This window comes from Microtus oregoni, unplaced genomic scaffold, assembly GCF_018167655.1.
Source record: "Microtus oregoni isolate MIOR12 unplaced genomic scaffold, Mior012 000040F_ref0000088, whole genome shotgun sequence".
Taxonomy (NCBI): Eukaryota; Metazoa; Chordata; class Mammalia; order Rodentia; family Cricetidae; genus Microtus; species Microtus oregoni.
The window spans coordinates 99805-216227 of record NW_024543207.1 but is presented as its reverse complement, the minus strand read 5'-3'; the positions used below and the strand labels follow the sequence as shown (position 1 = coordinate 216227).

Below are 116423 nucleotides of genomic sequence, written 5' to 3'. Positions count from 1 at the left end.
CTGCCACGTCCCTGGAGGGCTCCTGCCCTCGGAACTGTATTTCAATTCGCCATTTATTTTTTTAACTTTTAAAATCAGTGGTAGAGGCCAGGAAAACTCGGAAGCTGTTTGTAAACAATGCAAATTTAAACAGTCGAAATTGTAAAAAAGGAAAAAAAGTTGAAGGTATGCAGAGCGGCGAAGTGGCTGGAAGGTCACGCAGAGCTGAGCGGGAAGGAGCCCCGTCCTTCCGCAGACACTGGTGGCGGCGTCTCCGGGGCCGTGGGCGCCTCCTTTCCCTGCAGCGGGACGGTAAACGTGTCCCCTAAGAAGCAGCTCCAAGCGTCCTCGGAATTTCAGTGCCACCCGATACAGAGTCCAGAGGGAGCGCGGATCTCAGGGCTCAGCACCGGGAGCTGCGAGCCCAGGCCCTGCAAAGGGGCTCCGCGCACCCCCGCGCCGCTCGCGCCCCTCCCCCGTCCGCGCCTCCCCTTTAAGCGCAGGGGCGCGGGCGGATTTGTGTCGGCGGAGCCGCGGCCGGGGGTGGGGGCGGGGCTGTGCGCGCCGAGCGGGCCTCCTCCGCCGCCCTCCTCCGCCCTCCGCAGCGCCTCGCGGCCCCGGGAGCGCGCGCCGGGGGCGGGCCGTGGGCGGGCCGGGAGGCCGGCGGGGCAGGGGCGGGGAGGCCGGCGGGCGGGCGGCGGCGCTCGGGTCCGCCTCCGACTGCGGCGCGGCGGGGCGATGTGAGTGCCATGGCGAGGAGTCTCTGCGCGGGGACCTGGCTGAGGAAACCCCATTACCTCCAGGTAGGCTGGCCGCGGCCCCGCCACGCGCCCTCCTCGGTCCCGCTTCGCCCCGTGTCCCGATCCTCACCCCCGCCTTCCTCGGGCGCCGCCCCTGCTCTGCGCCCCTCCGAGTCCCGGCTCGGGTCCCTCTGCGTGCTCCACCTTTGCTCGTGGGGCGGCCCCCCAGCCCTGCCATCCCCGACTCCGTGTCTCGAGTAGCAAAATGTGGTGTGTCATTCCTCCATATTTCAGAGAATCGTGCGTAACCAGTCGTTATGCCAGTGGGTCCCCGAGTCCCCGGCAGCGGCTGCGCCTCGGTGCAGAGCTCCTGGGATTGCTCTTCCCACCCCAACGCTGGTTTAAATGGGAGGGAGGGAGGGATCGGCAAGCCGGATCGAGGCGGTGGGTATTCGCGTTGGTAAACGGAAAGGGGATCGTGACTGCCATGCGGCTCTCCAGTCAGCTCCCCGGCCGTGCGAGCGCCGTTTTCAGTCACGTCGTGTGTGCTGTTGGCGTGTTAATTTTTCATGATTTTTTTCTGTTCCGCTGCCCGCCGTCTTTAGAACCCTACTGCTGCCTTCGTGCTCTGTTTGGTCACCAGGGGGACCTAGTAGACGTCGTGAGTAGTTGATCTCAAAATCCATCACTCCGATGGAAAAACAGCTACAAATCAATGCCTCCCACATTGTCAGCAGTGTTAGGTATTTCTGCAGGACGCTGCTTGCAGTAAGAGGCCTGAAGGTGTGGGAAAGGTATTTTGGGTCAGCTGGTGGTGCGTCTTTCAAGTATGGAAAAAAAAAAGAGTTGAGAAGGAACCATCGCAGTCCAAGTAGATCTTACGTTTTTATTTGACGTAAGTCATTACTCTGAAATGAGTGACGTGCTGCAGATTGAAAAGACGATTTGACAGTTTACGGCATTAAGGACATAAGACCGAATGTTCTATTTGCAGCAGCACCGCCGGAAGTAGTTGTGCACTGAGCACCCGTATTAGAACCCAGTTTAGAATTCCACCCTTGCCAGGTGACCATTTATTGTTAAACTGTTTTGGCATATTTAAAATCTTTTATCTTAAACTAAGTAGCTTTCAACTGGGCGGTGCTGATGCATGCCTTTAATCCCAGCACTTAGAGAGGCAGAGGCAAGTGGAATTCGAGGCCATCCTGGTCTACAGAGCAAGTTCCAGGACAGCCAGGGCTACACAGAGAAACCCTGTCTCCAAAAACAAAAACAAAACAAAAAACAAAAAAGCAAAAACAAAACAAACAGAAAAACCACCTAGCTTTCTATTATTAGGTTTTTGGGGTTTGCTAGAGTTTTAGACTTTGTTTTTACTCTGAATGCTTTCCACAGATGTGAACACAAACACTCCTTGACACCGTAACATGCGGATTTTCTGATTTGGTTGAGGCTCAGAGGCACCTAGGTCCAATTCTCAGCGCCACACATTCACACACACACACCATACACACCAACCATACACCACACACCCCCACACCCACACACTCACACACACACACACACCACACACACACCACACACACACACACACTCACACACACCACACACACACCACACACACACACCACACACACCACACACACCACACACACACACACCACACACACACACCACACACACACACACCACCCATACACCACACACACACACTCACACACACACACACCACACACACACCACACACACACCACACACACACACACACACCACACACACACACCACACACACACACCACACACACACACACCACCCATACACCACACACACACACACCACACACACACACACCACCCATACACCACACACACACACCACACACACACACACACACCACCCATACACCACACACACACACCACACACACACACCACACACACACACACACACCACCCATACACCACACACACACACACACACACCACACACACACCACCCATACACCACACACACACCACACACACCACACACACACCACCCATACACCACACACACACACTCACACACACACACACCACACACACACCACCCATACACCACACACACCACACACACACACACCACACACACACACTCACACACACACCACACACACACCACACACACCACACACACACCACACACATACACCATACACACCACCCATACACCACACACACCACACACACACACACACTCACACACACACCACACACACACCACACACACACCACACACACCACACATACACACCACACACACACACTCACACACCACACACACACCACACACACCACACACACACACCACACACACCACACACACACACTCACACACACTCACACACCACACACACACCACACACACACACACACACACACACCACACACACACACACCACCCATACACCACACACACACACCACACACACACACACACACCACCCATACACCACACACACACACCACACACACACACCACACACACACACACACACCACACACACCACACACACACACACCACACACACACACACATACACACACACAAGTTTTAAAAATAGTTATGCCTTCCATTAATGAAAGAGTTTCTAGCATCGTTGTCAGTTATCAAATTAGGGTAAGCTCGTGAGCGGGCCTTAAATACCAGCACTTGGGAGGCAGATCTCTGAGTTCTAGGCCAGCCTGGTCTACATAGCAAGTTCTAGGCTAGCCAATGAGAGAGAAAGAGAGACCTTGTCTCAAAAAAAATTAAGTTAAACTCAAGATTTCTTTTTAAAGACAAATTCTCATGTAGCTGAGATTGACTTAGAACTTGGCAGGTAGCCAAGGTTGACCTTGAATGTCTGATCCTCCTGCTCCATTACACTTTGTGTGACTACAAGAATGTAGCAGTCTGGGGGAGAAGGGTGGGAGGAGGGGGAGGGAAATGGGAGGCTGGGAGGAGGTGGAAACTTGTTTTTTGTTTATGTTTTTTTTCTTCTTTTCTTAATAAAAAAATTATTAAAAAAAAAAAAAAAAAGAATGTAGCAGTCATAACCTGAGGGACCACCTTCCTGGCTTTTTGTTTTGTTTTCCCAGAGGGTTTCTCTGTGTGTCTCTGGCTGTCTTGGAACTCGCTCTGTAGACCAGGCTGGCCTCAAACTCCTATCTGCTTGCCTCTGCCTCCCCAGACTGGAGGCTTGCTGTGTGCTCCACTGCCTGGCCACCTCCTTGTGTTTTTGATACAGTCTCTCTGGTAGAACTCTCCAAATAGGCTAGGCTGGCTGACTGGCTGGTCAGTGAGCCTAGGGATCCTCCTGTCTCCATCTAACCAGCCCTGGGATTACAAGGGTGCAGGTGCTGGGGACCAAGTTCAGTTCCTCATGTTTGAGCAGCAAGGCCTTTACAGTCAGAGGTAGCTCCATAACCTCAGTTTCTTCTCTTTTTCCTCTACTTCTTCTAAATCTCACATTATCCCTAGCAGTGTATAACTGGATTTGATTTGTCACGGAGAGGGTTTATTGTGCACTCTCTTTTGTCTGTTTGGTTTTTGAGACAGGGTTTCTCTGTAACAGCCCTGCCTGTCCTGGAACTTGCTTCGTAGACAGCACTGGCCTCTGACTCACAGAGAGCCGCCTGCCTCTGCCTCCCAAGTGCTGGGATTAAAGACATGTGCCACCACACCCGGCTAGCAATTTTTCTTTAAAATTCATTTTTCACAATATATTTTGGTCATGTTTTTCCCCTTCCCCAATTCCTCCCAGATCCTCCCCATCTCTCTATCAACCCAACTTTATGTTCTTTCTCTTTCAAAAAAAAAAATCCTCGATGCACGTGCAAACCGGCCAGCATTATGGCGGCCACCCATCTCCTCGGGGCTTCCCAGATGTGGGCCGGCTGTCGGCTCCGGGCTCTCCCGGTCCCCGGAGGACCTGGAACGCTCTCCGTCCGGGACTACGCCAAGAAGCCAGTCATGAAGGGCAGCAAAGGTGCCAAGGGCAGCGTGGCCACTGAGGCCCTGAAGGACCCTGAGGTGTGCACAGACCCCGCCCTGCTGACCACACACGCCATGGGGGTGAACATCTACAAGGAAGGCCAGGACGTGGCCCTGAAGCCAGACTCCGAGTACCCCGAGTGGCTCTTCCAGATGAACTTGGGTCCCCCCAAAAAGCTGGAGGAGCTGGAACCTGAGTCCCGTGAGTACTGGCGACTGCTGCGTAAACAGAACATCTGGCGTCACAACCGGCTAAGCAAGAACAAGAAGCTGTAGCTTGAGGATGGAGCATCTCACAGGAAGCTGCCCGGCCCAGGCCAGCGAGAGGGCTCAGCGGGGAGCAGTGCTCACTGCCCCACGTGAAGACCCGAGTTCAATCCCCAGAACTCACATGGTGGAAGGGACAGAACTGATTCCTGCAAATTCTCCCACCTCTGCTTGTGCGCTTGGCAGCGCAGGCCAAATGCACACAGACAGACAGACAGACACACAAACACACACACACACCAATAAACAGGTATGGAAACAAAAAAAAAAATCCTCAAAACAAAAAACTATTAAGACAAAAATGACAAAACAAAGCAAAATGAAGACGTTTATTTTCATTTATATGTATAAATGTCTTGCCGGCAGTGTGTGTGCCTGGTGCCTGTGGAGGATCAAGGAGGCGTCATAGCCACTGGAACTGGAGTTATGGGGAGTTGTGAGCCAATATGAGGGTTCTGGGAACTAATCCTGGGTCCTTTGTGCAAGAGCAGCAAGTGATTTTACCTGCTGAGCCACGTCTCCAGCCCTTTCCCCATAATTTAGGAGGGGAAACTTAATCATTTGACTTATCAAAGAGCTTCACGCACAGAATTTCCATTAGCCCTGATGTCACTGTGGTAGTTGTGGCCTCCTCTGGAAAATTCATCATCTTGAGCTAGTTAAAAACAAAACAGTAGTTAAATTTCCTACCTTCCCCCCAAAGCTTAGTATTTTGCAATTAATGTTATAGTTTCTGCAGAGGTTACACTGTAACAGGAGTCTGACTACCAGCTAGGGTGTTCATCTTCTCTGATACAGCCAAGAGATTCCACTGCATCCAAAGAAAAGAACTTTGGTGTTGTAATCATGTAGTGAGATGCTGTTTAGCAGTAAAGACTGGAATAGATTAATGTTTGCTTAGGGTTGGGTGAAAATAAAGACTGACTACTAATGGGTAGGCTTTTAAAAAAAATAAATAAATTCTGTAGTATGTGAATTTAAAGGAGTAAATTCTGTAGTATGCGAATGATAGTTCAGCAAAACAGAAAAGAAGGATGAGAGGAAGTGGAAAGGAAAGCTATCCACTGAGTTAGTCCTGCGGACACTGGCCTCATGTCTCCCCCCTTGTCACATTGTTCACCAGTGCCAGACTTTGGGTGCCCGCAGTAGTTGCTTCCAAGGCAGCAGTGCAAGGGCGCCGTACAGCCTCTGTGTGTAAGTTAGCCGACAGTCGTGTACCTGAGCACAAGCTTTCCAACGTCAAGGCATCATTCTCAGAGTGAGCTAATGTGTGACATCTTCTGCCACTGTTTTGATGGGAAATTACCCTGGAAATAACACTTTCTGTGTGTGCCAAGTGTTGTAGCATACTGAAGAGTTAGACTCTTGACTCTTGGCGCAGAAACTTGCTCTGTCAACCGGCTTAAATAAACCACTCTGAGTTGGTATTTCTCTCTCATTTACTGTTATAGCACGCACATCTCAGGACCGGCTGGCTGTGGTAACTCTTCATTGCACCTGCGAGTGTTTCTAGCAGTGTGGGTTTTACAAATTGGTATCTATTTTTGTTTGGGGTTTACTCCAATGGAGTAAACCTGTAATTTTTTGGCTTTGGGGTAAGGACGATAGCACAACAACACTATAATTTGTTGGCTTTAGTTTGGAATACCTGTTTTTTCTGTCCTTAAGTTCTGGAAGAGTGAAAGTTAAGATAGTTTGGGACTGCTGGTTGGATTAAAGATGGTGGCTCACATCTTTAATCCCAGCCCTCGCAAGGCAGAGGCAGGCCTGGTCTACAGAGTGAGTTCCACGACAGCCAGGGCTACACAGTGAAACCCTGTCTTGAAACACCTCCCCCCCCGAAAAAAAGGCAGTTTGACGTAATTTAATATGCTTAGGTTATACCCATTCTCCACCCCAGTCATTCTGCTCATATTATGGAACATGGAAAAAAATGTGCAATTTTAATGAAATTTGAAGTCTAAGACTTCTTTTGAAGATTTTCAAGAGCTTTAGGTAGAAGTTTTAAATTTTGGGGGCTGGAAAGATGGCTCAGTGGTTAAGAGCATTGTCTGCTCTTCCAAAGGTTCTGAGTTCAATTCCCAGCAACCACATGGTGGCTCACAACCATCTGTAAAGAGGTCTGGCGCCCTCTTCTGGCCTTCAGGCATACAGACAGAATATTATATGCATAATAAATAAATAAATAAATAAATAAATATTTTTTTAAAAAAAGAAGTTTTAAATTTTGTGACATTGTCTCCAAAATGACTGCCCTGGTGCTTTTAGTATGTCTTCAGTCAGGGCTGTCGTGAACTAATGGACAAACATTTTTTGTTTTGCTGACTCTTGGAGAGAGTCTCCTGGAACTCCCTATATGCACCAGGGTGGCCTTGAACTTGTGGCAGTCCTCCTGGTGCTGGGATTATAGGTACACACCAACACGGCAGACAATGGCCTGCTCTAATTGGTACTTACTCAACAGTTCTTTTGTTGTTTGTTTTTGTTTGAGACAGAATTGTGTGTTGCCTGTCCTTGGTCTTCTTCCCTTACTTCCCAAGCGTTGGTATTATAAGCATGTCATCTATCATCTAAACTTTCTGATACCTGGACATTCGACTTATACTAGCACTGTTTTTCAAATGGTTTGTTTCTTTGTGTCTTAATATGGGTATTTTGGAGGATTTAGTTCAGGGAGAGTTGCTGACATATCAGTGGTAGCTGTAACAGTATTCACAAATGCTAGAGCAAGAGTAATATGGTCTCCAGAAACTTCTGACTCAAAGGGCACTTAGAGTAGGTAGCTCTGTATTCCCAAAAGTTGGTAGAAGGAGAAGCCGGTGCACTGACCTTTGCCTGAAATTAAATCTCTAGAACTATTATTAGCTCCAAAGTTGCGTGTGCACAGAGACCATCCATGACCAGTAATGCTTTAAATTCAAGTGTGTGCCTGCAGCTCCAGGATTTCGGAGGCTGAGGAAGAAGATTGATAGTTGTAATATATCCTGGGCTGCCTCGTGAAACACTGTCTCAAAAAATATCAAAATGAAACCAAAACCAAATTTAAGTATGGGGTGGCATGTAGTCATTTGATATTACAATGCTTCTTGAGAACCTTGAAGAAATGATAAATTTTCTAGCAGATCCCATCCTTACCAACTTAAAAGCTACTTTATTTTTATGTGTACTGGTGTTTTTTTTGTTTGTTTTTGGTTTGTTTTTTTTTTGTTTGTTTTTCGAGACAGGGTTTCTCTGTGGTTTTGGAGCCTGTCCTGGAACTAGCTCTTGTAGACCAGGCTGGTCTCGAACTCACAGAGATCCGCCTGCCTCTGCCTCCCGAGTGCTGGGATTAAAGGCGTGCGCCACCACCGCCCGGCCAACCTAAATATTTTTAAATGTACTCTTTGTGCCTTGGGTGTGTCAGATCTCAACTTTCTCATCTTGCGAAGTTGAACTGCTCCCCATTTCCTTCTAGCTCCGTACCCCACCCTCGTCCTTGGTAACCACATCCTTTTTTCTGTTTCTATTAGTTTGACGCTCTTAAATACCTCGTGTAAATAGAACCCTGCAGTATTTTTCCACCCGTTATCTCCCCTCCTTTTCTCTCTTGTTTCTCTCTTCCATCTCTTTCCTTGCCTCTGTCTCTCCTCTTTTCCTCCCCATCTGTCCATTGCTCCCTCTCTCTCCCATCTTCCCCTCAAGTCTCACTGTAACACCCAGACTTGTCTCAAGGTCTTTGTCCTTCTACCTCCTGACTATTAATGATAATAATTATTCTTAATTTTAAGTTATATTTTTTAGAGTTTCATACATGTGTGCGACGAAATATGGTCACATCTGCCTCCTACCCCCATTTCCTCCTCCAGCTCTTCTTGTATTTTCCCCAACGTGGTCCCGGCCCAACTTTTTCATTTTTTATGACCCAATAAATTCAGTTGCTGTTGCCCATATGTACATGGGGTGGGGGGCCTTCCACTGAAGCCTGGCAACCTCCCAGTGCCCAATTCCTCAGAATAGAATGAGTAGCTCCTCAGTAAGAGTTGGGACCTGTAGATGTGTACCCTGTCTGTGATGGGAATGCAATTGGCTTGCTCTTGTTCAGGGCTTGCACGGGGAACTGCAGCTGTCTGAGCTCATGCATGCCGTGGCCTTGTCGTGTCCAGAGTCTGCGTTCCAAACGCTCCTCCCATCCTCCAGATCTTACTTCCTTTCACCCCTTCTTCTGCATGTTCCCCGAACCTTTCTGGCAATAGGGTTGATATAGATGTCCCAGTTAGGACCGAGCAGCTCAGTCTCTTATCCACAGCACTTGGATCAGTTACACATCTCTTCTTTGTCTGCTCTCTACTGCAAAAAGCAGCTTCTCTGACCATGGCTGAGAGCAGCCCAGGTCTGTTGGCACGAGAAACTGGGAAAAATGGGATGATTGTAGAAGATGTGTGTATGTGTGTGTGTGTGTGTGTGTGTGTTTGTATGTGTGTATATGTGGTACTCGTGCTTGAACCCAGGACTTTACACATGGTGTGAAAATTCTACTAGTAATAACTGCAGCCCCAGCCGGGTGTGGTGGAGCACATCTTTATCCCAGCCCTCAGATGGCAGAGGAGGGGAACCTATTAGTAATAACTGCAGCCCCAGCCGGGTGTGGTGGAGCACATCTTTATCCTAGCCCTCAGATGGCAGAGAAGGGGACCTCTGAGTTTGAAGGCAGTCTGGTCTACAGAGTAAGTTCCAGAACAGCCAAGACTACACAGAGAAACCGTGTCTCAATAAACAAAACAAACAAAATAAAATAACATAGGCCCCTACTTTAATGCCTTTCTATATAGTTAAAATTAATATTTTAGTTAGCACATAGAATAAAAGGTTTCACTGTGACATTTTAATCTTACTTATGTGCAATTGTACTTTGTTTATATCCTTGCCTCCACCACCCTTTTTTGTTTCTTCCCTCTTTCTTTTCCACGAATGTTACTTTTGCTTTTGTGTGTGTGTGTGTGTGTGTTCTGTAATCTGAATATGGAAGACTATACTTTCAGGGATCATTTCTATAGTTTGTAATCTGAATATGGGAAAAAATGTGCACTGCTTGGTCTCTCTTCCACTGTAGTTCCCCCCCCCCTTTCTTCAACCCCTTCCTCCCTCTTAACCATGTTCACAGCCCACATGTGATGAATCTTCATACTATTCTTCATAGTGGCTGTATCTTTTACAGTCCTGCAGCAGTGTGCAAGGGTACCAGCTTTCTCCAACCCCTTCCTCCCTCTTAACCATGTTCACAGCCCACATGTGTACACTGATTTTGTGTACAGCCATAAAGAAGAACGAAGTCAGCCAGGTGTTGTGGCACAGGCCTTTAGTCCCAGCTCTGAGGAGGCAGAGGCAGGAGGATCCGAGGTTAAGGCCAGCCTGACTTTCAGTGTGAGTTCCAGGACATCATGGCCTATACAGAGAATCCTTGTTTCCAAAAACAAATTGAAGAAGAGAAGGAGGAGAAAAAGAAGAAGGAAGAGGAAGAAAGAAAGAAAAAGAAGAACTACCAAGTCATCTTGCTTGCAGGAAAATGGGTGCAAGTGGAGATCATCACGTTCAGTGAACCAAGACAATCTCAAGAAGTCAAATGTTGATTTCTTTCTCTAATTTGTGGTTCCTAGATCTTACATATGCATGTATAGTTTTAAAAAGGGGGAAAGCTATGTTTATTGACCTGGCAATTGCTATGGAAAAAACTTGGGGTATTTATTACAAGAGGAGAAATGCAAATACCGAATTTGGAAACTCTTGTTTTTACAGTAGTAAAGTAGTCAGGGCTTAAGTCTTTTGTATGCATGCAAACTAAATAACACACGAATGCATCGTAGCTTTTTGTCTTCTGCTGGCTGCCTACTACAGTGGCCTATCTGCCTGCTCAGAGCCATCCTCCCTACACTTTGCTTCAGCATCGTCTTCCCCAAGCTGGGCCTGCCTTCTTCATACTCGTTCTTCCATTCTGTGGAGAGCTTGGCCTTTTATTCCTGCCACTTCCTGCCAGACACGTTTGTTCCGGCAGCCTTGAGATACTTGACTTTTCCAAACATACCAGCACGTCACTTGACTCTCATGTCTACTCTATCTTTTCCTCTTTGTTTTAATTTTTTTTTTTTTATTTTGCAGTGCTGTGGTTTGAACCTAAAGCCTGTGCACTGTGCACGCTAGACCAGGGATCTGTCACACTGTCACATAGCACTGCCCAGTTCTGCCAGTTCCTCTTGGTCCTGTAGTGCTCTGCCTCCTGAGCCTTCACACCTGCTTATCTGTTTTATTCTCTTATCTCTTAAGTCTCAATTCAAAGAGGCAGTGACCTTTGAACACCCCCTCTCTAATTCCTTCAGGTGTTAGCTCCTCTCTTGTTGTGCCAGGCTCTAAACAGATGATAGCCAGCCCCTGTGTCTCTCACATACTTAAGCACCATCAGGGATTTCTTGTCTTTTATCAATGTTGTGAGCTCCTTGAGAGCTGACATGTAGGTTTCTGCTCTTTGTCCCTTAGGTCTGACTCAGAGCAGGGGGCCTGGTAAATGTGGAGTACAGTGGATCTGCTTAGACGTTTGATTGGCAAGTGGAACAAGGGTTTTATTTGTTCATTTGCTTGTTTGCGAAAGGGTCTTGTTGTGTGTACACCAGGCTGGCTGGAACTCTCCTGCTTCAGCCTCTTGGTGCTGGGATCACACACACGTATCACTACAGCTGGCTCAAGATACAGAGTTTTATGGAACTGATACATTAATTCCTTATGTCAAAGAATATATATATAAGTAAAAGTGCATGGCTGATCATGTCGTCCAAGCCGTAAGTGCTTCCTTCTGCTTCTGTCTGATCTGATTTACTCCGAAAGCCTTTATCTCTCTTGTCTGGTAACTACACCTCTAACTTCTAACTGTGTCTCTAAAGAATAGTGTATATATCCTAGGAGCTACCTAAAATGATGGGTGTGGTTGCTGGAAGAAATTAATAAAATATATAATAAAGAAAATTTCAAGTATTTTTGTTATGGTAGCTGATTTTCTGTATTATTTTATTAATTTGTGGGGTTTTTCCTTTTTTTAAAAGCTGGATGTAGCCCTAGCTTTGGTAGTCCTAGCATCTTCTATGTATATCATACTGGCCTTTAACTCGCAGACTTCCACCGTATTCATATAAACAATGCTACTGAATTTTAACTTTTTATTATATTTTTATTCATATATACTTGTGTGTATGTATGTGTGTGGCTGCATACATTCCGTAGCTGAGATATGGAAATCAAATTGTTGCAGGGTTTATTTTTCCCCTCTACTATATGAATTCAGAGATTCAAACTTAGGTTATCAGGCATGGTGGCAGGCGCGTTTACCCGTTGAACCATCTCATCAACCAAGAAACTTTTATTAAATTCATTGGGGCACAAAAATAAAGAAACATTAAACATATCTGAAAGGTAGCAGGGGGACTTCAGAAGAAGGGACTTGGAAGGTAACAGTGGGGAAATGATCAAAGTATGCAGATGATCAAAGATACATAATACAAATTATCCTCTGTCTGAAATTGTGAAAAATAATATGGAAAATAAATGGTATTATATTTTTACGGGATGTTACTTTTCCATGAAATAAAACCTCCCTCATAAACCTGAGACCCATAGACTAAAGCTTGAAGTAGTCTCCTAAGGTAATGGACCTTAACGGTCTCATTATTAGGACTTTTTTTCCTTCCTGGAGAACCCCACATGTCTACCACTAAGAAAAAAAATATGGCATTTGCAAATTCCATAGATTTGGTTGCTTTTCAACATTTCTGTTAAAGAATAATGATTCAAAACTAAACACATGTTTTGTTTGAGAGCATCACAGCTCTTCTTCCCTGAGGTTTCTTTTTGCATGATTGCCTGGTTACACTCAGCTGTAGGTACAGACATTTTTTTCCTTTTATCTGCCCCTAACGTCAAGTGAACTGGGCTAGTTGACGAACATCAAACCACTTGAATTATGACAATGACTCTCACCTCCAGAGAGAGTGCATCCAAAGGGAGAACTGGGTTTCGGTTGATATTGTATATATTTTAAAAAGGCAAAGTAAATGGTCCTAGCATACTGCAGTTTATGTCTTGAGACCCAACATAATCAACGTTTGTCCTGGCGTAAGATGAAAGACATGTCCAGTTTTAGCATTCCCTAAAATGTGACTCTATAAATACTACTCAGTGCAGACCTAGTTCGTATGCTGAGATTGTGATTCTTCTCTCTAGGGTTGGGGTGATGACCCTTGGGCTCCCAAGCTTCCAACATTAATAGCAACTGCATGCTCTTCTCTCATCTACCATGAATTCTTCATAACCAGGGCACTGGCTGTACTTGGGCATGGAGTGGGGTTTGGTTTTCGTTCTTTTTAAAATGAACAAAAAACAAGGCATTACTTTGTAGTTCAGGCTGGCCTGGAACTGATGAATATAGCCCAGGCTGGTCTCAGACTGGTGACAGTCCTGCCTCAGCCGCCTGAGTGCTGAGATTAAAGGAGCGCATCACTATATCCGACTTCTTTCCTTAGAAACAAATCCCTTACCTATGCTGCAGGCTGCACTCTGGTTGCTACTCAGCTCTGTCCTCTTTCAGTGAACTCAGTAAGTACAAATTTTTTTCTAGGTGTTTCCTAGTTGCCTTAATTTATCTATCCTCCCTTCCTCCCTCCCTCCCTCTCTCCCTCCCCCTCCTTCCCTCCCTTCCTCCCTCCCTCCTTCCCTCCCTGGCACAATATGCCTTTGTCACGTGTGTGTGCGTGTGCATGCATGCTCAGATGGTCAGGCCTGCGTGGAAAGTGCTTTTATCCCCTGAGCCATCTGCACAGCCAGGCCTTGGACTCCTCAGCCTCCTCTCCTGCTGCCACCTTTGCATGCGCGTGCGTGCGTGCGTGCGTGCGTGTGTGTGTGTATCAGCATGTCCTGGGACTCTAACCAGCTGTGCATGCATGCGGAGAGAGTGCCTAACCAGCTGAGTTGAATTCCCAGGCCTCTCATTGTTTTAATGTATTTCGAGATCATCTGTTCACTTTCCTTATTTTTCTAAATGCTTCTGAAATTCCAAGTATTTAAAAATTGCTTTAAATGGGTTCTTCCAAATTTATTTTTCTTGGTTGGAGTGCTGGGGATTGAACCCAGGGAGTCAGTGCCACTGAGCTACATTCCCAGCCCTGTTTTTTTTTTTTTTTTGTGGATTTTCCTCTTTAGCACCTTGTCTATCCTTGTTCCCGTCCTCCCACCAGCGCTCCTTTGCCCTGCCTCTGCTGAAGACCACAGCTAAGGTTTGCTAGGCAAGTGTTCTACTGAGTATATTCACAGCTTTCATAGGAGTTTTAAAGAATGTTTTACTAAACTATTTTGATGTGTGTTTATTTTCCATGTGTGTTTTCTTGGCTCCGGATTACCTGCTGATCTTCGGTTGTCTCAGAAAGGACTGGGTAACTGGTGTGGTAGAAGTTGTTCTGTTTCTTCACTAGACTCCTGACTTGTGTGGTTGAGTCTCCTCCTGAGCCAGAATGTAGTGGCCGTTGCTTTGCTCTGTGGTCCTGGCCCCTTGTGTCGGAGCACTTTCTTCTGGTTCTCCTGCATCTACATAGAAGCTTTGGCTTTATCAGGTTGCTCTTTCCCTCAGAATTCCAATGTTTCTCTTCTTTCCATTTTGGTTTTTAGAAACAAACTATCACACGGTAGCCCAGAATGGCCTGGTATTTACTATGTAGCCCAGGCTGGTCTCAATCTCTCAGAAAATACTGTCTCTGCTGAGTGCTGGAGCTACAGGCATGTATTACCAGGCCCAGCCAGAAATCTGGTTTTTGTTTTTGTTTTTTGGCTGACCTCTGTTGAGTGGGGGAAGTGATCAGCCTGCCAACAGCAAGGTCCAGGTCCAGCTCCTCAAATGTCCCTGCTGTTATCAGACTCTCTTGCTCACCCTGTCATTGTCCTACTGGTTGGCACAAGCCCAGCACCCTCAGGTGTCCTGAAGGGCCAGGCTGGCTCTCTGGACTCCTTCAGGCTCTCCACATGCAATTTGGCTTCCAGTTCCTGCAGGCTGTCTGATGGATTGTTCTGGGCTAGGGCTCTCTCTACCTTGCTCCTTCATCCATTAGCCGAGTTATGTTTGCCTTTTGAATTCTACCATTTCATTAGATCTTTTATATAAGTGAATGTCCTACTTTCTCTTTAATGTTAGTAGTTTATTGCTTCTTTTGCTTATTTGAATATAGTTTGGCAAGCTGTGTAAATAGCAAACATATATCTTCAGTCTAATGTCTTGATTTAAAAGTCCTGATGTGAATTTTAATCTTCCTGTTCGAATTTTAATTTACTTGCCCTATTTATCCTCATGCCTGCAGTGTGTTTGTTACAGGGTTAGTGAGTTATTTCAATAACATAAGGCAAGAGAATTAGAGTAAATGGCCTTAGATTGCATCAGACTGGAAAGCTTCTGCAGGGCAAAGGAAGCAGTCACTGGGATGAAGTGACAACCTAAAGCACAAAAGAAAATATTGGCAAGTGCACATCTTGAAAGGGATTAGACCCAGAACAGTTAAGGAATTTGGAAAAACTTGATAGCTAGGGGGCTGGGGTGATGGCTCAATGTACTTGTCTGATGGCTGAGTTCAGATCCCCAGCCCCACATTAAAGCTAGGGTGGCAGTGTGCATCTCCAGCCCCTTCCTGCTCGGGGAGGTGGCAGTGGAGGAGACAGCTGGGGGTTCACTGGAAAACAGGTCTAACTGAGACTGTGAGCTTCAGGCTCAGTGAGAGAGGCTGACTCAGAACGGTGGGGATTGATAGGAAGACACAGATGTCACATCAGCCTCTGTTCCAGCTGTGCATCACGAGCGTGCACACACATGTCCTCTCTCCTTCTTCACCCCCTCCTCCTCTCCTTAATATAACTCAATATAACTTAAATAACCCAATAAATCTAAAAGAATATGTGCAGATGTTCCACAGGTGTAGGGAAGATGCTCCGTGTAACTAAATGTGACGGTTAATACTAATGTCAGCTTGGCAGGAGTCTGTAAGGAGTTTTCTAGATGGGTTAATTGAGGTGAGAAAGTTTCTATGTGAGCAACACCATTCCATGCACAGGGCCCTGGACTGGATATAAAACAGAAAGGAGAATGTGAACTTGGCACCAGCATTCCCTTTCTCTGCTTTCTGTTTGTGGACACAATGTGATTAACTCCTTCAGCTTTCTCTGCCATGGTGGACTACCCTCTGACTGAAGGCTAAAATAACCCTCTCCTCAAGTTGGGTATTTGCTGTGGGATAATGCTCCTAGTACACTGTAAAGATTTGTCACTCATATTGGTTTAAAAAAACAACAAATAACAAACAACAACAACAACAGCAACAACAAAACCTGCTGATTGGTCAATAGGCAGGCAGGAAGTATAGGTGGGGCAGCCAGACTAGGAGAATTCTGGGAAAAGGAAAGCCAGATGCAGAGGAAGTAAGATGAGAATGCCCTACTGAGAAAAGGTACCAAGCCCCATGGCTAAACATAGGTAAGAATTATGGGTTAATTTAAATTGTAAGAGCTAATTAGTAATAAGTCTGAGCAATAGTCCAGACAGTTTATAATTAATATAAGGTTCTGTGTGTTTATTTGGGACTGAATGACTGCTGTTCCAGGTGGGACAGAAACTTCCATATACAGGTATTTGATTACAGCAATGAGCAAAGTAACTAATACACTAACCACTAGAGAAACACAAAACAAAACTGTAATGGGGTATGACTTCACTTCAGGATTGGGGAGAGAGCTCAGCAGCAGATTGCTTGCCTCATAAGCATGAGCACCCCCAGGTCTGAGTCCTAGAACCTGTGAACAAAAGTTGGGCATGGTGATGCATATTTGTAATCTCAGTAACTGGGAATCTGGAGATAGGAGGATTCTTAGAGTTTGCAGAGTCCTATTGAGCCATTTTAGCTTAATCTGTGAGTGCTGTGCCCCATTGAGAGACCTACTTTAGAAAACAAGACAGGAAGTTCTGCGGCGCAACACCCAAAGTTGATCTCTGGCTTACACACACGCACGCACATGTGCGAGCACACACACACACACACACACACACGGGTCTTAAAATGAACAGGAATGCTTGTGCCTTATTTTATGGGCTATATACAGCAATACTTCCCACTTTACTCATAATGCCATTTGCCCTTTGGTTCATATTTATGTCCTATAATGGATTTTTATATTAATAGAATGAATTGTTTAAGCATTTCATCAGCTTTTTAAATAGCATTGGATGAAATGGACTCATGAGATAATTTATTCCCCTAGGACAGAGCAGGGCTAAGCAAACCTTCTTAGTCAGCTATAGCAGGGTAATTTGGTGAATTTATAATCCTTAATTATTATCATTTAAGCAGCAGTCTAATTTGCTTTAGTCTGATTCTTAGCTCTCCAGTGGAGCTGCTCCTTCGATGGATATTTTGTTGCTGTTTTGATGAGCCTGGTTTTGCCCTTGTCCTCATCAGAAACATTCATTGTTCAACTTGTATAGATTCCCTGTGCCTGGACTGACACCTGTGCATCCTGACTTGTTTGTTTTAAGAGATAGTCTGTAGCCCAGGCTGCCCTCAAGCTTAAATGTAGCAAAGGATGCCCTTGACTTCCTGATTCTGCTTTTAATCTCCCAGGTGCCAGGATTACTGGGAGTGCTACCACGCCTGGTTAATGTCACTATGCCAGGTGGTTTATATAGAACTAGAGGTCTAACCGTGGCTACCACGCCTGGTTAATGTCACTATGTCAGGTGGTTTATATAGAACTAGAGGTCTAACCGTGGCTACCACGCCTGGTTAATGTCACTATGTCAGGTGGTTTATATAGAACTAGAGGTCTAACCGTGGCTACCACACCTGGTTAATGTCACTATGTCAGGTGGTTTATATAGAACTAGAGGTCTAACCATAGCTACCACGCCTGGTAAATGTCACTATGTCAGGTGGTTTATATAATCTAGAGGTCTAACCATGGCTACCATGCCTGGTTAATGTCACTATGTCAGGTGGTTTATATAGAACTAGAGGTCTAACCATGGCTTCCACACCTGGTTAGTGTCACTATGCCAGGTGGTTTATATAGAACTAGAGGTCTAAACGTGGCCTTCCTGCATGATTTATCACCCTGCTGGTTGATCTGTATTCTCAGCCCTACTCTGACTTTTTCTTATGTTTTAGACGTGGTCTCACTAGAATGGAGAATCTTTGGTATATGTCCAGGGATGATATAGCTGGGTCTTAAGGTAGATGGGTTATCGGTTTTTCTGGGAATCTCCATATTGATTTCCATAGCAGCTGAGAAAGTTTGCACTCCCACCAGCAATGGAGGAGTGTTTCCCTTGCTCCACATCTTCACCAGCATGAGCTGTCACCTGTGTTTTTGATCCATTTTGACAGGCATAAGATAGAATAGAATATTAGAGTTGGCTTGATTTACAATTCCCTGATGACGAAGGATTTGAACATTTTTTTTAAGTGCTTCTTGACTGTTTGGGATTCTTGTCTTAAGAGTTCTCTGTTTAGATCTGTACCACATTTTTAAATTGGATTTTTTGGTTTGTTGATGTCTCGTTTCCTGAGTATATGTGCATATATACATATGTATATATAGTATATTAGCCCTCTCTCTGATAGGGGTTGGTGAAAATCTTTTCCCATTCTATAGGCTGCCATTTTGTCCTGTTGATGGTGTCCTTTGCCTTACAGAATTTTTCAGTTTCACGGAGTCCCATTTATTAATTGTCAATCTGAGTGCCTGTTCTATCAGTGTTCTGTTCAGGAAGCTGTCTGCCATACCATACCATTCAAGGCTGTTCTCCATTTTCTCTTCTATCAGGTTTAGTGTATCTGGTTTTATGTTGAAGTCTTTGATCCACTTGGACTTGAGTTTTGTACAGGGTGATATATATGAATCTCTTTTGTATTCTTTCTATATGCCAACATCCAGTTGGACCAGCACCATTTGTTGAAGATGCCTTCTTTTTTCCATTGTATATTTCTGCCATTTTTGTTAAAAATCAGGTGTCCATAGATATGTAGATTTATGTCTGGGTCTTCAATTTGACTCCACTGGTCAACCTGTCCATTTTTATGCCAATAACATGCTATTTTTATTACTATAGCTCTGTAATACAGCTTGAAATAAGGGATGGTGATACCTCTGGAAGTTCTTTTATTGTACAGGATTGTTTTCCCTATCCTGGGTTTTTCATTTTTCCATATGAAGTTGAGATCATTTTATCGAGATGTGTATAAGAATTGTGTTGGAATTTTGATGGGGATTCGTTGAATCTGTAGATTGCTTTTGGTACGATGGCCTTTTTAAACTATGTTAATTCTACCAATCCGTGAACATGGGAGATCGCTCCATCTTCTGATATCTTCTTCAATTTCTTCAAAGACTTGAAGTTCTTGCCCCTACAGATCTTTTACTTACTTGGTTAGTTAACCCAAAATATTTTATATTACTTATGGCTATTGTGAAGGGTGTTAGTTCTGATTTCTTTTTCAGCCCATTGTCTGTTGACTGAGTTTTCTATTCCACCCAGTCTCTGCAACCATTTAGTCCCAAAGAAATACACAGAGGCCTATATTAATCATTAACTGATTGGCCTAGTAGCTCAGGCTTCTTATTAACTCTTATAACTTATATTAGCCCATAAATCTTGTTAGCCACGTGGGTTGGTACCTTTTTTGGTGAGGCAGTCACATTTTGCTTGCTGTGTGTCTGGCTTCCTCTCTGTCTGGGTGAGGACTGCAGACTGACTCTCTCTTCCCAGAATTCTCCTGTTTTCATTGCCCCACCTGTATTTCCTGCCTGGTCATCTTGCCTATACTTCCTGCATGGCTACTGGCCAATCAGCATTTTATTAAAAATAATACAATTGACAGATACAGACCATTGTCTCACAGCATTTGTTTATAGGTCATTTGTATATAGGAGGGCCACTGATTTTTTTTTTTTTTTTTTTTTTTTTTTTTTTTTTTAGTTAATCTTGTATTGAGCGACTTTGCTGAAGGTGCTTATCAATTGTGGGAGTTCCCTGGTAGAATTTTTGGGGTTGCTTATGTATAGTATCCTATCATATCACTGCAAATAGTGATACTTTTTATATGTGTATGGTTTTTGTTTTTTGAGACAAATTCAAATAAATTTTTTATTTATTTTGTAAACTTCTGTAGCCCTACTACTGAAGAAGTGGCCTTAGAGATCTTAGGTGCACAAGGAGGTTTCCCCTTAAACTTTAGTGTCCTGATAGTGCTGAGCCAGTGATGGGGAAGAGTAGCCCAGGCTAATAATTTATTCTGAATTGCCCATGTCTGTTGACTGACCTGTGTCCAGTTTTTCACGGTTGACAGTTGGGTGAAAGCTCTGGTTAATTTTTAGGTGCTAAGTCCTCATACAACTTTCCCAAAGTAACCTGAATTGATAGCGCTCAAAATTGCCCCTGTGGTGATCCACACCAGAGCTTTACCGTGACCTCACCTGTTCCTCCCTGTCGTTATTGCCTTGAAGCAGGCCCTCTCACTGAACTGGAAGCATGCCAGTTTGGAGAGGCTGGCTTGCCAACTAGCTCTTAGGGTTGCCTGTCTCTTTCTCCATGCCTGGATTTTTATGTGGGTGCCAAGTGTTCAAACTCAGGTCCTCATACTTGTCCACCTAGTCCTTGCCCAGCCCCCACAAATTCTTAATGTAAACAGTTCATCAGTTGTAAACGGAAACTGTACTTTTGTTTCCTGGCCACCCTGACCCAAATTTATTTTCAGATGTGGCCTTGCTGTATAGCATAGGCAGACTTTGAACTCATGGTCCTAATACACAGCCTGTTTGAACACTATTGTGAGCATCAACTGAAATGGTACTTGCTAAGCAAGACTGACAACCTGAGCTCAATCCCTAGGACCATGTAAGGGTGGAGAAGATAACCAACTCCACAGACTTGTCCTCTGACCTTCACACATGTGCTGACACACAATCATCATCGTTACCAGATAAAATAAAACTGTTCTGAGCCGGGCATGGCACTTCACACCTGTAATCCCAGCACTGGAGAAGCTGAAACAGGAGGATTGCCATAGGTTCATGTTTAGCCAAGGCTACATAGCGAATCCCACACTAGCTTTAATGAAATCTTGCCTTTATTAAACTGAAATAAAATCCAAACCAAACCAAATAAAAACCTGCTTGCACAAGGTCCTGCAAAAGTAAAAGTTAAATTGAGTATTAAATAGGAAAGAGTCTGACTCAAGTTTTTGCAATGACTGAGATGAGAAGTGATTTTTTATTTAATACATGAACATCGTGTTTTCTTTTCTTTTTGGTTACGTATGTTTCCCCGTTTGTTGCAAGCTATTGCAAATGGTAGCGCAGTTGTGGTCTGCAGACTTGACTGCGACGTGGTTCAGGTCCAGGTGCCCCCAGGCGTTGTTTTCCAGCGTGGGACCACAGTGCCAGATGCCAGCGAGTCATCTCTTCTTCGTCTTGGTCTTGCCACATGGAACAAGTGTACTGGTGTGTTGGTTGATTTCCATTTTTTTCACCATTTTCCTGAGGGAGGCACCATAGCAGATCTCCTGTTTACCAACCATCCCAACCTTCTTGGCGTTTAGACATGTCACTGGACCTAAGCCCAAATCCATAGAGCTCATGATATATATACATACATACATACACACATATATACACACATATCCATATATACACACTTACATACATACACACATATACATACACACACATATACACACATATCCATATATACACACTTACATACATACACATATATACATACATACACACACACACATATATATATATACACACACATATCCATATATACACACTTACATACATACAGAGAGGGGTTAAACAGTTAATGCATTGACTCTCACCACCTGCACTCAGTTGTGACACCAAGCAGCATTGTGATTTGGGGCAAATGGCCTGTGCTTTCTGGACTTCAGTTGCCTTGTCCGTAACATGCAGGAGCAGGGCAGGGCTGCACCCCCTCTGCAGTAAATAATCCTCATTATTGGTGAGTGTAAGAAGTTAGAGCAAGTCCATCATCAGAAGTCTCTGGGCACCAGACGATGTGCACCTGATATTCTTCATCTTGACACTCAGTAACCACAGACCGGCCGGCCATCAATCTCCATCCACAGAGCGGCCACTGTTGTCCATGTGTAGCGGACTGGAGGAGAGCCAGCTTTTATTTTTGCCAGTAACTCTCTTGGCAAATAGGTTTCCCTAGAGATGACTGTTTAATTTGTGGTGTAGTGCATGGTTTGATGGGGCAAGAGGGATGCAGAATGCACATTTGTTCCATACATCGTGTGTCTCACGATGCTCTGGGGGGAGCTTAGCCACGATGAAATGAAACGAGGGTGAGAAACCTCACAAATCGTGCTGATTCTGGAAATGAGTTTGAACTGTGCATATACAATTATACAAATTTAAAACGTCTGCTATGTGTTTAAGATAAACATCTTGCGGGGTGGTGGTGGTCACACGCCTTTAATTCCAGCACTCGGGAGGCAGATCTCTGTGAGTTCGAGGCCAGCCTGGTCTACAGAGGGAGTTCCAGGACAGGCTTCAAAGCCTTTGGTGCCTGTCCTGGAACTAGCTCTGTAGACCAGGCTGGCCTCGAACTCACAGTGATCCTTCTGCCTTGGCCTCTCGAGTGTTGGGATTAAAGGCGTGTGCCACCACCACCCGGCCACTTTAGACTTTCTTATGTTTAACTATGTTTTGTTTTTTGAGATAGATTTTCAAACTGTAGCTCTAACTGATAGGGAGCATGGATGTAGCTCAGGCTGACTTCAAATTTGGGACAATCCTGCCTTAACCCGAATCTTCCTGTGCTGAGATTACAAATTTAAACTGCCATGTTTAGCTTAACCTTTTATTTTAAAATAATCTCATAACTTTTGTTGTTGTTGTTTCTGTTTTTCAAGATGGGGTTTTGTCTGCATATCCATAGCCGTCCTAGAACTTTCTCTGTAGACCAGGCTGGCCTCAAACACAGAGATTTGCCTGCCTCTGCCTCCCCAAGTGCTAGGATTAAAGGCCCAGTGCTCAGCTAGTCTCATGACTTTTAATTTGTTATTAAAGAACAGTTCTCAGGGGCTGGAGAGATGGCTCATCAGTTCAGAGCATTGCTTACAGAGGACCAGAGTTCATCACCTGCAGTTCTAATTCCAGGGGATCTCACACTATATTCTGGTCCATACAGGACTGCATACATGTGGTGCACAGATAGACACACACATACACATAGATGAAAATGAATCTATAAAACATAAAGTTAAGGGTTGGAGAGATGGTTGAGGACACTGGTGCTCTTCCACAGGACTGGGGTTCCATTCTCAGCACCCATGTGATGGCTCACAACCTCTGTCACTGTAGTTTTAGGGAATCTGATGCCCTCTTTGGCCTCTGTGGGTACCAGGCACACACATGGTACATAGACATACATTTAGGTAAAACACCCATACACATAAAATAAATTAAAAACATATGAAGTTTTAAAAAAAACCTTATGAAAAACTGGTACATCATACTAAACATTTCAGAAATAATCCTGTTTTCTTAAATTTTGGAAATAAGAGAATACATAGACATTTAAACTACTTTGAATTAATTTGTATATTTATAATATCTCAGTTGTTAACATGTACATTTTAATTTGTTTAAAAAACTTTATCTTAGAACCAACTTATGAGTGGATATTAAATGTTTGAATTTCTTTTGCTTATTGCTTTTTGTGGGTAGCGTAGGGTAGGGAGACAGCAGTTCACCTTGTCACTTTGTGTCCCAGGCTGACCTTGGACTCAAAGTAACAGCTGGCTTTCCTTTTGCAGCAATCCTCCTGTCTCAGCCTTCTGAGTGCTGACATTTCAGCCATGAGCCCCCAGGCCTGGCTGACACACCTGAAGTTCTCACCCTGTGGGTGTAGATCCAGCATCAAAGTCAAACTACCAGGATTTACAGATAATGGACAGGAACAGTAGAAGCAAAGGATGCTAGATGTATTTGAAATATTCATCTAAATGAAGATAATGAAGAATAACCAGTGGTCAAATAGAGGACATTCTGATTAGACGCCATCTGGCTTCAAACCCAGAGAGCTGCCTGTCTGCCTCCCTGCTCCTGGAATTAAAGGAGTGTGCCCCTAATATCTCCAAGACTTTTATCATAAAGGGATGTTGAATTTTGTCAAAAGCTTTTTCAGCATCTAATGAAATGATCATATGATTTTTTTTCTTTCAGTTTATTTATATGATGGATTACACTGATAGATTTTTGTATGTTGAACCAGCCCTGCATCTCTGGGATGAAGCCTACTTGATCATAATGGATAATTTTTCTAATGTGTTCTTGGATACGGTTTGCCAGTATTTTGTTGAGTATTTTTGCGTCGATGTTCATGAGTGAGATTGGCCTGTAATTCTCTTTCTTGGTTGAGTCTTTGTGTGGTTTTGGTATCAGAGTGACTGTAGCTTCATAAAAGGAATTTGGCAATGACTCTTCTGTTTCTATATTGTGAAATACATTAAGGAGTATAGGTATAAGCTCTTCTTGGAAGTTCTGGTAGAATTCCGCATTGAAACCATCTGGTCCTGGGCTTTTTTTGGTAGGGAGGTTTTTTTTTTTTTTTGGATTTTTCGAGACAGGGTTTCTCTGTGGTTTTGGAGCCTGTCCTGGAACTAGCTCTTGTAGACCAGGCTGGTCTCGAACTCACAGAGATCCGCCTGCCTCTGCCTCCCGAGTGCTGGGATTAAAGGCGTGCGCCACCACCGCCCGGCTGGTAGGGAGGTTTTTGATGACAGCTTCTAATTCTTCGCGACTAACAGGTCTATTTAGATTGTTCACCTGGTCCTGGTTTAACTTTGGTATATGGTATTTATCTAAAAACGTGTCCATTTCTTTTACATTTTCCAGTTTTGTGGCATACAGGCTTTTGTAGTAAGATCTAATGATTCTTTGAATTTCCTCTGTGTCTGTGGTTATGTCTCCCTTTTCATTTCTGATCTTATTAATTTGCATATTCTCTCTCTGCCGTTTGATTAGTTTGGATAGGGGTTTATCGATTTTGTTGATTTTCTCTAGGAACCAGCTTTTTGTTTCATTGATTCTTTGGATTGTTTTCTGTGTTTCTATTTTGTTGATTTCCGCCCTCAGTTTGATTATTTCCAATCTTCTACTCCTCCTAGGTGAGTCTGCTTCTTTTTTTTCTAGTGAGCTGTCTGACATGGGTGCTGGGAATTGAACTCTGGTCCTCTGGAAGGGCAGAGAAGATTTTTAATACTGGGCCACCTCTCTAGCCCTTACCTCTTTAATAATAAAAAATGAATTTTTGCAGCAGTTTAAGATTTACATCAAAACTGAGTAAACTGCAGAGTTTCTGTTACTCCCTGCTCTCACAGGCAGACTCCTCCTGTCAGCCTGTAGACCATAGAGCACCGTGGATAGAGCTCCCCCTGTCAGCCTGTAGACCATAGAGCACAGTGGATAGAGCCTACCCCTGTCAGCCTGTAGACCATAGAGCACAGTGGATAGATCCTCCACTGTCAGCCTGTAGACCATAGATCACAGTGGATAGAGCCTCCCCCTGTCAGCCTGTAGACCATAGAGAACAGTGGATAGAGCCTCCCCTGTCAGCCTGTAGACCATAGATCACAGTGGATAGAGCCTCCCTCTGTCAACCTGTAGACCATAGAGAACAGTGGATAGAGCCTCCCCCTGTCAGCCTGTAGACCATAGAGCACAGTGGATAGATCCTCCACTGTCAGCCTGTAGACCATAGATCACAGTGGATAGAGCCTCCCCCTGTCAGCCTGTAGACCATAGAGAACAGTGGATAGAACCTTCCCCTATCAGCCTGTAGACCATAGAGAACAGTGGATAGAGCCTCCCCTGTCAGCCTGTAGACCATAGAGGACAGTGGATAGAACCTCCCCCTGTCAACCTGTAGACCATAGAGCACAGTGGATAGAGCCTCCTCCCATCAGCCTGTAGACAATAGAGAACAGTGGATAGAACCTCCCCTGTCAGCCTGTAGACCATAGAGAACAGTGGATAGAACCTCCCCCTGTCAACCTGTAGACCATAGAGCACAGTGGATAGAACCTCCCTCTGTCAACCTGTAGACCATAGAGCACAGTGGATAGAGCCTCCTCCCATCAGCCTGTAGACCATAGAGAACAGTGGATAGAGCCTCCCCCTGTCAACCTGTAGACCATAGAGCACAGCTGATGAACCTGCACCGAGACCATGTCACTGATTCCCCTCCTCTCTTTGGCCCATGTTATCTGATTATCTCTTCACCACCTCCATATTTCTGCTTTCTAGATGCCATATTGTTAGACTAGCACAGTCTGTGACCTGTTCACATTGGCTTTTCACCTAATAATGTGAATTCGCTGGGCGGTGGTGGCGCTCCCCTTTAATCCCAGCACTCAGGAGGCAGAGGCAGGTGAACTCTCTGAGTTCGAGGCCAGCTTGCCATACTAGAGCTAGCTCCAAGACAGGCTCCAAAGTTACAGAGAAATCCTGTCTAGGAAGGAAATGTGCATTAAAGTATTTTTTTCCAGGGCTGAGGATTGACTCCAGGTCCTCGTGAGTGACAGGTGATTCTGCCACTGAGTCACCCTACCCCCAGAGTAACCTCCACTTAAGGTCCTGCACGTCTTTACATTTTAAATGTTTATTTATGTATTCTCTGTGCATGTGTGTACACGAGTGTGCCTCAGCTGCAGTACACATGTGGTGGTCTTTCAGGTGTTCTGTGTTGCGTGAGTCGGTGGAAGAAAACAGGCATATCAAGATGAATTTTTAGGCCTGTGTGGCAGCAGGAAGGTCTAGCCCCTGATGAACTGAACTTCCAACAGCTGTACAAAGGCATATTTATTGATTGTTGCATAAAATTGTTTTTCGGGTAAAGTATTTCCTTGTACCGAGGACCCTAATCTATGTTTCTCTAAAGATAAGCATCACATGCCTTCATGACTTTAGTCCTTATTGTGTATCTTTTGCAATGCAGAATAATCCAAGAGCTTCAAGTGTGCTGGAGACATCTTATGACCAAAGTCATGCAACAGCTGTAATGCCCCTTCAGAAAGATAACGTTACAAATCACGGGAAATAACCATGGTTTTCCACAATGATTCTTCAGGGTCAAAGTACTTCTAGAAAACAGCTATTCACTGTAATGTTTACCCTAGATACAGAAACTGCTAGATTTCTACAGCAGCAGTCAGAGAATGGCTTTTAGGAACCAGTTCAAGTTTTAGGACTTGAACTCAAGTGGTCAAGCTTGGTGACAAGTGCCTTCACCCCCGAGCCTTCTCATAGGCCCCAGGATTCTTAATATCCCTTTGGCTAATGTACCTCCGATTACACTTGTATACGTTCAGGCAAAACACTCACATACATAAAGAATAAAAATAAGTAAATATGTAAAAACAGTTAAAAGAAAACTTGGGTAAGTGGGGGCTATTCTATATAATATGTATTTTGTTAAAAAAAGTTGTAGATTGGTAGGAGAAGTAAGCAAAGACTTGGAGGGATAATTGTTAGGTCAAGGGTATATTTAGAGTACCACAGAACCCCAAGGGGGGCCATTATTAAGATAGGGTCTTGGTTATGTCGCTTAGATTGATCTTGAACTTGTGGTAATCTTCCTGTCTTATGTCACCTGCATTCTGTGATTACAAAGTATGCTGTAAAGAGTGGGTGCAACCAGGGCTTTAGAACCAATGTTTGAGACCTTACGGGAATCAAAAAGGAAAAGAATTGATGGAAGGAAATGGCCAGTGACCAACGCTCAAGCTGGTCACCTCCTGATGTTCTTGCAGCTTGGCTCCAGGATAGTCTTATCTCCTAAAAATGTGTGCAGTTGGTATGAAGCTGGGGGCCATATTGACATATTGAAAATGTGGCTAGTGAAACCCTTTTCTCCTTCTTTGGGTTTGGAGATGGAAGTACTTCACTCTGAAACCTACCAGTCTCATCTTGTGACAAAAATCAGCCCTGGAATTGAAGGTTTACTCTAGGTGGGTGGAGGATCAAACAGAGCAGCCTTGAGGTAACAATGTTGAGATACTGAGTTAAAACACACAGTGCTTTAGCTGCTGGTGAGGGCACGCTAGACTTTACACACTAACCTACCACAATTGAAATGATTCAAATCTGAATTTGAAAAAGTACGTGTGTGAGTGTGTGTGTGTGTGCACGTGTGTGCACTGTATACACCTTTGCAAATGTAGGGTTTTTTTTGTTTTTTTGTTTTGTTTTTTAGTTTTTCGAGACGGTTTCTCTGTGTAACAGCCCTAGCTGTCCTCAAACTCAGAGATCCGCCTGCCTCTGCTTCCCAAGTGCTGAGATTAACAGCGTGCGTCGCCACCACAGCCCAGCTGCCAATGTGTTTTTAAATTTTTCCTTGTATTTATTTATTTGGCGTATGTGTGTGGGTGCGCTGTACCGTGGTCAGGTGTGGAGGTTACAAGTTGCAGGGTTGAAGTTGATTCTCTCCCTCTACCATGTAAGACCTAGGGATCAAACTCTGGTTGCCAGGCTTGGCAGCCAGTGGCTTGGCCTGCTCAGCTGCTTCACCAACCATATCTCTACACGTGCAGGTTTTGAAACAGCTACTTAAAGACTACTTAAAAATAAATGCAAATAAAAAATACAATTATTTAAAAATAAATACAAAAAATACAGGAAAGAGGGCTGGAGAAATGGCCCAGAGGTTAAGAGCACCGGCTGCTCTTCCAGAAGTCCTGAGTTCAATTCCCAGCACCCACATGGTGGCTCACAACCATCTGTAATGAGATATAGCGCCCTCTTCTGGCCTGCAGGCATACATGGAGACAGAACACTGTATGCATAATAAATAAATCTTTAAGAAAATACTGGAAAGATGAAAATATGTTCCACAAAAATTCCTGGCTAGTGGGGCAGTGGTGGTGCACACCTTTAATCACGGCACTCAGCACTTGGGAGGTAGAGGCAGGCGGACCTCTATGAGTTTGAGACCAGCCTGGTCTACAAAGTGAGTTCCAGGACAGCCAGGATGTCTGTCACACAGAGAAACCCTGTCTTCAAAAACCAAAACAAAAAAAGACTTGTCAATAGCAGCTTTTTAGCTCCGTTGTTTAGAAGATCATAGTAAACCACATGTCCATCAACCTTAATTGAATGTGTTAGCAGGTGTTGTCATTTCTTAAAACTGTAGAGCAGGACTGGTAGTAGGCCTTTAATCCTAGTACTTGGGAGGTGGAGCCAGGAGAATCACAGGTTTAAGATCATCCTCACCTACATAATGTGTTGAGAGCCTGGGGAGACCCTGTCCCAAACAAAAACAAAGCAAATTTTAAAAAATACTTTTGTTTTTATTTGATTGACTGGGAATATAGCTAGTGACAGTGTTTCACCTGACGTGGTTGAGGCCCAGGGTTTGATTAAGTGCTTCAAAAAAATTTATAGTTAAGATTTTGATTTTCACTACACATAAGTACAGAATTTTTCTTTTTTTAAAAAAATGACAATCATGGGCTGGAGAGATGGCTCAGCGGTTAAGAGCATTGCCTGCTCTTCCAAAGGTCCTGAGTTCAATTCCCAGCAACCACATGGTGGCTCACAACCATCTGTAATGAGGTCTGGTGCCCTCTTCTGGCCTGCACACAGACAGAATATTGTATGCATAATAAATAAATAAATATTTAAAAAAAAAATGACAATCAAGCCAGCCATAGTGACGCTTGTAGGTGAGTTTCCCATTAGCAACTCTCAGATAAACACACTGAGAGTTATATTAATTATAAATGCTTGGCCAATAGCTCAGGCTTATCATTAACTTGCCCTTACAACTTACACCCATTTCTGTTAATCTATGTATTGCCACATGGCTCATGGTTTTACCTGTCCTCCAGCATGTCTTACTCCCTCTGCATCTTGTGATGACCTCACTGACTCTACCCTTTTCCTCCCAACATTCTTAGTTTGGCTGTTCTGCTTATACTTCCTGCTTGGCTACTGGCCAAAGTTAGTTCTTTATTAACCAATGAGAGTAATATATATTCACAGTATACAGAAGGATTATTCCACAGCATTTCCCCCTTTCTGTCTAATTAAAAAGGAATGTTTAACCATAACATAGTATAACTATGTATAACAAAATAGATATCAAGTAAGAATTATAGTTAAAATATCTAGTCCATTTGAATTTGGCAAAATTATGAAAAATACTCTATTATCTAAGTTATCTTGATGAGCCCAAAATTTTTTTGTTTGTTTTGGTTTTTTTTGAGACAGGGTTTCTCTGTAGTTTTGGGGCCTGTCCTGGAACTAGCTCTTATAGACCAGGATGGCCTTGAACTAACAGAGATCCGCCTGCCTCTGCCTCCTGAGTGCTGGGATTAAAGGTATGTGTCACCACTGCCTGGCTGAGCCCAAAGTTTTATATCTAATTTACCTTTTTATCTTAAGTAAGGAAAACTGTAACTATCTAGTCTTCAACTCTGTCGAAGACTCTAGAAGGATATAATATTACCTGAGTAAACAGGAAGTGCATAGCAAGCCATTTCCAAAAATTTAGAGGAATGACAGAAACAGCTGGCTGTCTGCACAGTCACCCAAGTTTCTTCTGTCACGTTGGGGCATCCATCCCTGACCTACAGGCCCATCCTGCTGGTCCAGTTCAGACATTTACTGTCAGCAGCTGAGTAAAGGGCAGTTTCTGTGCCCATATGGATAGCTTTTACCATAAAGAAAACAAACTCCATACGGAGTGTCTTCAATGTCCATTATCTTCTCTGAAGTATTTGGTGCTGCCCGGAGCAGACATTTCTCACTGTCGCGAAAAGCCTTAGGTTATTAAACATATTAAATGCCATAATTCTGTAGGTCTTTGAAGTGTTTGAAGACCATATCTCTATCTAAATATTTGTTTATGACCATGAAAACATACCTAACATATCTATAAATTTGACTATTATAAATGACTGTTAATCTGTATTTCTTAATTATATATTACATAAGTTGCATAAACATAATACCTAAATGAGAGTAGAAACATACATACAGTAAAACAAAATTAACTTTATATTTGTATCAGGATAATAAAGTCCATACCAATGTAAAAGATTTTGAGATGAATAGTTTTTTTTGGATTAGAGTAGATTTAATAATCTATCTTTTAATCCTATCATTTCTATATCATATACCCCTTTTTTTTCCCTTAGAAAGAGATCTTTGGGGCTGGAGAGATGGCTCAGAGGTTAAGAGCACTGGCTGTTCTTCCAGAGGTCCTGAGTTCAATTCCCAGCAACCACATGGTGGCTGACAACCATCTGTACTGAGATCTGGCGCCCTCCTCTGGCATGTGGGCATACATCGAGGCAGAATGTTGTATACTTAATAAATAAATAAATCTTTTTTTTAAAAAAAAAGAAAGAGATCTTTGGTCCAGGCAGTGGTGGCACATGCCTTTAATCCCAGCACTTGGGAGGCAGAGGCAGGCGGATCTCAGTAAATTCTAGGCCAATCTGACCTAAAAAGCGAGTTCCAGGACAGTAAGGACTGTTACACAGAGAAACCCTTTCTCAGAAAAAAGAAAGAAAGAAAGAAAGAAAGAGGGAGGGCGGGAAGGAGGGACGGAGGAAGAAAGAAAGAAATTAAACTTATAAAACCCTCCTTAAATGATAATAAACATTCATAATTCATTTTTTGAGAATGTGACTCCAGACTATCCTTTGTGGGTGCTGTTATCTTTGAACCTTGAGAAAATTTAGGATATTGGTTAAATCTTGGCTGTAGTATTCTATAAGGCTGGATTACCTAGGCCATCTGTTTTTATTGGCGTCTGGTCCCTGAAAATATAAACTTTTGAAGGTAAATGTATATCTGTATTACATCACCCAAAGATGATTTTTTGTTTTATGTTTGAGCAGGTAAAATATACATGTTTTATAGTTTTTTAAATTTATTTATTTTATGTGCATTGGTGTTTTGCCTTCATGTTTGTGTGAGGGTGTCAGATCTTGGAGTTACAGACTCATGTGTGAGCTGCCATGTGGGTGCTGGGAATTGAACTAAGGTTCTCTGAAAGAGCAGTCAGTGCTCTTAATCACTGAGCCATCTCTCCAGCCCACGTGTTTTGTAGTTTTTTCTAGGTTTATTTCTTTATGTCTGTGGTTAGGATTTCAGGGGGTCTTCCTTTATCAAACCTGATCATCTTTAACCTTGAACAAATCCATAGCCTCTCATTTCCTGTAGAAATAAAAGCATAATCTCTTCCCTAAAGTAAAATATATTTTGACTTCCATTTTTTTTTAATATTTATTTATTTATTTTGTATGCAATATTCTGTCTCTGTGTGTTTGTAGACCAGAAGAGGGCAGCAGAGCAGACCTCATTACAGATGGTTGTGAGCCACCATGTGGTTGCTGGGAATTGAACTCATGACCTTTGGAAGAGCAGGCAATGCTCTTAACCACTGAGCCATCTCTCCAGCCCCCTTGACTTCCATTTTGAAGTCAAGACATTTTAAAAAATATATAGGTTGGATTAATCCAGCAGCATTTATAATCAAATGTCTCTTAGCAGCTGTTGCTCCTTCCTTAGCAGTCAAAAATTTCAAAGACAGTACAATAACATACAGTATCCAGAATCTGTGTATTTACCATCTTTATGTGGCTTTTTTATATTACTTTACTCTCTTTTTAAGGACTTTATTTTATTAATTTAAAACTACATATTTCATTTTTATGACTATTTATCCCTTCTCTCCCAAGCCTATGTATATTTTTAAACACACTGTAACCAGTTTAGGGTTTTTTTTTTCCATCTGAATCTGTCTTTACTGCATATTTGATAACTTTTTTGTCTGCATGAGCAAAATCCTAAACCCACCGTGCAGTGCAGCTTGAGATGCCTGTCTGTACTGTGGCCTTGTGAGACCTGTGGGAACCCACTCTGCAGCTTAGCCCATTGTACCACAGCCATGAGAGACATGGGACTAGGAAGTTGTGTATGGCTCTGTTTTATGTTCAGAACTTTTTAAAAAGCTTTTTCAGGCTTTATGTGGATGTATGTGGCCCTGAATGCTGGGCACCACTTATTGTCGAGAGTTTCTGTCCCACGACCAGTTCTCAGATAACTGATACAAAGACTTAACATTAATTACAAATGCTTGGCTGATAGCTCAGGCTTATTACTAGGTAACTTTCTCCCCCCCCCCCCCTTGGTTTTTCAAGACAGGGTTTCTCTGTAGCTTTGGAGTCTGTCCTGGAACTAGCTCTTATAGACCAGGATGGCCTCGAACTCACAGAGATCTGCCTTCTGAGTGCTGGGATTAAAGGTGTGCACCACCACCGCCCAGCCATGAGCCACCACTGCCCGACCGCTAACTCTTGCATTTAAATTAACCCATATTTCTTATTTATGCTTTGCCATGTTTCTTGCTAACTTTTCTCAGTACAGCATGTCCAGTTTGCTCTACCCCTTCTTTCTCCCAGCCTTCTCAGTTTGGCTGTCCTGCTTGTGCCTCCTGCCTGGCTGCTGGCCAGTCAGCCCTTTATTAACCAACGAGAATGATTATATTCACGGTGTACAGGATTATTCCACAGAGGCACATGCCTGCAATCCCAGCATGGGGAGGCTGAGGCAGGAAGGAGATTGGCACCAGTTTCCAGCCAGTATGGGCTTAGGGTGAGCCCCTGCCTCCAGCAGATAAACACAAGAAAATATCAAGGGGAGGAGGGACAGGGGACAGGAAGGCAAAAATGGTACCAAATGCCTGAATCTTGGTAAGTTTTTAAAGCTGGGCGGTTGGCACACAGGGGCTCATTGTACCACTCTTTGTACTTTATATGGGTTTGAAGCTTTCTGTAATCAAAAGAAGAACAAATAAAGCCTATAGTAGGACGGAATTTGATCCATAAAGTCTCTTTCTGTTGAAGTCAATTAGATACAAGCTTCTCTGTTACTCAGAAACATTTCAGACACCGTACTGCTGCTTACAAGAGGTTTTTTGTTTGTTTTGTTTAGAACAGGTTCTTTTTTTCTTTCTTCTTTTTTTGAGACAGGGTTTCTCCGTGTAGCCCTGGCTGTCCTAGAACTCCTTCTGTAGACCAGGCTGGCCTCTAACTCAGAGATCCACTTGCCTCTGCCTCCCAAATGATGTGATTAAAGGTGTTTGCCACCAATGCCTGCCCTTTTTTTAAAAAAAAAGTTATTTATTTTTATTGTTTATACTTTGGTGTTTTGCCTTCATGTATGTCTGTGTGAGACATATACCTGGAACTAAAGTGATCTGTCATGCGTGTGCTGGAAATTGAACCCAGGTCCTCTGGAAGAGCAGCCAGTGCTCCTGACTGCTGAGCCATTTCACCAACCCCTGGAACGAATTGAAGTTGTGTTGAAGTTGTGCTCATCCACTATCCAGCTGATTAGAGCAGGGTTCCCCTTCACATGAGGTGCAGGTCAGGCCTGCAGTGGTCCAAACGCACCACTGGCAGCTGCTCTGTCCAGATGTTTCCTATCCACAAACGAGAGCTCACATAACAGAGTGGAACCTATAAAACTTACAGAGGGCTATTGAGGTGGCTCAGTGGGTGAGAGCACTGACTGCTCTTCCAGAGGACCCAGGTTCAATTCCCAGCAACCACATGGCAGCTCACAACTGTCTGTGGCTCCAGTTCCAGAGGATCTGACACCCTCATCGAGACACACATGCAGGCAGAACACCAGTGCACATAAAATGCCGGGCAATGGTGGCGCACGCCTTTAATCCCAGCACTCGGGAGGCAGAGGCAAGAGGATCTCTGTGGGTCAAAGCCAGTTTGGTCTACATAACAAGTTTTAGGACAGCCAGAGCTACATAGAGAGACCCAGTTTTAAAAAAAAATTAACTTTCTTGTGTCTTTGAGCTTTTAAGGAGTATAGGTATTAGGTCTTCTTGGAAGTTCTGGTAGAATTCCGCGTTGAAACCATCTGGTCCTGGACTTTTTTTGGTAGGGAGGTTTTTGATAACCTCTTCTAATTCTTCGCGACTAACAGGTCTATTTAGATTGTTCACCTGGTCCTGATTTAACTTTGGTATATGGTATTTATCTAAAAAAGTGTCCATTTCCTTTACATTTTCCAGTTTTGTGGCATATAGGCTTTTGTAGTAAGATCTAATGATTCTCTGAATTTCCTCTGTGTCTGTGGTTATGTCCCCCTTTTCATTTCTGATTTTATTAATTTGCAAATTCTCTCTCTGCCGTTTGATTAGTTTGGATAGGGGTTTGTCAATCTTGTTGATTTTCTTCAGAAACCAGCTTTTTGTTTCATTGATTCTTTGGATTGTTTTCTGTGTTTCTATTTTGTTGATTTCCGCCCTCAGTTTGATTATTTCCAGTCTTCTACTCCTCCTAGGTGAGTCTGCTTCTTTTTTTTCTAGAGCTTTCAGTTGGGCTGTTAAGTCTCTAATGTGAGCTTTCTCTGTTTTCTTTAAGTGGGCACTTAGTGCTATGAACTTTCCTCTTAGGACTGCTTTCATAGTGTCCCATAAGTTTAAGTATGTTGTTTCTTTATTTTCATTGAATTCCAGGAAGACTTTAATTTCTTTCTTAATTTCTTCCTTAATCCAGGTATGGTTCAGTAGTTGACTGTTCAGTTTCCATGAGTTTGTAGGCTTTTTGGGGGTAGCATTGTTGTTGAATTCTAACTTTAATCCATGGTGATCTGATAAGACACAGGTGGTTACTAATATTTTTTTGTAACTGTGGATGTTTGCTTTGTTACCGACTATGTGGTCGATTTTTGAGAAGGTTCCATGAGCTGCAGAGAAGAAGGTATATTCTTTCCTATTTGGGTGGAATGTTCTATAGATGTCTGTTAAGTCCATTTGAAATTACATTAAATTTTTTAATGAAAAATCTATGGATAAAGGAAGATGATGAAAATATCATTACTAAGCAAAAAGAACATATAAAATAGTGGAATATGTGAAAGCCAAAAGTTAAGCTTCTATTAGACAGCTAAACTGAAAATATTTAAAAAGTGATAGCATTAGCTATCAACATAAAAGGGAATATTAAAAACACTACCATATTTTTTTCTTTTGTGACAGGATCTCTTGTAACCCAGGCTGGGCTCTTCCATTTTTTTAAATCTTTATCTTTTTAAATTTAATTTTTAAATTTCATGTGTATGAATGTATATGTGTGCCACATAGCAGAGTGTCCATGGAGGTCAGAAGAAGGTGTTAGATCTTCTGAAACTGGAAGTACAGATGTTGTAAGCCACCGTGTGGTACTGAGAACTAACTAGACCCGAGCCTTTTTCAAGAGCACCAAGTGCTCTGGACTACGGAGGCATCCCTGAGCCTCACCTGTTCCTTTCTCCCTCAAGTGCTGGACTTATAGCTACCGTGCTCAGGCTCTAATGGTAAACGTTAGTCTCTTTAGGTTTGAAATGCTTTTTCTGCTTTATTTTTTTATGGGATGGTGGTGAGGATGATGGAATCAAACTGAGGGCCTTGGGCTTCCTGGGTGTGTGCTGCAGTGTCACACCAGCCCCTGACGTAAGTTGTGTTTCCCAAATAGGCAAGATGAACATGAGAGCTTACCGTTCCTCTGCAGTGACCTGCCAGCTGGCTTGTAATGGAGGCACAGGCTGGTGACCGGCAAGCCTTGTGATGTTCTAATCAATTGTCCTCTGGCAACTCAGAATAGAACTCTGTTCCTTGCCTTGAGCATTTTATAGATCACTTGCTCAGAGTCTTTCTCTGCCTTGTGCTTTTAATAGATGACTTCCTGAAGTCCTCAGTCACTGCCCCACTTGAAGTTGACCTGGTCGCCATACCTACCGCGTTCCCGCTAGCCCATCCAGTACCTTTTCTCTGTAGGTGTCTGGAGACAAAGCAGAAATCTGGAAGTCTTGATGACTCTGGGCAGGTGTGTGGTTCCTGTCAACACTGGGTTACATAAATGTCCACTAAAGTGCCCTCCTGGTGCTGGATGGTTACCCATCAGTTAAGACTAAGTGTGTTCCCAGAACCCATGTTGGGCAGGTTCACAACATTGTCTGCTGCAGGGAATCCAGCACCCTTTTCTGGTCTCCGTGAGTACCCTACACACATGTGCCCGTATCAACATATCTTACATGAATAAAGATACACTTTTTAAAATGTACCTTTATGGGGGAGCCTATGACCTGTGCAGGCTGGGACCTTTAATGGTGCCTTCAATTACAGATGGCACCAGAAGTTTCCTTTATGTACAACTCCTGATCAGGAATCATCTCTTACTTTGTTTTTACTTTCTGCCCAGCCCTGAGGAACTATCCTTTCTAGACTGTTGTCACCCTTGAGACACCATGCTCAAGGGAATACCTCCTCGTGAATCTTTGTTTTCTTAGATGCCACTGTTCTATCTTCAAGGGTGCTTAAAGTATAGCAGCTTGAACTGGGCAGTGGTGGCACACGCCTTTAATCCCAGCACTCAGGAAACAGAGGCAGGAGGATCTCTGTGAGTTCCAGGCCAGCCTGGTCTACAGAGGGCTACACAGAGAAACCCTGTCTCAGAAATAAAAAAAAAAAAAAGCAAAAAACATAGCAGTTTGTCTTTGTATTGCCCCTCCCAAGTGTACACCACCCTCCCTCACCTCACACCACCCTACCTAACTTCAAGGTTTTGGTTTAGCTTTTGCACATTATATTTTCTGTGTATGTCTGCTGAATTTAATCTGACATGCTCATCTTTGAGAATATCATTTTTTTTCCATGCTCTTTTTCAGGGAAGAAATTGTCTTCTTTCCTGAAAAATTCACAATTTATCAGCCTAGAGTGTTTTTCTGTAGCACTTGAAAACTAGAACACAGAACTGCTTTCTCAACATAATTATGAGGCTCTTGCAGACCAAAATAGTGCCTCATTCTATTCTTAGGCAATTTAGGACAAGCAACCTGGGATTTTTTTCAAAAATTGTTTTTAAAAAGTATCCATAACAACAGCAAGTCATCATTAGTCTCCCGGTAGTGAAACTCTGGCTTCCTCTAAACCTTTCCAGGAATGGCTCAGATCTGTCTTCCAGTTCTCCAGGCTACTTTGTGTTCTGTGAATGTTTTTCTCGCAGTACACCCCTTCCTTCCTTTACAGCCTGGCTACTTTGTAGCTGCCACTCCCGTGCTCAGATGGACAATGTGTTGTGAGCCTGGGCTCTCAGCCTGGTTCTTTTGCTGGTCAGTTTAAGCAGCGTTAACCGCTCCAACACCAACCCACCATCTTTATCCCTGGCTTTGTGCTAGAGTTTTCTCCCTGGGAGTACAGCTCTTTCCTGGGAAGACACTTAGCCCTTACCACAAATTGTCCCCTTCATTCAGACATGCTGTTACCATCTAAGGCTGAATTCTGTGACCATCTCCTCTGTCACCTCCAGCTACACAGTTTCTGTAGAGATCCTGTCCTGAACATGGTTTTAGTATGTGCTTTTGTAATTGTGTTCTTATATCCTGTCTGGACTGTAAGCTCTTTGAAGGAAAGACCTATGTCTCACGCAGAGTCTCAGAGTGGCCCCTTACGCCGTTTGTGCCACAGTAGAGTTGGCTCAAATAATACATCATTTTGATTGATGGTAGTCTTGCTTCAGATGAGAATTTTGTGCCGAATTGTCTAATATGTTTTTTTTTTATTTTAAGCTTGATGTTAAATCAATTTATCAAACATTCAGTGAGTTCCTATGTATTCTAATTACCACCTACATGTATGTAAAAGAATGTCTCCTCCTCTAAGGTCAGGGTGAACTGGGTCATTTTAGCAGTCTGCTTGATACAACCTAGAAATAACTGAGGAGAGTTTTAATGGGAAATTATCTAGATCAGGTTGTCCTTGGGCATGTCTGTGGGGATTGTTTCATTGTTACTTGGTGTTGGAAGACCCAACTTGTGGGTTGTACTATTTCATGGGCTAGGCCCCTCACCATATGAAGAAAGTTGCCTACATTAGCAGAAGCACAGACAGAATGGCTCTCTTCTCTCTGCTCTTGACTGTAGATGTGATGGGACAAGCTCAAGTTCCTGTCCTGCCCTCTCCTGTTCCCCTTCCCCTTCTGCTGATCCCCTTTCTCTTCCCAAGTGGTCCTTGTCTACGTTCATGTCTCTTTTTCTGTGTTGATCACCCCGTGAGTTTAAGTAGGGTTATTTACAGGAGCACAGGCAACTTACCAGTGGTTACAATGGTGAACAAACGTCTTCCTTTCCCACCAGCAACCACTAACTGCCTATAGATCCTCAGGGACGGAGGACTTTGTGAGCCACTGCATGCCCCATGACAGTGTTGATAACTAGTCTGCATCTTGTTCAGGTAACTGCCGCTGCCGTGCTGCTGCTCGGGCTGGTTCAAGAGTGCAGTGGCCGCCTCGTGCCCAGAAAATAGTCTGTAAAAGTCCATTTCTTCCTCTACTCTTGCCCTCTTTCTGCCTCCTTTTCTGTGTGGTTCTCTGAACCTTGGAGAGGGTGAAGTAGTTGCCCCATTTAGGACTGAGTAGTTACTTCTCGGAACATCGACTAGTTACGAATCTCTGCAATAACCACTGCCTACTGAAAAGGAAGTTTCTTTGATATGGGCATAAGCGTTAATATTCAGAATGCAATTATACAGACCCATGATGTCCATTTACAAAACAGCAGTAGCTTCCCCACCATGGCCTATGACCTTCCCAGACATGGGTTTTGACTATATTTACTAAACATGAATTCCTTTCTGTGGAACAGGTATCAAATATGATCATAAAGTGATTGGTTATTCCTACAACAGCGGTGCCCCTGTTGCACCAGCGGGTACATCTTACCTGAAGCTGGTGCCCAGAATCCATTGTTGAGAAAGACTTGATGACAGTTCTACCCAGCAGCCTGCAAAGAACTGTAGCACAAATTCTAATTGGTCTTAATAAAAACCCAGAGTCAGCCATTAGGGGTGAAAGCTGAAGGATCAGAGAAGCAGAACAGCCAGCTACTAGAGTTCTTACCTTTACCAGTGCTCAGACCAAAGGGATGATCCTGTCTCTATGAATCCTCAGACTGCATGCTCAGACTGAATCCTCTGTATCTGTATCTGAGCTCCTGTCTCCTCCCGCCTTAAATTCCTCTCTCTGCCCAGCCATATCATTCCTTTCCTGTCTCCACCTCCCAAGTGCTGGGATCACCTTTGTGTGAACTCTGTTTCTCTCTTAGACAGATTCAATCTCTTGTAGCCCAGGGTGCCTTGAACTAACAGAGATATGCCTGCCTCTGTCTCCCAAATCCTGAGATTAAAGGTGTTTGCCACCAGTGCCTGGTCTCTATGGCCTCTAGTGGCTTAGCTCTGCATTCTGAACTTCTTCAAGCTTTATTTGTTAGATTACAAACAAAGTATCACCACATAGAACTTCCAGCAACCTGCATATCGCCTTCTTGCACTATAAAAGGTATGGCTGAGATTTTTGTATTGTTTCCATAAAATGAGTTCTAGGTGGACATGCTGGGATGTTCTTACAAACCCAGCACCCGAGACACCTGGGAAACTGATGCTCAAGAATTGCCAGTTCCAGACCAGTTTGGACTGGGTAACAAAGTGAGACCTCATCTCAGAAAAAGGGGGGCGAGGACTTTTCTGTATTTCTGCTAAGCTACTCTCAGAGCACACTGGAACTGTTATCTCCTCTGTCTCTCACTCCAGAAACATCACGTGTGCTCTTTTCTCAAGGAGAGCACAGCTTATTATCCTCAGTCTTACATTACCAGCACCCTCTGTTCGAATCTCCTTCCTTCTAACAGCCATGAGAATCTCCACGAGACTTTGATCATCAAATACATTTTATACTTAGATAAATTCAAATTCAGGAGAAGTATGCTTTAGTCACCCCCCAAGCAGGAAGACTCACTTTCCCCTTCTTTTGTTACTTTATAACTTCTTTTTTCCAAGACAGGGTTTCTCTGTAGCTTTGGAGCCTGTCCTGGAACTAGCTCTTATAGACCAGGCTGGCCTCGAACTCACAGAGATCCGCCTGCCTCTGCTTCCCAAGGTGCTGGGATTAAAGATGTGCTCCACTACCGCCCAGCAAAATGTTCTTTTTTTTACAGCAAGTTTTTGCAATTTTTATAATTAAAAGGTAGATTTGGATCTATTTGGAAAAATAAAATTCAATAATAATAGCACTGCAGTGCTATTTAAGCCTGTTTAATTACCCTATCTTTATACAAGCTCCCACACCGCCCCTGCTGCTACTAGTAACAACACTGTAAAACTGTGTTGAAAATTTGTTGAAGAGCAAGAGTCATAACAAATGTTGTGTTGAGTCAAAATGGAGGTCCTGGTGCACATGGGAGAGCTCTCAATAGTGGACCCTCACTCGGTTCCATCTGTGTGTACGAGTAGACCCCAGTCCCCTGCTCTGTCCTACTGTCAAGGTCGTCTGAGAGACCCTCCTATGCTGGACAGCAGTAAAGAGCTGAAAGCTGACATCATCTCTAAACCTCACAGACATGTGCAAGGCTGACCTCATGTATAACTCGAGAGCCGTTCTAATTCAGGTACCAATATGTGGACAGAGGCTGTGCAGACACCGATGCAGACAGACTGACAGCAGAGGAGCCAGGACCCCACTGAGCACTGGAAGGTGGTAAGGTTGTTTCACAAATGGAAAAAGTAGAACGGAGATCTCCATGAGGAGGCCATGCCATCTTTCGTTTCCCTGTGGCTCCCCCAGCATCCTTGATGGGCGCTAACCCACCAGACTCTTAAGTTGAGTGAATCACCTCTACACTGTCCTTGTGACTTCAGTCAGGAAAATCCCCTCCCACAGAGTAACAGAGTTATTCTATAAAAGCTGATTGGCCTAGTATCTCAGGCTCTTATTAACTCTTTCTTACATCATACATTAACCCATTATTCTTGTCTATGCTAGCCTTGTGGCTCGGTTCCTTATTCAGTGAGGCAGTCACATCTTGCTTCCTCTGTGTCTGGGTCACAATTGTAGACTGCAGAATCCTCTTCCCAGAATTCTCCTGTTCTCATTGCCTTGCCTCTACTTCCTGCCTGGGTACCGACTAATCAGCATTTTATTAAGCAAGTACAAAAACCAAATGTTTACAGGGTGAAACCATTGTCCTACAGCACATCATGCCTTTCTTTGTTTCGTTTACTTTGTTCTGAAATTAAAGCTATGCAAAATAGAAAAATGTTCATGTTGTTTGACTTGTAAACTATTGTTAAAAGTCAGCCTAAGAAAATAATCGAAAAGAATAAAGCAAAAATCTGTGTATGTCCTTGCCTACACACAGCCGAGTGTAGAAAATAAAAGTTAAGAAATAAAAAGGGTTAGGTAAATAATAATCACTTGGCTGGATGGAATATCATTGCCGTATTGAGCACCATTGTTAAAAACCAGGCTAACATCGTTTGCAATGCAGAGAATGCACACTGATTACAGTCGTCGGTAAAGGAAATTGCACTTGGATAGCGAGAAAAGCAGACGGATAATGAAAACCACTCTTCTAGTTTAATAGAATTACAGACACATTTTTAAACATTACTGTTTTTCAATGTCTAAAACTGGAAAAAAATCAAGAGTTTCAGATTGTCGGTTAATTCAGATTATTGGTGTCTGGGAGATTTGAGTAAAAAAAGAAAACTCTGGAATCTGAGCCCTTTCTCTTTTCTTCCTTGGCCCAAATAATTATGCCCTAGGAATAAAGGAAACCTCTGCTTTGTTACAGAGTTAATAAAAACAAACATGCTTGGGATTATGATACTAGAATGGCCTTCTGGGGGAAGTTCATCTCCACTCCGGCCCCAACAACCACTCATCCACTTTGTGTCTCTATGGATTTCCCTGTTTGAGACATTCCATCTGAATGGAAATCATACGCTATGTAGCTTTTGAATCTGGTTTCGTTCATGTGTATAATGCTTTCGAGATTCACCCTGGTGGTATGCACCAGGACTCCAGGGTCTTTTATGGCCCAGGCTGACTTTGAACTTACTATGTCGCTGAGGAGGATGAACTTTAAATGTTGATCCTTCTTTGCGTTTCGAGAGCTGGGATCATAGACATGTGCCTCCATTGGTTCCAGGCCCTGTGCGTGCTAGGCAGACACCCTACTAGGCTCCTTTATGACCAAGTAATAGCCCATCGAATGGGACAGCGGACTGTTTATCTGCTCGCCAGTTGATAGGCATTTGGATTGTTTCCAGTTTTTGCTATTATAAGTAATGCCGCTATGAACACTTGGAGCATGTCCAAATTCTTGTGTGGACATTTATTGTCAGTTCTTCTGACTGTATACTCAGACATGGAACTGCTGGGTCCTGTGCTGAGTTCTTCTTTAACCTTTTGAGGAACTGCCAGCTTGCATTCCAAAGCAGCCTCTCCAGTCATTCCTGCCAGCAGTGTTCAAGCCTGATATCTTTTGGCATCGCTTCCAGCTCTCAATACAGTACTTGCTTTGTGGTAAACAGTGAGTAGATGCCAAATTTCTTATTGATGTCCTCACATCAGGGAAAGCTGAAGTAAGTAAAAGGGAGGAAGACATCTTCTCAGCCCTCCAGTAGGTAACTGAAACCTCAGATACTGTTAAAACTCTGGACATGGCCGCAGTTCGTATATGGCTTGTCCCCTAAGTTTCGTGTACTGGAAGCGTGGTTCCCACTGTACCAGCGTGAAGTCAGCAGAACGGCAATGTTGATATATTATTTATCTTTTCTCTCTGTCAGGATTGGAAGAATGATGTAGTTCAAAGAGAATAAGCAGAGCAGAGCAATATAAAGAGCTCTGCCAGGGTAAGGGCTGGGGCAGGGTTAAGACCTCTGCTACATACTGTATCTACCCTGTTACAAGAGGACCCTGGAGTGGGCTGGGGCAGGGTTACAGCCTCTGGTACATACTGTATCTACCCTGTTACAAGAGGTCCCTGGAGTGGGCTGGAGCAGGGTTACAGCCTCTGGTACATACTGTATTCTACCCTGTTACAAGAGGACCCTGGGGTGGGCTGGGGCAGGGTTACAGCCTCTGGTACATACTGTATCTACCCTGTTACAAGAGGACCCTGGGGTGGGCTGGGGCAGGGTTACAGCCTCTGGTACATACTGTATTCTACCCTGTTACAAGAGGTCCCTGGAGTGGGCTGGAGCAGGGTTACAGCCTCTGGTACATACTGTATTCTACCCTGTTACAAGAGGACCCTGGGGTGGGCTGGGGCAGGGTTACAGCCTCTGGTACATACTGTATCTACCCTGTTACAAGAGGTCCCTGGAGTGGGCTGGAGCAGGGTTACGGCCTCTGGTACATACTGTATTCTACCCTGTTACAAGAGGACCCTGGAGTGGGCTGGGAACAGGGTTACAGCCTCTGGTACATACTGTATTCTACCCTGTTAGAAGCCTCTGAGAGGAGCCTGGAGTGGACTGGGGCAGGGTTATGGCCTCTGGTACATACTGTATCTACCCTCTTACAAGAGGAGCCTGGGGTGGGCTGGAAGGCTCAAGCAAGTGAAACCCTGTTGCAGATACCTAATACCTTGTAATGCTTTTAGAGTTACTTTTAGGGTCCAGGGAGATGGTTCAGTGGTTAAGAGCACTTGTGGTTTTTGCAGAGTGGCAGGGTTTGGTTCCTAGTACCCATGTGGTGATTCAGTAATCTGTAATTCCAGTTTCAGGGAATCTGACACCTTCTTCTGACCTCACATGGGCACCATAGATATTCATGCAGACAGAGCACTCATGCACATAAAATTAAAAACTTTCAAACAACTTAAGAACTTTTTTTATAAGAAAAAAATTACTTGCTGCTGGGCTGTGGTGGTGCACGCCTTTAATTCCAGCACCTGAGAAGCAGAGGCAGGTGGATCTCTGTGACTTGGAGGCCAGCCTGGTCTGTAAAGCGAGTTCCAGGACAGCCAGGACAGTTACTAGAGAAACCCTGTCTTGGAAGAAAAAAAAAGTGATAAAACCCCTCTGCAAAATAGTTTTGCAATTACTTTAAAAGCTAAACATGTAAATGTCACATGGTCTAGCGATTATACTTTGGTTTATTTATTCCAGGGAAATTAAAACTTGTTTTGACACAGAAGTCTGTATATAAACGTTGATAGCAGATCCATGTGTCACTTCAGTGGGAAACCTGTCGGTACACCTGGGCTCCACATAACCTGGGCTCCACATCACCTGGGCTCCGCATCTAGGCGTGCTTTGTAAATGGCGTCCTTTCTCAGGGCTTGAAGATCTGGGAAGCCCCAGATGAAGGTGCCAGCAGGCAAGTGCAGTCTCTAGTGAAGACCTGGTGCCTTCTGGCTTTGTCCCACGTGGAGAGAATTTAAAAAAAAAACACTCCAGGGCCACTTAGAAGGCTATTAATCCCGTAAATGGGGGCTGCAACCTCATGGCTCAGCTGTCTTCCAAAAACTCCTTCCCCGAATACCATCGGCTTGGTTGAAGAATTTGGAGGGGTGGGGGTACAAACATTCAAATCATTATGACCTGGATAAATCTCCAGAAAATTATGCTGAGTGGGGGAAAAAACAGTGTAGGGGCTGGAGAGATGCTCAGTGGTTAAGAGCACTGAGTGCTCTTCCTGAAGACCTGAGTTCAGTTCCTGTCACCCACATGACCTCACACAAAAGCTGCCTGTAACTCCAGTTCTAGGCCCCCCAACACTCACTTGGGCATCAGGCATGTATACAATTCACTTACACATATTGAAAGTTTACTTTCTGGTTCTAAAAAGGCTGCTTACTTCTGATGATAGAACTCACATGTTTTGACTATAGTAGAGGATTCGCATCCGGGCAGATCATAAATTTGTGTAGAAATAAATATAACGTCCCCCATACCATCCACACATACATGATGTAAATAATTAAAACAGGAAGTCTGGACTAACAAGATGGCTCAGAGGGTAAAAGTGCTTGCCCCAAAGTTCATTCCTTGGAACCCACATGGTAAAAATGTTTATTTTTGGTTTTTGAGACAGGGTTTCTCTGTGTAGCTTTGGCTGTCCTGGAACTCGCTCTGTAGACCAGGCTGGCGTTGGACTCCCAGAGAGCAACCTGCCTCTGCCTCCCAAGTGCTGTGATTAAAAGTGTGTGCCACCCCCTCCTGTTGCGGGAGGTCCTCCCACTCCTCCAGCCTATAGCCGCTGAGATAACAGCCCATTGGGGCGTGGTCTCTCTCCCTTTAAAAAAGCGGCCACTTCCCTCTCCTCTCTCTCTTCACTTCCTGCTCCGCCGGCGACTAGACTCCCTTCCTGGTTGCGTAGAGGGCTGTTGTCTGGGACGGCGATCTGTAAGTTTTTTCCCCTTTAAATAAATACCACCCTATTAATCATAATTCCAAACTGGTGTGGCATTGTTTGTGACTTACACCTTCAGTTGGCGCCCAACGTGGGGCACGAACCCACGACCCTGAGATTAAGAGTCTCATGCTCTACCGACTGAGCTAGCCGGGCGATGGTGGCGCACGCCTTTAATCCCAGCACTTGGGAGGCAGAGGCGGGCAGATTTCTGTGAGTTCGAGACCAGCCTGGTCTACAGGACATTTGCAAAGGGATTGCAGGCAAAGAATTTCTAGGAATAATATCTCTTCTGGGAATGACAAAAATAGGAGACCTCAGCCTTCAGGTATATGTAGGAGATGCGGTAAAGGCCGGCATTGGTCCAATGAATGTAGGTCAACAACAGACAGACGGGGCAATCCGATATCATCGGGAAACTCCTTGGAGGGCCTCTCGCAGGCCCCCAAGCCAACAGTGGCCCAATCATTCCCAGTCACAGTGGAGAACGTGCCTCACCAAGAAAATTAAAAGCTCCAATTTCTGCTGTAAAAAGTAATACTGGTCTAAATGATGAATTACGTGTGGAGGATGAGTCAAAAAACCCAGTAGGACAGAGTAAACGTATATTTTGGCAGACTTCTATTAACGATGAAAGACCAAAGCTAAGAGTCTGTATAAATGACACTTTTATTGAAGGATTATTAGACACAGGTGCGGATGTAAATATCATTACCCCAGAATCTTGGCATCCGAATTGGCCTCTTCAAGAGGTAGATGTTCAGTTCCTGGGAATTGGAACCCTATCTTGTGTAAAACAAAGCACAAGATGGGTTGAATGCATAGGGCCCGAAGGGCAAATAGGAAGACTAAGGCCATATATAGCCAATATTGCCATAAATTTATGTGGCCGTGACCTGCTACAGCAATGGAATACCCAGATTAACATTCCTGTAGTTCCAGGAACTCATAATTCTTGGAAAGATATGATGAGGTATTATGGAAAAAGGTCACCAGCCATTCAGGCTGTACAAGAACATACAGCAAATACCAAACCTTTAGAGGTACCAACAGCCCTACCTTTAAAATGGCTAACTGAGAAGCCAATATGGATCAAACAGTGGCCTCTAGCTGAAGATAAATTACAGGCATTGGAACAACTGGTGCAAGAGCAACTAGATGCTCACCATATTGAAGAATCAACCAGCCCTTGGAATTCTCCTGTGTTTGTTGTAAAAAAGAAATCTGGTAAATGGAGAATGGTGACAGATCTAAGAGCTGTCAACAAAGTAATTCAACCTATGGGCCCACTACAATCTGGAATTCCTTTGCCTTCTCTGTTACCAAAAGGATGTCCTCTTATAGTTATTGATTTGAAAGATTGTTTTTTCACTATACCGTTACAAGAAAAGGATAGAGAAAAATTTGCCTTCACAGTGTTTACTTATAATAATTCTCAGCCTAATAGGAGATATCAATGGACTGTCCTCCCACAGGGTATGCTCAATAGTCCTACATTGTGCCGATATTTTGTAAGTAAGCCATTGGAAATAATTCGTAAACAATTCCCCAAGTCCATAATTTATCATTACATAGATGACATCTTGTTATCTGAATCAAATAAAGATACTTTAGAAAGGATGTTTGAAAAAGTAAAGAAAGTCTTGCCTAGGTGGGGATTACAAATTGCCCCTGAAAAGATTCAAAGAGGAAATTCTATTAATTACCTAGGTTATAGAATAGGGTTAGAGAAAATTAAAACGCAAAAGGCACAAATTAGGAGAGACCTGTTAAAGACTCTTAATGACTTCCAAAGATTGTTAGGAGACATTTCCAGTCTATGACCAGCTGTTGGGATAACACCTGATCTAATAGTTCATTTAAACAAAACCTTAGATGGTGATAAAGGTTTGAATAGTCCAAGAAAACTGACAGCTGAAGCAGAAAAGGAACTGACAATGATTGAGGAAAAATTACAGGAGGCACATGTGGATAGGGTGAACCCAAATCTTAGCTGCATCCTAGTCATATTGCCTTCCAGAATTTCTCCTACAGGGATTCTAATGCAGAGGGAAGATATTATTTTAGAGTGGATATTTATACCTAATAAACCAAGTAAAAAATTAAAAACTTATGTGGAAAAAGTCTCTGAATTAATTATAAAAGGTAAGCTGAGACTTCGTCAACTAGCAGGTATAGACCCAGCAGAAATTATAGATTATAGTGAAGAAATAAAAAAGTTATGGGAAGACAATGAACCGTGGCAAAGAACTTGTGCTAATTTTTTGGGAGACATTAATAACAACTATCCCAAAAGTGGTAGACTTAACCTCATAAAAAGAACTTCTTGGATTCTTCCTAGAATTGTACGTGATGCTCCCATAACTGGAGGCCGTACGTTCTATACTGATGCAAATAAATCAGGGAAAGCAGGTTACAAGTCAGATGAATTGAGTAAGGTGGAACAAAGCCCTTATAATTCTGTCCAGAAGGCAGAATTATATGCCATTCTTATGGTGCTAAGGGATTTTAAAGAACCTCTTAATATAGTTACAGATTCACAATATGCAGAAAGAGTTATCTTGCATATTGAAACCGCTGAATTTATACCAGATGACACAGAGTTGACTTCATTGTTTATCCAGGTACAAGACATAATCAGGAACAGGCTTTGTCCGATGTACATAACACACATCCGGTCCCATACAGGTCTGCCTGGTCCTCTAGCCCAAGGCAATGCTGAGATTGATCAATTATTGATTGGAAGTGTGTTGCAGGCCTCAGAATTTCATAAGAAGCATCATGTCAATAGTAAAGGCCTAAAGAAAGAATTTTCCATTACTTGGCAGCAAGCTAAGGACATTATAAAGAGATGTCCTACTTGTTCTTTCTATAATCAAACACCGTTGCCTGCAGGGAGTAACCCAAAGGGTACTAAGAGAAATGAAATCTGGCAGATGGATGTGTTCCACTTTATGGAATTTGGTAAATTAAAATATGTACACCACACCATAGACACGTATTCAGGTTTTCAATGGGCTACTGCCCTGAGCTCAGAAAAGGCTGATTCAGTAATCACACATTTATTGGAAGTTATGGCCATCATGGGTATACCTGCGCAAATAAAGACAGATAATGGTCCAGCATATGTATCTAAGAAAATGAAACGCTTTTTTGATTATTATAATATAAAATACATTACAGGTATGCCAAATAATCCTACAGGTCAGGCAGTTATAGAAAGATCAAATCATACTATAAAGGATATGCTGAACAAACAGAAAGGGACCGAAAATACCCCCAGAAATAGATTACATAATGCTTTATTAACCTTGAATTTTCTTAACGCTAATGAGAAAGGAACTACAGCAGCAGAAAGACATTGGATAATGGAAAAGTCTGCTGAACTAAATCAACCGATTTATTTCAAAGATGTGCTGACCTCTCAATGGAAGCCAGGAGATGTGCTACGTTGGGGAAGGGGTTTTGCTCTTGTTTCCACAGGAGAAGAAAAATTGTGGATACCATCAAAATTAATAAAGTTTCGATTTGAAGAGGAGAAACCTCTTGGAAAGGAGAAATGACAACTCATCCACAATGATGATATTCATACAGGTGGTTAGAAAAACATATAGAATGGGGGCAGTGTTCTGTTCTTATCTCCACAGGAAAACACTCATCTTTGAGAAATTCAAGGGACCCTGGATGTTTGGATACTAACAGATGGAAAAATACCTGCCCAATAGGAAATATCAAGAAAACTGAATGAGTTGTGTAAGTAAAATATATTAAACCATATTTCTAAATTTATAAAGCTGGTTTTGAAGTTGGACTCTGGCTCAGTCCCTCTCCAATTCCAAGCCTGTTAGTAAGAGAAAAATCCAGAGTTTCTGGAGTTTCTGTCTCATATCAAGAGCCATGATATGGGACAGAAAGAAATATGAGTTTAGAAAACATCTTTGCTTTTCTTCATATCTATCATACTTTTCATTGAATATATCTATCATGCCTCTCAGTGAAAATATATATGTGTGTGTGTGTGTGTATATATATATATATATATATATATATATATATATATGATTAATGTTTAAGTTTTTCACAATGAACAATGAGTTTTTCCTGAAGTGACATTTGAAGTTTCCAGGAAGAAGATGGGGCCCCATAACAACAATTCCACCTGGTTGATATGATGTCATGATACTGATAGCACTACTACAAGACCTGCTTTGGGTACCAGCTGCACAAGACAGTTCCAACTTGGTTAGCTGAAATGGTGCACATCTTATACAACATTTTGGCCAGACCTGCACAAAATACTCAGAGAGTATTTGCAATTTTAAAAGACATTGATCTTGAAATTTAACCATCATTTTACTTTCACAGGATCCCCCAGAAAGAACGTCGCCCCCATGACAGCTGGAAGTAATTCTAAAGGACGACGTCCCCTCTCCCAGTAAAGTTTGCCCTTGGGTTAGGGACATCATTTAGGGGTTGATTATAATTAGTATATGATTGAGGGTTGGGGGAGGAATTTTATAAGCTCAGGAATCATTTTGAAAAAAAAAAGAAAAAAAAGAGGGATGATGGGATAATAGATTTATAATTGTGAGTTACTGTTTTTAGACAAATATATTGGTATTGATTCTTGTATATTGATACAAAGTTAAATTATATTGACTATTGTATGCATGCATGTTTCTATCTCTGTTTAAAACATTTTTTATGTATTGACATATATTGTATTGATATATATATATTGTATATATTTACCATATTGCAGTGTACATTTCTACCTCTGATTAAGATCTTATATAATGTTTGTGTATTGATATATATTTACCTACTGCAATGTATATTTGTACATTGTTTATATTTGGAGGTCATTGTCCTCATTTGTTTCACAGTCGTTTATTGTCTTAGTCTTTAAGTTAGATAGATATTGAGAATTATATAGACTAATAGTCATCTAAGTTTGTCATTTATAATTAGACTAATCTGGTTCTTTAGATATATAGAGATTATACTCAGTATAGATAGATGATCTTCAACTTCTTCAAAGAGCTGTAGAAAATGGCCTTTAATCTAACTCAGAGTTTTGTGGTAGTGAGACACAATTGCTCCTGGCAACACCACTCTATTCCCGAGAGAATGTTGAACACCAAAGACACTCCACCTGGAGCCTTTCTTTTTGGCAGAACTGGCCTTTGGACAAAGAAATGCCCATACCTCAACCACTGACAGAGATACAGAGCATGCATCAATGGATAAAACAGGACTGTCATATCCTGCCAAGACAGGGTAAGATAGTTTTGAAAAGTTGCTTGCCTTTGAAAATGGTATGTCAGTTATGTTAGGCCTTAGCCAAAGTTGGTCGCTTCAACGCTGCTAACGTGACTTTGGGTGATTGCCCAGGTAGCTAGTTGTCTCTGTGATTTGTTGCATGTTTTGGAAGTTGTTTTACTGAACTTCCTAATTACCCAGGTAACATTATTTCCCTTCTCAGATCTTTGATGGGGTTGAAGACTATATAAATGTAGTTACTTTCTCTCATGACTTGGCCAAGTTATTTATTTATTTATTTATTTTAATTTTTTTTGTTAAATATTTATTTATTATGTGTACAATATTCTGTCTGTATGCCTGAAGGCCAAATGAGGGCGCCAGACGTCTTTACAGATGGTTGTGAGCCACCATGTGTTTGCTGGGAATTGAACTCAGGACCTTTGGAAGAGCAGGCAATGCTCTTAACCACTGAGCCATCTCTCCAGCCCCCCCCAAGTTATTTATTATACAAGACCTAAGCTAGTTAGAATAGGATATTTGTACTTATTGTATATAATTTCATAGTAGGTTTAGAACTCTCTTATTTAAGCAAAAGGGGGGGGGTGTTGCGGGAGGTCCTCCCACTCCTCCAGCCTATAGCCGCTGAGATAACAGCCCATTGGGGCGTGGTCTCTCTCCCTTTAAAAAAGCGGCCACTTCCCTCTCCTCTCTCTCTTCACTTCCTGCTCCGCTGGCTACTAGACTCCCTTCCTGGTTGCTGTTGTCTGGGACAGCGATCTATAAGTTTTTTCCCCTTTAAATAAATACCACCCTATTAATCATAATTCCAAACTGGTGTGGCATTGTTTGTGACTTACGCCTTCACCCTCCTGGCCACAGGGAAGAAGTGTGTTCCACGTATACAAATAAATAAAATCTCTAGTGTAATCACTTCCTAATGGCAGGCATTTTTCAGTATTTGAAATTCAGATGTGTTTAAATCTAATCATATTTCAGTACTTAGTATGTTTGTAATATTTCTTACTGACTTACTCGTTTTTTAACTTTCTATGTGTTCTTCATGTCTTTTGCATCATTCATCTCAAACCCTTTCATTTCCCTGTACCTTCATATTCTCCCTCTGCCCTTGTAACACCCCAAAATTGAATAAAACTTAAGAGAAAAAAAAAAGAAAAGAAAAAAGAAAAATCACACAGTAAATCCTTTTGTCCTTATCTCTTTATTGCAAGTGTTCAAAGCAAAGAGGCATTGTCTGGTCTGGGGCGTCTAGTTTCTGCTGTACTATTGATGCTTGGCCCTCATTGGAACTCTCTTGGTTTTCCTTCTGTTGCCCTGTGTTGTGGAGATCCTGCAGCTTTGGGTCTGTAGAGCCAACCCCTTCACGTGTTCCAGCAGATCACAGATCTGATGTTCTTGGGGTGAGCCCGCTCATAGCCCTGGTTCTGGGCCTAAGCAGTTGGAAGGTTGGTCAGCCCACCAGCTCTCTCTTGTGCTCACCACCAGGGCTCCAGTCATTGCCCACCCCCCCACCCCCCATTAGTTCATCCCTTGCAGCGCAGCGATGAACAAGGGTAGGGGTCAGTTCTGTTTTCGTGTCCTCAGGGTCGACTCTCCCACACCTGAACGGTTAGGATCAGCTCTAATGAGTCGCTCAGGCAAGGTGCAGGGGCCGTTCTCCCCAGTGCTGCAGCTGATAAAGGCAGGAACGGCTCTCCAGCTCTTATTACCTCAGGGCCATCTTTGGGCGGGGGGGGGGCATCTCTCCTCTGCGCACACCACCATACAACAGATGAGGGATGGGGCCAGACATCCCAGACTCACTTTCTCCAGGCCTGTACCCCTGTCAGTAGGGCCGGCTTTGCTGTGCTGCTCAGGCAAGGAGCAGGGCCTGCTTTTCTGAGTGCCTCAGCTGGTAAGAGAGAGGGTCAGCTCCCTTGCCTGTCGTGAGGGGTGAGGGGGTAACTTCTCTCCCCCGCCCACACTACCGCATAACAGACAAGTAGTAGGGACGGCTCTCCCACCCTCACAACTTCGGGGCTGTCTCCCCTACATTTCCTCCGACAGGCTCCACTGTGCCACCCAGGTGAGGTGCTGGACCTTCTCTCCAGGGGGCTGATGAGGGGCAGGCAGCTCTCCTGCTCCAAGACCTGAAGGCCAGCCCTCCTACCTGTCTTAGGCACTGGGGGTTGGGCGTATCTTCCCTGCCCGTGCAGATCTCTCGTGCTCACATTTCTCAGACCTGCTCACCCACACCCGCATAAACAGGGCCAGCTTCAACGTACTGCCCAGGTGAGGTGCAGAGCCTGCTTTCCTGAGTGTTGAAGGGGAGGGTCAGCTCCCTCGCCATTCCTACTGAGTTATAGTTTATGTACAGTGAATGTATAGTCTGACCAGTTTAGAGAAGTACAGGCATGTGTGCAGACGTACACACGCGTGTGCACATACACATGTGCATACACTACATGTATACACTACACACACAGACACATACCCTAAAAAAACACAAAACATTTGTTTTTAGCCTAGGGGAGGGCCAGAAAGATTGCTAGTGGTTAAGAGTGCCTTTGTGTCTTCCAGAGGACCCCAGCTTGTGTCCCATGCTCACCTCATCAGAGGGCTCACAGTCGCCTGTAACTCCAGGGGATCCCACACCCTCCTCTGCATCCAGGCATGGGGGGGGGGGTCCCTGAGGTGTCATACAGGGAAGCAAACCACGAGAAGAGATAAGATTGAAAACCTAGAGTGGTGTGACTTCGCCAGACTGGGTCAGCCTTCAGGGAGTGTAATGCCAGGTGGTTCATTGCCAGCATATTTAAACATACACAGTTTGAGAAAAGGTTTCTGTAGGAGGTCCTTCTGTTTGTGTGTTGCTTTCATTGGTTAATAAGTAAAGAAACTGTCTTGGCCTAGTTGATAGGGCAGAACTTAGGTAGGCAGGGGAGACAGAACTGAATTCTGGAAGGAAGAAGGCAGAGTCAGAGAGACACCGTGGAGCCACCAGAATCAGACATGCTGAATCTTTCCTGGTAAGCCACTGCCACATGGCGATACATAAATTAATAGAAACGGGCTAAATCAAGGTGTGAGAGTTAGGCAATAGATGTTATAAATAAGCCAAGCAGTGATTTAATGAACACAGTTTCTGTGTGGTTATTTCGGGGCTAAGATAGCCGGGCGACCAGGAACAACAAGCGGCCCTCTCCTTGTAACAGGTTTCCAGGCAACACAGTTCCAAGTGCACAGTAAAGCTTAGAGGTCGGCAGGCCAGAAAGTGTCTGTGACATCTACCCTAAAGATAGGTAATGAATGGTCTAGGGAAGAAAGAGCAGCAGCCCATGGGACAGCACCCCCTCACTGGTCAGGGCAGCAGCCCACAGGGACAGCACCCCTCACTGGTCAAGGCAGCAGCCCACGGGGACAGCGCCCCTTACTGGCTCTCAGATTATTTTGGCAGGAGCTCCTTTTGGATCATAGTCCTGAGCATCCACTGCAGCAGAATACTGGTGTTCAGAAGTGACCTGCCGTCCACTCCTCTGGCTGCCTGAATATCCAGACATACACGCTTGCTTCTCCTTGAAGGAAAGAGATTATGCTGCAATGTTTAACTGCCCTGGGTCTAGAAATCATGAAGACTGTAAGGGAACATTCAGAATCTGTCAGAACTCTTTTTTAATCTCGCAAAAATATTGACAGTTGGGGCTGGAGAGATGGCTCAGAGGTTAAGAGCATTGACTACTGGGGCTGGAGAGATGGCTCAGCGGTTAAGAGCATTGCCTGCTCTTCCAGAGGTCCTGAGTTCAATTCCCAGCAACCACATGGTGGCTCACAACCACCTGTACTGAAATCTGGCACCCTCCTCTGGCGTACCGGCATACATCGAGGCAGAATGTTGTATACATAATAAATAAATAAATTTAAAAAAATATTGACAGTTAAGTGAATTTTTGGGTGGAGGGGTTGCCATTGTACAGGTGTGTATGTAGAGGCCAGAGGTTGACTTGGTAATCACTCCCCTTGAGTAGTTTGCCTTGTTTTTTGAGATGAGTTGTCTCACTGGGGCCTGGCCCTCAGTCGTTAGGCTACCCTGATTGGCCAACTGAGCCCTAGGATCCTCTGGAGTCTGCCTCCCCAGGGCTAGTATTACACGTGTGCCTTTCTCCTCACTGCTCCATCCTGCCTTTCTAACCCTCTCAGAGGAGCTGCTGGTCTACAAAACTGGCCCCTCAGTGAGCCACACCTCCTGGCAGTTGTGCCCATATGTGATTCTCCCCTTCCTTTCTTCCTCGGCGGGCCTTGTGTAACTGAAAGAATGCTGCAGACACATTGCAGCTGCAGGCACGGTGTAGCTACAGACGTGGTGTAGGTGCAGACACGGTGTAGCTGCAGACACGGTGTAGCTACAGATGTGGTGTAGCTGCAGACATGGTGTAGGTGCAGACACGGTGTAGCTGCAGACACCGTGTGGCTGCAGACACGGTGTAGGTTCAGGCACGGTGTAGCTGCAGACATGGTATAGCTTCCACTTGGACGTTTTAGAACAGGACTCAGGAAAATCAACTCTCACGTAATAACTCCCTTAATCCCAGTACTCGGGAGGCAAAGGCAAGCAGATCTCTTCAGTTTAAGGCCAGCTAGGTCTATATAGTCAGTTCTAGAACAGGTAGCTATATAGACCCTGTCTTAAAAACAAAACCAACAGAAAAAAATCTTTAGATTTGTTTTAAGATAAATTATCAAAGTGGTGTCAGCAATAGTTTGAAAAAAGAAATAAATTTCTGCTTTTTAAAATAACTCCGAGGTTTTGTGGGATTTTCTGTTCTGCCTTGTATTTATCTGGGAGGTGGGCACATGTATGTGCACGTCCCCCTCAGACATGCCATCTGTGTGGAGGCCATAAAATGGCTTGTGGCAGGGAGCACATTTTCTCTTTCTGTCGTATGGGTTCTAGGGCTTGAACTCAGGTCAGGGGCAGGCTTGGTGGGAAGCCTCCCCCTACCCCACCCCCCGCTTCATATTTCTTTTATGTGGATGAGTGTTTTACCCACACACATCTGCACACCACTTGCACACAGTGCCTGCAAAGGTCAGAAAAGGGTGTTGGATCCCCAGACAAGTGGAGTTACAGATGGCTGTTGCTCACTGTGTGGGTCCTGGGACTTGAACTTGGGTCATCTGGAGAGCAGCCAGTTCTCTTAACCTCTGAGCTATCTTTCTAGCCCCTTGCCTTTGAGACAGATGTCATGTCCCCCAGGCTGGCCCCAAACTTGCTACATAGCTAGCTGACTTTTGCTTTGAACTTCTGTTCTTCCTGTCTTTACCTCTCCAGTGCTAGGATTACAGACTTGCTGGGGATACCCTTGGGCTTTGTGCCCACCTACACCACTGTTCTCTAGTGTGGGGTTGACAGAGAAAGGTTATTTATCACGTGCATATTTTCCATCTTCAGTGACATGTATTTACAATAAAAGATTGATGATTATTCTTACCAATTGGTCTGTCATTCCCAGACAGATATCACATAACTTTAAATTAGTAATAATTTCTGCATTAAAGGCTAATCGAAAATAAAATGATAGTGTCATACAAATTCGACATCTTGGGCTGGGTGTTGCTTGGGGGAGTGACTTAGTTAGGGTTTCTATTGCTGTGAAGAAAAACCATGACTACAGCAATAGTAGTCATGGTTTAATTACATGGTATAAATTACAGAGGTGTAATTTATAGTGTTTCTTCCTTCAGTCATCATTTTACAGTGGGAGGCTGCAGATCTGCAGATATTAAGGTCAATGCACCACTTTGTATACATAAGGAGCAATTTTCCATAGCATGCTGGATAAAGATGTGTCATGATGTCTATAACCCTGCTGGGGACATCATTAATCTGACCTCCTCTACAACATGCTTGACCTTTTGTGTGTGGGAAGTTCCAGCTCATGGAGAGAGAGAAGAGCAGAGTACTGCTACCCCAGAACCATCTTTTCACTTCATGGGTATTCTGTCATTCTTTGAGTTACCAGTTGTCTCACAAGTGTTGGTGGTTCTTTGTGGGGTCTGGAGGTTAGTCTGGTGGTAGAATGCTTGTCTAGGAAACACAGAACCCCGGGTCTGATCCCCATCACTGAAAACATTAGAATAGAGGAGGGGGAAGGGAGGAAGGGAGAGCACTCTGGCAGAATGGCTTAGCTAGTACAGGTGTCCGTTGCCAAACTAAGGACCTGAATTCAATCTCTGGAACCCACACGGTGGTTGTAGAAAATCAGTTCTCTCTCTCTCTCTCTCTCCCTCTCCTACTTGGGAAAATGTAGAAAAAGGAAAAACTTTGGCTTGTCACAAATACAGTTTTCTCTTTGTTTTGTTTTGAGGCAGGTTGTCACTGTGTAGCCCTAGTTGGTCTAGAACTCTCCATGTTGACCAAACTGGCCTTGAACTCAGAGATCAGACCGCCTGTGCCTCCCAGGTGCTGGGATTAAATTATGTTCCATCAATCCAGGCCTTCAAATTTGTTTTTGTTTTTTTGGGGTTTTTTTTAGTATTTTTTGAAATTAAAAATTTTTATTTATTTTTTATAAATTAAAATTTTACCATTTTCCTCTTCCCTTACCAGCGGCTCTTCCCATGTACACCACCCCCTCAAATTCATGACCTCTTTTTCTTTAATTGTACGCACATACATAATATATTCCTAAATATAAATATACAAATATAGCCTGCTCCGTCTGTATAATGTTACGTGTATGAATATGATTTCAGGGTTGAACATGTGGTATTGCGGATGACCCTGGGGAAGACTATTTATCCCGCTCAGCGTTGCCTGCAGGCCCTTCCTCTAGGTTGTGGTCTGTAAGCTTCCCCCTTCTGTGTTAGCATGTCTGTCTGTCTGTCCGTGTTGTTGGTATCCTCCTTTGTTCTTTGGGGTTTGGTTTTGGGGGGGGGGGGATTCTTGTTGTTGTTGTTGTTTTGGTTTTTTGAAACAGGATTTCTCTGTGCAGCTCTGGCTGTCCTGGAACTCACTCTGTAGACCAGCCTGGCCTCAAACTCAGAGGTCCACCTGCCTGTCTCCCAAGTGCTGGGATTAAAGGCATGCACCACCACCACCCAGCTTATTTTTTGTTTGTTTTACCATTTTTTTCATTTGAGTCAGAACTCTAAAAAGATTTCTATATTATAGTCATTTGTAGTCATTTGCTGTGTCTCAGTATTTTCCCATTTGTAAGTTTCTCCTTCTCTTGCTTTTTACCTCTTGTGGTTGAAGAAATGACTTCTTCGTATTGCTAAGTTTCCCACAGCCTCATTCTGTCGCTTGCTTCAGATTCTACCTCTGTCTCCACCGTTTCCTGTGACTGGTGGGTGCAGCTAGAGGCTTTGCTCAGATCCAGATCCTGGCCTCTCTTTGGCAGGGTAGAGAAGGCTGCAGCCAGGGACAACATTGTTGGGCTCTCGCACAGTGACTTCAGATGGATTTTAGCTGATGCTCTTTAGTTTTTGCTCTGTGCACAACAGTGTGCTTACTTTGCAGGCAAGTATCTCTAATCTTGGTGGAGTCTCATAATGTTAGCCCATGCCGGTCTATCGCTGGTGATCAGACTTCTGTTGGGCCAAATAATGGCAAAAGGTTTTTAGACGGACCCCTTGGTTCCTTGTGCTACGTGTGGTTTAGATTCTTTTTATGAGTTCACCTAGAGCTACATAAAATAAGCTCTTTTACATTCAGTAATATAATCCAAAAACCTACCATCTAACTGAATTATTTGTACCCAGGCTTTTGGTACTGGGGTTTTCACGCACGGACAGATTTCCCTCTGAACTCCTGTCTTCTGCAGGTGCACCTTGGCTCTTTCTTCTCTCCCTGCTCCCTCTTCATGCTCATGGTGCTGACAGTACCCTACTGTTCCCCAAGTGTGAGAAACTGGCTCGGGGTGGTCACGGCAAAACTAGCTCTCATTGTGTGTGAGCGTCTTTAATTTATTCTGCTCAGTTCTCTCTGTAGACCTCAGTTCTACTGTTTATTAAATGAAACCACTGGAATTCTTTATCTGAACAGTAAACACCAGGCGGTGTTGACCAACTGGAGATTAGCGGCTTGCTCTGTGCCTGGCGCAGAAAGGCCCCAGCAGCTGCGAGTGCGTGGCTTCCTAGTTGGCGTGCGAGGAGTGATTTATGATTTTCTTTTTGTTTCCCTTTTTTGTTTGTTTTCCTTTTTTGGGACAGAATCTTACAAAGTCTAGATTGGCAACTCAGTGTCTCGAAGATGACCTTGAACTTCTGACTCTCTGCTTCACCTCCCAAGTGCTGGGCTCAAAAGCACACACCATCATACCTGGCTAAGCCATTCTTCTTGTTCTCATTCTTCTTTGTTTTTCAAGACAGGGTTTCTCTGTGTGGCCCTGGCTGTCGGGGAACTCACTCTGTAGACCAGGCTGGCCTTCAACTCACAGAGATGCACCTGCCTCTGCCTTCTGAGTGCTGGGATTGAAGGTGTATGCCACCACTGGCTGGCTAAGACATCTTATTGTTACTATGTTCAGTCATAAAGACCTTTAAAATTCTCGTCTGCAACAGTGTTTGGTTAGTTTCTAATAAACAGCAACTGTAGCTCTCGTTTCCTGGTCTCAGTAGGGCTGCGCTCTGTGCTATTTGAAAGGCTGTACATCCTAAAGAGTGTTTTGTTCCCTTTTCCTTGGTAAGACTGGGGAACTTACTTTTCTAAGACCGGTGTTGTTTGGGTTCCTTGAAAATGCGCTTTGTTCTAGATGTGCATGGAGCTTCTCTAAGCAAGCAGAGCGCCCTGCTCCAGGACAGCAAGCACTGGCTCGCTGCTGAATGAGTGACCTTTGTGTCCTTCACTTGCAGGCTCGTCTCTCATACATGCGGGTGAAGTATCTTTTCTTTTCCTGGTTGGTGGTTTTTGTTGGAAGCTGGATCATGTACGTGCAGTATTCAACCTATACGGAACTATGCAGAGGGAAGGACTGTAAGAAGATCATAGTAAGTATTTTAAAGTTTTCGGTTTTTTGAAAAACCTCCTGTAACCAACTATAGTTACTATGTAAGGACTGACTACTAAGTGTCTTCAACAGTAAAGGCAATTTAATATTGTACTTGTGCTGTACTTCCTAACGAATATATAATACAGGAAAGTCAGTGTATCAGTGTGGAAACAGTCTCTCTGCAGAAAGGGATTTTTTTTTTTTGAGACAGGGTTTCTCTGTAGTGTTTTGGTTCCTGTCCTGGAACTAGCTCTTGTAGACCAGGCTGGCCTCGAACTCACAGAAATCCGCCTGCCTCTGCCTCCCGAGTGCTGGGATTAAAGGCGTGCACCACCACCGCCCGGCGTGCAGAAAGGGATTTTGTTTTAGTTTTCAAATGTATTTGAAATTTGGGTTATTGCATATCAGATTTTTTAAAAATGTTTAGGATATAGGTGTGATATTATAGACTTTCTAGAATACTTTTGTTTATTTTTATTTGTTTTTAAGAAAGCATTTCTCTGTGTATCCTTGGCTGTCCTAGAACTTGCTCTGTAGACTAGGCTGGCCTTGAACTCAGAGATGTGTAGAGATATTTTGTTTGTGATCTAACAAGTAAAAGTTGGCTGAAGATCAGAGTGCAGAGCTAAATCACTAGTTAGCCATAGAGGCCAGGCAGGGGTGGCACACACCTTCAATCCCAGCACTCAGGAGACAAAGGTAGGTGGACCTCTGTGAGTTCAAGGCCACCCTGGGCTACACTAGATTTATCCAGTCTCAAAGAGAGCAGAGCCCAGAGGTGGTGGCTCACACCTTTAATCTCAGTACTTGGGAGTCACAGGCCTTTAAACCCAGCACTAGGAAGGTGGAGACAGGAGTGATAGGTATGGCTGGGCAGAGAGAGGAATATAAGGCGGTGGAGACGGGAGCTCAGATGCAGTCTGAGAATTAGTAGAGAGTCTCATAAAAACAGAACAGAACAATAATAAATATATGGTTCTGAAATAAGTGTTTTGATATATATTGAAAGGTATTATAGAAAATAAGGAGTTAACTTAGTCAAACCTCCATTACTCAAAAGATGAGTGCTCCACAACCAGCAAATACTGCTATTAATCTTGAACTGATAAAATCGACCGCCCCTTCAGTCTGAGCATTGGTAGAGGAAAAAGGCCTCTCTCTGGTGCCTGGCTGCATGCTTTTCTGATCTTTCAGCTGTCATCCCTAATACCTGACTCCAGATTTTTATTTATTAAGATGAATTAGAATTTGTGCAACAGTGATGTGCATCCCCCTGCCTCCCGAGGGCTGGAATTAAAGATGTGTGCCACCACACCCATTTTCATTTTATCACTTCAAGGTTAATAGCAGTATTTGCTGGTTGTGGGGCACTCTTATTTTAAATACTTGAGGTTTGACTAAGTTAACTCCTTATTTTCTATAATACCTTTCAATATATATCAAAACACTTACTTCAGAACCATATATTTATTTTTGTTTTGTTCTGTTTTTACGTGACTTAGGCTTAAACCAAGGACCTAAGGCATCCAAGTAGGTGCTTACCTCCAAACCGTACCCTTCTCATAAAACTGCAAAATATCTAGAATGTGTGTGTATGCATGAACGTGCATGTTTGTGTGTACATGAGAGGACATGCGTGTGTGCGCGCATGCGTGTGTGTGCGCGTGCATGTGTGTACATGCGTGTGTGTGTGTGTGCTCATGTGTGTGTGTGCAAGTGTGCGGCTTTGAATGTCAGAGGACAGCTTTCAGTTCTCTTCTTCCTCTGTGTTCCTGTTTCTGCCACCGCTCTCTGTTGTGCTGTGTGAGCTGATTCTCCCTGTCTCCTCCTCATTTACCTTAGGAGTGCTGAGGTAACAGATGTGTGAGCTGATTCCCCTTGTCTTCTCCTCACTTACCTTAGGAGTGCTGAGGTAACACGTGTGAGCTGATTCTCCCTGTCTCCTCCTCATTTACCTTAGGAGTGCTGAGGTAACACATGTGAGCTGATTCTCCCTGTCTTCTCACTTACCTTAGGAGTGCTGAGGTAACGTGTGAGCTGCTGCATCTGGGATTGAACTCAGATCATCAGAGCTTTTTGGCAAGCACTTTTACCCACTGAGCCATCTTGCTGGCCCCTTCATACAATTATATTTTTAGTAATGATGTCTTGTGACTGCTAAGCTTGAAGGAGACTGAGGCAGGAGGACCATAAGTTCAGTGTAAGATGGATACATATGAGGATGAGAAACTATCTCAAAAGAAGAGGAGAAGACAAAGGAGGAGGAGGAGGACTAATTCTTAGGATTCTTGTAGTTATAAGTCATTAGCGGCTCTGTGATTATTGGAAGTCACTTTACCCAGGCCAGTCATCTCAGATACACATCTATACATGTATACAACAGGAACAGTGTATTGATCTTACAGAGCCAATATTTGAGCAGAAATGAAAGTAAGTAATCATAGTGAAATAAGTATTGTCAGGCTGGGAGATGGCTCACTGGATAAAGTTCTTGAGTTTGGATCTGTGACACCAACGTAAAAAGCTGAACACAGGGATGCATGCCTAAAACCTCAGTCAGGGAAGCAGAGACAGAAGGACTCAGATGCTCGATGACCAGCCAGTTTAGCCAGTCCATGAGATCAGTAAAGGAAGGAAATGATAGGAGAAGGTATCACTGATGGTCCCCACATGCAGGCATAGACACACACACACACACACACACACACACACACACACACACAAATACGTATAATCTCTGAGTCAAGTATTCTTTGTTCATCATATTTGGAAACAAAGTTATTAACAGAAATAAACAACTACCATTACTGAGTATTTATCTCAGTATCTTTAATGTGGTGGTGTATGTTCTCACTTGGTTAGAAGGAAATGCATCCTGCCAACCCCATTCCAGGAGAGCCCGTTCACGCCATCTGGTGATGTTAGAGCGACTGCCCTCAGAGATGGAGCCAGAGGTGACACCTTATTAAACACAAGGCGTCTGTTGGCACGTACCCTGCCACTGTGAAATACCCCTGAAGCGTCTCACTATTGTTTACCCTGACTTCCCTTTGATTGTAAGCCCTAGAGACAGAATGTGATGCCAGCTTAACTGGATAGTTGTTTTACAAATTCTTTGAAGCCCAAAGTACATGATTTTCTCACAGCTTTATTTTAATGCTGTTATTTTGCATTTGGTGCCAGAGGAATAGAACTTGAAGTGGTCTGAGTCCACATGCGTGCACTTGTACGTGTGCACACACGCAGAGGGAACTCAGGACCTGGGATGACCTTGCAAATGTCCATCCAGCTCTTAAACCCTGTTACTGGCCTGTTCGTGGGCAGAGTTCCACCCTCACAAAGAAGCGTGGCCTGTTCAAAGACCCGCTCTAACGGATAGCAGATCCTAGAACAGAGAGCTTACTACTATTGCAGCTGTCCACTTAACTGCTCGAGTCCTGAGGGAGTTTTGTGTGGCTCACTGTGGGATCAACTGCAGTATATTTAAATTTGCTGTTGATAATTACATTAAATGTAAATGGACCAGATAATTTCATACAAAGTTTGTCGGATGTCTTCTAAAAATCAAAATCTAAAGTTCAGTATAAGAGCCCTGGCCTCTGATTGCAGCACTTAGGAGGATCAGTGTAGACCGCGTAACAAATTCAAGGGTAGCCTAAGGTACAGAGTGAGACCCTGCCTCAGAACAGAAACAGAAAACAAATTTAGCTGGGCGGTGGTGGCACGTGCCTTTAAGACCAGCACTCAGGAGGCAGAGGCAGGCGGATCTCTGTGAGTTCAAGGCCAGTCTGGTCTACATAGTGGGTTCCAGGACAGCCAGGACTATTTCACAGAGAAGCCCTATCTCGGGGGTGGGGTGGAGAATCTAACTGTGTTATTTGAGAGACATATTTTAAATGTTTTAAAAGTTGAAAGTAAAGAAAAGGAAAACCATTCATACAGATACTATAATTCTAACAATATACATGTAGAAAAAAATCTGAACCAGCCCCTCACTGCCTTAAAATGCAATTTTAGATTTATAATGCATTTTAGATTTGTCCTCCAGTGTTTTAGTTGTGTAATATTTGCCTAAGGAGTTTTTCAAAATTTTCAGCAATGTGTACACCTTATTCAGTCCAGTCATTCTTGTTTAGAGATACGGAGTCCGAGTGGATTATCTCTCTTGTATGTTACTACATCTGCTGTTCTTTTACTTAAGTAGACTAAGCTGAACCAGAACGTATGTGGTTGCTGTTTTTAAATTCTAGGTGTAAAATTAAAAGTTGCATCATCTCAAAGCCATGCTCAACAAAAACATGCTCAGGAAAAGACAGCAGCATTGTGTAAGCTTTGAACAGATTTCATCCCAAATCCTCAGCCTCATCTTTGTGGAGGAAGATCAGAACGAGACACATCTGATCCTAAAGACCCACAAATGCCACTGCTTACTAACGCAAGTGTAACCTTTTTCCCTCTGGGTGTTGGCGGTATTGCTTTTAGGATTCCCTCTATTTTTTCTGTTTTAAAATATTTATTTTCAAAGTAATTGCTGTCATATAGCATTCATTTAGTGTGTGTGTGTTTGTTTGCATACACATGTGGATATGTGCATATGTAATCACTGTCATATAGCATTCATTTAGCGTGTGTGTATGTGTGTTTGTGGGTGTGTGTTTGTGTGTGATGTGTGTTTGTGTGTATGTGTTTTTGTGTGTGTATGTGTGTGTTTGTGTATGTGTGTGTTTGTGTGTGTATGTGTGTGTATATGTGTGTGTATGTGTGTGTGCATACACCTGTGGATGTGTGTGTGTTTGTGTGTGTATGTGTATGTGTGTATATATGTGTGTATGTATGTGGTATGTATGTTTGTGTGTGTATGTGTGTGTGTATATGTGATGTGTGTTTGCATACACCTGTGGATGTGTGTGTTTGTGTGTGTATGTGTATGTGTGTGTATATGTGTGTGTATGTATGTGTGTGTGCATACACCTGTGGATGTGTGTGTGTGTATATGTGTGTGTGCATACATCTGTGGATGTGTGTGTGTGTTTGTGGATGTGTGTTTGTGTGTGGATGTGTGTGTATATGTGTGTGTATGTATGTGTGTGTGTGTGCATACACCTGTGGATGTGTGTGTGTTTGTGTGTGTATATGTATGTGTGTGTATATGTGTGTGTGTGTGTGCATACACCTGTGGATGTGTGTATGTTTGTGGATGTGTGTGTTTGTGTGTATGTGTGTGTATATGTGTGTGTGTGTGTGTGTGTGTGCTTACACCTGTGGATGGGTGCACATGAGTGTAGTGCCTGCAGAGGCCGGAGGGCATCAGGTCTCCCAGAGCTGGAGTTTTAAGTAGTTGTTAGCTGTGTGGTGTGAATGTGGGAGCCAAACTCATGTAGTCTGAAAGATCAATATGTGCTCTTAACTGCTGAGCCATTTCTCCAGCCTCCTCCTATAGCAGTCTTTTAAAAGTGTCCTTCCTCCAGGTGGCACACACCTAAACCCCAACACTTCGGGAGGCAGAGGCAAGTGTGTGTGAGCTTGAGGCCAGAGCTATAGAAATAAGAAAGGGAGAAAGAGAGAGAGATAATATAGGTAGATGGCTTTATAAATTATATATTGATTATATGTAGATTTTATACATAATCCCACCTAGAGAAGGTCAACAAGTATTTATTGAATATTTGCTCTCTGATAGTTATTCTGGGTGCTAGGGATGCAGTTGTGAGATCTTAAAAGTCTACACAGTAAGAAACATAGTGAAAAGACAAAAACACAGAATGAACTCGGATTGAGCTCACATATACAGTGAGACAAGGTAACAATGTGTCGTAGGGAATGGCTATGGTACTCCACCCTCCGGTGCTGGGAAGAGCCTCCTGGTGAAGAAGGCAACCTGATGGGAAGGAGCAGTTGTCTGCAATGTTGGACAGAAGGCTCCTAAGGAGAAAGGCCAGTGAGACAGATGTCTGATGAGTCATATCCAGGTTCAGTTCCCAGCACCCACAAGTGTCTGCAACACTAGTTCCAGGGATCCCATGCTCTCTTCTGGCCTCCGTGTGCACCAGGCACCCACACAGTTCATACGTATGCTTGCAGCCACTAACACATACACGTAAAATATTTAGGATTATCGTGTGTACGTGATGGTGAGGTGGGGTGCATGTGTGCCGCAGTGTGCGTGTGGAGTGGGTTCTCTCCTTCCACCTTCATGTAGGTCACAAAGGTCACATGAGGTGGGGCTCACAGTGAGAGCGCCTTTTCAACCACATCTGATGCTCAGCCCTGCAGTCTTGTTACTTTCACCACCTACTTATATTAAAGTACTTTGCATTGATGATACGGTTCACTGAGGATCAGGAACTTCTTGATTACCGTATCATGTCAGTCTACTGGGGAGAACCCCAGGCCAGAGACAAGGCCCTGGGCTGTGACCCCGCCCCCTTCAGTGCATACAGGTGAAAAGAACACTTCTGCCCCGTGCCCCTCTTTAACCCAGCTCACCCACTACCCCTGAGTGGTATATCTCCTAGAGGAGGTCCTTGCTTTTGTTTGGTCTGAGGCAGGCAGCCTCAGACTTGTTATCTCTGTAACTATAGCATTGTGAGATTTTCCTAAAAGGTTGCTGATGCTGCCCAAGCTGGAGCACCGTTGGTCTGAGGCAGGCAGCCTCAGACTTGTTATCTCTGTAACTATAGCATTGTGAGATTTTCCTAAAAGGTTGCTGATGCTGCCCAAGCTGGAGCACCGCCTTCCGCGGTGTCTAGGATAGGGATGAGGTTATCCACAGCATCATGTTCGCCTGGTGTGTTCTCTGTGTGGCTGCCTGTCTTTTCCACTGCCCACTTCTGTGTGAGGGGTTGTGTCTATTGTAGTGTGAGTTTTGGAGTAAAAGAGACTTAGGGCTCAGGTCCGGTCGCCCTTTTGAACTGTGTAAGAGGGAAGTTACTGAGCTTTCATAAAATGGCTGTATCAGGTGACTGTGAGGATAAAATGAATTCGTATATTAACAGCATGTCTCACATACACTATTATTATCATTATTATTAGTTATTTTGGCATAGAGTTTGACTATGTGGAATAGTTAAACTCAGAGAGGTCCTCTTCCTCTCTCTCCCAAGCACTGAGGTTAAAAACATATACTACTCCATTTGACCATATTACCATTATTACTTACTATTTTCTCTTCTGCCTGCCCTTGAGTATGAATGAGAAGATAGATATAACAAACATGGAAATATATGATAAAATGTTTTGTCAGAGTCCTGCCAGAGAAGCAAAACCAACTATAAAAGATCGTCAGATTAGTCAAGTCCCAAATCTGTAGGGAAGGGGCTGTAGACGTGGCTCAGTTGGTTGAGCACTGGCCCAGCCTGTGTCAGTCCCCAGCCCCTCACGAACGTGTAGCACTCACCTGTGATGCCATCCCTTGGGAGGCAGAAGCAGGATGATCAGGACAGTAGGGAGCTTGAGCCCAGCCTGGGAAGGATGAGACTGTTTCAGAAACAAACACAACCCACAGGGTGGCCAGTGAGGAAGGGCAGGCTGGAGTGTGGGTGTGAGCTGAAGATGCTGTCCACAGGCAGAGCTTCCCCCTCATAGAACCTGCAGAATCGCTTTCCAATCCCTTCATTGAACTGAATCAGATCCCAAAGTCAAGTGATGATGGACTTTAACTCCATCAACTAACCCTTACAGCGGCATCTGGACTGTAGCCCAGCCAAGCTGACACAGGAAAAACAAAAACAGTGTAGCCAGTATGGTGGCACCCACCTGTAATTCCAGGACTGAATACTGGGGCAAGGTGATTTCAAATTTGAGCTAGCCTGAGGAATAGTGCTAACTCAGCAGAGAGAGTACTGTCCATGCGAGCCTAGGGTCCTGAGTTCAGTCCCTGGGACCCACGTAAAGATTGGAGGGGGGAATTGAATGCACAGTTGTGCTCATGCATCTGCCCCCTCCCAAATAATAAATGAAATATATTAGAAAGCACTTGGAGAGTGGCGGCAGAAGGATAGGAAGTCTATTTGCTTGCTCCTTGGTGAGTTTGAGTCCTGCCTAGGCTGCATGAGATCCTGTCTCAAGTACCAAACTTCAACAACAAAAGACCATCCCATCAGGTTAAGATGACTTAGTCTGTGCTACAAATAGTTGTACTATAAAAATCTATGGTGCGGGAGAATTGTCTGTATTCTGTCGATCATGTTTTAAATAAATGCTGATTGGCCAGGCAGGAAATATAGGCAGGAAAATCAGATAGAAAGTGGAAATGATGTAATGAGAACAGGAGAATTCTGGGAAGGAGGAAGTTGATTCCTCCCACTCCTGCCCAGATCACCGAAGCAGCAGGATGTGATCTGCTCCACTGATAAAAGGTACTGAGGCCGGGCCGTGGTGGCGCATGCCTTTAATCCCAGCACTCGGGAGGCAGAGGCAGGCAGATCTCTGTGAGTTCGAGGCCAGCCTGGTCTACAAGAGCTAGTTCCAGGACAGGAACCAAAAGCTACGGAGAAACCCTGTCTCGAAAAATTTAAAAAAAAAAAAAAAAGGTACTGAGCCACATGGCTAACATAGATCAGAAAAATGTGTTAATCAAGATGTGAGAGTTAGCCAGTGAGGGGCTAGAGCTAATGGGCCAATCAGCTTATAATTTATGGAGACCTATGTGTGATTTTCTTTGGGGCTAAACAGTTGTGGGGTACCGGGCAGGACAAAAACATCAACAAACAAGCAGGCCTGGCCCCTCCTTGTTACAAATCTAAAGAAAGAAGACTTTGCCGACAGACTGTTGTAAGTAGAAGGGTAGAGAAAAGCTCATAGAGGAGGTAGTACCTCTTGGGCGGCAGAGGCTGTGGATCTCTGAGCTCAAGGCCAGCCCGGTCTATGTAGCAAGTTCCAGGCCAACCAAGGCTGCGTAGTGACACCTGTCTCAAAACAAAACCTCCCGGAGCCTTATAGAATAGAAGGATCTGGGCCACAGCAAGGGAGTGTTTCTTCCCCAGACTGTGAGTCAGGCTTATCCAGCATTTCCTCCCTAAGAACCCTGCTGCCTCAGCCTCTGAAGTGCTGGGATTCTAGCTGAGCCACTATGCGCTTGACAACGGGCTCTGAAAGCTAGAAAAAGCATCTGGAGCCGGGCGGTGGTGGCGCACGCCTTTAATCCCAGCACTTGGGAGGCAGAGGTAGGCGGATCTCTGTGAGTTCGAGACCAGCCTGGTCTACAAGAGCTAGTTCCAGGACAGGCTCCAAAACCACATAGAAACCCTGCCTCGAAAAACCAAAAAAAAAAAAAAAAAAAAAGCATCTGGAGTTAAGTAGGGTCCCTAGGAAAACCAAAGTCAGCCTGCAGAGTTTGTAAGGTGAGAAGCCACTTCTGAAAATGAGAGCAACCACTTCCCTGGTCGGAAGGAGTCTCTCCTTTTCCTGTTATGCTCCCTCCCCAATAATACATAATTATAATCCCCTAACTGCTGGATCATTTCAGCCAATCCTGTTTGGTGCTCAGCCATAGAGAAATCTTGTATAATTGGGCTCTGTAGGCAGGATTTCCTAGTCAAGCCCTGTTTCGTTAGCTGGAGCGGGAGAAGTACTTCTGTGTGTTTCTCAGGGCCACAAGGTTCCATCCTCTGACTGGCTCCTCTGATGGGGGTTCACGACCCTGTCTGTAGTTGTTGGGGTGCTCCCCTGGCCAGTGGCCCTGTGTGAGTATTAGAGGAACACACCTTTTAAACAGAGGCACTAAGTGGTCCCAGGGACTCCAAATCTAATCCGTCTCTCTTGAGATTCAGTTCCCATGGATAATGATCTGTTACTTAAAGCAATAATCATGAGATAGACTGAGGCCATTGGAGCCATGTTCTTGATTAGACAGTGATGCTTAACAGAGTTTTATTTAGCTTGGCCTGGCTTGGGCATCTTTAAAGTGTGAGAGGAAGTCAGTAGAGGAAGAGATGGAAAAGCTTAAGACAAAGCGCTGAAGTGGTGAAGACTGACAGACGTGAGAGGGGGCAGAGAGAATGTTTTCAGGCGTTGTGACAAGCGCGCCTCTGCTCTGTGTGTGTGCGTGTCTGTATTTGTACACTGTGCCTGTGTGACTGTCTCTCTGCAGTGTGTATATATCTGTGTGTCTTGTATCTGTATCTCTTTGTGTGTATGTGTGTGGGTATCTGTGTGTCTGTATTTGTGGACCTGTATATATGTACGCCTGTACATATATACGTGTGTGTACATACGTGTGTGTGTCTTGGTGTCTGTCTCTGGACGTATGTGTCTCTGTGTGCCTGTTTTTAGTCTTGTCAAGGAAAAGCAGCAATCTGAAAGTGGCATTTGAAATACATTTTTAGATATTGGATTTTTGAAAATATTTAAAAGCCAAGTACTATATACATTGCTTGTTGTTACTGCCCCCTTGTGGTCCAGTCTGTAGTTTGGGGCAGGATTCTGTCAAGGCAAGTGGGTTTTGTAAAAAGAAAGGTAAATAGTGCCCTCTTCTGATACTGTGAGGTATGTGCAAGCAAAGGCAAAAGGTGCTGTTTATTAGAGTAGCAGTAAGTCTTTTAATTTTTTTATTTTAATTTTTTAAAAATTGCTTAATAATTACTGGTTATTTTGATGCACAGATGAACACTTTTGTAGACATTACTTGGAATGGTTGTAGTTTTATGAAGCCAGCTGCCTTTTTCACACATGTGTGTGGTACGGTTGCCTTTGATCTGTGATAGGAGAACCGCAAGCTGAAGAGCCTGTTGTGTGACTGCCTCTGTGATGCAGGACTGGGTTGAGGCCTTTGCTCACAGCCAATCTGATTCTTACAGCTGTATTCCGGACTGGTTGCTGCTTAGTGATTTACCAATAAGAGACTTTGTAAGAAGAAAACAAAAAGGAACTTAGATATTATGGGAAAGTAACACATTTTTCATACTAATTTCTTAAAAAGGGAATACAATCCTATTGCCCTCAGTGAACAGCTGGTACTGCAGGTGCATACCCATCCCTTTGACTCCCAGTCAGAACCACTGTGTTCTTTACATTGTTTGTGGGGCACACGGGCGGGGCCACTTCAGAGATGCCTGTGGTGGCCTGTGCCTTTAAGTCACCTTATGTTCCAGTACACACGATAGCCAGACTGCAGATGGTGTTAGACCTGGGGAAGGATACATGCCCAGGAGCAGGCGGCAGTTACTCATTCGGAAAGGGAAGTGTTCGGGCTGTTCTTTTAAACAGAGCGATCTTGGGATTGGAGAATTGAAGGTCGCGACAGCTGAAGAAGGCAGCTGTCAGTGCTGCCCCAGAGGTTCTTTATGATAGAGAATACTACACCTAGGTGAGAGCCCGGCATGTTCCCTCAGCTCCCGGTTGGCAGGTACTTCTACCTCTTTTTGATGATGTGTCAGGCATTGCACAAAGTCCTGAAAAGACAACATGGGAGTTGTGGCTCCATCTTAGCTGGCTTATGGGGAGGGAGGGAAGGAGGGAGGGAGGGAGGGAGGGAGGGAGGGAGGGAGGGAGAGGACCAGAGACCTTCTGTGGGGACTCTAGGAGTGGCGTCTGCTGAGTCAACCTTAAACCTGCTCTGCTAGTCCAGTCGAGCTTGTCAGCTGGTTATAAGCACCGCCCTGGAGGCTGACTGGGCCCAGGTTCTATGTCTGCAAACAGAGCTCCGTGGCGGTGTTCAGAGGACCTCTATATCTAGACCCTTTTTCTTTGGAGCAAAAGATTTTGGTTACTGATTCAGTTGTTGTTGGGTATGCAGTGTTGGAAATGAACCCTCATATATGCTGGACAAATACTTCACTATATTGGTTCAGAACTGTGTGTGTGTCTTGCTTTTTTTATTAACTTCTTAGGGAAGTTTCTTTGTCTTTTTTGTTGTTGTTTTGTTTTTCAAGACAGGGTTTCTTTGTGTAACAGCCCTGGTTGTCCTGGAACCCTATTTGTAGACCAGGCTGGCCTCAAACTCACAGAGATCCGCCTGCCTCTTCCTCCCAAGTTACCTTTTTATTGCTGTGACAAGGAACACTTATCACATGACCAAAGCAATTTATAGAAGAGTTACTGGGGCTTATGGTTTCAGAGGATGAGTTATAACTTCCTTGGAAGAATGGCATCAGGAAAGCAGGCATAGGGCTGGAGCAGTAGCTGAACATTGCAGCCTGTCCTCCAGGAACTGGAAATGGCATGGGCTTTTGAAATCATGCACTTCCCCCAAATCCTCCCCAAACAGGTCTACTATCTGGGGACTAAGAATTCAAACATGTTACCTAGTCTATGTGGCTAGGTAGCATACAAAGTAATAGCTTCTTCATACATAGGTATCGTACAGTGTGCTAATTCTTTCCCCTCATTTCTTTCTGATGCTTCCTCCTCCAGCAATTCCCTTTCCCCCACCGGTTCTGATTTCATTATTTAAAATATTCACGCGTAGCCAGGTTGCTCACGGCTATAGTCCTAGACTTGGGAGGCCAGTGCGGGAGGATTGCCACATGTTCAAGCCTAGGTACTTACTGAGTTCCAGCTCAGCCTGGGTTAGTGTGAAACCTGTCTAGGACAAAAATTTTCGAATGGTTTATTAATTTTGTTCAACTTTGCTGCATCTTCTGGCATTATTTTTGTTATGTTATTTATATTTTTCTAAAAACTTGTTCATTTCAAATATATTGCCATAAAGTCATTGTATTTTTCCTAACCACTACCCAGTGCTTCCGTGTTAATGTTTGTTGTTGTCTCCTCTCCTGTGTTCATGGTCAGGTTTGCTGAGGCTTCTGTTTTAAGTTTCTAAAGACAGAGCTCTGGATATTGCTGGGTTTTCCTGCACCTGTTGCTCTGTTCCCATTAGTGCTAGGGCTTTGTGAGCTCTTTAGGCCTAACTTAGTGTAAACCTCAAGTTTGAGCCTCTTTAATGACTCAGCGTAGTTTCGTGTTTTTTTCAGCCTTGCATTTAAGGCTGTAAATCCCCCTCTAAAAGATATGCTAGTTGTATCCTACAAGTTTTGTTTTTCCACTCTGAATATTCTGCATTTTCATTTTTAATTCTTCCTCAACCCAAATTATGCATTAAAATACCCTTTCAGATTTCTTCCTCATCCCTCCTCCTCTCCTTTTCCCTCCTTCTCTCCTTTTCTTCTTCCTGCTCCCCCTTTTGAAAGTAGGGTCTCATTCTCGTCCAGGTTGGCCTAGAGGTCAACCTTGTAGCCCAGGTAGCTGTGATGATGTTTTTGAAAATATAGTTCTTCTCTTCTTGGATGAAGTAGAAACGATACTACTTCAGACCATGTTGAGTGGGAAAAAACGCTTCCAAAATTCTGTGTATGCTCCAATAGCTAGCTTCTCACAGAGCTGGTAAATAACAACGCTTAAATTCAAATCCGGGCAGGTCTGTCTAAATCTGCCTGCCTCTGCCTCCTGAATGCTGGGATTAAAGGTATGCAACACCATCTTCTGGCTTGAGAACTTCCTCTTAAAGACCGTATCTCTCAGTTACTCGGATCCTTCAGATAGTTCTACTTATGGACATTTACTTCTTTATCTCCTGGTTTTCAGTGTGACAAATACAAGACCGGAGTTATTGACGGACCTGCGTGCAACAGTCTCTGTGTCACAGAAACACTGTACTTTGGAAAATGCTTGTCCACCAAGCCCAACAACCAGGTATGGACAGAAATAAGCACTCCAGAATGTCAGTAGGTCCAATCACATCATCATTAATTACTGTTTTTCCTACAGAGTCTCATGTGGCCCAGACTGGCCTCCGACTCTCTCTGTGGCTGTAGCTTTTCTTAATCCGTCTGTCTCCAACTCCTAAGGGCTGTCTCCACAGTCGTGTGCCACTGTACCTCGCTAGTGAACTCAAAATTCCCTTAAACTAAAAGCATCATTAAAAAATTCTGAAGCACCAGGTGTTAGTGGTGCAAGCCTTTAATCCCAGCACTCAGGAGGCAGAGGCAGGAGGGTCTCTGTGATTTCGAGGTCTGCCTGATCTACAAGAGCTAATTCCAGGACAGCCAACACTACCAAGAAACCCTGTCAGAAAAAACAAAACAAAAAGTCTTGAAGCTTGTGCATGGTGTGCACGTATCAGGAAGGATTTCAAGTTCAAACCCAGCTTGGTATACATAGCAAATTCCAGGTCAGACAGGACTACATAGCAAGCTCCTGTCCAGTTTTCAGTAGGTATTTGTTTAGGAAGGCACTCAGGGACTGAGACGGAGGATCGCTGCACGATTAATGTCAGCCTGAACTACCTGAAAAGACCCTGGCACAGTGGAACAGACAGAGACTTGTGAATCCCTTCCCCAGCGTCTTAGAGGAGTGCTGTGTGATAGACAGCTGTCCTTAAGCAACCAGCATTACCCGGACGGGTGGGAGACACATAGCTCATAGATGAGCAAATAAATAATAAAATCATTATAAATGTACTTTCTATCTGGGAAAAGCACAAGGTGAAATAGCAAAGGAGGTGGAGACAGATGTGCTTGGGAGCTGGTACGCACCGTCTGGGGGTGTGGCTCAGATGGTAGAGCGTTTGCCTACCCTGCGCAACGCCCTGAGTTCTCTCCATGACGCGGCAGATTCCTGTACTCTCAACTCTCAAGGGGTGGAGCCAGGCGGACCAGAAGTTTAAGGTTACCTTGTTGGACTAGAAGTCCAAACATCAAGGGAGGAGTTGCGCCAGACACCACTCACAGCTGCAATTGATGCAAAAGCAAGAGGATTTTTATTCTGTCATGACAGGGTCCTTCAGGTTCGGGATATGAAGGACATGAATAGCTGTTACAGCCCATCTTTTAAAGCGAAAAGCCACAAACACAAGGGGGGGACCTGTAGGTTGTTGGCTTATTCAAAGGGTTACTAGCAATGATTGGTCTATTCCAGGGCAGGAGAATAGCTGCGTGGTCAGGTGATAAGGGAGAGCATCTGTGGTCCATCCTGACCTTTGGTTCAGTGACTAAATCAATACATCAGGAACTAAGTCAACATCTGTGGGTTGTCTTTGCCTCAATTCCCAGAATGGAGTTATGTTTGAGATTATTCACAAGGAGGATAAGCAGTCCAGCATGTGTGTGCGTGTGGGCGACTGTCCCTTTTCCAAGAGAGAGTGAGTGTAAGGTTTTTGAAAACTGTCTTAGGGTTGAGGGGGCTTACAAATGCATTTAGTCTTTCAACCTTTGTCTACATAGCCAGCTTGAGGCCAGCTTCAGACTCATGAGTTCTTGTCTCAAAAATGAATGAATGGGTCAGCACCATAAATCAAGCTGGTATTCAGGGAAAGTTTTTAAAGATAACATTTGAGCTCATACTTCAAGAGGAATGAAACTGTAGGCATAGGAGAATGAACTAAATCGCAAGTAAACCACAAAAAGCTGATAAATACGATGCAGAAGAACTTATCATTAAAACAATATCAAGAAAAAAACAAGATTATTGCAGTTTTCCTGGATGAGGTTCAGGACAAATGACTGGGTAATGAGTCAGCCTGCCTGCCAGACTTCAGTCTTGAGGTTTGGCTTTTTTTATAATCCCCAATGAAGGACTTCCACCTGGTGTAACTGAAAGTCCATCTGTCTGGAGTTCCGAATATGATTGGGTATATTTTGATATGCCATTACTTATTGGCACAGAAAAACACGATCCGTCAGTTTGTGCCCCTTGGAGTGCTGCGGATGGTGGTGGCCAGCAATCTGTGGGGGCTCAGAGTAAGGCCTTATAAGATGGGGTAATCCGGGGTAGGCACAGCCTGAGCTCCCCAGGGCCGCTGTCTACCTTACAGTGAAATCCACAACCAGAGTCCCAAGGCCTCAGCTGCTTTAGGGAAGGAGACTTCAGGGGCCTTCTGTTAAAACAAAGTTCAACTTCCAGGGGTGTGTGTTGAAACACACCTTTAATTCTGTGAGTCCAAGGTCAGCCTAGTCTGTGTAGCAGGTTCCAGGACAGCCAGAGCTACAGAACAGAGAAGCCCTGTCTCAGAAAACAAACTAAGTTCAGGTGTTGTGGCACACAGCTGCAATCCCAGCACGAGGGAGGCAAAGGCAGAGTTTAAGCCCAGCTTGGTTCACAGAGCCCATGAACGAAAATCTATAACGAAAATCCCCGTCTTAGAAAGGAAAATAAAACAACAAAAAATAACAAAAAAATAATTCCCATCCCAAATGGAGAAATGGGACAGAAAGATGAGACTGGACATGATCAGAGTTAAGGCCCACAGCTCCTGAATGTGGCGTTCAGGCTCCTAAGAGCTCCAGCAGGCTCAACCCTGGGAGTCGCTGAAGACTCTTGTGCTGCCTGTGATACCCTCGGCGCACATTCCTTGTTCCTCACACCCTCTTCTAGTTTCTTTTGCAGGTGACTTTACTCCAAGCTTAATAACCATTTTTGCATTTAACACACCGTTTAGCCTTGCATAATGTAGTAAATACTATATAATGTTAATTTGATACATACCAACAGCCTGAACAGCTTAGAGAGATTCTAAATCTTAGCTGCACTGTTTTTGTTTGATTTTTGATTTTTTAAGACAGGGTTTCTCCTGGCTGTCCTGGAACTAGCTCTTGTAGACCAGACCTGCCTCTGCCTCCTGAGTGCTGGGATTAAAGGTGTGCGCCAACACTGCCAAACTGCATTGTGTTCATCTTTTAAAAGTCTTTTAAGGAAAAAGCCTTGGGAATACTTCAGATTCGCATTCAGAAATGAAGTCAGGAGCGGGTGTGCTGGTGCGTGCGTAGGAATGAAGTCGGGAGCGGGTGTGCTGGTGCGTGCATAGCATTCAGGGAATTAAGGCCAGAGGATTTGAGACCAGCCTGGACTACAAAGTGACACTATCTCAAAAGGTAAAAATAAAGTCACTGATCTAGTTCAGTGGCTCAGTGCTTGCTTGTGTTGTGTAGAGGAGACCCTGAAAATATGCAGCTGTCCACTTTGTACCATATGATATGTAATGCAATTTGCCATTCTTTTTCACAAAGATGTATTTAGGAATTTGGGATAATCTACCAGGTCTTGTGAAATGTCAAATGGAACAAGCTCTTCATCTTGACTTTGGAACTGAATTGGAGCCAAGAAAAGAAGTAGTGCTGTTTGATAAACCAACCAGGGGAACTACTGTGCAGAAATTCAAAGAAATGGTCTACAGTCTCTTTAAGGTGAGTGTGTCTAGTCCTGCACCTGCAGTGTGAAGCTGGGTTCACACAGAGGAACCCACAGGACACTGCCTTAACTCGCCGTATTGTCGGCATTCTTTCCTTTCAAGCCTCCGTCCTGAAGAAATGACCCCAATAAAAGGGAAAAAAATGGATGTTAACCTTTATATTATTTATAATAGCTATAAGTAGAATTGAGGGGCACTCGATTGCTGCACATTTTGACATTCAGTTGATAACAAGAGCCAGGCACAGCATCTTATACCTGGAATTCAGCTACTTGGAAGACTGAGGTGAGGCGGGAAAGTTGCCTCAAGTTTGAGGCCAGTTTAGTTGGGCTACATAGTTAAGTCCCAGGCCAGCCTGGCCTACAATGTTAGGCCATGAGCATAAATAATAAGTCTGATACAAAAAAAAAGTGAAATAAAATTAATGTAGTCTCAATAGCTGGATTCCCATTATATGGGGGAATGAGCCAGGGACCACTGAACTATATCCCTAGCCCTTCCCTTTTATCTTTTGTTTTTTGAGAGTTTCTCTGTGTAGTAGAGCAGGCTGGCCCCGAGCTCAGAGTCTGCCTGCCTCTGCCTCCTAAAGGCCAGGATTAAAGGTGTGCTCCAGCTTCACTCAACTCCTTCTTAGCTTTTTAAAAATTTACTTTGAAACAGACTAAATTGACCGACCAGACCGGCTTTGAATTGTAATCCTCAGCTTTCTGTATTATTTCTAGTATTATATGTGTGCACCATTACATTGGATTTGAAATTATTTAAATCCATGTTCGTGAATGCTTACAATCCCAGGGTTTGGAGGCAAAGACAAGAGAAGGAGTTCAGGCCTACAGTTCAGGCCATCTCAAAAGAAAGAAAACCTGTTTAGGTTTTTCTTATTTTTTTTAGGTTTCATTTTCAAAAAAATAGTAACAAGAAGTAATTTACTTTCTTATTCTAAGGAAATGGCTCAGAGGTCACTTGCCGCCAAGCCCAATCTCCATAACCCACAGGGTACAAAGAGGGAACCGATTTCCACCACCTCTCTAACTTCCACCCCACACCAATCCCATACATACGCTGCATGTGTGCCCAGACACACACACAGTATACATGATAATCATGTTCGGTATTTGGGAGGTGTAGGCAATTCTTTCTGTGGCAGGATAACTGCTAGCGTGGTGACGTGACCTACAGACTGATTCTATTACAGAGAGGCCTTTGGTTTTGTTTTGGACTAGAGATTATATTCAGGACCCTTACACATGGTACTCTAGTCTGGCGCTAAGAACATTTCAGCATCTTTTTTATATTCAGACTTATTTGCTAAGATACACAAGCTTAAATTAAGGATCCTCCAAATTTTTATTCCTTCTTTGTAACTCAACAAATCTTTATCTTGACAGGCAAAATTAGGTGACCAAGGAAACCTCTCTGAATTGGTCAACCTCATCCTGACAGTGGCTGACGGAGACAGAGATGGCCAGGTCTCCTTAGGAGAAGCCAAGTCAGCATGGGCCCTTCTCCAGCTGAATGAGTTTCTTCTGATGGTCATACTTAAAGATAAAGAACACACCCCCAAACTAATGGGGTTCTGTGGTGACCTCTATGTGATGGAAAGTGTTGAATATACCTCTCTCTATGGAGTAAGTCTTCCATGGGTCATTGAACTTTTTATTCCATCTGGGTTCAGAAGGAGCATGGACCAGTTGTTCACGCCGTCTTGGCCTAGAAAGGCCAAGATAGCCATAGGACTTCTAGAATTTGTGGAGGATGTTTTCCATGGCCCCTATGGGAACTTTCTCATGTGTGACACTAGTGCCAAAAACCTAGGATACAATGAGAAATACGACTTGAAGATGGTGGATATGAGGAAAATTGTGCCAGAGACCAACCTAAAGGAACTTATTAAGGACCGCCACTGTGAGTCTGACCTGGACTGCGTCTACGGTACAGACTGCAGAACTAGCTGCGACCAGAGCACAATGAAATGCACGGCAGAAGTAATACAGCCAAACTTGGCAAAAGCATGTCAGCTGCTCAAGGACTACTTACTGCATGGTGCTCCCAGTGAAATCCGGGAAGAACTGGAAAAACAGCTCTATTCTTGTATCGCTCTCAAAGTCACAGCAAATCAAATGGAAATGGAACATTCTTTGATATTAAATAACCTAAAAACATTATTGTGGAAGAAAATTTCCTACATAAATGACTCTTAGTTCTTTTGGATAGCATTGTCATCATTCTGTCCCCGGGGCCTATGAAGCAAGTTATCACCTGAAATGTGTTGATAATAACGGCAGGTGTAGGGCCAAGCTATGTTCAGAACTCATCCCTGCCCTTTCGTAAGTACATTCACTATTAATATTTTGACTGAAATTAATGCTGTGAAAAGCCTCATTCCATAAAGAGTGAGTGCGCTGTTGATCTGTTGGCAAATCCCACTGCTGGACACGTCGTTTGCATTGATGCTGCTGTGTAAACAAGGACATTTATATATGAATTTACTAATGTTTTAGCATGGTAAAAAAGTCTGCACATTAACTCAAATTAAAAATGCCACACAGGTGAATTAAAATGACTCCTTTTATTAAAAGACTGGTTTGTTGTATTATACTTACACATTTTAACTTCACATGGAGTTTAGAAAGTTGGGAGCAACTCTTAGCTTCACACGACGTTGCCCCTGACTGGAATTAACCTGAAGATCTGATGGGGTCATCTTAGCATCAATCATCAGCCAACAGACATCACCTCATACTGGGGATGTACTTAAGTAACCATGTTCATGAAGCCCAGTACCATAAAGCAAATCCCGAACCACCTCAGCTGACAAATCAAGGCTATTTTGACAGCATAAATCAAAGACCATTTTTCCTTCTTGTGGAACCAAGAGTTACTTCTTAGGAGGCATAAATATATCACCCGGTTTTTTCCCATGTAAACCTTGTAAATTCAAGATTTAATACTGGACCCTTTTAAGTTATCTTCCTATGTATATTCAAGTTTGGCACATACCTTTCAAGATCTGCATAAAACTTAAGGCCAGGCACTGGTGGTGCACGCCTTTAATCCCCAGAACAGAGGCAAGCGGACCTCTGTGAGTTAGAGGCCAGCCTGGTCTAAAATATGAGTTCCAGGACAGTCAGAACTGATACAGAGAAACCCTGCCTTGAAAAACCAACCAACCAACAAACCAATAAATAAAAACTAAGCATAGAAAAGCCCACAACCCTTTTCTGTTCAGTTAAAATCTGGACTTGTCATTCTCAAATCTTCCAGCCATGGATTCACACTGTGGTTTGCTTTCAAGATTGACTCTGAGATATTTTCTTCTCATTGGAAGAACTATGTCCCAATGATCGTGGGTCTGTAGCTTACCAAATTTGACACACTAAAGGATAGCGATTCCTTCCAGGAAGACTAGAAACCCAAGAGCTCCGCTGGAATCCATGTAAGATGGCTTGTCTGGAAAAGTAACTAGCTTGTTTTGTTGAAGTGGGGAAATTGCCAGCGATATGGATATACTTGCCCTCCATCCCAGCAGAGGCAGTGGATCTGAGTCCCACGCCTTTGGTTTCATGACTTCATGCTATCCCCCAGTTTCATAATAACAGCTTAGCTAACACAGAAATGGCTGCTTGGTCATTAAGTTTATTATCTTTATGAAAAACTCTTCATAGAAAATTGCTTTAGCTGTCAGCAGCCCGCTCCTGAGCTCTGAGAAAGCTTGCCTTCTTTTGAGCAACCCGATCTTTCTTCTGGGCAAGAGACATTTTGGGACGGTTCCACCTGCAGGACAAAGTAAAAAATAAGAAAGGCAGGAATATAGCCCCCAAGTTCAGCTGAAAAGCAGCAGACTGTAACTGGATGGAGGTTGAAAACCTCATTATCTGGAGATGATTTTCATAGGTATGTCAATCAATCTCTCCTTTAGGTGACTGTACTCATGGCAATCCTCACGCCTCAACCTATTGAGTGCTGAGATCACTAACTGTGCCACCACACCCACCTCAAGTTTTAGCATATACTTAGCTGCAATGGCTAGATTCTCATTGCCATCCTCAGCCTACTGTTCAAGATTAGGGTGCAGACTGTTGTTCTGGGACAGAATGGGCACCTCAGTAGCCGTCTGAGGTCGGTGCATTGCTGTCACCACAACTGCTCTAGCAAACCTGGTTCCCTTAGCCGCTGCCACATCATGCAGAGCTAGTGATCGAGTTTGCACAACTGCACTGAAAAGTCTCACCAGCGAGATGAAACCTTATTACTAGAGAACAGTAGAACACAAACCTCTTCTTCTTCACTTCTCTCTTGGGCTTCTTCTCATAGACTGGATTCTCTCGTATAGCAGCATGGGCTTTCTTATACATCTCCTCCATCTGGAACAAAGCAAAGCAAACAGTATTTGCCTTCTCTTCAGACGCCCTATTAGTGAGGGACAGCACTTCAATCCTGCTCAATCTCAGCTCTCTAGAGAACTAAGCTGATGTTTCCTGCTTAAACACCAAAGTGTACCCTACCTCTTCCTCACAGCGTTCTCAGTGTCTACTGATGTTGAGAGGCAGCCATGCCCAGTCTACAACAAACTTATCTTTACAGAAATAAACCGTTACCCGCAATCTACTGCCTGACCTGCATTCTGTCAAGGTAAGGCACACACCCAGACCAAGGGCCTAAGATGGGAACTATACGGGGGTAAGGAAGGTCCACTGACAACTGAGCCAGTGAAAGGACACAGAAAGGGGAAAGGAGGCCCCACCAAATCTAGAAACCAGTTTCTTATCTCATATATTCCAGGTTTATATTCTACTTTTACATGACAAGCTTTTTAAAGCAATTCCCAGCACTGAAGACATACTCTGCCATTTATTCTTATGGGGTAGTTAGTACAGTCTCTAGAACCTCAGACCTTACCTATTTGATTAAATTTTGTTGCTGGAAACTTGATTCTAAACTTGTTTAAAAAAAATAAAGCTCCTCCAAAGCAACAGAGAAACCCTGTCTCACCCCCCTCCCCGTCAAAAAAACAAAAACAAACTCAAGGTTGTAATCCTGAATGTGTAGTATTAACTCCAGCCCCCTTTTAAGAAGGGGTGTTCAAAAGCCAGGTGGAGGTGCATACCTTTAATCCTACCACTCAAGAGGCAGAGGCAGGCAGATCTCTGTGAGGCCAGCCTGGTCTACAGAGTGAGTTTCAGGACAGCCAGGGCTATAGAGAAACCCTGTCTTAAAAAACAAAACAAAACAAAACCAAACAACCACCACAAAAAAAATTTCTTGGCTGAATGTGGTAGCCTAGGCCTGTAATCCCAGTACCTTATATGCTGAGATTCCATCTCAGAAAATAAGCCCCCCCACTTCACAGTCCACCATAGCTAGAAAGTCTGCCTGAACAACGTAAACAACCTGGTTCTTCCCAACAGAGAACACAGCTTCCCATATGTAGATGAGGGGGCCATTTAGGTGAATCATGTCTGCAGAGAATAATACAAGAACACAGGAAGAGAATGCTGCAGATAAAATGAACTACCGGAGTTAGCGCTGGTGGCCTTTAATCCCAGCACTTGAGGCAGAGCCAGGCAGATTTCTGGGAGTTCAAGGCCAACCTGGTCTCTGGAGTGTTAGGAAAGGCTCCAAGAGCCACACAGAGAAACCCTGTCATAGAAAACAAAACAAAAAAAGCCTGGGATGGAAGCTCAGTGGTTGAGCACATATGTTTTGCCCTTCAAAAACCTGGGTTTAATCCTGAATACCACAAAATTAAAAAATACTAGCCAAAAAGCACTGTAGCACGAACACAGGAAGCTACTAAGAAATATGCATCTCGGGGCTGGAGAGATGGCTCAGAAATCCTAAACTCAATTCTAAGCAACCACATGATGGTTCACAACCAACTACAATGGGATCTGATGTTCGTGGTTATGCAGGCATAACCAGGTAACGCACGATATATATGTATAACATAATCTTTTAAAAAAATGCACCTAAAGCCCAGGAATGTGATGTTTTGAGCAAACATAAGTAGGTCAATACAAGACCCAGAAAAAGCCTGCAGAAGCACAACCACCGTCTTAAAAGCTCAAGCTGTGAATTTTAAGTTTCAAATGACATCCAAAGCATACAACCACAGAAAATGGTGCTTCCCAACCCATACTTTATAGTTACAATAGCTTAGTAATGGTGTGATGTGCTCTCTATAACACACACACACACACACACACACACTTTTCTTTTTGTTTTCGAGACAGGAACTAGCTCTGGAGACCAGGTTGGCCACGGATGCACCTGTGTCTTATTCCAGTGAGTTAATCTGCATCATCCTTGATTTCTAATACCAAATTCACTCTTGCAAACACAATACCTCCTCTGACCCCTGCTTTTGCAAACAACCTGTACAGCTCCCCAGGATTAATAAACTCTAAAATATATTTTTTCATTCCATCCAAAAATCAAAACGTTAGTCACAGTAGGGCATGGCAGTACATGCCTTGAACTCCAATACTAGGGTAGGGTTTGGGAGGTAGAAGCAGGAGTATCTTAAGTTCAAAGACAATCCTGGTTGAATATCAACTTCCCTGGTTATGTTAAGGAGAAAGTGAAGCCTGGTAAAGACAAACTAAAGAATGAATAATGAGAAACAGCAGACCTGTTCTGGGACAGAATGGGCCCTCAGGGCATCCGAGGTCGGTGCATTGCTGTCACCACAATTGCTCTAGCAAACCTGGTTCCCTTAGCCGCTGCCACATCATGCAGAGCTAGTGATAGAGTTTGCACAACTGCACTGAAAGTCTGACCAGCGAGATGAGGCAAGCAGTGCTGGAACCACTCCCGCTACCGTGTTTGCACCCAAGACTGGAGATCCTGGAAGCCCACTCACATAAAGTACCTACCTTCCCACCCAATGCTAACTCTACTTAAGGCAGTAGCAGCCCAGGAGCCTATCTATCCACCCAGAGAAACATGCAACCTTCCTTTCTGCAACTGAAAGAAACCTCAGTTAAGATTACTACCCACTGAAACAAGCATTTGCTCAAGTGAACAGGCATGTTCAGGTAAATTTTTACCATGTCTGGAGTAACGTTGTTCTTTATGTACTGAGAGAACTGTTTCTTGTAAGCATCTTCATCTTCCTCCATTAGGTAGCGCATGTAGTCTGCAACATTCTGACCCATGATGTGCTTACGATGTACCTCTGCGTTGAACTCCTTGCTTTCAGAATCATAACCAGGGAATCGTTTGGTACTAAAATGAAATTTTCATGTTTTAGTGTACACACAAGAAACTACTACATTCCCAGGAATTCACTTCAAGAGCTGCCATCAGTCCCGTCTTGAAACAATTATTGCATCATATGCAATCAAAGGACCAACTACTAACTGCTCAGTTAGCAGGATGTCATCACTAGCAGCTCATCTCTGAATTCCACAAGATAAAGACTCCATAAACAAATTTGCTTTTCATCTTCAGGGTAGTCTCTGGCCATTCTCTTGTCTCCCAAGCATTTACATAGCCAGATCAGCACTTTTTTGATTCTTTCGATTTTGACAAGGTTTCTGTGTGTAGCTTTGGAGCCTGTCCTGGCACTAGCTCTGCAGACCAGTCTGGCCTCCAACTCAGAGATAGATCCACCTGCCTTGCTGGGCTTTTGAACAGTCACCAGTATTTTCTAGACATGTTTCCCCGCCCACTGGCACAGGAAGCAGCCCCAAAACTCATCCCTCAAATCCTTTTATTTCTCAGTACCTAGGATAAGAGGAATTAGTGATTTGTCTAAAGTCACAATGAAGATATTCAAGGAGCAATTTATAAGCCAATAAGTCATCTACTTGACAAAAATCACACCAACTTCAAGAAACTACAAGTTAATCTACTTAATTTCCAAGAATGCCCAGCAATCTTAATTAATGGCTGGAGGCTTTGTTTCTAAATGTATATTCTAAAAGCCACATTTTCCCCCAACTCAATAAACCAACTTTTACTCTGACCAGAAAAAGAAAATGCACAGGGCTAGGCAGTGGTGACACAAGCCTTTAATGCCAACACTCAGGAAGCAGAGGCAGATTATCACCTCAAGTTCCAGAGTAGCTTGGGCTAGAGAGCGAGACCTTGTCTCCTCTTTTCTAATGCAGGTTACAGTCCCTTCCTGTGCAGTTATCTAACATCAGCAGGAACAGAATCATTGTCCCCGCCCAATCATTAACAGGAAATACTGGAGTCGAGGCAGAAACCTCCAATACGATTTATTACCTATGAGGAATAGACAAGCCTCCATCCACAGCTCCCTTCAGGGCCCCGAAAACTTTATTGCCAGTTGTAGTTCGAGCAAGACCAGCATCCAAATAGCAAGTGAAGGCCCCAGGCTGACCATCGATGCTTTCCACATTGTATTCATCTCCAGTCACCTCCACTTGGCCTTCATAGATCTTGTCCATACCAAACCTATTGAGAAGCTAAGAACAGAGAAGGCAACATAAAAACCCATCACAATGCACTCAAACCACCCTAAATGTATTTCATCTAACAATGGAACAATTTGATCCTTACATTTACTTGTGTGATTTTTTTATTTCTTCAGTCGTATTTGGCTACAATTTCAACATCTTCGGATGTAGTTTTATTAGATTTTAGGTAGGATCCCAGGCTGAAAGGAACAACTGTCTGCAGCTCTGCCGTGTAACGTCTTAATTTGGGCTACTCCTCTGCCGGTACATTATCTGGCTACGGCTTCACCATAAGCCAAGACCTCACTAAGATGTTTTTACCTATCATAGATAGCAACCTTCCCCCTACAAAAGTATATTTTAGCAACCCAGGATGATGGGGTCAACATTGACACATTGCTTGCCGACTACACTGCAAAACAGTCAAAATTGAGAGCACCAAAATAAGGCAGATTTTCCTATTTCCACCTCCTACTAGTAGACCCTGTCAATCACGTAGAAAAGCGAAACAAAAAACATGTTAATGTCCACCCTCCAAAGAGGGGAGGATATTTTCTTAAATCTTAATGTCTAAATAAACTACCTGTGATAGATATCTCATCAAATCAGATTCTAAGGATCTAAGCAGAACACTCCTGGCCTACATTTTAAATGCAGGCTGCTAGAAGATTCACACCTCTAGGTAGCTGGGTCTTTGCTGGCCAACTAGCCATTCTCAAAGTGACTTTTCAAATTCAAGATTAAAAGCTAAGTTCTGGGCTGTGAGACAGCTCACTGGGTAAAGATACTTTGCTGCCCACCCCTGGAACACACGGTTAGAAGAGAACCAGCCCATGCAGGTGTCCTCTGACCGCCAGTGTGCTGTGGTAGGAGTGTGCCCCACTAATACACACAAATAAACACATAACATCAGCTCTCGGAGGCTTTAAACAATCTGAAATACTCAAACTACACCCAATGGATAGCAAACCGCAGACCCCACCACTGAAGAAAACTATCAGACAGAGCTGGTCTAGACAGATCCAGAAGTCACAGGTGACACACCCTGCGGGCCAACAGCAGGCCGGTACAATAGGCGGCAGCATAGTTTGTCAGGCCAACTTTCACTCCGTATTTCGGCAGCTCGTGTGCGTAGGCGGCGCAGACTATCATGTCCCCCTCTATACGGGCATAGGCAATCTGCAGGGAGAAAAAAACAGGTTAGTATTTGTTGTTCCAGTACCAGTCCCACCTAAGTCCTTTTACCAAGACGAGGGAGGGAGAAGAGACATCTATGAACATCTATGTGTATGTGGACACCCTCACCCACATCTAGAAGATACCACTTTAGAACTACACAGAAATTTAGCAAAAAACACAGTATGGCTAAAACACACAATACACGTTAGAACTCAGTTACAATTACAAAAAATAAGTAAATAAAAGTCAGGGCTGTGGTGCCAAATGCATTGGAGGCAGAGGTAGGTAGATCTCTGTGAGTTCAGGCCAGCCTGGTCTACAAAGTGAGTTCCAGAACAGCCAAGGAGACACATATTCTGTCTCAAATCTCCCAACCCCAAAAATCAAGTAAAAAACAACCCCCCCCCCAACTCTTAAAATATCCTGTAGGCTAAATTCAACTAAGCCTTAGCTAGGTGGTGCTCAGTTATCAGAACATAGACAACCCTCCCTTCGCAGTCAATAAATGTGCATAGAAAGCAAGCGCACTGCCGGGTGGTGGTGGCGCACGCCTTTAATCCCAGCACTCGGGAGGCAGAGGCAGGTGGATCTCTGTGAGTTCGAGGTCAGCCTGGTCTACAAGAGCTAGTTCCAGGACAGGCTCCAAAACCAGAGAAACCCTGTCTTAAAAAACAAACAAACAAACAAACAAAAAAAAAGAAAGCAAGTGCACCCAGCCAGCAAATTTCAGCTACCCAGAACTTACGTGCAAGTTCTGAATACAGGAACTGCCATTTCTTAGAGGGCTTCCTCACATTTTTTGTACATTTTAAAACCCATTTCAAACAGAAATAACAAGCTGGCTTTTCAGTCCAGGACCTTACTGTACAGCCAGGTGGTGATCCTGCTTGTCAGCATCGCCTTTAACAATGGGGGCTGGAGACGGCTCCAGTGGCCACACTGCTCTGGCAGAGCCAGGCACAATTCCCAGCACCCACATGGTATCTCACAACTGTCTGTAACTCTAGTTCCAGGGCACCCAACATCCTCATGCAGGAAAAACACCAGCGGTCATTAAATAATAGTAATAAAAAAGTGGGCCTTCCTACTTTGAAACGATTACCAGCTTCTTTAATGAGTCAAGTGGCACGGGGTTAGAGCCAGGAGCTTGTGTATGACAAACTCCGCAGGAGTAATTCAGAGACTAGACCACATGCAAACCTGCTTCCCCAGCCTTTCTCCCGAACTCAATTAAAACTGGGTCAGGATTTCCAAACCTGCCCAAAAATAGCAACATTTTTTTTTGAGACAGTATTTCTCTGTAGCTTTGGTGCCTGTTCTGGAACTAGCTCTTGTAGACCAGGCTGGCCTCGAACTCAGAGATCTGCCTGCTGGGATTAAAGGCGTGTGTGGCCACCGCCCAGCCAAATAGCAATTTTGAAGCCTCAGCTTTAAACCTAACTCCAAGAAAACCTTCTCTATCACAGAGACTAGAGTTGTAGCGTCTGATCACACAAAGCTCAAACTCACCTGGCAGATGATGTCTCTGTTAGTTACACGAACTATCATCCTGTATTTGGGTGTGTTGTACTTATTTTTGTCTTGGATCACTAATCGTTTCCGAGCATAGTAGTCGGTTTTACCCTCTGCAAGCACAAAAAAAATTTAAGACAGATATTCCACCACAAAGCTGATTCAGAAACAAGACCAGGAGAAAAGCTGCTCATACCTCGCCGCCTTCTAAATCTCACTTGGTATCTCTTGAAGTAGGCCTTGTTCTTGACAACTTTCACAAACCCCTTTAAAGGGAAAAAAAAAAAGGTCATCAGTGTTCTACTAAATGTTTCAATGTTATTTTTCAAGCAGGCTGTCACTATGTAGCCCAAGACGACCTAGAATTTGATAAGCTCCTGAGTGCTAAGTTAATAGACTCCAATCACTTTGCTTTAGTCTGTACTTCTGACCTGAGTTAACTGTGTAACAATAACATTCAAAAGCAAATTAATACAACTGTCAACTTGTAGCATGATTCCAGACTGGAATCTACAACCACTCTGGAGCAGTGGCTCTCAGCCTTCCTAATGCCATGACCCTTTAACACGGTTCCTCACGCTACTTCATAACTGTAATTTTGCTGTTAGGAATAGTAATGTAAATATCCAGTATGCAACCCCAACCCACAGGCTGAGATCGTGCAAACACATAACCAAGCATCAGAAAAGCTGTAAAGGTGGATGCAAAGGCAAGGCCCGAGACTCAGCCCTCCACAGCTGCGGGATCCTACTTCTACTTAGCAGGTATAAACTCATTTTCGTATTCTCTTTAAACACCCTTTCAACTCCTTTGCTTGCTTCCTCGTGAACCGGTACCAATTGATCCCTGTGCCAACCTGGGAAGCATCACCCTGGACAGCAATCTGTGCTGAAAACCGGGCACCTCACCTCGAGAATTTAACCTCACAATTATCACTTCCTCCCTGCGTTTGGTGAAGACCTCAACTGAGTGCCTCGGTGCTCCGGGACGGCGTACACTCCGCGGTCACTCGCACAGGGCAACGCTACCTACACCCTCAGTCCACCTCACAAGTCCGATTTCAGCAAACACACCGAAAACGAGGACCAGGCAGTAGCTAGGAAGGGGTTAAGAGCCCCCAAATCCCAAATGACGCGTGTTCCCTTCCGGGATCAGGAGTGCCACGGCGCCCAGCCTCCGCTGACAATCCCGGTTTAAAGGCCACTTCCTCGGACCGAGTCGGGCTTTCGCCCTGCAGCCCTCGGGACGCCCCGAGAGGCGGCCGGGATCGACCGGGGCGCCCGCCCCAGCAAGCCGCGTCCCGGGCACCCAACGCCACAGCCCCTCCCCCCGGCAGCCATGAAGGCCACGCTAGGAGCGGCGGCCGCACAGCCGAGAATCGAGTGCCATCTGCGCCCGCGCTGCACGGGACGGGCCCCGCGCGGGCATCGGCGAGAGCAGGGGCCCCGGCCCCGTGCAGGCGCCGCCCTGAGCCCCCGATGCCCACTCACCATGGTGCGGAGCAGAAACCCGCAATCGCGGCTCCACGCAGACCTGCGGGCCCGGCGGCGCTAGGGGTAAAAAAGACCGGAGTGTCGTGCGCATGCGCAGTATGTATCGCCGCCAAGACGCCGGCGACGTGGGGAAGAAAGCTGCCGGGGCCGTCAAGGCGCTCGGTCCGCCTCCCCCTGCTGGCCGGAGGATGAATGTCAGGGTTTGGTTTGGGGTTTTTTTTTTTTTTTTTTTTTTTTTTTTTTTGCCTTGTCTCAACCCACAAGCAGGATTGAGAACAGGGAATACAGGTTTTGGATTTTTTTTTTTTTCTCTAGGACGTTTTTAATCACGCACACACAGAGAAATACATATATATTTTTCCCCCTAAGGCAGGAAAGGATAAAATTAAGTTAAATAAAAATAAATTTACGCTGAAATCATGCCTTCCCATGACTTGGATTACTTCTGGAGTATTCATCTAAACTCGCAGCACACAGGGCCAACAGGAAGCCGGCCCGAGAGCCCCAAGCTTGAGTTAGGAGAGAGTTCCCTGTCCTGGCATCTTCTTCCCGCGCCACTTGTTCTCCAGCACGTGACGGAGTGCGGATCTCCAGTCAGTTCTTAGTTACCAGGTAAAAACAAAACGAACCCCACCGCACTATCCTGCTGCACTTCCGTTGTCTCCCGGTTCCTGACATCGTCGTTCGTTTTCTCTCCCTCCAGCACTCTGAGTTTATCTAAGCCCCCTTCCTCGAAAGTTTTCCTCTTAGGGCTGGGGAGGTAGCTTAGTGCTGCTGTCTCCACACGTGGAAGGGACAGGAAGGAGGATCCGAAAAAGGTGCAAGGTTAACCTGGGCTGCATAGTGAATGGGAAGCCAGCCTGAGTTGCTGATACCTGAGGGGGGAAAATGTAAACAATTATTTAAACATGTGAAAAAAAACGGTTATATATAAGAGTGAGAACTGTAAACGCAACGAGAATGCAATCTGAAACAAATTCTATATGCCCAAGATTTATTTTATATTATATTATTTATACACACACACACACAAAATGTTCTGTCTAAGCCGGGCGGTGGTGGCGCACGCCTTTAATCCCAGCACTCGGGAGGCAGAGGCAGGCGATCTCTGAGTTCGAGGCCAGCCAGGGCTACAAAACGACATTCTCTCTCTCTCTCTCTCTCTCTCTCTCTCTCTCTCTCTTTCTCTCTCTCCTACCCTCCCTCTCTCTCCCACTCTCCCTCTCCCTCTTCCTCTCTCCCCCCTTTTCTTCTTCTTCTTTTTTTTTACATATATTTATTTTGTTGGGAGTGGGCCATGTATGCCATGGCCAACATGTGGAAGTCAGAAGACAACTTTCAAGCAATACTCAATCATTTCCTTCCACATAGCTCTTCTGATCAGGCCCAGTGACAAGGGTGTTTATCTGCTGAGCCATCTCCTTCCTGTTCCTGCATTGAGTCAGGTGCTCAGTGTGTAGCTCAGGCTGGCTTCAAACTTATAATAATCCTTTGCCTCTCCCTGAGTCCTGAGGTCAGAGGTCAAACCATACCCAACTAAATTTAATTACTTTTTTTTTTAAATTTTTTTATTAAGTATATAGTGTTCTGTCTGCATATATGCCTACTCGCCAGAAGGGGGCACTAGATCTCATTACAGATGGTTGTGAGCCACCATGTGATTGCTGGGAATTGAACTCAGGACCTCAGGAAGAGCAGTCAGTGCTCTTAACCTCTGAGCCATCTCTCCAGCCCCTAAATTTAATTACTTTTAAAAGTCAGATCTGTTTTGGTTTTGAACACTTGCATTGACATAATTCAGAGCAAGCAATAGTACCTAAGTAGATAAATTCATTTTTCTGAAGAGACTGATGTGCTCCTGATTTGAGCACCTTTATTGTCTCTCTGTGTGTATGTATATGAGTGTAAGCTTAACTGTGACATATGTGTGTGGGTGTGCACACGCAAAGGCTTTAAGAGGATGCTGGGTGTCTTCCTCTGTTACTCTCTACCTTAGACCAGGCTGGCCTTGAACTCAGAGACCCACCTGCCTCTGCCTCCTGAGTACTGGGACTAAAAGTGTGTGCCACCACTGCCCAGCCCCTACCTTATTCTTCTGAGGCAGAGTCTCTTGCTGAACATGGAACTTAACTTTTTTTTTGTGGCTGGGCTGACAGCAAAGGCCAGTTTTCTTCTTGTCTCTGTCCCCACGGTGCTGAGGTTACAGGAATGCCTGAGACCATACCTGGTTCCAGGTTCAGGCTCAGTAAGAGACTACCTCAAAAGGATATGGTAGAGAGTAATACAGGAAGACGTCAGCACCCTGATAGCCTCTGTGTGTGCACGTCACATACATAAGACACACTTACGCTTACACAAACTAGCAAGGCAGTGAAGGTGCCCAAATAAATAGCAAGTTAGTCTTTTCATAAAAATGAACTTTGAGGACCTAGGTTCCACTACAAGTAACAAATAAACTGGTCATGAAAGTCATCTCTAATCCCAGCCCTGGGGAGTGGAGGCAGGCAGGTCATTCAGGGAGACCTCTGGCTACACTGGGAATTAAAAGCCATTCTGGGCAAGTGACAAAACAAAACAAAAAGTGTGTTGTGCTATTTAGATATGACACTTTGTTATTTAAAAATCAACCCTTCCCCCCAAAAAGAATCTTTCCCACAGGGATGGAGAAATGATTCAAAGTTAAGAGTAGTCACTGGTTCGATTCCCAGTACCCACACAGTGGCTCACAACACCCTCTCCTGACAGGCCACCGTGGTCATGCATGCATGAAGTGCACAGTCATACATACTGGCAGAATAAAAGTAATTTTTTAAAAAAAGAATCTTCTGCATTCATTTTAGAAAGAAAGAATTCCAGAATTTAATCTTTTTCTCTTGTTAAAAAAAAATAAAAGTATTACTCAAGTCCTGCTACATGCAAAAGCAGTTTTCAAATGTCAACATCAGAAACCAAAGTCTTCATGACCTTCAGAAACTCTGTTTTGAGGCCACAGCACAAGAAATCTGCGTTAGCTTTTTTACCAGGGGCCTAGAAGGTGTCAACTCCAGAGGAGATGCTTAGAGTTTCTGGTTCTCAGCGTGCTCAGGGTTAGGCGTGGCCGTAACTATGTTAGGCGTGGCCGTAAGTGTTGCTTTTGTTTCATAATCCTACAGTATTTAACAATGGACTTTTTTCTTTATATTTGTTTTGCGTATGGCTTTGTAAAGTTTGAGGCTGGGGCAAGATGCTTTTCTCCTGCCTGGGTCAAAGGAGGTTCTTCTTGGAAACTTATACACGCCAGAGATTCCAGGCTGTAAAACATCTGTGCTGTCCTATGTCTGCTGGACTTTCACTGACTTCTCTTGATCTATTGTTGATCTCAGTGACTCAGACTTGAGTGGAAAAAAGAAAATGGGTCTCTTGGGTTTTTGTATATTCAAAATAGCATAAGCAAATGTACAACTCAGTGTTAGGGCACTTCCCTAGCGTGTGTGGAGCCCTGGGCTTGATCTATACCACTACCCTCTGTCCTGGCGAGTTTTATGTCAACACGACACAGGCAAGAATCAGCAGAAGGAGGGGTCCTCAATGGAAAAGATGTCTCCCTAAGATCCAGCTACAGGGCCTTGTTGTAATTCAAGACAAGGTCTTGAATGCTATTTGTGATAGAAGATGGAAGGCCTTGAACTTCTGATCCTCCTGCTTCTGCCTCCTAAATGCCAGGATTATAGGCATCTCTGTTTTAAGAGAGGTTGAGGTGTTGTGTGAGAGACTCCCTGCAGAGATAGCACACACACACATCTGTTTCACTCAAAAGGGAACCAGAACAAAGTAACAACTGCATTGTGCTGGATAGTTTTATGTGCTGGATGGTTAGAGTCATCAGAGGGAAGGGAGCCTCAGCTGAGAAAATGCCGCCTTAAGATTGAACTGCACCATATTGAACTCGAGTTGGAAGAGGCGAGTCCGGTCCCGGTCGCCCCCAGCCTGACTCCGGCCGATGTAGCCGCCGCCGGTGGGGGGGGGGGTGAGGGCGGGGGCGGGGGGGTGGGGGGGGGCATGATCCAAGGAATCAGAACAGTTGAGGAAACTGTTTATTGGTGGTCTGAGCTTTGAAACCAGATGATAGCTTAAGAGAACATTTTGAGAAATGGGGCACACTTACAGATTGTGTGGTAATGAGAGATCCCCAAACAAAACGTTCCAGGGGCTTTGGTTTTGTGACCTACTCTTGTGTTGAAGAGGTGGATGCTGCAATGTGTGCTCGGCCATTGTGTGCTGGGCGTGTGGTGGAACCAAAGAGAGCCGTTTCTAGAGAGGATTCTGTAAAGCCTGGTGCCCATTTAACAGTGAAGAAAATCTTTGTTGGTGGTAGGAAAGAGGACACAGAAGAGTATAACCTGAGAGACTACTTTGAAAGGTATGGCAAGATTGAAACCATAGGGCTGGAGAGATGGCTCAGAGGTTAAGAGCATTGCCTGCTCTTCCAAAGGTCCTGAGTTCAATTCCCAGCAACCACATGGTGGCTCACAACCATCTGTAATGGGGTCTGGTGCCCTCTTCTGGCCTGCAGGTATACACACAGACAGAATATTGCATACTAAATAAATAAATAAATATTTTTTTAAAAAAAGATTGAAACCATAGAAGTTATGGAAGACAGGCAGGGTGGGAAAAAGAGAGGATTTGCTTTTGTGACTTTTGATGACCACGACACAGTTGATAAAATTGTTGTTCAGAAATACCACACTATTAATGGGCATAATTGTGAAGTGAAAAAGGCCCTTTCTAAACAAGAGATGCAGTCTGCTGGATCACAGAGAGGCCGTGGAGGTGGATCTGGCAATTTTATGGGTCGTGGAGGGAACTTTGGAGGTGGTGGAGGTAATTTTGGTCATGGTGGAAACTTTGGTGGAAGAGGAGGCTATGGTGGTGGAGGAGGTGGCAGCAGAGGTAGTTATGGAGGTGGTGATGGTGGCAACTATGGTGGTGGTCCTGGTCACAGCAGTAGAGGAGGCTATGGTGGTGGTGGGCCAGGCTATGGAAACCAAGGTGGATATGATGGTGGTGGAGGAGGAGGATATGACGGTTACAATGAAGGAGGAAATCTTGGTGGAGGTAACTATGGTGGTGGGAACTATAATGACTCTGGAAATTATAGTGGACAACAGCAATCAAATTATGGACCCATGAAAGGGGGCAGTTCTGGTGGAAGAAGCTCAGGCAGTCCCTATGGTGGTGGCTATGGATCAGGTGGTGGAAGTGGTGGATATGGTAGCAGAAGGTTTTAAAAAACAGCAGAAAAGGGCTACAGTTCTTAGCAGGAGAGAGAGCGAGGAGTTGTCAGGAAAGCTGCAGGTTACTTTGAGACAGTCGTCCTAAATGCATTAGAGGAACTGTAAAAATCTGCCACAGAAGGAGCGATGATCCACAGTCAGAAAGGTTACCGCAGCTTAGACAGGAGGCCCTTCTTGTTCAGGACTGTCAGAGCCACAGTTTGCAAAAAGTGCAGCTATTGATTAATGCAATGTAGTGTCAATTAGATGTACATTCCTGAGGTCTTTTATCTGTTGTAGCTTTGTCTTTCTTTTCCTTTTCATTACATCAGGTACATTGCCCTGTAGATTGTGGTAGTGGTACCAGGAATAAAAAATTAAGGAATTTTTAACTTTTAAAAAAAAAGATTGAACTGCAAAAACAAGACTGGAAAGCATTTTCTTAATTAGTGATTGATGTCCGAGGGCCCTCCCGACACCCTTCCCATTGTGGGTGATACCACCCTGGACTGTCCTGGGTTCTATCAGAAGGCAGATTGAGCAAGCCAGCAAGCACCACCCATTCCTGGCTTCTGTATCTGCTTCTGCCTCCAGGTTCCTGCCCTGTTTGAATTCCTGCCCTGACTTTCATGATGATGAACTGTGATGTGGAACCGTAAGCCAGCCAGACCCTTTCCACGTTGCTCTGGCTGTGGCATTTCCTCACAGTATAAGGGTAGCCCTGACATGCACCAAAGTCCAACTTGGAGTCACTAACAGGACTAGGGGCAAGGGGTTGCTTCAGGCGCAGAGATGACCGAAAGCAGCTGTTTCTTTCTCCAAAAAGCTCACCCAGAACGCCTTACAACCCAAGAACACTGCATCCCTCTGATTTCAGTTCTCTGAAATTGTGCTCAGCAGGTTTTCTCTGGGCAGCTCTGCCGGTCAGAGCTCCTCCACGCGCGCCCCCCCCCCCCAACTGTTTACTCTTTGCCATAAAGCTGGAAGAGGGGCCTTCAATAGTCAGCCTTGCAACTTTCTGCTCTCTCAGAACTGTGACGTTTGTTCACCGGAATCTCAATAAGCCTCTCCCTCTCTCCGGGAGGGAATATTTCAGTTAGGAGGAAACGTCAACATAGAGACTGAACCCAGTCCCGGTGTCTCGTGTGCGCTAGTCTGACACTTTGCCATATTCCCAGCCTCCCCGGACACCCGCCCTCCCTGCCACACCTCTGCCTTTTTAAAGATTTATACTCTAGACCAGGTTGGTCTGAAACTCAGGGAATGGGCTCCCTTACAGACCCCCGATTAGGCACAGAACACATCCAAGCACCTGTTTTCACAGAGAGGGAAGAAATGTTAAAGTGGCTACTTTCTGACTCAGGCAGAAAAACAGCAGCAAATGAATGACCTTGTAGGTGTAATTTTTAAGAGGAGGAAAAGGGGAGGCTTGTGTTAGAACCGGCTAGGATGCCGTGGTAAAGGGGGGAGGGGAGAGGGGGAGGGGGAGAAAGGGAAAGGGGACAAGGAAAAGGGGGGAGGGGTATTTGTCCTGGAGGGACAAAGGTCTGTCTCTGGATAGAGGGGAGACAGATGCACCGCCTAGGTAAAAGGTAATTTATAAAAGTAAAGGGGCAAATCCCCTGTTAGGATGAGGAGTTTAATTTTAATTGGGCATGTTAATTAGGTGAGCCAAAGGGGCTTTCTGATTGCCCAACTTTGGCCATTAACTTAGTGAGGAAATGGCCAAGTAAGGGAATAGACCTTGGTGGCTAAGTCTAGGAATGTAATCTAAGGGTTTTTAGCAAGGCAGGAGGAATGGAGGAGAAGGCCAAGGCCTGAGAGCCACACTCTCTAGTGGGCTAGCATCCGTTACTCATTTCATATCTCAGGGGGGGACTTGAATTTGAGACAGTTCCGCCTTAGCCTCCCAAGTGGAGGCATATAACTTTTTTTTCCCCTTAAGATTTATAAGCTGGATGTGGTGGTATACACCTTTAATCCCAGCACTTGGGAGTCAGAGGCAGGTGGATCTCTGAGTTTGAGGTCAGCCTGGTCTATAGAGTGAGTTTCAGGACAGCCAGGGATATACAGAAAAACCCTATCTTGAAAAATAAAAAATATGTACATATTTTTTCTTTCGTGTATATGAGTATTTTGCCTGCATGTATGAATATGCACCACACGTATGCCCTACTGATGGGGAGTTCAGAAGAGAGCATTGGATCCCCTGGGACTGGAGTTACAAGTGGCTGTGAACTACCATGTGGGTGATAGGAATCCAGTTTCCTCTGACACCGAAAAACCCATCATGCAGGGAAGCTCCTTAAGCAGGAGGGTAAACAACCCAAAATAATTTCAGGAAGTCCCTGAAACCTACCAGATTCACCAGGCTCCTCTCTGCCAGAGTAACAATAAAAACTGAGTCTTTTTCAAACTAAGTTCCAGGGTGAGCTGCAAAGAGGAAAACTCTGAGCCCAGAGCAGCTGCCAGGAAGATGCAGAAACCAGCCAGGCTGCCTGTGAGAGGTTTAGACCAACTGAGGCACCTGGAAAGGATACTCTCCAGCCTGCTGATCTTCCCCAGGCTGTGCAGTGTGCTCCATGTTACCAGCTTTGTGAACTGCCCACTTATGCCGGGGTGGACCTTGGTGGCACAGCTATCTTTGAGTCATTTCTGCTCCTGTAAGTAACCTCTCGCCCAAACTCACTGGTTTACCAAATTTGACTTTGGTGATATCTGTACCCTGGTCTATCATAGGCTTCCTATCTGGGGTGAGTAGACTGTGTTGCATCTTTCCCCAGGAAAAATTTTGTTTGTCACACAGCACGAAGGAGCCAGAATAGGGTGTTAAATTCCTGAAATCGGAGCGGGAGAGTTGTGCTCTTATTCTAGTCTTCTGGCTGCTCTTTCCTGTTTCTGTGGGCAACCTCCACTTCCACCATTCGAGGGCGCTAGCTCTCTCTCACCATGGTACTAGGGATATTAATGTTCTAGATATCTATGCTCATTTCTCTTGACTTGTGAATAGAAATCAACTCAGTGTTCCCTTTTTTGTTTGTTTGTTTGTTTTGAGACAGGGTTTCTCTGTGTCATCCGGGCTGTCCTGGAATTCTTTCTATAGACCAGGTTGGCCTTGAATTCGCAGATTCAAATCGCCTGCCTCTGCCTCCCCGGTGCTGAGATTAAAGCTATTCCACACCACCGTCCAGCTTTGTACCTGTATTTTATATAATTAATATGGTGTGGTCCTATAATTGGATTTTTAAACAGATGACGTTTACAAGGGTGAAAGGTGCGTGGGGGGGGGACTTCACCCAAAACTGTGCAATGTTCCCTTCCCAACCAAGACGTCAGAGCAACATGGAAATGCATGTGAAGATTCAGGTGGGAGGGGAAAGATCTTGGTCGACAGAAACTGTTTCACTTTGCCTGTGTGGTCTGGGATGGAGTCGAGGGTCAGGGCTTTCCCTGAGGCAGTGGTTTTCAACCTGTGGGTCGTAGCCCCTTTCAGGGACAAAGAATCCTTTTTACAGGGGTCACACATCAGTTAACCTGCACATAAGATATGATGGCGCACGCCTTTAATCTCAGCACTTGGGAGGCAGAGACAGGTGGATCTCTGTGAGTTCAAGGCCAGCCTGGTCTACAAGAGCTAGTTCCAGGACAGGCTCCAAAGCCACAGAGAAACCCTGTTTCGAAAAACCAAAAAAAAAAAAAGATATTTACATTATGGTTCATAACAGAAGCAAATTTTCAGTTTTATGAAGAAGCAATGAAAATAGTTCTATGGTCGGGGTCACCACAACTTGAGGAATTGTGTTTTTTTTTAAACTTTATTTAATTTTATGTATGAGTGCTCTCTGCGTGTACACCTGTGTGCCGGAAGAGGGCATCAGATCCCATTGTAGATGGTTGTGAGCCACCATGTGAGTGCTGGGAATTGAACTCAGGACCTCTGGAAGAGCAGGCAGTGTTCTTAAACGCTGAGCCATCTCTCCAGCCCCCAAGGGATTGTGTTAAAGGGCCACAGTGTTAGGAAAGTTGAGAACCACTGCCCTAAGGACAGCAGAAGATCCTATGGCCCAGGGTCCTGGTTCTTTAATCTTTAGTCTCTGGGATTTTCTTTGAAGTAGAATTTATTTTAAAAAAAATTACTAAATGTTTTGCTTCTTGAACTTGGATGTTTTGAGTATGAAATATTTTCTCAGAAAAAGAATATTTATGTGTAATGAAGTTAATGAAATAAAATGAGTCTAGAACTGACTTAGTCCCTCAGTATGGCCAGCATTACTGCACTTACCTGGGCCATTCTCCACTTATTTTCTTTCCTTGGTGATGTGGGATTCCCTATGGATGCGGTGAATACAAATGGTTAATTAATAAAGAAAACTGCCTTGGCCTGTTGATAGGGTAGAACTTAGGTAGGCAGGGAAAACTAAACTGAATGCTGGGAGAAGGAAGGTGGAGTGAAAGAGAAGCCATGGAGCCCCTGCTGGAGATGATGTGCTGAAACTTTGCTAGTAGGCCATGACCTCGTGGTGATACACAGATCAATGGAGATGGGTTAAATTTCCTTCCCTCCTTTCTTCATCTGTCTTTCCTTTCTTTTTTTTTTTTTTTTTTTTTTTTTGAGCTGGAGTCTCGTGAAGTTCAAGGCTACAGTTCACTATGCTGCACAGGCTGGCTCTGGCATCCTGATCCCCTTGCTTCCACCTCCTAATTGTTGAGATTGCAGACAGGAACCACTCTATCTGGCTCTGTATCCCTTTTAACAGTTTGGTTTGGTAGTGTCTTTCCTAATGTATTACTCAGTTCTTTCTTTCTTTCTAAGATTTCCTAAAATTGTCTCCTATCTTTAAAACCATCGGTCTGTCCAGTTTGCTTTCTGTTGCTGCCGTACAACAAGCATTAAAAGCAATTTGGGAGAGCAAATGTTTCATTTCAGTTCACAGATGGTTATAGTCTATCTGAAGGAAGCCAGAGCAGGAGCCCCAGGCAGTAACCAAGGCAGGGACCACTCTCTGCAGCAATCCTCCTGCATAAATCAGTAATTAAGAAAATGTCCCATGCTGGGACAATGCTGACACACGCCTTTAACCCCAGCACTTGGGAGGCAGAGGCAGGCAGATCTCTGTGAGTTCCAGGCCAGCCTGGTCTACAGAGTGAGTTACAGGACAGCCAAGACTACTTAGGGAAACCCTGTCTCAAAAAAAAATAAATAAATAAAAAACAAATTTCCCACACGTATTTATGTGTTTAGGAATATAAACACATACATATACATATATGTTACAACAATTAATGAAAAAAGAGGCCATGAATTTGAAAAGGGGAGCTATAGGCAGGTCCGAAGAAAGGAAAGTGAAGGTGAAATGATATTATATCTCAAAAATGTGTACGGTAATCTTCAGGACAGAAAACACCTAAATAGCCTGAATGAAAGAATGAAGTGTAAAGAAAAAAAAAGAGGAAGAAAAGCAAATGCCTCAAAGTCATGCTTGCAGGCCACAAGGGCAGCTCCTTAACTGATTCCCTCATCCCAGGGGTGTCTAGGATTGTTGACAAAAACTGAACAGCACAGTGACCTTCTCTGTTGCCCAGGCTGCCTCTGAGTCCTAGGTTCGAGTGATCCTCCAGCCTCAGTCCACAGAATAACCTGGAAGATGCTTGAACCACCATCATGGGTTAGTTTTCAGATCTTGGGAACCTTTCTGCCTCTAGCTTGCAGTTCACTGCTACATTTCTAAGGTTGATACATGATTTGGGTGGAGCAGTAGGTTTGTTTTCTCCGTTACATAGTATCATGTGAATGTTGCAGTCGGTCATTAGTGAGCCTTTGAATTGTTGCTGCTGTGAATATTCTTGAGCCTATCTCCTAAAACACAGGAAAGAATTTTTCCAAAGCAATTGTTTTTATGCAGTTCCCACTACAACCCCAGTGATCGCTACATCTTGTTCCAAGGATTCCACGACATAGGCAGCTAGCGATCATACCCCTTCCATGCTTCAAAGTTACTGCTAAAAACGGTAATTATTTAGTTTGCTTTCAAATGTCAAGATGCCTAGAGATTGAATTGGTAGTGTTTCCATGTGTTAGGGTTTGACTCTGAAATGTTCTCATGGCTCATGTTTTCAATGCTCAGACCCCAGCTGACTTAGAGCATGGCTAATAAAAGTCAGTCACTATTAAACTCTACCCTGGTTCTGATTGAACTCTTTCTGCTTCCTCCTGTTCCTGCAGACACCAATGAAACTGCTCCAGTCACCAGGCCTTCCCTGTTGTGATGGACTGAAATCACTCTGAAACCATGAGCTCAACATTCCCTCCCTTTTGTTGTGTGGTCAGTGTCCTGATACAATGACTCCAAGTCACTAGTACTCTCTGTAGGCAGAGACTGCTTGTTTGTTTCCTGGCGGCCCAGACCTGAATGATGAATGACACAGAAACTATATTAATTAGAAACACTGTTTGACAATAGTTTAGGCATATATTTAGCTAACTCTTACATCTTAAATTAACCCATTTCTATTAATCTGTGTATAGCCCTGAGGATGTGGCCTACCAGTAAGGGTCTGACTGGCGGCTGGCATCTTTCTCTTCTGCTGCCGTTTCCCTGACTCTGCCTACTTTCTCTCTATATTTCTGTTCAGATTTCCCACTTGGCTTTACTCTACTAAGCCATTGGCTGAAACAGCTTCTTTAATAACCAATGGTGATAAAACATCATATTCATAGCATACAAAGGGGAATCCCACATCATCACTATCTTTTTTTTTTTTGCTTTTTTGAGACAGGGTTTCTCTGTGGTTTGGAGCTTGTCCTGGAACTAGCTCTTGTAGACCAGGCTGGTCTCGAACTCACAGAGATCTGCCTGCCTCTGCCTCCCAAGTGCTGGGATTAAAGGCGTGCGCCACCACCGCCAGGCCACATCATCACTATCTTAAAGATAGAAAGACATCTGGGCGGTGGTGGTGGCGGCACGTGTGATGATGCTCACCTTTAATCCGAGCACTCGGGAGGCAGAGGCAGGAGGATCTCTGTGAGTTCGAGGCTAGCCTGGTCTACAGAGCAGTTCCAGGACAGCTGGGGCTACACAGAGAAACCCTGTCTTGAAAAAACAACAACAACAACAAGAAGATATAAAGAGATAGGTAGTCTTTTATTTTTTCACTTCTAATTTCATTGCACTGTAGTCTCACAGAAAACAGTCCATACAGGACTGAGGAGATGCTCAGTGGATGAAGTGCTTGTTCAGCACAGCTGGGGACCTGAGTTCAGATCCCCAGCACCCATGTGAAAAGCCAGGCATGGCTGCACTTATCTGTACATGTTCCAGATTCAGTGAGAGACCTGGGCTACATAGTGACTTCTAAGACAGTCTGTACTGCTGAGTTAGGCCTTCTCAATAAATCAAAAGAAAAGCAAGCAAGCAAGAAAGTTTGTGTGTAACTAACTGCCTTGGAGGAAAACATAAATGAAAAATGATCTTTCATCACAGGAGAGAAGGCAGAAAGATTGTAAGGTCCAGAGACAGGAGATATCTGGAGCAAAACAGTGTCTGCTGGCCCCGACTGTTGTAGGAATTCCTTTCCGACAGTAGTGTTATGGGTACTGGCCTTAGGGTGTGGCTTCTGTGTGCATACACGATTTCTTCTAAGGGAAAGGGAAGGTCTCTCTCCCTCTCTTGTGAGGTGGTGGGAGATCTGACCTCAACTTCCAGTGTCTCCATGGGAACAGAGCAGGGTTGGAAAACTTATTCCGAGGGCCACTGTTGAGCCACAAGCTGCAATTCCCTTCAAATGGAGAGAAACTAGGCCAGTATGGGTGGAACAGTGGCCCCTCAGGAGAAAAGTTACTGGCTGCTCAGCAGCTTGTGCAAGAACAGCTAGCTGCTGGGCATGTGGTCCCCTCCACTTCCCCTTGGAATACCCTCATATTTGTTATCAAAAAGAAATCCAGCAGTTGGAAACTATTGCAGGGCCTTAGGCAGGTTACCAAATGTATGGAAATTATGGGATCATTACAGGCAGGACTGCCAGGACCTGTGTCTATCCCTAAGGATTATCACATGGTGGTGATTACCTTCAAGGATTGCTGTTTACTATTTCTTTGCATCCTGAGGACTCACCCAAATTTGCTTTCGGTGTTCCCTCTGTTAATTTCAGAGAGCTGCACCAAAGGTATCAGTGGGTTGTGTTGTCCCAGAGCATGGCTAATAATCTAACTTTGTGCCAGTTAATGTTTCCAGAGCTTTGCAGCCCCTAAGGGAGCAACATCTCCAGCTATATGTCACTCATTATATAGATGCTATTCTTATTGCAGCCTCAAAGGAATTTGATTTGCACACAGGGTTGCAGATCACTTTTTGAGTGACTGCAATGGTCTGGTTTAGTTGTTGCCCCCAAGAAAATGCAAACTATGTTTCCTTTTCAGTATTTGGGCCATCAGCTCCTACAGGCTAGAGGTCAACCACAAAAGATCACTCTTAGAATAGATCAGCGTCACACTTTTAATGACTTTCAATGGATTTTGGGAGCTATTAATTAGATTAAACCATCAATGGAATTAACAACAGGAGAATTAAAACCCTTATTTGAAATCTTTTTTTTTTTCCTTTGGTTTTTCTAGACAGGGTTTCCCCGTGTAACAGTACTAGCTGTCCTGGAACTAGCTCTTGTAGACCAGGCTGGCCTTGAACTCACAGGAATTCACCTGCCTCTGCCTCCTGAGTGCTGGAATTAAAGGTTGTACCACCACCACCTGACCCTTATTTGAAATCTGAAGAGATGACTCAAACCCCACATTTCCCAGGCTGCTGACAATGTCTTAGATTAGTCATACAACAGTTAGCAGAAGCCCATCTGAATTATATTGATTATCGCCAGCCTTTTCTTCTGCTGCTATCTTGCACAACCTTGCAGTCCACTGCAGTCTTTTGGCAGGAGGGACCTATTCTCTGGGTGCGTAGATGAGCCTCTTCCCAAAAGGTTGTGCAGCCCTGTAATTTGGCTCTTCTGGAGGTGCTGCATACTGCCTGTCTGGAGAGTCTTAGGATGTTTGGTAAAATCCCTGGTAAAGTGATTGTTCCGTACAATCAGGAGCAGCTTAGCTGGCTCCAGTTTTTTAGCCCAGAATGGACCATCTTTTCAACCACTCAGTCTGCTGGATTTGACAACCATTACCCCCTAATAAATTAGTACAATTTTTGAGGACCATCCGGTTTGCTTTCCTAAAATTATTTCGCTTGCTCCCCTAGATTGTGCTCTTAATGTATTCACAGATGGGTCCTCCAATGGCACAGCTGCTGCAGCTACAGCCCAGAAGACTGTTAGAATGAAGGTACCCTACGAGTCTGCACAAATACTAGAATTGGCTGCCATTCTTTAGCCTCAATTACCTTCCCGGCTGAACCTATTAATCTTTTTACTGATAGCATATATGTTGCTAAGGTTCTCCCCACCCCACCCCGGAAACAGCAGAAATATAGCCACTACCTCTGCAGGTCATGACTTGTTGATAAACATTCAATTACTTAATGTCACCTTTTTGAGGCTCACGTATTAACTTTCTAAGGAATAAGCTCTTAAGATTGTCAAGACATGCCCTTTGTGTGCAGAACTTGCTCCTGTTCCTCATATAGGAGGTAATCCTCGGGGTCTTTTGCCCAACCATATCTGGCAGATGGACGTTATTCATGGGGCATCTTTTGGCAAACTGGGATTTGTTCATGTTTCTGTGGATACTTATTCAGGCATGCTCTTCCCCCGCCCACTCAGGGGGAAAGGTGAAGGTTGTAAAATAAACATTGCCTGTAAGCTTTTGCCTACATGGGGGCCTCAAAATTGATTAAAGTGGACAGTGGACCAGCTTATATCAGTGCGGGCTCTCAATTATTCTATGACAGTTATAACATCCTTCATAAGACAGGAATACCTCACGATCTCTAGGGATAGACTATAGTGGAACAGGCTCACCGAACTCTCAAAGACTATATTCACAAAACAAAAAAGGGAGAGTGTAGTACTTCCTGGGGTATCCTTTCTAATATTTCCTCTATATTAAATTTTCTAACAATTGAATCACATGCTCAAACATCAGCTGCTCAGAGGCACTGGCAGCCCCGTGGCTCCACTCATTGATGGTACAGATGGAACATGGAAGGGGCCCGATCCAGTCCTCACTTGGGGACGTGGAAGTGCATGTGTGTTTCCGCAGGATGCTGAAAGCCCTATTTGGATTCCTGAATGGCTTCTGTGTCCTATGGACGGTTCTCCTGACCATCAGCCATGGCCAACAGGTACAATGGGCCCCAGTCAGGAATCCACCAGTGCTGAGTCGGTAGGCCTGGATAGTCCCTCGTGGCGTACTTCTTTCCCACTGATTGGGCTATAGAACAGCCAGTCATTTCCATTGATTGGAGACATAATAATGTTATTGGTTTGTGTTTTATTTTTGCTGAATTTTCCTTCTCGTGTTAAATGTTGGCCTGGTACTATGGTTTATGGCCAGAACACATTATTCATTGTGGTGATGGGGACCTCGATCACCTTACAAGAATGTTAGCGGGATTCTCAAGAGTTTCGTTTGCGGAATCCAGTCCAGTATGGTAGTGTTTACCTTCACGCGATGGTATCTCTGTGGACTTCATGCCTGTTTAAAACCAGAGCCAAAATAGGGCTTCTCAAGCGGCTGTTTGTGGCTAATTAATGATTCTGCCCTGAACTGTTCTCAAGCTTTGTGTCTTTTGAACAGTTGTTGGGCTAACGAGACGATTGCCGCTGTGGTCCAGGTTCTGGGCTCGGTGCCCGTCCCAGTGAGTCAACTGGTGCTGAGCCGTCCCTGCTGAAACTTCGGGATCACCAAGGCTGTGGTGGCCGCTACTGTCACCGTTGCTGCCTCCGAGACAGCCGGAATTGCCACCAGTCAGACGACTGCTGTGGCTAGCACTATTGATGTCCTAGCCGGACAGATTGCCACTGCCTTAGAGATGCAGAATTCCCTATAGAATTTTCGACAGGGCATTTTCCGGTTTGACCTACAGACCTCCTTTTATAAGAGCAGTTCGAGTATGGCTGGCTGCTCCCTTTCCTTTCGTCACATTTATGACACGCCCACGCCAGTCCAGTCACTTATATGGCCTAGGCTTTCTGAACAGCTAGGAACTCCCGTAGCTGGAGGGTCTGCTGCTCTGCCTCTCCAACAGGGGTCAGCAGCGGCAGCGGCAGCAGCGATGTAAAATCGCTATTTGCCCAAGTGAGTGGGCTTCCTCCGAGCGCAGTGTGGGTCAGCAGGCTACAGAAAGACCAGTGAGCCAGAGACGGGTAAGACAGGATTCTGTCACAATCAACCTAAGACAAAGACTTTGCGTGCTGAGGCAAGTGTTCTTGATGACAGGTAAGATGTGAATTTGTGCTTCTGAAACCCAAGACAGACCTGGTCTAATTAGGGGAGCTGTTGGGGCTGCAGACCCTCGGACCCTTGACTTTCTGTGACCCTTTGCCTGACGGAGTGAATGGAGTAAACAACCTGTTTTCCTGTGTCTGCAGCTGCTCGGAGCAGGAGAGGCTCATGAGTTCCTGATGGCAGGGGATGGTTTCTGGTGGGTTTACAGCTGAAAATCCCAAGAGCTGGGACTTGGCTATCAGTTAAGGATCCCTATATAAGCTTCCCTGGAGCGCAATAAAGTTGGCATTCTTGTCCCATGGATGACCCGTGTCTCTGTCTGTGTGCGTCCGTGTTTCAATCTCCAGCCCCTTGCCCGGCTCTCCAACCTTCCTGTAGTGCAGGTGCTATGTCTTTATAAGAGTCAAGGCCACAAATTTCTGTTACCTTTTATCCAATAACCCATCTGAAGGAAAGTCTTGCTGGCTGAAGTTCTATTCAAAACTGGCAATTTCTCAGCTCTGGTGCCGAGTTGTCAGCAGCTCTCAGTGGCTTGAAGCTGGTCTCTGTGTTTATGTCCTTGCCACTTAGAGTGGGTTCTCTGCAGAGTAAATAGTTGTTGCTTTTAATCTTCATAAAATCAGGTCGCTCTGTTCGGAATAAAAGCCAAAGTCCTAAAATGACCTATAGCGTCTCTGTGTGATCTGTTTTCTCTCTGACTTTGTATATTAACAATGTTTCTAATCCTGCTCATTTCGTTCTCACCAAACACTTGTCTCCTTGGTTTTCCTTGAATACATCAGGTACATTTGCCCTTCCAAGCCTTTGTGCTGTTCTCTCTGCTTGTAATATCCTTTACTCGTGTGTGTGTGTGTGTGTGTGTGTGTGTGTGTGTGTGATCTGTGTAGACAAAGAGAATTGGCCCCCTCCATACATAGGCATAAATAGATACATGTATATTTAACTTATGTTCAAGTTACTATTTCAACCAAGTCCAGCTAAGACCATCTTTCCATCTGCTTTTCTCTAAGTTGATCTAAATTCTCAGGAGGTGTTCTGTTCCCAACTCCCTCTTTTCTTCAAAAAAAAAAAAAGACATAGACATTTTCACTCATGTTCTGGGTCCTCCTCCCTTCTGGGATCAAACCCAGGACCTCGCGTATGTTAGGCAAGCGTTTTATCTCTGAGCTACATCATGATTGCATTCTTTTTTTTTTCCTATGGTGGGAAAATATACATACTCTGAGGTTTACCATTATAATTCAGTGGCACTGACTGCACGCACTGTTTTTTTTTAAAATATTTATTTATTATGTATACAATATTCTGTCAGTGTGTATGCCTGCTGGCCAGAAGAGGGCACCAGACCTCATTACAGATGGTTGTGAGGCACCATGTGGTTGCTGAGAATTGAACTCAGGACCTTTGGAAGAGCAGTCAGTGCTCTTAACCTCTGAGCCATCTCTCCAGCCCCATGCACTGTTTTGTGTAACTCTCACTACCACCCAATTCCAAAACCATTTAATTATCACGTCAACTAGAAACTATTCCATCAAGCCGTAACAGCTCTCTCTCTTCCTCTCTACCCTAGTACCTTCTAGTCCACTTCCTGTGTCTCTGAGCTTGACATCATATGATGTTTGTCCTTCTGAAACAGGAGACAAAAGGCAAACTCTGGGTCCTTAACCTGTTTCGAATGAAAAGCATCATGTATTTTCCTCTGCCTGCTTTCTGAGTAAGTCATGAGGTCTGAGTGTTTACTGACTAAGAGTCCCTTATGACCAAACCAAGATAAAACTTGGGGTGAAGATGGTTAAACAGAGATAAGAAACAAAACAGAGGAAGAATTATTACCAGAAAACCAGTTCAAACTAGACCAAATGTACATAAGCCCTCTAGTTTCACCGACTCTTAGTTAACTTTAAAACCACAGGTTTGGGGGCTGGAGAGAAAGCCCAGTGGTTGAGCACACTCGTTGCTCTTGCAGAGGACCTGGGTGCAGTCCTGGCTTCTACATATATGGCAGCTATGAATGCAAAGATGACATCCAGACCCTGGTCCTAGGAGATCCAGCACTTCCCTGGTCCTAGGAGATCCAACACTTCCCTTCTAAACTCCGCAGGCACCAGAGAGACATGTGGTGCATAGTTACACGTGCAGGAGAAACTCTCATATACATAAGATAAATAAATCTAAAAGTAAAACTGTTTAAAAGTCACACATTTTGGAAGGCATGTCGCTGAGCTATCTGTAAGTATCCCTGCAGACAAGAGCCCTGGAGAGGGAGAGATGCCCACCGTCTGCGTTACTTTACAGAAACTTGAAGGCCATTTTTGCTTAAAATATTGACTCTTTCCTAGAACCTAAAGATTTCTGACTCACAACCAAAGAGGGTTTAAGGCAAAGCGCCTCTATTCTCTCCAAGGTCTTGTGTAGCCCAAGCTGACCTTGAACTTCTGGTCCTCCTGGTTTTACCTCTGGAATGCTGGGATTGCAGACAGGCTCCTCCACAGCCGACTGGCTTCTTGGTGTCTGTATGATATCTAATCCTCTTCTGTTTCAGATTTTGAGTCAGTTATACCCAGCTACACATGTAGACTGACCAGTTACCAACTGGGAAATGTTTTGCCTAAAATGATAACCCAGGGTTAATTTGTCCCAGTGGATGTGTGTTTCTCCTGCCCTTTTCCCTTCAGCTCTCTCGTAAGGCCCAGGGGGTTGTCGCAAGGTGACAATATCAGCTATAATTTAGCACTTCCCAGATGTAGCTAACTGCTAGCCCCGGTGTAAGCCAGGACGCTTGCACACAAACATCTCCTAGAACTGCTCCTGACACACGGACGATTAACCAAACTTTAGCCCTCCCAGGAGAACAGCGAAAGCTTGCTTTGTTCAAGCAAGCCTGGTGTTTCTGGTGCACGCTAGCTCTCTTCAGCTCAAACTGGCCAGCTTCAGCTGAGGTCACAGGAAGGGGTCTTGCCTATTTTATTTGTAATGTATGGCTTGGTCTCATTTCTTCGGCATGCTGCAAGACCCAGTCACCTGGTGTTTCTTTTCTTATTGGTTTATTTCACTTAATGTAATGCTTTCAAGGTTCATCCACGTTGTGGTGTGTATCAGAACTTCACTTATTTTAATGATTCAGTAAGGTTATACGAATGTCTCACATCTTGTTCATGGGGGTGGGGTTATGCCACAGTGTATGTGGGGAGGTCAGGAGAGACCTACCATGTGTGTTCCACCATGTGTGTTCTGGGGACTGAACTCGGATCATCCGACTTCGCAACAATGGCCTTTACGTGATGAACCGTCTCCCCAGGCTTGGAATTTTTCTGTTGTTAGATTTTCTTTTACTCTAGTCTCACATTGGAACTCCTAAATGTTGTTTCTTTACTCTTTACTGTTTTGGGGGCCCCACCACCCAGCTCCCAAATCAGGACACGGAGGCTGATTATTACTGATAAATGTCTGACCTTATCTTGGCTTGTTTCTAGCCAGCTTTTCTTATCTTAAATTATCCCAGCTACCTTTTGCCTCTGGGTTTTTATCTTTCTCTTACTTTTTTTTTCTTTTTTTCAAGACAGGGTTTCTTTGTGTAACAGCCCTGGGCTGTTCTGGAACTTGCTCTGTAGACCAGGTTGGCCTTGAACTCACAGAGATCCACCTGCCTCAGCCTCGCAAGTGCTGGGATTAAAGGCACGTGCCACTATGCCTGCCTATGTTTTACTTTTGTAATCTTTCTCTTCACTCCATGACTGCCCCTAGTGTCCTGCTCTCCTGTTTTTTGTCTTGTTCCTCCCTCAGAATTCTCCTCATATTTATACTCTTTGCCTGCCAGCCCTCCCTATCCTTTCTCCTGCCTCAATATTGGCGATTTAGCTCTTCATTAACCCATCAGGTGTTTTTTTTTTGTTTGTTTGTTTGTTTGTTTGTTTGTTTTGGTTTTGGAGCCTGTCCTGGAACTAGCTCTTGTAGACCAGGCTGGTCTCGAACTCACAGAGATCCGCCTGCCTCTGCTTCCCAAGTGCTGGGATTAAAGGCATGTGCCACCACCGCCCAGCCCCATCAGGTGTTTTAGACAGGGAAAGAATCACAGCTTCACAGAGTTAAACAATTGCAGCATAAACAAAAGCAACACATCTTTATATCATTAAACAAATGTTCCACCGCATAAAAAAAAGTAACATGCTGGGTGAACCCTGCTTGTTGGTTTCAGCTGCTCAGCCCAGAAATAATCACACAAAACTATATTATTTAAATCACTGCTTGGCCCATTAGCTCTAGTTTCTTTTTTAAAAATATGTATTTATTTATTATGTATACAATATTCTGTCTGTGTGTATGCCCACAGGCCAGAGGAGGGCACCAGACCCCATTACAGATGGTTGTGAGGCACCATGTGGTTGCTGGGAATTGAACTCAGGACCTTTGGAAGAGCAGGCAATGCTCTTAACCTCTGAGCCATCTCTCCAGCCCTAGCTCTAGCTTCTTATTGGCTAACTCTTACATATTAATTTAACCCATTTCTATTAATCTGTGTATCGCCATGAGGTCACAGCCTACCAGCAAATTTTCAGCGTATCTGTCTCCAGCAGTGGCTCCATGGTTTCTCTCTGACTCTGCCTCCTTTCCCCCAGCTTTCTGCTTAGTTTTCCCCTCCTAACTCTGTTCCCCTATAGCTCTGCTACAGGCCCAAAGCAGTTCCTTTATTAACTAATGATATTCACAGCATAGAGGGGAGTCCCACATCAGTAACACACCTTAAAATAATATTCTACAACATTTTTCACTTTCAAATAATTACCCTAATGGGTGTAAAGTACTGTTTTTGTTTCCCTAATAATGTAGATCTTTTCATATGCTTGCTGTATATCTTCTTGATGAAATGTGTGGTTTTTGTTTTGTTTAGTTTTGAGACAAGGTCTCTCTATGTAGCCCTGGCTGTCCTGGAATTCACTGAGATCAGCTTGCCTCTGCCTCCTGAATGCTGGGATTAAGGTGTGTTCAAATCCTTTGTCAGTGGATAAATGCACCTGCTTCAAAGTGGGAGGAAAGAGCCAAGTCCTGCAAGCTGTCATCTGACCTCCACATGCACACGGTGGCATGTGTGCACTCTTCCACACACACACATATTCACACACACACACACACACACACACACACACACGCACACAAAATGTAACTTAAAAGCCGGGCGGTGGTGGCGCACGCCTTTAATCCCAGCACTCGGGGGGCAGAGGCAGGCAGATCTCTGTGAGTTCGAGACCAGCCTGGTCTACAAGAGCTAGTTCCAGGACAGGCTCCAAAAAACCACAGAGAAACCCTGTCTCGAAAAAAACCAAAAAAAAAAAAGTGTAACTTAAAAACCATTTTCCAGCTGGGCGATGGTGGCGCACGCCTTTAATCCCAGCACTCGGGAGGCAGAGGCAGGTGGATCCCTGTGAGTTCGAGGCCAGCCTGGTCTACAAGAGCTAGTTCCAGGACAGTTAGGGCTGTTAACTACAGAGAAACCCTGCCTTAAAAAAAAAAAACAACAAAAAAAAGAAAATTGCCATTTTTTAGATTAAGTTGTTTGTGTGTTTATGGAATTATTTATATATTCTAAATATTATTTTCTTGTTAAATATATGACTTGCAAATATTTTATCCCATTCCATGGGGTGCCTTTTCATTCTCTTGATAATGTCCTGACTCTGGCCCACAAATTGTCCTCTGACTCACGCACACATGACTGCCAGTGCATGGACAAATACACGCAGATATGCAAAATAAATGGATACTTAATTTAGACATTTATTTAGCCTGTGTTGTGTATAATTTCTGACAAATTATGCCCCAAATAATTTATCCTGTTTTCTGTTTGACACGCACACACACACACACACTATATAAATATATATATACATACATACATACACATATATGTTTGTATGTGTGTATCTATCTGTTACCTAAATGACTTTAAAGGGAAAGGGTTTATTTCAGCTCGTGATTTCATTACATAGTTATCTGGTGCTACTGTCGGGAGGACTTGGTAGAGCAAAAGTCAGGAGACAGGAGAGGCTAAGGAATTGCCCCAGTGACCTCCTAGGACCACTTCTCAGTAAGGCTGTCATATTATGAATCCCATGAGGGATTTAAACCCCTGATTGAGTCAGAGCCATCATGAACGGTACCCCTCAGTGATTTGGTCCCCACCTCTTTGGTGATATTTCATAGTCAAACCATGACTTACAAAAGTCCTATAAAGTCTTATAAAAGTCCTATAATTTTGACTTTTAACTTTAAGCCTTTAATCCATCCTGTGTTAGTTTTTGTATGTAGTGTAAGGTGACGAAAGGTCCAACTTCATTCTTTCATATGTATTTAATTTTCTAACTATGTCTTAAACATATGTATTTTTTCTTGTCTCTTTTCTCCCACTGGAACTTGAGCTTCATGAAAGCAAGAATAAGCAGTTTCTGTCACTGTCATGTTAGATCAGTTACTCACTATTTACGATAACAAGTCACCCCAACATTTAATGTATTAAAACAACAAGAAACATGTAGTTCCCTTTAAGGTTTCTAAGTGTCAGGGATTCAGCCTCAGTTTTCTGATTCCTTCGTCCTCATGGCATGCTGTCAGCTGGGGTCAGGGCTGTAGTCACCAAAACCATGCCTGGGATGAAGGATCTGGTTCCATAGTGACTCATTGACACAGCTGCTAAGTGGGTTCTGATTCTTTTTTAGGTTTATTTTCTGTGTATGAATTTTGTGCTTGCATGTATGTCTGTGTATTACATGTGTGTGTGCTGAGGAAGTCAAAAGAGGGAGAAGGATCTCTTGGAGTTGGAGGTATGGTTAGTTGTGAGCCATCATGTGGGGGTTGGTGAATTGAACCAGATTCTCTGCCAAAAACAAAACAAAACAAAAACTAAATGCTCTAAATTATTGAGTCACCTCTCTAGCCCAGATTTTGAGTGAAGACAAGATTGTATTCAGCATCTGTGCATGTGGGGCAGACACGCTGCGGTGTGTACATGGGAAAGTCATAGGACAACTCTGGGAGTCAAATTTTCTCCTTCCACGGGGGATCTGGAGAGGACTGGGGTTGTCAGGATGTCCCAGCATCACCTTCACCTGCTGAGCTATCTTGCAGGCCCGATTCTGAAATCTGACGGGGTATCTGTGTCTTCTTTTCTCACAGAGCACATCACATGTGGTGAACCTAAAAGAACAAGATGATGGTGCGATAATCCTGATCCCAAGTTATTGCAGCATTTCTGCCATGTTTTATTGCCAGAAAGACTAGGTTTTATTCCATGCGAGAGTCACAAGGATGAATAACAGACAGCAAGGACCACCAAAGGTTGGATTAGAGGATGTGTGTCATATGTATCTATCCCTGGTGACTAAAAAAATGCCTAGTGTAATGTATTAAAAATAATGGTTGGGCAGTGGTGGTACATGCCTTTAATCCCAGAACTCGGGAGGCAGAGGCAAGTGGGTCTCTGTAAGTTTGAGGCCAGCCTGGGTTTTTGTTGTTGTTGTTGTTTTGTTTTGTTTTCGAGACAGGGTTTCTCTGTATAGCTTTGGGGCCTATCCTGGAACTACTCTGTAGACCAGGCTGGCCTCGAACTCACAGAGATCCGCCTGCCTCTGCCTTTATAGGTGTGCACCACCACCACCTGGCAGTTTAAAAGTAAGTTCAAGGACAGCCAGAGAGAAACCCTGTCTTTAAAAAAATGAAAAAAAAATTGTTTTTGGCTGGGGAAGAGGCTCAGTTTGTAATGTGCTTGTTTAGCATGCACAGTGCTCTGGGTTTGATCCCCAGAACTGCATCAACTAGGTGTGGTTGCCCAGACCTGCGATTCCAGCATTGGAGAAGTGGAGGCAGGAGGAGCAGGTTACCACCACCCTTAGCTACATATGGGTCAAGGCCAGTGAAGCTATGCGAGACTTTGTTTCAAGAATCAAAACTGTAAGTGTTGGAGCTCTGAATGGAAAGGTCCGAGGGGAACGGTTTCCCTAATGCAAGTGTTGCAGCTCTGAGGGGAAAGAATCAAGAAAAACCGCAGTCACGCTGCACAACAAACCTCTCGAGAGACCTATTAGAAAAGACACAAGAGGGTGGATGCCTCTAATTGGGTGAGAAGCGTCAAAGAACTGAACAGGAGACAGGCTTTATATAGGGTTTCTTCGGGGTGGAATTTTCCAGGGTGGGGATTTCAAGTCCTGAGCTTGGGGCAAGCCAGGGATTGGTGAGATTTCAAGATTTCAGATTTTCTTAACCCTACATAAACCAAACAAACCAACCAGCCAAACAAACAAAAAAGTTGTTGAGCGGTGTTGACGCACGCCTTTTATCCCAGCACTTGGGAGGTGTATCTCTGTGAGTTTGAGGCCAGTCTGGGCTACAAAAGCTAGTTCCAGAAAAGGCTCCAAAGCTACTACAGAGAAACTCTGTCTTGAAGAAAACAAAGTGTTGGACCCTAGTGTCCAATCACCGAGGAGGAGGAGTCGCCCCAAGAGACCATCTCTCATCATAGCTGATGTAAAAGCATGAGGATTTTATTAATTCTGTCATGACAGGGTCTTCCAGCAGTTGGGAGGCTAGAAGACCCTGAATGTCTGGCACAGGCTATTTTTAAAGGGAAAAATCACAGAAGGAAGGGGTGTCTGGGGGTTGTTCTTTAACTATTATGATTGGCTTATTCAGAAAGGCTATTACCAATAATTGGCTGGAGAGTGGTTGCCAGATCAGATGAGGTAAGGGGGAAATTTCTGAGGGTCACTTTGCCTCTTCCCAGGGAGTAAGTCAAAACATCAGTAACTGAGTCAACACCTAAGGGTTATCTTGCCCCTATTCAGGGAGATGGAAAGTTCCCAACATCTCAGTATGTGCATGCATAGCTGTTATGTCCTTGGTTCCCAGGGGAGGAGGGGAAGTACTGAGAGTTGTCAGAAATGGCTTCAGAATTGTCTTAAAGTTCTACAAAAGAAACAAACAAAAAAGTCCACAGTGAGACCCCATCATAAAACAAAAACAACAAAAAGTAAGCTGGGTGGTGGTGGCACGCGTCTTTAATCCCAGCACTTGGGAAGCAGGTCAATCTCTGAATTCAAGGCCAGCCAGGTCGACAAAGTAAGTTCCAAGACGGCCAGGGCTACACAGAGAAACCATGTCTTAAAAACCGAAAAAGCAATAAACCAAAAACCAAAACAAAATTAAAAATAAATAAGATAAAGGATGGGCTTCTGAGCCTTTCAAAGGCTGTCGGGAAGTTTATGGCATTGAACAGAGGGAAAAACAGGGGGCTAAGGAAGGACACAACCGGCTGGAACCAGGAGTCTTGTGCTGTTTCCCCTCTCATTTTGCTTCTCAAAGATTAGCTGGGACCTCTGGGTTCATTCACATCCTTAGTTTTTCCTAATGAGAGGACAATGAATTTTACATTTCTAGCTGTGGTTCGCAAACCTTCAGGGTAAAAACTTCCC

The 116423-nt window shown here is 44.1% G+C and overlaps 3 protein-coding genes, 3 non-coding genes and 1 pseudogene across 10 annotated transcripts; 3 read left to right on the top strand and 4 right to left on the bottom strand.

Annotated features, from left to right (window-relative positions):
* The first annotated feature begins 210 nt into the window (after nucleotides 1–210).
* Nucleotides 211–80292, top strand: Dipk1a (divergent protein kinase domain 1A). 4 transcript variants are annotated; one of them, XM_041632045.1, is made up of 6 exons: nucleotides 13578–13614; nucleotides 14218–14300; nucleotides 60456–60590; nucleotides 74114–74221; nucleotides 77533–77709; nucleotides 79103–80292. In XM_041632045.1, the coding sequence occupies exons 3-6, from the start codon at nucleotides 60471–60473 to the stop codon at nucleotides 79913–79915; spliced, it is 1218 nt and encodes a 405-aa protein (XP_041487979.1). In that variant the 5' UTR covers nucleotides 13578–13614; nucleotides 14218–14300; nucleotides 60456–60470; the 3' UTR covers nucleotides 79916–80292. The 4 variants fall into 4 exon arrangements, with proteins under 4 accessions (XP_041487978.1, XP_041487979.1, XP_041487981.1 ...); XM_041632044.1 differs by lacking the exons at nucleotides 13578–13614; nucleotides 14218–14300 and adding an exon at nucleotides 211–782; XM_041632047.1 differs by lacking the exons at nucleotides 13578–13614; nucleotides 14218–14300 and adding an exon at nucleotides 51602–51620.
* Nucleotides 4576–5279, top strand: LOC121433577 (39S ribosomal protein L54, mitochondrial-like). The gene has a single exon (XM_041632050.1). The coding sequence runs from the start codon at nucleotides 4594–4596 to the stop codon at nucleotides 5008–5010; it is 417 nt and encodes a 138-aa protein (XP_041487984.1). The 5' UTR covers nucleotides 4576–4593; the 3' UTR covers nucleotides 5011–5279.
* Nucleotides 80293–81330: 1038 nt separating the features above from the next.
* Rpl5 (ribosomal protein L5) lies at nucleotides 81331–90412 on the bottom strand. Of its 2 annotated transcripts, none has more exons than XM_041632049.1 (8): nucleotides 90322–90412; nucleotides 89028–89097; nucleotides 88829–88944; nucleotides 87185–87319; nucleotides 85947–86149; nucleotides 84764–84941; nucleotides 81990–82075; nucleotides 81331–81488 (listed from the first exon to the last, which is right to left on the bottom strand). In XM_041632049.1, the coding sequence occupies exons 1-8, from the start codon at nucleotides 90322–90324 to the stop codon at nucleotides 81389–81391; spliced, it is 891 nt and encodes a 296-aa protein (XP_041487983.1). In that variant the 5' UTR covers nucleotides 90325–90412; the 3' UTR covers nucleotides 81331–81388. The 2 variants fall into 2 exon arrangements, with proteins under 2 accessions (XP_041487983.1, XP_041487982.1); XM_041632048.1 differs by having other exon boundaries at nucleotides 81990–82078; nucleotides 90322–90411.
* LOC121433743 lies at nucleotides 81792–81924 on the bottom strand. Its single transcript, XR_005972358.1, has one exon. It is a non-coding gene; the product is annotated as a small nucleolar RNA SNORA66 (small nucleolar RNA).
* Nucleotides 84344–84473, bottom strand: LOC121433744. Its single transcript, XR_005972359.1, has one exon. It is a non-coding gene; the product is annotated as a small nucleolar RNA SNORA66 (small nucleolar RNA).
* Nucleotides 85012–85105, bottom strand: LOC121433742. Its single transcript, XR_005972357.1, has one exon. It is a non-coding gene; the product is annotated as a small nucleolar RNA SNORD21 (small nucleolar RNA).
* A 1-nt stretch (nucleotide 90413) lies between the features above and the next one.
* LOC121433604 lies at nucleotides 90414–95809 on the top strand (annotated as a pseudogene).
* The last annotated feature ends 20614 nt before the right edge of the window (nucleotides 95810–116423 follow it).

Bases quoted from the DNA above. Each gene is read 5' to 3' on its own strand.
- Dipk1a (XM_041632044.1), top strand. From the start codon at position 729: ATGGCGAGGAGTCTCTGCGCGGGGACCTGGCTGAGGAAACCCCATTAC. The intron at 74,222-77,532 runs GTATGGACAGAA...TTTTTCACAAAG, and splicing joins CCACCAAGCCCAACAACCAG to ATGTATTTAGGAATTTGGGA. The intron at 77,710-79,102 runs GTGAGTGTGTCT...TTATCTTGACAG, and splicing joins TGGTCTACAGTCTCTTTAAG to GCAAAATTAGGTGACCAAGG.
- LOC121433577 (XM_041632050.1), top strand. From the start codon at position 4,594: ATGGCGGCCACCCATCTCCTCGGGGCTTCCCAGATGTGGGCCGGCTGT.
- Rpl5 (XM_041632048.1), bottom strand. The intron at 82,079-84,763 runs GTAAAAATTTAC...GCTTTGTTCCAG, and splicing joins ACAACGTTACTCCAGACATG to ATGGAGGAGATGTATAAGAA. The intron at 81,489-81,989 runs GTTTGTGTTCTA...TTTGTCCTGCAG, and splicing joins AGAGAAGTGAAGAAGAAGAG to GTGGAACCGTCCCAAAATGT.